Source organism: Ciconia boyciana, chromosome 5 (assembly GCF_034638445.1).
Source record: "Ciconia boyciana chromosome 5, ASM3463844v1, whole genome shotgun sequence".
Lineage (NCBI taxonomy): Eukaryota > Metazoa > Chordata > Aves > Ciconiiformes > Ciconiidae > Ciconia > Ciconia boyciana.
The window spans coordinates 2,827,122-2,971,300 of record NC_132938.1 but is presented as its reverse complement, the minus strand read 5'-3'; the positions used below and the strand labels follow the sequence as shown (position 1 = coordinate 2,971,300).

Below are 144,179 nucleotides of genomic sequence, written 5' to 3'. Positions count from 1 at the left end.
TGTTAGGGGTACACAACCCAATGAGTGCTGGGAGCTCCAGTCATGGTGAGGAGATGGAAGCACGGCACTAAGCTCATCAGGCAGATAGAGGAGAGAGAGCCGCACGTCTCAATCCTGCCATAAACAAATGAAATACCAGGTTGGCACGCCCTGTCTGGGCGGGTGAGGGACTCACATCTCTGAGGGCATACCAGACTGCTGATTTCCTATTACGCTTTAAGGACTGGAGTGCAATTAAATGGGAAATAGTCAACTTATGTGGCTAGGGACAATGCTGTAATGCAGGGTGAATTTAAACATTGCATATCCCCATCACCTGTTGAGCCCTGGAGCTGGCTCAGTTCCTCTCCCATTCCCAAAGTTTGGCTAATGGCTCAGGAAATGAGGGAGAGCTGTGAAATGCAAGCGGGACCAGAGCCCAACAGAGCCTCCCCATGCCCACAACACTCCACTTCAGGAGCAAACCTGATAAGGGCTCCTTTCAGCAAAATAAGAATAATAAATAAAAACCCACACTTGCAAATCAAAGCCCTTCACTCACCAAGACCGACATGTGCTTTCCCTCTCACACCTGGGCCCCCAAGCATCCTTTTCACTTTGCAGGAGCATCCAGCAGAGCTGGCACACCAAATGGGTCTGGATTATTTCACCCCCCCTTATGAAACCGAGTTTGCCATAACTCAGGCACATTGCCTCTCTCGGGAGGGTTTCGGGGAACGACTCAATCCACTACGAGTCCCCCTCACCCTTCGCTTTCCTTGAGATGCCTCCTGCTCCCTCCAGAATTAGGAAACCTTCCCAATGGAAATGTAAGAAATGTAAATTGATGTGTTCTCTCTGACACTAGTTATCTGACTCCTGCGGCCATCTCTCCAAGATTATTTGAGCTGAACTTGACTGTTGCAATAATTAATTTCCAATCAAGCAAATTTGCGTAAATCTTCCCTTTAGAAATCTGCCTTAAATCAAGGGTTTAGGCACCAAATTCCAGCTTGGTTTCATTAAAAATAGATTGCTATTGAAAGCTGCCAGCACTGTAAATACAGGCACCACGCCACCCTGCAGGATGGCTTGGATACACACTTTCCACATAATGAAAACCTGCCTTAGAAGCGATCTCTGCAGCGAATGTCCCCTGTAAATGGGGGTTTCTGGCTTCCTATCAGCAGCCCTGACAGCCTTCTCTTGCTGACATATCTAGTCTTGCAAGGATGGCTTTGAAGCAACCAGGATAAGTGGGGCGAGGGCTCCAGGAGAAGGAGGGAAGGTCTTGCCAACTGGAGAAATCTTTTTGGAGATATTTTGTGTGCAACCCATAAGCCGGAGAGCAGTCTCTGCTGCTCTGGAGAAGAAGAGGAATCATAGAATCACAGAATGGTTTGGGTTGGAAGGGACCTTTAAAGGTCATCTAGTCCAACCCCCCTGCAATGAGCAGGGACATCTTCAACCAGATCAGGTTGCTCAGAGCCCCGTCCAACCTGGCCTTGAATGTTTCCAGGGATGGGGCATCTACCACCTCTCTGGACAACCTGTTCCAGTGCCTCACCACCCTCATTGTAAAAAATATCTTCCTTATATCCAGTCTGAATCTACCTTCTTTTAGTTTAAAACCATTACCCCTTGTTCTATTGCTACAGGCCCCACTAAAACGTCTGTCCCCCTCTGTAGGACCTGAATGGCACTGTGAAGGCCAAGCAATGAAATACATTGCAAGCAATGACAGAGGTGGAGAGAGGAGAGACAGAACAGTAAAGCTACAGCCCTCCAAAGCAGTGTAATTTGCAGAGGGTAAGGAGTCATGGCTGCCCAGTGTTGGGAGGAAAGGGGTGGAAACCAGCGCTTCTGGGACCTGTGTTGAGCTTGCAGCAGCCCCCATCTCAAGTGGGGAATGCCATTCCCTTGGGAAGGGATGGGCGGAAGCTTTCTCTTTCCTCCCCATGCCTTACCCTTCCTGTCCCAAATGCCCGGCTTTACCTCTATGCCCTTCTCTTGGAAGAAGTAACTCCACAGAGGGTAAGGTGCCACTGACCAGCTCTGGTGCTTTTAGAGGACTATGGGCATTCACATCACATAAAATTGTCCTAGCAATGTGGAGAGTCCATCCCAGCCATCTCTGGAGGCTGAGGCTTGACTCATTAAAAGATCAAGCCCATGACATGCCAGGCAAGGCCAGCTCCTTTTAGGAGTGCTGAACCCTTCATAGGACCAGGCTGTGTTATACAGAAATTCAGCAAAATACTGTGGAAAATAGAAATTCATTCTCTTATTGCTGTCCAAGTCTTTGTCCAAGTTTTAGAGATGAGGTCTTCTCCTTCACGCAAGCTCTCCTGCCAACACTGAAGTCCTCATCTCTGATTTGTCTCCAACCAGCTCTGAAGTGCTTAGGAGGGTTGTTGTCTCTGATTGGTGGTGGTGCTTTTTTAAAGGAAGAGATTGCTGCAGGAAAAGAGCAGGAAGATTTGGAGCTGGGCACAAGAATATATAGTAATCCTGATTTCCAGCTTCCTCAGCCACCAAAACTTCAGGGAGGAATGAAAACTTGACAGTACAAGTCTGGCTGGTGATTGAAGCACGCCATGTATTCTGGGCCTGTGAATGAATGAGAAATCTCCCAGAGAAACTGGTGTCTCAACATGCTGTTCTGAGACCTACCACTGGTGTTTTGTCAAGGGAAAGAAATCTGTCATCTTTTATCAACAGCAGGATACAGGAGAGGAACTAGCTTGTTTCTGGAGGGGACCTTTTTTTTTTTTTTTTTTGAGATCTTGTGTACAGCTTTTCTTTTACTTTTTTAATGAATCATTCAGTTGCTTCTGTTTTAAAAAAAGGGAAAAAAAGAAATCAGGTATGCCTGTTCTGCACCCCTTGCTCACCAGTCTCTCACTCTTCTCAGACCCCCAGAAGCAGGAGACAAAAAGCCAACACCTGCTCCTTTCTGTTGTGAGATGCTAATTTCAGCAATGGGACAAGACACTGAAAATATTCCAAATGCATTGGGCTTTGGGGCCAGTATCTCTTCAGTGCCCCAAACCAAACACTCGGAGGAGTCTTATTCAGTGGATAGCCAGAAGATTTTATGAAGAGTTCTTGTATTTCCCTTTGCTAATGCTCTTCAGTGAGTATGTGTATAATCCAGAATCCACCACTTCAGGCTGCCAGTTGACTGATCAATATCTTGGATAAAGACTAAGCACTAAGATCAGTATCTTGAATAAGGACTAAGTACATGCCTCCCGGTGTGTTTATGGTCCCCCACTTAGTCCAGAATACAGCCCAAGGATCTGACTGCTGCTGGTCTTCTCATCCACAGCGTAGAGGATGCTAGGATCAGACTTCAGTCCAGCTCCACTGTGACTCCAGGGATGCTCCCTGATGTCCCCAGGGCCTGAGAGGAGACAGACGCTCCTTTTATCCCTGCCTTTCTCCATCTCTCTCCTCCTCCTCCATCCCCAGGTCAGGACAGAGGTGGTACCTACAAACCAAGACTGATCCCCACAGCCTTGTGCAGGTGCTCCCCTCTTCCACTGCCATCAGCTCCAGCACTGATGGTGTGAACTGGTTCCAGCTGAAGGAAAGCAGGTCACCCCTTCTTCAGGCTAGGTATCTGTGAGAGCTTTCTGCTATGTCTAACACCTCCTCATTCATTACAGCCTGAATTTGGGCAGGCGGAGAAGATACTATTTCAGCTGAACTGAGTCTTAGTGGGAGACTTTGAAGCCTTTTATCTTTAAAGTGTATTTACCACTGATGAAAGCTGCTGTCTTGAGAAGCTTGGTGGAACCACTGTGGGGCAGCTGCAATGTCACCTTAGTCTGTTATTACGCCACGTACCACAGTGGGAGGTAGCAAACCCAGTGAGGAACAGCATCTCTGGGTGTGGGATACTGAACCCATATGTAGCTTCCTTGCCCAAACAGACAACACAGAGAGGTGTGACTTGACCAAGGAGAAACAGGACAGCAGTGGCAGAGCAGATGACAGAGCCCAGCTCCCCTGACTCCATGTTCAGCAAAGTCTGCTAGAGTTGTCCCTCTTCTCCATTGCATTTGAGGCATGAAGACGTCCCCTGGGGAGAAACCTGGGCAAGCATGGACTGATTGCACACCAGGCAAGGGCTAAGTTATGGAGTTATGAAGTTATGTTCTGCCCTGCCACAGAGAGGACAATTTATGCTCTCCAGTCACCACAGCATTTCTGCTCAGGCTGCTGAGAGAGGGGAATGGAGAAGTCAGAGAGAAAGCATCAGGAAAGGGAAGCGGGTCCTGGAGAAGTGTGTTTCCCTGAAGCTATTCACCACATTCAACACTTCCTCTGAAGCAGCATTGCTCCTAAGAGCTATTGAAATCACTGCGCTGAGAACTGGAACTTCTCCTCTGCTATGTGCCACTCTAAACCCACTGTCAATACTTAATAAATAACGGAGATGTATACTGAAGGCATTCCTGCCATTAATCACTAGCAAACCCACATCCCCAGTGAGTGCATTGATAGCACTTCTACAATCCAATTTCTGTTTCAAGATACTTTAGAAAAAATCAGACTATAAGGTTTCTTATTTTTCTGGCTTCTGCCTGACTGGCGGGGTTAAGGGATGCTTAAGAGACCGCTGCAAAATTACTTTCATCAGCTACTGTTCAGTTGGTCTCAGAATCTATTTTCCAGACTCCAAAGCAAAATTACAGTCATTCAATATTAAAGTATTTGCAGAGTGTCATTAAGCGGGGTGCTGCTGTACTATTTACCATGGCAACTCAGGATGCTAATTTATCTTTTCCTTAAAAGTGGAAGAGCCAAGACACTCGGAAATACTCTATCTTTAATGTGACAAAATGCATTTGTGTTGCATAAAGCATTTTACCTAACCAGAGAAGCCTCCCTGTCACGCCACGACAGGCAGAGCTGGAAATGGGAAGGACGTTTGTCCACTGATTAGATGACACAGGACTGCCTGAAGGAATCAGGCCATTTCATTCATTATCTTCCCTCTAGGACTGCGTGGAGAGGCCTCCAGGAGGATCTGGAGATCTTCTGCAGAATAACATGGGTCACTTCTGCAGGGAACCTCTCCCTGGGTTTTGCTTCAAACTGGGTCATTTTGAGTATTTTGCAGTGGATGTTCTCATACTCATGATGTTTTTATGAGTTCTCCTCAGCTCAGGTATGTCCTGAAACAACATGCTCCAATGCCTAAATTTCCTTTCATTTGATTTAGCTCTGCCACCTTTCAATTGCATCAAGTGATCTGTTGCTTTCCATGACTGCTGTCATCACTTGTGGTGCACAGCAGTGCTTGTACACATAGAAATGCTGACAATCTTGCTGAAGGATGCAGTAATGTCCCTGTTCTACTGAGGTGGCACAATGTGAAATGATTTATTCTAGTTTGCATGAGGAAACTTTTGCAGACCCTCTGAGTCACAGCCTGGTGGGTGAACCAACCTTGTGTTGTCTAAATATAATTTACCATTGGCCCATGCATTGTTTTGGACCCAACAAGTTTCCCATTATTTCTTCATCCTAAGCAGTCTTAGTATCTCCAACATCTTCCCATGATGGGCTTTTCCCTACTCTTGTCATTCTGGCTGTCTCTGTTACAGGGCAGGAGCATGTCCCAGCCATGTCCCAAGCGTCCTTTAGGGTATGCCCTAGGTCCTTCCCCTAACAAACCCCACTGGAGGATGAACTGTAGTGGACTGCATCTCATTCCATACCCGCACACCAAGATCTTCCTTAGAAACTCATCTGGACAAGGGCCTGTCTTGTGACATAGAGTCAAAGCATGGCCAAGATGTACTGAAGAGCCTGGGGACTTTCATGGACCACTGCTGCACCACAGAGTCAATTCAGTTTCTGTTCACCTCTTCCAAGGAAGGAGGTCGGGACAGCCTGTTCTGTGGGAAAGAAACACATTTTGCAAAAGTGGCATGATAATATGTGATTATTAGCAAAGATCTTGTCCACTCTAAATATTTGGTGTGGTTTGTGTGGTGTTCTCCTTCCCTTGGCCATTGGTGTCTGTGGATTAGGCTGACGTGCTAGTCTTAGCCTAATTCAACATTTACTTTGGATTTGCATTGTTTATTCAATGCATAGAGAGACACGTGTCCGCAGCACAACGGCTCATGGCACTGAACCTTGCATATTCCTCTGACAAAGCCTGTGCCAATTTCTCAGCCCTCCCTTGCTGGTTCAGCCCAACACCATCTGCTGCTTTATGATCCAACCACAACCACCATCTTGCAGCCTTCTGATCAGAGGCAAGACACACAAGAGCTGTCAAATCTCATCAGCTTCATCAAATCTTGGACTTTCCCTTCAGCCAGGGCCAACCACAGATCCCTGAGTGAAAGGTGGTCCTTTGCCACTCCTGCAAAGTCGGTGGAGTTCCTTGTGGTCATTAATACCCTGGGCTCATTACACAATGTTGTGAAACTTATCACCTCTTGTCTGTCAACGTAAAACTCAGTCTCCTAGGAGTTATTAAACTGATTGCCTATTATCTGTCATCCAGCATTAACCCAATCACCTCGTCCGTTCCCCAATGTCTTCAAAATTTTGAGATGTGGGGGGAAAAAAAAAAGACCCTGGGGTTTACTTGTTCTGCAAATGCACATGGGGTCTGGAGGGTGGATGAGGTATGGGCTTGGGCAGGTAAGTGCCAACCAATTCAAGAGTCCATTGGCATTCTCCTGGCTTTGGAGGAAATCTTCAGAAGAGGGAAGAAGTAGGGTTGGTGTGGTAGGAAGACCTGCTATGCACCAGAGCAACTGCTGTAGGGCCAAGCAGAAAGGACAACCCCTGCCCCAAGGGTGCAGGACTGCTCTCTCCAGCTCTGCAGGAGGGAGAGTATGGAGGCACCATGTCCATGCATTTCTGCAGCATTCAACCCATCCTTTCTCTGTATATCCCGTCCCATGCTGGACATGTCAAACGCACACCCTTCCCCAGCTCCCTCCTTTTCCCACTTTCCCTTGCCACCTCCTGCAAGAAACAGCCCTGCTTGTTCCTTATCGCTTCTCCTCCAGTCTCCACATTCATCTTTCATCCAGCCTCTCTCCTCTTCTTTGAGAGCCTTCTCTGAGAGCTCAAATCCCTTTACCTGCCTCTCTTCTCTTCGCTGTAACATCTGTCACTTTGACTCCACAGCATCTCTCAAACCCTTCTCCTCTCGCCCCTCATCCTCTCTGGATCTTGACTCAGCTCTTCTCACTCATTCCTCTCCATTTAACAAGCAGTCCTCCTTCTACTCTGCCTTTCACCATTTCACTCAAAAGCTCGTCCCTTCTCCCTCTCCAGCTATGTCCATCAGAGTCCCTCTTGGTCACACCTGGGCACGTTAATGACATCTCCCCCATCACACACCGGAGCCCTTGGCTCCTTTGCCATCCTCAAGCATCACAATCATTTGCTCAACTGGCCCTGGCTCACACCCTGTATCCATCTCTCTGCTATTGCCATCATTCCACCCATATGGCCTTAATCCTGCCACCAGAATGACTTTCTTCTCAGCAAATCCATCTTCCTTCCTCCCGCTCTTCCACCTTCCTCACTAGACTTCTCCACTTCCAAAATTTCTTTTTCACAAGACACATCCCAGCCCCACGCTTCTTCACCAGCCTCAATAGCAACCACCTTTGCACTGCTCCTTCTCTGCTGTCTCGTCTGTACTGCGCACCCACCTCGTCCATGCCCTTTTCAGTCTCAGCTGGAGCATTCCTGCTGACAAGCAACACAAAGCCCTTTTACATCACCCCATGTGGTGGCCAGGAGGGACTTGCTTGGGAGAAAGGCAACAAAGTCCTTCTTTATGGGATCTGCATACACATGGCCCTCACAGCACTGCCAAGCGAGTGATCTGAATGGAGATGCCCCTCGCTGAATTACAACGGCACTACAACCCCAACCCACAATGTGTAATATAGTATAAATGTAATAGTCTCTGCAGAATGAAAGGCACGTTGCCAGGCCGCACACAGCTTGGCTCTGGACAATAAAGACATAATTATGGCTTCAGTGGGTTTGCTTTGCTTTGAGGTTTCCACCAGTGGTGAAATGTTGTTCCATCCTAACCTTAGGGAAGCAGATGATCTCATGAGCTGAAACTGCATAGGCCACGCTTACCAGAGAGCCTATCGAAATGGGAGAGCTGGTAGCTCCAGTCCCCTTCCAGTGGGCTGGAGGAAGGCAGTCTGTGATATGCCTTGACCTCTGGAGGAGCCTGCTTAGTCCTGGATTTATTTGCTAAGGTGCAGACTTCTGGCTGTGGTTTTTGATTTTCCCTAACCTGGGAGGTCATGACAGTCCATTTCCACTCTGCGCAGGAATAAAACCAGAGGATGGTTGCAGTTTTCCAACAGTGCCATTGCAAGATATCGCTTCAATCCTGCGTGCATTCCCATAACAGTGGTCTCCTGAGCATGACAGCACTGTGTTCCCATCAGACAGCGTCTCCATTAAGCAGCAGATCCATGTTCACGCTGGGCTTAGCACCCAGTTCGTGTCTCTGATTGCCCAGTACAGCTCCCTTTGGGTTTCCGTGCCCAGGTTTCCCTTCTGCAAAATTCAGTACAGAAGGAAAGAAAATACACTCAGGATGCACCAGGAGCCAATCTTCATGGCTGGGCTTCATGGCTTGATCACCAAGTGATCAAGCCCAGCCAGCATGGGTTCAGGAAAGGCAGGTCCTGCTTAACCAACCTGATCTCCTTCTATGTCAAGATGTCCCCCTTAGTGGATGAGAGAAAGGCTGTAGATGTTGTCTACCTAGACTTTAGTAAAGCCTTTGACACCATTTCCCACAGCATTCTCCTGGAGAAACTGGCTGATCATGGCTTGGACGGGTGTACTCTTTGTTGAGTAAAAAACTGGCTGGATGGCCGGGCCCAAAGAGTGGTGGTGAATGGAGTTAAATCCAGTTGGCAGCCGGTCACAAGTGGTGTTCCTCAGGGCTCTGTGTTGGGGCCAGTTCTGTTTAAGATCTTTATAAATTATCTGGATGAGGGGATGGAGTGCACCCTCAGTAAGTTTGCAGATGACACCAAGTTGGGCGGGAGTGTTGATCTGCTTGAGGGTAGGAAGGCTCTACAGAGGGACCTGGACAGGCTGGATCGATGGGCTGAGGTCAATTGTATGAGGTTTAACAAGGCCAAGTGCTGGGTCCTGCACTTGGGTCACAGCAACCCCATGCAACGCTACAGGCTTGGGGAAGAGTGGCTGGAAAGCTGCCAGGCAGAGAAGGACCCGGGGGTGTTGGTTGACAGCCGCTGAATATGAGCCAGCAGTGTGCCCAGGTGGCCAAGAAGGCCAATGGCATCCTGGCTTGTATCAGAAATAGCGTGGCCAGCAGGACTAGGGCAGTGATCGTGCCCCTGTACTGGGCACTGGTGAGGCCGCACCTCGAATGCTGTGTTCAGTGTTGGGCCCCTCACTCCAAGAGAGACATGGAGGGGCTGGAGCGTGTCCAGAGAAGGGCAACGGAGCTGGGGAAGGGTCTGGAGCACAAGGCTGATGGGGAGCGGCTGAGGGACCTGGGGTTGTTCAGCCTGCAGAAAAGGGGGCTGAGGGGAGACCTTATCGCTCTCTGCAACTACCTGAAAGGAGGTTGTAGCGAGGTGGGGATCCATCTCTTCTCCCAAGTAACAAGCCATAGGACAAGAGGAAATGGCCTCAAGTTGCGCCAGGGGAGGTTTAGATTGGATATGAGGAAAAATGTCTTCACTGAAAGGGTTATCAAGCATGGGAACAGGCTGCCCAGGGAAGTGGTGGAGTCACCATCCCTGGAGATATTTAAAAGACGTTTGGATGAGGTGCTTAGGGACATGGTGTAGTGGTGGTCTTGGTAGTGTTAGGTTTACGGTTGGACTTGATGATCTTAAAGGTCTTTTCCAACCTATACAATTCTGTGGTTCATCTCTCAGGTTAAACAAAGACTTGCTGCTCAAAGTCAAACCCTGCTGATGAGTGTAGGATGAGGAACAGCACTGCAAAGCTTTTCCCTTTGGAGGGAGCAGGGGAAAACCAGGTGGTAGCAGGGCTGGCATGCATGCCTGTGTCCACTCAAGCTCTTCCCAGCCACCACTCATATCAGCAGCCTGTTCACCACCTCGTGGTTGTGGTGTTAAAAGGCCACCTTCTAAACCTCATCCAAAATTTATTCCTTCACAGTTCATACAACAAGTGTTTGTACAGACAGTCTGTTATCTTCCATAAGTCTTCTCCTTCCCTGTTATTCACCCCAAACACACCTTCTCAGTTCAACCAAGCTCTATAAAAACAATGCATTAGGCAGGGCAAAATGTTGATTAGCAAATTAAACAGGGCCAAGGCCTCTTCTCTGGCCCTGAAGTCAAGTGGAGCAGCATAGCTTGTGATCATAGCCTTCCCCTTTACTGCAAAATAGGATAGTTTTTTCCATATTTCCTACAGGTGACAGCCCCTGACTCTTGCTGTCCCCTGCAATGTTTCCAGGCTTTGTTAGGGAGAGCACTAGTTGGCACAGACCAGACCAAAACCTGTTGGGGAGATGAAACCAATTGGATGATCATTTGACAGTTTTTTAACCCATTCTCCATCCTATTTTATTATGCCATTATGTCTACTTAGTGGCACAGTGCACCTTGTAGACTAGCCAGCTGCTGAGATCTCTCTCATGGCTTTCTGTTGGCCAGCAAAGACTCTCATCTTTTTTTTCTTTCTTTTTTTTTTTTTTTGTGTTTGGGGTATTTTTGTAGAATAGTCTCCCTTTAATGTCATCCTATTACTTCCTCTCTGTGCCTCTTTCCATTTCAGGTCATCTTCCTTGAACATGGAGAGGAGGAAGAAAAAGGAGGAAACCAAAGCTGATGAATCTGTCTAGATGAAATTTCTCCAGGCCCTTGCCAATGACCTGTCTTGGCCTGGTCAGCTATCATTATCACTTATTTGCTGGTAATTATTTATGATGAATTACTACTCTCTGCAGACCTACCAATGTTTCCGTGAGTCTTAACCTTTTTTCCCTGTGCTGTGCCTTAGGTTTGCAAAGGGAGAAGGTATGAACCGATGGCTTGGAGAGCTGTGAATTATGCTATTTGTCTCTATCACAGCCCAGGCTGAGTTTTGCACCGTCTCAACATGCCATGGGATTCAGCTGAGCTTGACTTCACCATATCACTGACGCATTCTGCTTTCCATCCCTGCAGCTGCTGTGACCTGCCTGTAGTGGCCTATTCTTCTCCCTGTGGGGGAAATTGGAGAAATTAGTTGGATTACATTGCCTGATCCCTAAGGTATTGCATGGAGCCAGGGTTTTGAGTCCAGTTTCCTCTGCCGTGTAAGGATCCTGAAAAGCAGGACGGTGAGACATGCTGCATGACAAAAGTCATGGTTTTGTAACCCAGTCCAGGCAACTCCAGTTTGTTTCTAGGCTCTATATTCATTTTCAACTCTGCCCTAAAAGACATGTGTTGTTGTAAAGCTTTTTTCTTTATGTGACATTCAGAGATTTTAAGAGACTACAATTAAACCCAGCTTTTACCAACAACAAACTATTTCCAACAGCACGTTCATATACTCCAGCAAACATTCCCCAGCTCCAGTCCTCCTCTCTGGCTGCTTAAATTTACTCTGAAAACAATGTATTATTTGTCATGGTAAACCATTCCCAAGATCTTCCCTTTCCATGGATTTGAGCACTCAAAAAAACCCAAAATAACAGCATCAAAACCCCCAAACACAAAGTGGGCTGAACAGAACATTTTAAGACCATCAGTCTAATGATCACATTTCTTAACAAGAAATTTTTTATTTTTATTTTTTTTTCCCCACAAACCCAAACTTCACATCTAAACTACCTAGGTTGGTGAGGAAGAAACCATGGTAACTGCACATTTTAATTGAATGTTTGTTGGCTAGAGGGAATGGGAAAGATTGCATAATTGGTGCTTGAGAGTCTACATAAACATGACATGGTTTGGAGAGCTGAAGGGTTCTGCTAAAGGGGAATGTGATATAGCACATCTGGCACTGGGGTGTATCTACTTTATGTAACAGAAAATCAGAGGGTGTCAGGAGGTCCGTACAGCTCCTGCGAAACAACACACAGCCATCCCTCACTGCTCCATCAGCGGCCTGAGCCTGGGACCAGACTGGGAAACAAAAAGCAGCAGCTCCTCCCAGGTCCTCCACTCTCCTCTGAGCCCTGCTCATTTCCCAGGAAGAAGGAACCGTGCACTGGGCAGCCCCAGCACTCAAAACACAGCTGCTTGGGAGTTGGATCTGAGTGTGGCCAACAGACCTCAAATTTCCCACCTGTGCAAGATGAACTGACAAGCTTTGGGCTGGCTTAGTGTTCTGCTCTTGCTTCCTCTGAATTTCTTCTTTTCCCTCTGTTTCCTCCTGTCCAAAATACAGGCTTCAGCCCCTATTTCTCAGATCTCCCCACTAAATAATGTCTTATTGCCCACTTGGCTAAAAACCAGCATTTGCTCATCGCTGTAACACTTTTGCTACAATTCTTCAGCTTTTTGTACACCACCATCTCATTTGTAGCTCACACCAATAAACAGGTCATTGCCTTCAGCTTGGTCTTCACCTCTAAGTTGTGTCTAAACCTTGTAGATTAACTCTGCATAAAAGATCTTAAAGATTACGTCTGCAGTGCTGGTTGGGCCATAAGTCTCAATGCACTTACTGAGAAGCTGGTAGCTGTCTACACCACGGCTGGAGTTCTGCACAGAAGGTCTCACAGTCTAAAAGGACATCTGGGACCTATTTAGGCAGTGAGCAGGTGAAGACCAGCAATAACAGCTCCTGTTACTCATTGTCTGGATGCTGTGTCCCTTCTTCCCACAAAGAGGAACAAGAGTGCTTCCAAGCAGGGCTCTGCTGCTGGAACAAGCAGCACAGCAAGGGTGGCTTTCATGCACCACTCCATAACATACAGCAGGAGATGGCAGCATGTGCAGCTCATAATGGATGAATGTGATCCACCAAAGCAGACCCTAGATATCCATGTAGATCTTCTCAGAGCTACAGCCTTTCATCTCCACCTTCACAACTTGAACTGGTGTTTAGGCTCTCAGTCTCTTTACTACAACATTTAGGTTGGACGAATGCAACCTAGTGTTGCCGATAGACCCAGAAAAGGTAGAAAGAAGGCCAAAATGAAATCAGGGTTACATGAGTCAACAGACATCTCCAGAATCACGAGAGGAACTAAGAAAGGGGAGCTGATCATGCCAAGAAGATGAACTACAGCACACCCCTGACCTTGACACAAGAATCAAGCCCGTTCTTGTTCCAGGATATCTCGCAGGTGCTCAGCCACCCTTTAACCCGCTTGCGACTCTCCCGCGGTGCTCGCTGTGCTCAAGGAGCTGTCGGAAATGAACTGGCATGCTTGTAGCCAAGCCTTGCGTGTTTGGGGAGTGAGCAAACCCTGCTAAGTGGAATCTGGCTGTGCTATTTGTATTGCTAAAGAGCAGCACATGGGCATGGATTTACTCAGCTCTGCCAGTTGGTGAGGAAAAGCTGGAACCCAGCTGCATTTCGAAACACGAGACGTAAACAATGATTTGCCAACGAGAGTAAAAGTAACTGCCTCTCAGCAGATGCTATAAACAGTCTTGCACATTGTATCTGGAACCGTAGAGCCATTAGCCTTGCTATCGATACCCCAATAATGTGAACTGAGGAGAAATCACTGCCAAATTGCTCTCCTCCACGGCTTTCCTTGTACATCCTCCTCTTGTAAAGGCCATTCTTCTCTTCCTTGCCATCAGCAGAAATTGCCTTTTTCTGCTTTCTCTGGTGCCTGGGGTTGGCTTCTCCAATGCAGTTAAAAACTCATTGCAAGGTCTTATTAGATATAAACTGAAACCGAACCGAGTGGAGGCACCCAGTATCTGTAGGTGGAGAATCTGTCCTATATTGGAGGGAAGGGGGCTGAACCCTTCCACAGTACAGCAGATTTTAAGACAAATTCTAGCCTTGCAAGCAAGCATGGCCAGGTGCCTCCTGGCTTTCCTGCAGCACTCAGACTTGAATCCCCACACTACAGTCTTATTTATTCTTGCACTTGGCTGTACAGGACAGATGGGCTTCCCAAGACTCATCAATCTGTTCATGAGGGTGACGGCACAGGAGGCGATTTCACAATCAGGCGTTTGCCTCGCTGCCAAGCCCATGTGCTGGAACTGAGGATGACCCTGGGACAAAGGCAGCTGCTGACCAGTTCTGATTCCTGATAGCTCCCCTTTTGTTGGCGTCTCCTCCTCTGTTGAACCCTAGATCTTCCCATCCAAGTGTGGAAGCGTCCTCCCTGCTCCTCATCTCTGCCTCCTTGTCAGTCTTTCTGCCTCATTTCATTACTTATCCTTGGCATCTGGCCCCGTGCTTCGAAGCAGGGTCGGGAGCAAAGAGGCAAGGGCTGCTGACAGGGAGATGTTCAGCTGATGGGAGACCACCAGCAGGTGCACCTCAAGGGATGCTGCTGTCCATCTTCCACTCCCTCTTCAGCAGGTTCTCCATCAGAGCTGGTGCATTTCCAAGCCTGGCAGAGAGCACACGAAAGTGAGGGCTGCAGATGCGTTTAGGAGACAGAGGAGCAAAGACCAAATTTCTAATAAAGCAACTCAGTACACAAAGACACACATCAGTAAATCCCAGAGCTCTGAGCAGCTCTGCAAGGGGTGGGTAAAGCTTGCACAGATTTTCTCATGAGCAAGTGTATCCCTTCTTCAAAATAGTTTGCTTTTAATTCTTTACAGCACGGTTTCAATTAAAGAACACAGGAAAGTAAACAACAAACCAGAAATGGTTGAGGATTATCAGTTGAGAAGAGGGAGACCTGCACAAATGTTTCCCATCACTGCAAGATGTAAGGCTCTCTTTTACCTAGCTTAGAGGGCAAAACAGATTACACAGAAAAGCCATCTATTTCCCGTGAAAGTAAGGCACTTACCCCTTGCTGAAATCCCATGGGTTTTGGTTGTCTCAGTCCCCTTGTGGCTCCTTTAAAGTCCTGTTTAACAACACAACATTAATGTTCATCAATTCTGAAAGCGTAGGCCCTGCATCCTTGCATTTTCTTGGAATTTGTAACTCCAAATGAAGCTAACACAACTGTTGCTCTCACAACTGATACCCCAGGGAGATATGGGCTGCCTCTGCATGGGATGAAAAGAGTGGCCTTGAAGGCCGTTTGTGTGATGAAGATACTTTCTGTCTCCATCACCTGGTCTATCCTACAGACCTGGCTTGAAACAGCCATGTCATTCCCAGGAAGCTCTTAGGATGCCTGTGGAAGGTGCAGAGAAGGTTGCGAGGGCCACGCATATGAAAGTGGCCTACAGAGATGGTTCTTCACATCTGAGCCGTGTATCTCCTTGCCACAGGACCATGCAGATGCTGACAGCTTATGTGGGGTCATAGGGACACCAGACAAATCAACGGAGGAGAAGTTAACTGAGAATTGCTAAATGCACAGAGGCCACATTCACCTCAGGAAGTGTCTGAGACAGCATGCCTGGTGGCTGGGAGGATCTTGCTCGGACACAAAGCAGCAGGCTTTGCTCTTCCACCCTTCTCTAAGATCCTGCTTTTGGCCATGGTCAGACACAAGGCACGGGGTTAGATGGATGTCCTGTCTGACCCAGCACTGCCCCTCTTATGGTCCTGTGTTACGTAGTCCTGCCCCTATCCAGCTGGCTCCGACAGGATAAATGAAAGTACAGATCTGCTTGGGCTTTGCTTCTACAAAGTACTTCAGAGATTATAATGTATATAACAAATAGCAAGACAGAGAGAGGGCTTGGGACTGTGTTTAGCCAGTAGCACAAACACAGCCCCTGGGATTATGGTACTGAGAGGCCTCAGAGACAAAAGGTAATTGCAAATGATCAGTCTTAGGCTGCTGGTCAGGAAGCAATGCATTTGTCAACTCAGTGAAGGCAAAAACAGGCTTGGTGCAGAGCACTCTTTGCCTGACAGATATTTTGCAGTTAGCAGCAGCTGGGTCCAGGGAGAAGAGTAAAGCAAGAGGTTGCTTTGGAAAATGTTGCAGGTTGCCATCAGAATCCACACCCAAAGAGAATTCAGTTCATTTGTAGGGTTACCTCTGTATCCGCATCACAAGGCACCTCTTGTCCACTCCCTTGCCCTGACCCACTCCTTGCCTCTGCTCTCCCAGCTGCTGTCTCCCAGCAGAGACATGGTCCTGACTTTGGGCAATGGGTTTTGGTCTGCAGATCAGGAGGAGAAGCGTTTAAAAAAAAATGATGATGTATCTGGAAATTGCATTTTCAGATCTCCGCTTCTTGAAGTGAGGATGACTTAAGTGGCCCTAGGTCACCAACCTGATCCCGTCTTCCTACCTGAGCTGCCCCACCTCACACATACAAAGCCTTGCCAGCTTTTTTGGTCATGGCATCACATTGGGCACTGGAACTTAACAGGTCAACCCCCAAACCCTTTTCAGTCACTGCTTCCCAGGCAACATTCCCCACCACACAAGCATGGCTTACCTGATGTTTTCCTGGATGTCCAACATCACAACTGATGGCATGGAAATTAACGCATTTCGGCCATGAGGTTGTATATCAGTGGCTTTTCTGAGGTCTCTGAAACCAATCTTCTGCACAACGTCAGGTGCTGCTTTGTAGGACATCAAGCTCTTTGTTGAAGAAACTTGTTTCACTCTCTTTGTAGCACGCACCTTCTTGGGCTGGCACAGAAACCTGTTGGGAATAGTAGAACCACTACACAGATGCTATGGAAGTCCAAAATATCTCATTATTATTATATATTTATTCTGATACTTTCCTTCTGCGCTAGAAGTAAAGGAGAGAGAACAAGATAGAGATACACTCTTCAAATGGAAGAATTTGATGAATTAAGGGTTGGTTAAAAGAACCCACAAATAACAATTGCTACTTTTATACCTGAGCTCAGATTATCCTCTACACATATAGAGCACGTGCTCACATTTCCTTCCCTTTCCATGTCTTTTCTCTTTGCTCATCCCTTAGCAGATGTACCTCCTGCTGAGCAAGGGCCAAGCAAAGGGTTTTCAGTCCCCAAAACATGCAGCCAGAAAGAGATTTCCCCAAAGACGCATGTGTTCACAGCAAAGCCCTGTGTCTCCCGCTGACAACAGGCTTCTGTTGCCAAACCCTGGGAGATGCTGCCCATTTTCAATGAAACCCACCCTGACCCTTGGGCTGAGCTCATTTCAGTACCCCAGAAGAGTGAAAGGATTGCACAAGGAATGAGGATCGGGGAAAATCCATTCATTTATTTCTCCATCTGAAGTATTCAATCCCCTGTGGCAGCAGGGGTTGCAGGACCTCACAGGAAAAGGAGAACTTCAAATTCCACTTGCTGGAATTTTTAATCGTTTGTTCACAGAAAAAAATGAAAATAAAAAATGTTATCTTCTTGCAAGTGGTCAGCCTGAATAATTACAGCTCTGGTGTATGCGCAAGCCTGTCTGTCCCGGGTGGAGACCATGGGGACATCCTGCCCTGGATTTTCTTTTTTTTCTTTAGAAATATCTATTGCTTTGTGATATCTGGGAGTAGCAACAGTGCTTGCCTTTGGTGGGGGGGGTACAGACCCTGGGGACCGCTTGCTCTGTAGCACGGATGTTGCAGAAACTCTCTGTCCTCCACCTCCCGTTGACAGCAGGTGCCCAGGAGAGCGTTAACACCCTGCCGATAGTGGCACAAATTCATCAGCGGTCTGTTAATTAACTGACAACCAGCCAAATTCATTCCCTTATCTCGAAGCACACAAATGAGGCTGGTGAGGCAATTCTGCCTGGGAGTGGGCTTCGTTAATGCAACACTAAGAAGCCAGCCCCGGAAGGAAAGCATCCAAGGAAATAGAAAATATAAATTCTTACCTTGGTGTCTGCATCCTTTCCACCTGGGGTGACAAAATACACCTCAGCCTGTGGCTGAAAGATTTTATAGAACAAGAGATCAGAGATTTAGGAAAGTTCCTCTGTCCTGGGGACCCTCACAAACATGTCAGCTTGGAGAAAATGCCAATTAAAGAAAATTCAGTGCTCTGAGAAATTTAGCAAGTCTTCCCTAACTCTTGTCTCACCATTAGCAAGGGGTTTCTGACCCTATAAATGCGTTCATTCCCCAGCAAATATTTTACCTGCATTTGACACACACACGTTCAATACTTTCTTCTCTTTCTGGGGATACAGAGCCTTGTGGGAAAGTTTATGTGGGCCTTAGTGTAAGTCTAGAATTACAGTAGAAAGACAGAGGCAACATGTGGCTACAAACACTGAAATACTGTGGGGCTGCAGAAAAACATAAAACTACAGTGTACATTTTATAGGCATTATGTTAATTTATAATAGGCATCAATAAAACCTGCAGGGTTTTTAACTCCCTTAGTCGGAAGAGAGACTGGATTTGGACAGGCTGAATTTGGGTAAGGATAGTGACACTAGATGGGCTGGGCTATGAATTTCTCTGCCTGTAAACCCACAATATTCTGATCTTTGGCTGTTTCAGTTCTGCATTTTATTTGTTGAGCCCCCAATTAGGGCTAACCATCCACGGAGTCAACCCTGTGGGCTCATGCATACCTTACAAGCTGCAGATGCGTTGTGCTGGCCACCTCCCATCTCGTGTCCTGCCAATACATAATGACTCGCTGGTCCTTGCACCGTTTGGGGGTTGGGGTTTATTGGAGTTATTAAGTCATCTTTAAAATGTTTGCATGCTGAGATATTTGCCAAGACTTAGCCTGGAGCATTCTTCCCAGCAGCTGCAGCTTTAGTGTTTACGATGCAGGGGATAGATTAATCTCTGGCATCGCATCAATAAAATCAGCAAGTGACACAGTGGGTCCAGACCTGGGCCCTCAAAGACTTTGCTCTTGGAAGATCTCTGAAAAGATGGATATCCTGCAGCTCGTTGTCAGGTCTGCTGTGCAAAGCCAGGGCAGAAGTCTGCTGAGGAGGAAGGTGGTTTCTACAGGGGGTTGAGAGATTCACAAGCTAATCATGAGATTAAGGTTTATCATAATATTTCTTCCTTGCATGAAGCTCATCAGACCTACTGCTGCCCACTAGTACCTGCTCTCCCTCCTGAGCACGAGGGATTCGTGGTGGCTACGCTGGATCTTGCATCCTCACCGTAGACATCGAAAACCAGGTAGGATGAACCCCATTTGTTGTGGTAGGAAATCAGTTGTTGCTCAAGATAAGCAACAAGACAAGTAACCGATGTGTTACCTGACAGTGGGAGCTGCCACGGCTGCTTTCCTCCTATACCTCCTTCCCTAATCCATTGTCAAAAAACAGTGTTTTCCTAGAAAAATGAAATACGAGAGGGACGTCTTCTCTCCTGAGAACCTCACTGATCTATTTGCTGATGTCATGCCTGGCATCTTATTTATTCAGTAATGTCCTGAAAAAGAGGATTTGTTTGGAATCTGTGAAGATTAGTAAGCACCAAGCTGAGGACAGGGTGTAGACATCACCAGGTTTTGATGGGAGGGGAACCAATGGATAAGAATAAAGTTTCTAATGGAGTTGAAAGGTGAGACTTTGGGCCCCTTTTTAAAAAAATATATTTTCAGTAATAGTTCTGACTAAAGGAAGAGCAGGGAGCTGATGATTGCTGTGTGTACAGAGATAAACACTCTGCAGAGGGAAGAATTGGAAATTATCATAAAAAACAAAATGCCTGAGCTTGAGAGCTAAAAAGGGTGGAATTTAATAAGGTATGAGAGTGTGTACTGAGGGGATCAAACAAAAAGTTTGACTAAAAGGGAAAAAATTACAGTTTGGAAATAATGGAAGAGGAGAAAATGTGGAGATATGGGATATTTGTAACCTAAGTAATTGAGACTTCTGTGGAAAAACATCATCCTAGGATGTACTGGGCAAGGAGTTTAAATGCTAGTATGGAAACCTTAATGTCATTGTATCAGATGCTTGTGAGACCACAACTGAAGCATCCTGAATAGTTCTGATTACACTTATTTTAAAAGGCTGAACCCAAGCCATCACACTTAGAGGAAAGAGATGCTGGAATGGTACTGGAGTGAGCAGGAAAAGCTAGGGGACTTGGAGGAGCCTAAACATGTCTCTCCCTCCATCCCGGGGTGTCTGGCATCCAGGTACGTGCTGCTGGAAGAGAAGCGAAGCGCACTGAGTGGGAGAGGCTGCAAAGCTTCAGACCAGGCTCCCAGCCTGGATGACCACGGGTCATCCCAAGCCTCCCAAACAAAGACTTAAAAAGGACTGTTTTTTCTCAGAACCATGCAGGGAAGCAGTTCTGTGTCAGCTAGGGTGAAGGCTTGTTTAGCTGGGGGCAGGCGGGAGTGCAGCATGCTAGCAGGATGGGAATCTGCTCAAGGGTAGAATATAGGCAGGAATTTAATTGGCAGGAATTTAATTGGGAACTTACATCGAGAGGAGTGAGGATCTTTAGCTGCCCTCCAAGCTCAGTGACTGTGGCATGACCTGAGATGCTTTCAGCTATGGCATGATGCCTTTAAGTTTGTCCAGCACATTTATCTATGACAGCAGGGTCTCATCCAGACCTACATAAACCAGCAGTCCTCTGTCAGGACATGGATATGGGATTGCTCCCTGCTGCCTTGAATTGCAAAGCTATAACTTTGGCATGTCGCTGCACCCATTGCCCCTGTTACCTGCCTTGATCACAGCTCTTAGGGGCAGTAATGGCTCCTTCTAGGACTTCATCTTCTCTGCAGATGGTTTGTAGGGATAGCTCCCGTAACAAGGCTTTGCAATGATGCATTGCAGAGACCTATCGTCATTCCCAAACAGCACTGTTTCTAGCAGCGGTGTCTGTCTCCACCACAACAAGGCTTTTTCCTCTGTCCCATAAGGATATGATTTTTGCAAACCAGTGAAATGGAAGTGCAGCCCATGCCTCGGTGCCTGAACAAGGTGCTGGTAACAAAGGTTAAGCAGTACCAAACTCTGCGGTTTAGGGTCCAGGCAGGGCTTTTTTCCAGCACAGGTGTGATTTACTGAAGAGGATGTGTTCTGGGAGAAAGACATCTCTGAGCACGTAACAGCTGGTGAAGGGTCAGCAAGAAGACAGAGTGTGGAGGAAGTGGTAATGCTGCACAAGCTGAGCTTTTGCAGGAGAGGAGCTGCCAGATCCTCGCAAAACAGATAGAAACTGGAGATCAGTTTTTTTCCTCCTGCCATGACAGACAGATGTGCAAAAGGGGAACCCTGTAAAAACCCCTGAGAAGAACTGGTCAAAGCTGAAATAATCCGTTTGGGTAGCAGTTCCCACAGACAGAACCAAAGCAGAGGACTCCACAGGAAAGGCAACAAGATAGCTCCCTAGGAGTGGCAGGGAAGAGAGATTACAGATATTTCCTCTGTTTGTTACTCAAACAATATAAAGAGACTTGGTTTCACTCCTAGCAGCAATGCACAACTGCCTTCTATTTATTTGTGATGTGCACCCCGCTGTCCCCAGGTCCCTGGCTGTCCCACGGGGACAACACCGAGCAGGGATGAAGATGACTGTAGTGGTTGCATGGTGACTTATGGCCATTGCTGATTCAGCAGAGAGGGACACAGAGCTTTCCGGTGATAACAGCTACCCCTCAGACACCAGCACTTGTGGGCTATGCATCCTACAGCAAACATGTCTACGTCTGTCATACCTGGAGGAGCTGTAACAAAACCCCACTCAAGGGAGGTAGGAAAACTCCTCACTTCCTACAGGAGAGAGCTCTCCAACTGGCTTCCCAGCTTCTCCCATAATTTCCAGCCAAGTAAAACATGTCTGTGCTGCTTCCTCCTACTTTTTTTTCACTCAATCTGTGGTGCTAAAAACTCTCTGACCCTTGCTGCCCACATCACCTGCACAAGCAGGTAGAAACTATAACAAGTGGGAGTAGATCAGAAATCCTTCAAATAATTCTTGTCAGAAAACCTCTATTTGTCAAAAAAAAAAATTAGCTGGGAAAGTATGGTGCTGAGCGGAAAGGTTGTCAGGCTGTGGGAGCGTTTCTGATCCATGCCAAAGGTCCACCCTCACTCTCCCAACTCAACCCATGGCCATGTCTGATGGCTGGAGCAGTCACTGGACACCAAGGTTCAAGTCCCATCTCCAGAGCAGAGCAGAAGTCCAGGTCCACCTTAGCAAACACACACCTAAATTACTGTTTCAACATGGTATTTACTGTGTTATCCTGTTTTACACATTTTCCACAGCTGTGTCCCTATAAGGATGGGGTCCTGCTTGTCACCTTAGAAATTGCATGCAAGACTTGGAGATCCACTGGGGTACCTAATTCAGGAATACCCTTAGAGTCTCCATTCATTTGCTTGCCCATATGGAATGATGCTGCTTTGTACATAAATTGCTCTTGTATGAATCCCTGACTACATTTAAATCAAACTGGGAAATTTTTGGAGTAGGGATTGTCCTCTTTGAATATTTAGAAAGCTCATGCTCCATAGCAGGCACTGCAGTTCCTACAAGCAAGTGATTAAACATGGATGAAGATTTGGACTAAGTCACACCTGGCTTGTTTCTTTGTCCATAAAATGGGCAGAAAACAGATTATCCTATCCATCTCCTGGGGTTCTGCAGCAGAGCTGCATGGACTTCCCTGCAAACGGAGTTTCTTTGTTGGCTGCAGGTTTATCAGGACTGCTGCTGCTCAGGAAAATGAAGTTTTGGCAAGACCGAAATTTTCTCTTGGAAATGAATCAATTTCCCAGGAAAAAAAAAGAAAGGAGAGGAAAAAAAATGCACCTAATGGCCTGTCTGGGAAAACATCTGGGTGCTAACTTCATCTAGGATTTCTCCTGCCTGCCTGCCAGTCCGGCTCCATATTTTTCTGCTTTTATTTTAGCCTGTGATCAGTTTTCTGCAATATTGAAAGCAGGCACTGCTCTAATGAAACATCTTATCTGCTTGTCTGAGGTGTGTCTTGCTGCTGGAAGGGAATTGTTTGACATTTTGAATTAGATAGTAGAAGATGCTGTTTCTCTCAATACTAATTAGAGTAGCAGCTGGTTTGTGGGGTTTTTTTAATATAACACTAAGAGTAAATTAAAAGAAAAAGAGAGACTGATCTCTCTTAGAGAAGCTCAAGATGCAGACAGTTTTCAAAATAGCTGAGAAAGAGGATTTCTGAGCTTTTATTTCAGGACTCCTGTTTTCCTAAGAGTTGGTAATTCTGAATCACTGTTTTCCAAAGAATTGGACTTTCCAGCAAAAAGGAATTTCTGGGTTTTGCCCAGTGGTAATTGTATTGCATAGGCACTGCTATTAATTTTCACATCCTCCAGATTACAATGGGGTTTAATGGGTCTGTGGAGTTCCATGAAGAACAAGAGTTATGATTACAGTGCTGCTTGTTACACCAGCAACAATAATTACCCCAAATAAAATAGTCCTGGGGTGTGTATATTGGATCCCTAGCTGATGCCATCTGGAATCAGTCTATTGCCTTTAAGCACGAAATACACACATAGTCCTTCTAAAGGGGGCAAAACCCCTGGAAAAACTAAGCAGCATCTATGGATCCCTATAAACCCTGCACGACCCAAGAGGAAAAGAACAAGGCACTACAATAAATTGAACCTTATCCTATGTATGAACAGTAAAAGCACCCCTCTGCTCAGCTTGTTGGCCAGGAGTTCTCTGTCCCAGATCTCCTGGACACAGATGGGACCATCAGGAGAACATTACTTTGGACACATCTCAGTCCTACACCAGTCCCACAATGTCAGTAGTGTGTGTGCTCTCCTTGGTCACCAAACCAGGAGAGGAGCAAGTCTCTGGTTTCAGAGCAAACAACAGCCCCACAATTGCGGAGCACAACCAGCCAGCCATGGCCTTTGCTCTTCTCCTTTGCCCAGATACAGCATCAGCAAACCACTCGCTGCTAAAAAATTACCCTATTTTGTTGCTCTATGCCCCAAGAGGGTTTGACTGAGATGATGTTTACATTGAACATCCCATACTACAGACTGTACCTTTGCCTTATTGCTGTACAACAGAGACAAGACGCTTTATTACCCACCTATGGCAGGTGAAAGTGAACTTTTGAGCCAAAACAGAGAGTCTGTTTGTGGTGGTGTATTACCCACGCAGATGAAGCCAGTTTGTCTTCTCCCTTCCCACACCTCTCCAACAGATGGCACCCAAGGTCCCTTTTAGGTTATTTTGGGACCACCAGGCCACAAAGGAAACTGTAAGTCAACATCACAGTCCAAGCACAGCCAATGCCTGCCATGTTGATGGCCAAGCTCCTGAGGAAGGTGAACGTCTCCTTGTAACTCTTGGAGAAGGGCTGGCTACTTGTCTCAGAGCTTTCTCCTGCCTGGAGGTTGTGCCAGGTACTGGAAGCTATCCATTTTTCTAGCAAAGTTGCCTCTGAGCCCAATCAAGAACTAAAAATCCAGGCTTGCTGGTTTTCAAGCACAATCTTGCACTAAAATAGTGTTTATTTTCTCCCTCCCTTTCAGTCTGCAAGGATAGATCATTTGTTCTTCCCACACACTCCATCCTTGCAAAGCAGGGACAAGTAAAAATAAACAACAGCAGCACATTTCTGGGAGTGCATCTCTTGTAACAGCCTGCCCTGTCTGCTCTGACTCAGACGTGATCCATGGCAGATGAAAAGGAGACAAGAACCAGTGCAAACCAGAAGACACGACATGGTGAACATTGCTAGTGCAAGCTGGGAGGTGTATTTATCATTACACACCTGGTGGCATCGTGTGGCCCCTTCTGCTGACAGATTTGCTGGTGGTGGTATGAGCAGTTTTGTTTTGCAGACTGTCACAGCCCAACACCATGTCTGGAAACCTGCTGTGGGGTCCACATGGACCCCATGGACTCTCTGCCTTTGTCTGGCAAACAGACCTCAAGGACTTGGAGGTTTGGTCCATAATTTTCCCTACCTTTTACCCGAGACTCACGTCTGGAAATTTTTCCCGACACTGAGAGGCTTGCTAGATACCCAGAACATCTCATGTCTTTTGGGATACCGTGCAATCATGAAGTCTTTCATGGTGCACCAGTTCCTGACTGGGACCTGCAACCGGAGATGAAGGACAGTCGTTCTCCCTGGCAGACCCTCAGGCAACCTTAGCATGTCCCTATGCATCAGCTGAGCCATGCGGACTTTTCACATCACCAGGCAAATGACCACAGCCAAAAACGACCTTACTGCTGTGTGTATTACCAGACTGTTGGGAAATCCCACGGGTCATCGTGTGCTCTGTATGGTAAGATGTACAATAGGGTAGCAAAGCATGGAAATGCACCAGGGAGCGTATATACTCTAATCCTTGGCTGTGCTTCCCCACTACTCCAGCCTCCTCTAAACAAAAAGGTCACTTACATTGTTCCTTCACTTTGTCTGCAGCAGCCTGACAGCTTCGGCACGACAATACCAGGCCAGCTCAGTGATGTCAATTAAATACTTGTCCAAGCTTCAAAGATTTTAGTGTCAGATTGGTGCCAGGAGGCGGGCTTCAAGAGGGGATGGCTCTTTGCAGAGTTATTAGGAGCTCATCAAAGACATCGTTGTCATTGTGAGGTGCCAGCGCCGTGAGTTCAGAAAGCAGAATGTGCCCAGTCTCTGCGGGATATTTTGTGCTTTTGATCAAAAAAAAAGAGTTGACTCATTTCTGGTTCAAGTATTCACCTGAAAGAAATAACAAAACAAAACAAAACAAAGAAAAGGAAAGGAAACTATGACAGAAGGGAACTGTCAAAAGCCCTGTGTTCTTCCTCAGTCTGCGAAAAATAACTATTCATTAAAAGAAAGCACTTGAAAAAGGTCGTCAAAGACAGTGATGCATAAGACGAGGCAACTTGGTGCCAGACGTGTCTGATGCATTATTTCCCGTATTGTTCCTTAAAACGTACCTTTGCACCGCAACAGCTCCAGCTCCCTGCTGCAGATGGGTGAGCTCTACCAAACAAGAGTTCAATCCCATTGAGAGGTCTTTTCACAACACTGTAAATCTGTTCCCTGTGCTGCAGCAGCAGGGAAAGGTCCCACCCCAGATAGGGGCCAAGCGGTCAAAGGCACAGGCAGAGCAGGAGCTCGAGAACCTGAGTCCCTGCAAGCATGCAGCAAGAGGGGCTGAAAAAATGGACATTTTCACCTGTGCTCCTTCTTTAATTAGGAAACACCAAGTCTCTGTGGTTTGTCTTACAGCCCCAGATGAGAAAGCAAGAATCTCAGTTTTCAATTTCTTTTTTCCCACCTCCTAATCCCTTGTTTTCATGAATACTGTAAAAAAAACCCTTTAAAATACAGTGTTAGAGAGACCTCCAAATCAGAAAACATGCTGAAACATCACCTGTTTGTTTCTTGTTTTGTTTGTTTTTCAAATCTCGTGCTTTCAAAGGCTACCCCAGAACACACATTCTTCCCCACTGGGATTGCTGCAAATTTCTTAGACAGGAGCAGCATCACTTAGACACTAAACCCAACCCAGGAGGTGTTGTACAAAGAGAACAACAAGGTGGTCCTGACCCACAAAGAGTGCACATTTTGGCCAATGGCTTTCGAATCAAGTGGATGGATGGGTAACCAGCAGCTGTCCCTTGTAGACTGGAAAATTGCAGACTCCAAATAAATCAGGAGTTTTTAGCAGCAAGAACCACATGATGTTAATTTCTGAGTGGCTGGGGTGAACTCAGCCCCTCCTGGATGCTTTGATTTGAGTTGGGGGTCCCTTGTGAAAGACATATTACTGTTCAAACACAGCTCACTGCTGGTTTCAAAACCAGCTGTGGATTTCCCTGCCTGCTCTGGGCTTAGGATCTGCCAGGCTAGGAAGGCTGCTGGCTTGAAAAGCCAACCCAGACCTACATTAGGTGAAGGTGCTTGTCTGGAGGATTTTAAAATACTGCCTTTGCTTTATTTCCATGTATTCGTCCCCTCTTTCCAGGGAAATAAACTTGAAAAGCAGCTTGCTGCCAATATCTGAAGACTGAGCAATTCTCTCATGTCTCTTAAATTCTGGATTCCTGCTGAGTGCTTCATAAAAAAAAAAAACAGAAAAATAACCCAAAAACCAGCTCCCGGCTTTCGAGCCAAGAGACTCCCTGAGTCTGGAAGGCTTCACAAGTAAAATAAAAGATTACAATGAAAATTACTTTCTCAACCATGCTCTGCATGAGAAGGCTGCAGAACTGCTGCCACGATCCATACGCCTTGGTCGGGAGCCCACGATCGGTCCTTCTCGGAGGCACCACGCTGGATTCCAGTCCTGCAAAGGCCAAGTTGCTCATGGATCTGCAGAGATGAAGCAAACAGCATGAGACCAGCCCCAGTTTAAAGATAGATACTTGTCTGTCTGAAATTTCTCCTTGCTCTGCAATATTAGCAATGCCATGGCTCAGGGATGGGTATGGCCTGGGGGCTGCATCCCACCCAACGGGGCAGTTTTATCTGCTCTCCATCATGCCATGTAACCAAGGTAGGGACAACACAGCTGTATCTATCTTGGCCTGATCTGCAACCACCCACCTGCAGCTAAAACTGAATATAGAAATTGGCCCTTTCTGTCATACATGGATAATTAGGATCAAATCTGTAGCAACCTTAGTTGGTGTGGGCAGTTTTTCTTACATAGCTGGAGCCTACACCCCTCCCACCCGGCATTTCAAAGCAATGCCCTCCTCTTCCCACCCACACAGCCCACCAGCTCATCAAGAACCTTGTCTCCACACAGGGTTACTGCCACAGCCTCTCATCTGGGTTCGTCTGATGCAAGTTTGCCTTCATTGCACATGAAAAATACCTCTCTGCAAGAGTATTTTTAGCTCCTTGCCTTGGCCAGGTCAACTCTTTCTGTATCCTGATTCTCTTTGCACTGTTTCCCCCTGCAAAAGGAGGGAATAAGTGATTTGCCTTTGTTATCTAAGGTCTCTGTGCCCCCTCCTGTGTCACCTCTGATCCCAACCCCATCTCCAGGCTCACCTGGTTCATCCTCTACTAGCTGCTGAATTTCCAAGCAAGCAATCTTGTGCTGTTTTCCCTGAATGTCTTCATGCTGAGAAAAGCCCCCAAATACGATCAGAGCAATGCCTTGTCCCTCTGCTGCAAACCTTCCCTGCAAGCTCACCTTTTTCTGCTACACCTGCAAAAACCCTTTGCCTCTGTGAGATGGTCAATAGAGCTGCCCAGGCATGGTGACTCATATTGGCTCATCACTTTTTGGTGAGTCCCTTGGTCTGTCTGGTGTGGGTTTTTTCATTCTATTTCAATTGCAAAAGCTTTAGTTTGCCCTTCGGACATCATCTAGCAAAAGAGTCCCACAAAGACAGTCACAACTTGCTGTGTATCAGAGACTAAAGTTCAATGTCACCTTAGTTATCTCACTGGTGAGCATAAATGAGCCAAATTTGTTTCTGTAGCCAGTGGAAGGATGTGGCCAGCACCCAGGTGAGATGTCACTGATTTCCCAGACTGAAGAACCAGGGTCCCATTGACAGCTGGGCTCCACCATGGCCAGACTGCTGTCCATAGGTCTGCTTAGAGGCTTGAACTCACACCTTGGCTCCAAAACTACATTAGCCAGGGGGGTGTAATGCCTTACAGAGACTTTTGCAGTGTTTCAGTAGGTCTCTGGATTGGGTAGAGACCAGCGCAGGGTCACTAATTGCAAAACAGACCCATTAATGGCCACACGTAACTGGAAACATCTTAGAGCTATGGGATCTCGTGCTCTCTCCCCAGAGACCCAGGACCTTCCTTTGCCAGCCTCCTGCTGCCAAAACCCGCTTGCTGTGAAAATTTCATTTTGAAACCATTTTCTGCAAATTAGGAAGGTCTCGTTGCTGGGACCCAAATGACACGTTGTGCTCTCCAGCAGCTTGGCGTGGTGTCTGCTGCATCCAAAACACAGCCAACCCCGCACCGAGAGGGGAGCCAGGGAGAGCCTGCAGCATCGGCAGGCTGTGGTTTCCGAACCCCAGGTAAAGGGAGCGAGCCTGAGGGGCTGAGATCTGGGGGCAGTTTGAAAGAAATGTTTCTCCTCTTTTCCAAAGTAATCTTTTTATCCTTTTTCCCCCTCCCCACTTTCAGCCAAAAACTGGGAAAAATTCTTCCAAAAATACATTTCCATTCAGTTGGCAAATATTTTTCCTCCCTTATTTCCTGCCTGTTTGATGAAGAAAATTTTCAATATTTGGAGACAGTGTTAAGATGAGTGAACAGAAACAAGGGATATGATGCCACTTAGTGGAACATAGTTAGATAATAATAAAGAACAATATTCCAACATCCGTGTTTCGAATTTTTGGTCACCTCTATGAGATGGTGTTCTTAATCCTGATGTGCACTGAGGACTTCCCAGGATACCAAGCTAAAGACAAGGGCTGCAAAGCAGCCTGTGCTGTGCAAAGACAGAGTAAAAAGTTCCTCTTCCAATCCTGCAGATGCAGCCTGATGGCACAGGGAATTTTGCAGAAGAGTGGGAAAATCAGGGATGCAATATGTTCAGGGCAGATGCAGATGATTGCAAAGGTGTTGTGAATTGCTCCACGAGCATCTCACAAGACAGTAAGATCTTTCCAAGCAGTGCTAACAAGCAGAGGCGGAGAGAGGACAACCCCACCAGCTCGCTGGATAACTCTGCTCTTGGCTTTCCCCAGATCCCTACCAGGGTAAAGCCAGGATGGGGAAATTCAAGGCACTATAAGAATGCAGTGAAAAGTGCCCAGAAAAAAAATTATGGCAGGAGAAACCCTGCAGAAACACCCAAACTGATAGGCTGCACTACCTCCTGCAGGCAGCTGCCCTCCCCAGGCAGGGGGGACAGACACGAGCCAGCCACTGCTGCCTTGCCAAAGCCTGGACACTGATAAAGGAAAGCCTCTTATCTCTCCCCTATCCCTCCTGTAAATACACCCTAGCCCCCACTCTCTGCAGAAGTGCCAGGCCTGCAGAGGCTTTGGTTGGCAGCAGCAATGTTAGCGTGTTCGCCGGTGCTTTATAGTATTTTTAGCTCTCCTGACATTAGCAAGGTGCAAAAAAAAAAAAAAAAAAAAAGAGACAGTCCTGATTTGGCACATGTATAAAAGGGATGGGGGCCCCCAGGAGTTGCCTGCCTTTTGCAAACAGTGGGGAGCCACAGCTGTGTCGCGAGCAGGGTGAGTAGGAATAGCCCCCTTTTTCAAAGGCTTTGCTGGCTCTGCCGTCAGCTCCCGTGCATGCACTGCTCTGGGTCTCTCCAGGGACACCCACCACTGCACAGACCCACTGGAGATCATTTCCCAGAGTTTTGTCACCCTTCTTCATTTTTTCTCTCGGCTCCATCCATTTCCTTGCCTGTACTATAGCAGGACAAAGTGCCACGTCCCCACGTGGGATGGCCGGGGTCCAGCGAAGCTCTGCTTCAGTGGCCTCTTTATGCCTCCTCCCCATCTCCTCACCACCTCCACCTTCCTCACCCCAAACCCTCTGCACCCCAACAGCTCTTTTGCAAGGTCAGTGTTCCCCACAGCCTTTCCCTTCCCCTCGCTCCCCCCTGCCAGGCTCGTTACTGTGGGAGGGATGCTGCAGAGATGTCAGGCGGTCTCTCTCTGCTCACCTTATGGAGGTTTTCCATTTGACCCATTACACCTCTAAGCTGCCACCGTTACAGCTCATAGAGGCAAAGCAATTCCCATACTCCCAGCACTGAAACTGCACAGAGCTGCCAGCGATAATGTTGCCCGGGGTACTTTAAAATTGCATTTATCTGCTCGGAGCATGGTCACGGCAGACCGAAATGCCTGCCTGGGAATGTGAGTCAAGAGCCTGCTGATAGCACAACCATCTCTGGGAAGGCGCGGGGTGCTTCTCCCTTTCAAACCCCAGCAGCAGCCAGCCCTTCTCCCACCTCTCCCTGAGCTCTCTGCAACAGCCCCTCTGGGCTGAAACGTCCCCCTCAGAGCTGGTGTTTCGTGGATTAACGTGTTATCGTCCCCGGGGCACCACGGGACATGGGGAAGGGACTGGCTGCCCTGCGGGCGCAAGCGGAGGTTGCACAGCAGTCTCTGAGATCAGTGGTCTCATCCTCTGATCCTCTCCAACCCATCCTCTCCAACCACGGATGAAATTTGTGGGGGAAAGTAAGAAAGCAGCAGTCCCCTGTTATGCTCTTCTCCAAGTGATTTAAGGACTTCTGAGCTAGGGGTTGTGTATGGAGCATCGTGTTTAAGGCATGGGGAGAGGAAACTGTTTAGGCTAATGTCAAAGTGGTGCTTTTGCTTAAATTTCTTTTGAAGCCATAAATACAGAAGTGACATGGAACTGAAATAAAACATTTGGTTTGAGCTCAAGAAAAATTGCTCAGAATAAAAAATAAAACGGAGCAAGTGAGGATTTTCACATTTTCAGTCATCTGGAGAGAAGCCGGTTGTTCCAGTAGTCCTGAGACTGTGGCTAAATGCCGAGGGTGCATCTTCCACCCCAGTCCCAAGCTACTCCCCTCCCAAATGCCTTGTGGGAAGGCAGCAGAGACTTATGCTAAGAAAGCACAACTGTGGAAAAATTGGGCTTAGAGCCCCCCAGTCCCTCTGACATAGGCTACGCTTTGCAGGAGCAAGCCCTGCCAAAGCAAGAGGAGAAAGGCTGGGGTTCCTGGCATCCGCTGGGATGTATTTTTTTGAGTTACCATGCCCCGGTTCATGTCAGGTAATGACTGTGAAGAATTCAGAAGTGGCCTCTTGTTACTCACTTAGAAAGTGGCAGGCAAAATCCCTCTCTGCCTGTGACAGCGGGTGTCTGTGCCTGGGGACAGGAGAGCAGCCCAGCAGTGACCACAGCTCACACGCACAAGGACAACTTGGACGTGTCAACAGCTGGGCACAAACAATTCATCTCTTGGGGCTCAGATGTGGTCTGGGAGTAAATAGAGAATGTACAGCCTCGGCGGGCTGTGCAAAAACCCCATGGCAATGGGGCGGTCTGGGCTCCAGTATGGCTGTCCTGCAAAGAAAAATATCCCATGCATTCAGGACCGATCTAGGGGACATCCTCCTGCTGGGGCATCCTCTGGTTATTTGAGCATCTAGTGCTGGATTAACTCATTGCTGCTGTTTACATCCTCTCAATGTTTGTACATGCATGCATATGTTAATTAGAAAAAAAATTTGGCAAGCCTGGAGTGGTCACAATCTCTTATCCCTTGTGGACAAGGCTGTCCTACCTCTACAAGCCTCAATCCCAAGCAGGGAGGGAAAAAACAAGGTAGCAGAGAGAGGGATGAGTGACATCCCACTTTCCTGGAAGAGCCAGGCCAGTGCCCCAGTGCAGCTGTTGAAAACCCAGTCTGCCTCCACATGGGAGAGGCTGGATGAATATGGAGAGTGACATTTCTGGGCTACACTAAGTGGCTCACAGCACGCTCTGCTATTTGCATTGCACAAATAGTCATTTTATGATTAAAAACAACAACAGCAAATAGAAGCTAAACCAAGATAAAACCAGCGAGTGCTGTGCAGATGTTGAGGGCATGCAAGAGCTGGCTCTACCCACAGCTTTAACCCCAAAACCTCATCATTTCTGGATTTCACCTTTCCTTCCACTTTTTCACATATTTTCTCCTGCAAACTTCTCACTCAACACACCTACATTTCAAGTGCAAAGCAATAATACAAAGAATGACATTTTTCTGCAGAACCTGAATGGCAGAAGTGAATCTGAGCAAAACAGAAACGTATCAGGTGGGAGGTAAGCATCCTCCTAAAGGAAAGATTTTTCTGGCAGATGTACCTCTCTGGAGCACCATGACACTAATTATATTAATTCTTTGTTCTCCTTGATTCCCATCTCTGGGGGGCAAGGAGAAATGCTACGTGATTAGTCCTAGTTTCATGTAGGGAAACTGAGGCACCCACTCATTCCCTGCACCCACTTGCAGACCCTTCCAACACATGTAAATGTCTCCTTGCCATTTCTTTGCGAAAGGAATAACCCTGATTTTTCTATTCTGTTCCAGTGCAGAGATGTAACTGATGATAGCCCCCCACTGGATCTCCAACTATCCAAAAAAAAAATTATTTGCACTTGGAAACAGGCCAAGGGCTTCTCTGTGGCATTGCCATCCCACCTTACTTCTGGAATTAGGAAAAAAAATCAGTACTTATGACTAAACCCAGCAGACCAAATCCTGATTTGCTGTAATTAACCATACAGACAGGCAGGCTCTGAAGTAATCGGTGCAGAGTACGTTCTTCTTTTGAAAAAAATCATCTGTCTTTCCATCCACAGACCTTCGTGGTGTCTTCACCCCCTTACCCACTGCACGGATGAAGACCAGCTATGACAGAGGCAAGTCATCCAAATCCCAGACTATCAAAGCAAACGAGCCGATTCCCTCCCATCATTCCAGGAATGGCAACCACCATGAAAAACAAACCACTCAAAGCACATCGAGATGGACCCATCCCAGGAACCACGGAGAAAACACGATGCCATACCAGGCAGAAAACATCTTGCCTGGCTGGAGGGAAGCTCAGATGTCAGATGTCTGTAATGGCAACTTTCCCCTGGGACACGTTTCTGAAGAGATCAGCTGCCAGACCTCAGAGAAAGTCCCCCGCCGAGTCACCAATGTGAACAGGAACAAGGAGGGGGTGCTAAAGAAAGTCTCAACTACCCAAAAAGTAAGAGATGAGCCTGAGGATTCCCCCTCCAAGGCAGTTTTCATGTTTTGGGCAAACAAAGTTAACAACAGCAGCGAAAGGGCTACCTTCCAAAAGCTACTGCAGAAGTCATCCATGACTGCGGGAAGCTGCTCTCCAGCCCGCCTTCCCAAGGAAGGGCTTAGCAGCTTGGAAGAAGAGAAGCAGGCTAAAAATCCCCAGAGAAAGACCAGGAGAGATCTCTTCTCTGACTCGAAGGTTTTCAGCCACGTAGACACCCATGTCCTAAACGTGAGCCAGCAGGTAGGTCCTGGTGTCCTTCAGTAGGAACACAGATGGTGCCATCAGCAGATGGTGCCACCAGCAGATCCGCATCCTAACATTCAACTTTTCACCACATGCTCTGCTGAAAGCAGTGGCAACGTGGTGCCTTACAGCAAAACTAGAGGACCTCACAAGGCCCTGGCCTGTGAATTTGTCCTAACGACGGCCAAAGATCACTGTGCTACCTCTGAAGACCTGCTGCCCTCCAGGACCCACTGCTGCCTGTTTCCAGCCAGCACCAGTGTGTAGCTGCAATATGCAGCGCCTGCTGCAGCTCATCATGCAAAACTGGGAAGAAGGGCTGGTTTCATCACGGAACAGGATTTTTTCAGGGTTACAAACAGGATTGCAGTGGGGTAGAGGGATCTTGGAAACCCTTCCAGGAAGGTTGAAAGGGAAGAGGAAGGGACTTAGACCGCAGGATGCCCCGAGGCAGCGCAGGCTGTGTTTAGTTAGCCTGGGAGCTGGTGAGCCAGCGTCCTTCCTGCATAAAAAGCACATGAAGCCAGCAATAACCACACGGTCTGGCCATGTCCACCAACCCCTTCATATCTGTGGCAGCCCAAGTCCTGCTTTTTCTCAAGCAGGAAGCATCGCTTGTGTCCTCATTTCAGGCTGTCTGCCGTTATACAATGCTCCCACTTTCTGGATGCTCGGGAGCCCAGAAGGGGAGCACTGCATTTTGTAATTCCTTCCTGTTACATGAACCACATGCTGCCGGTGTAATTTCTCCCCCAGGGTCAGCACAATTTGCCAAAGCAGCGAATGCTGAACCAATGCAGGGTTTGCAGCTTACACGTCAACTTGTTAGTGAGAGCGAAGCAGCATAAGGAATAATTGTGCTCTCCATTATTGTTGAAACCTGTAATTTGTACCTAGCCTGAGGCTAATCTCCCTTGGGAATAAGGATGCTTGAGGATTTCAGAGTCTACCTAGTCTATTAAAAAGAGAAGAGAGGGGGAGGGAGTTGGAAGATAGGAAAAAGAGGGTAATAAACAACCAAAAATACCTCCAAGGCAGTGGGGAGTCATGGGAACATCTTGTTTCCCTGTTTATTCAAAGCACTAGCTGCACTAAAACCTGGTGCCCTTTGTCTCTTCCTCTTAGCCATGAATTATTGGTGCCAAGAGCAGCAGTAGAGCAGTTTACTGACCACCTACGAGCAGGGTATTGCACCTCTGGTGACGGCTGCTGCTCGGCCAACAGTGCTGTGGGGATACAGGATTGTTGCCTCTCCCCATGCACCAAGCCCTGCTGCCAGTCCCCAGGGAGAAGGTGGTTGATGGGAGAGCCCCAGGCAGTGCAGGCACAAAGCTGAACTTGTTTCCTGGCCATTTAGGAGCAACCCGGGGACTGCTTGCATGCATCCACCTTAACCATGTGAAAAAGTCTTGGCGGGATCATTGCCTGGGTGGTTTTGGAGAAAACAGCTCCATCCTTCAACTCCAAACGCTTTGGTGGAGCCAGCAGCTACTGCAACACAAGATGCTCTGACCCATTTCTTCAGGGTCCTCAGGCATAGTTGGGACCAGGATTACTTGGGAACATTACAAATCTCCATCTAGGATCTACTTTTTACCATCTCTGACTGAAACAAAGAATAGGATGGACTTGGGCTGAATTTACAAGATGTCTCAACGGGGAAGCAGGTAGCTAGATATTTAATGACTGAGTATTATTTTTTTTCCCTTGGGAATAATTAATATTATTTTTTTGCCTAGCAGCTGCACGCTCATAACAACCTCATGACAGAAATGCAAGGGACCAGCAGGTGCACCATCATTTTGAAATAGGTGCTCTCCTGGCTGCATTGTCATTTTTAAACCCACATCCCAAGGAAAATCTTCATGCATTACAAATGCAACATTTCCCACAAGCAAAAAGAAAGAAATTTCTGTCTATGTGAAACTATTTTACAGATGGTTGGGGCAGGAAAGTCACTGAGGAATGAAATAGCAGGGGCAGGAGTTCGGAGAAATGAGCTGCGCTAAATTTAACTCAGTGAAAGAAAAGCCTGCTGCTAAAAATGTCTGTGCTATCACAAAGGGAGGGAAGAACCCAGAAATGTGAATGCATGAATGGGAGGAAAGGGGCAGAAAGGCTTTCTTTGGGGTCAGGTATGGGTTAAAAAGTTAGTGAAATTTTAGTGGTAGGGGCAGAAATCTTCTTTCAACCCATTTTGGTGCATGGGTTTGAGTGAGGTTTCACAGCCTCAAGAAGAGCATCTGAGACACAAGTCTGCTCCTCTTCTGCATAAACACTCTGAGATGTTAATCGGCGCGGGGCTGGCAACGCACTGTCTCTAGTTAAGTGTTGCAGAGTAGCACCACTGGAGAGACCCACCTCTAGGACAAGACCTTCTGGGCCAGAGGACATGTTGGACTGGACAGAGAGGGCACCAAAGCAATGACACTGTATGTCCCAACCAGCTGCTCCAAAGGAATGGGAAATGCCACCTTCATTTCCTCCAGCTTGCAACTCCAGCCCTCAGGCTTTATAAAACTATGCCTAGGAAAATGGGGAAAACACCCTGTTCTACCACAAACAGTGTTTTTGCATTTTAAATTCTGGGGGGAAAAAATGCAGCTTTGGGGGTTTTGTGGTGTACATTTTCTTTCCAGCGAGCCCGCCACATGGAGCCATCACCCAACCACACAGCAGTGACACCAAGATTCCCTTTAACTCACCCATCCTCTCCATTGCAGCTGAAATCCAGACACACTGGGCTGTCCGTCCAGGCCATCGTTCCCCTGATCACTGCCAAATCCCAAAGCAAACTGGAGACGGTACGGGCAATATGGTTCTGGCTCTGCCACAACATCGGTAAGTCTGGTTCCACTGCTTTGCAGAGATGTGAAAAGCCCTTTCGTCATATGCCACCTCCTGGATTTAGGGTCTTCATGCCCTGCAGAATAGAGACTCCACAGTATTTGTATTGCAGTCATGAATTGAAATGTCCCCCTCTTGAATTCAGCAAAGTGCCTGGAGTAGGAACTGGTTTCCACCACGGGACTCTCCATCCTGGAAATGACAGCTGCTTCACTGGCACTTAGGTGCCAGACCCCCAGAGACACCGGTAAAGCCCACCTGCCTCCGCTGAACTCAGCTTCAATGCATCCGAGGCTGTTTCCCTGATAATGCAAATTCGGTGAGGCTGAGCTATGCCTGGCAGCAGTCATCTGGGGACACAGGAATCCCAGCACAATGCAGCCGCTTCGTGCTACTTTACCCTACTACATCCATGTGTGCAAGACAATATGATTGTCACTGTACCTCTCTTGAATGGCGCAACGGCTGTTTACATGCACTGGGAACCCAACTCCCCCAAGGCTTTGGCAATTCTTTGCTCATATGGGGAATTGTCAAACTCTTGAATAATGATGGATAGAAGAGCTGTCATGGTTTCCAGGGTGGGTAGGCAGAGAAATAGGGTTGGGCAGGAGAAGGAATGGGATCATTTTGAAAATAATAAGCCCTTATGTTGGCCTGAAATTGCATGGTATTCTCCCTTTCCTAGAATATGATGTGGACGGCTTCTTGGGGCTGTCTCAGAAGATCCACATGCCAGAGCAGGTCCTGCAAACAGGAAAAGCTGTGTGTTCTGGTTATGCCCGTTTATGCCAGGAAATGTGCAGGTAAAACTCACCTTGAGCTTTCTTTTCCTGCCCCCTTGAAGATCTGAGGTGGGGACATACATCTGGCACGGGGCTTGCCACACATCCAGCATCATTTACCCACCACATCTGCAGGCACAGCAGCTGCCTCCCTCCTCCTCTGCTTGGATGGAGGAGTATCTATGGCCTTGACAGATTAACCAGAACCAGAGATATGAGGGTTGGGAGTAGCTGTGGGGAAAGCAGGGGGCTGGATGAAAGCTGAATTTGGCCAACAGCTTGCACGAGTGGGGTCCTGGCTTTAAGAAGAAGGAGGTTGTACTAACCACGCAGGTTGGGTTGCTCTCCAAGAAAGCAAGCACAAAGCAGTGTTTGGTCTGTGGTTATCTCCCCTGCTGGCTCTCCTTGGACAGGGAGGCAGGTTTGAGCTGCGTGGAGGTCCCAGGGTTTGGCCGGAGCCCGGGCTCCCGTGGAGGCCGGTGGTGCCAGCAGCAGAAGAGCAGCCACATGTGGAACGTGGTGGAGCTGGAAGGACAGTGGTGCCTCCTGGATGCTTGCTGGGGCGCAGGGACTGTGGATGCAGAAAACAGGTTGTTTATGCCCAGGTAAGACACCCCTTCCCCTGCCATCACTGGAGACATGGTCCCCAACACAAATCGACAAGGCTCAACCTGACTTTGGAGACACCCCAGAATGGCCGTCCCAACCCTTCCAATAGACCCCTTAAAGTCTGGGTTCAGCAGGCCTTGAGCCCCTATTTCAGGTACACCCCCCAGAAGCTACGTGCAGAAGGTCCAGAGAGCTATTCTGCTCATCCTCAACTACAGTGGGTGATCAGGGCCATCATGCAAATGTGGACCTTCTATATCTAAACATCTACATTAAGTGTCTTATTCCCTGAGCTGGGACAGTAGCTTTTCAGATCATAACTTCCCCCCGCAACTTGTTTTTAATCTGCAATGAGTGTCACTTACGAAGTAACAAATCCTCATTTTCACAGCAACTTTGCTCTTATGTGGTTCCATACGTAATTACTTGAGATTTCTCAGCCCATGCTAAGCAAATAACAACTCTCATGAAAGTTATTTGTACAATTTTATAATTTCCATTAACTGTATTATGGGATTGCATTTTTAATTTTTTTCTCTAATAATGCATAATAAAATAATTGTGTAATTTCTAATAGGTAATTATCTTGCTGAGAACAGTTTAAAACACCAGTGAGTGTGGGTTGTTTTTAGCTGAGCATGGGAAAAAGAGGAGAAGGAGAATGAAACGTCACCTAGAGCAATAGGCAGATAACAACAGCTTCTTGTGGGGCCAACACAGTGGCCTCAAAACTTTCAGGTCAACAGATGCAACAGGGCTTCACAGGATGACCCCAACAAAAGGCTGAGCACACATCTGCAGGTTGACCCACTCAGCAAACACCTAAGCAGTGGTGAAGTTTGGAAAGTCACGTTAGACACATACAAATTGGAACCAAGATGCATATTTTTTTTAAAATCATACATAAATTATTGGAAGAGCTTTAAACCAAGATCAGACGTCATATTGAAATATATTCTCAAGTAACAGGCCTTGGTAGAGGAACCACTCAGTAAAATTATCTCCTCTGCAGCTCATAGGGTCATCTTAATGGGTTGCTGGAAGGGGTCTGTTACAGGGCTGGGAACGGCAGTTTCAGATCTGGGCATCTCAGTACAGGAAAAATAGAGAGAAAAATAAGGGCAGCAGAAAATGAAATGCCAAATGAGAGCTCAGCCCTCCCTTACTGAGGTTGGTGCAGCTCTGATGGTGTGGAGGAAGCTCCCCTCCCTTACAGTGGTGCACCGTGACCACTCAGGGTGCTAAGCATTTTCTTGCTCCTTCCATGGTGTCTTCTCTCACCTTGCAGGCATGATGATTTTTTCTTCCTTACTGATCCTGAGCACTTCATTGAGACCCACTGGCCAGAGGACCCCCAATGGCAGCTTCTGCAGCCCCCCGTCTCACGGGAAGACTTTGAGCAGAGAGTTTTTAAAACTTCAGAGTTTTTCAGACTTCAGCTCTCCCTCCTTTCTCCAAACACTTCCCTCCTCAAAACAGGTAAATGCAAAGCAAGGGCTAAATCCTCGTAATCTAAGAGCTCTCTTGCTTTTAAGAAATAAGCCTGGGTTGAGGAAAACATTTCTCCTTCAAAAATGGCCCATCTGTCTATTTTTAAGCACATGTTTAAAAACTAGCAGAGCAGAGGCACATATTTAAGCAATTTCTGGAATCAAGGCCATTGTGTGACACTGTGATTAGTAAACTGGGAATTAGGATTCATAAATGATAGTTAATTGAGCCAAATCACTTAAGCCCTTTTGTGCCTGGCTTTTCCCATCTAAATTCACCAACAGTAGCAAAATAGCTTCAATGTACCTGAGACATAATCCTCATTGTATTCATAAGCTGGGGAGGGAGACTCCAAAACATGGCCTGAAATGTTCATGTCCCATTTTTTGAAAATGAAGGGAGGGGGCTGGAGATGTTTTTCCTTGATTGTAGTTTTATGACGATTTTTCAGGTTGGATACAACACGATCTTCTTTTTACCTGAACACCCTTTGTACATCCATTCCCCTGGATGGTCCCAAGAGTATATGGATTTTTTCCTGCAATTTATTTTATCAAGACAACAATCTCAGATTGAGAGGAGTTGTCAGGCTTACAGAAAATGAATGTACGACAGACTGTACATTGTACGGTATAGCTTTACACTGTAAAGCTTTTGACTGAGAGAGGTTATTACTTACCCAGAAATCAAACTCCTCCAGTATTTCCAGGATGCTGGGGCTTTGCTGAGCTGGGCTCTCATGCACCTTTTGAGCAGCAAGTGGCCTGTGCAAATCAAATTAAATTGGGAATAGCTGAAAGGTTGATGCTGCCTTTTATGCAAAGCTCTCATGGTGCTTCTCCACCGCAGAACCTGGGGAGGGGGCTTTGTGTACCTCTACCCAAGGTCACACAGCACCTACGCAGCAAATGCTGGCACTGAGACATGTAGAAACCCCTTTCAGGTCCAGGTCACCACGGAGGCTCCAAGGCATAAAACCAAACAACACAACATCTGCAGTCTCAGAGGAAAAACAGGAGATCAATAGTCCAACCAGTCCCTTCATCTGGGTGCCAAAATGATAAATTGCAAAACATAGACTCTCACCAAATATCATTAGTGGTGGTACAGAAGCCCAAAGGGAAGGGTGAGGAAAAATAAGTATTTCACTATTCTCTCCCCTCCCTCCCACAGTTTTTGATAGCCAAAAGACATAGGGATGGAGCCCAGAAGCAGCTCAGGGCGTTGGGTCCTCGCTGGCCACTGGCTGCCATGAGCCAAAACAGACCTGGGGAGAGAGGTTAGGGAAGCAAACCTGCCTGGCACATCCCCGCTACATCGCTCCTTTGCACCTCCTTGGCTGGAGGAACTCCTGTCCCTCAACCACAAAACTCACTGGGTGACCTGGGCTACAGGCACAGTTTTCTTTTTTCCTCCAAAACTGAGATGAAAGGAGATTTTTCCTTTAGAACAGGAAAAAAAGTGCCAACTTTTTTTTTTCTCTTGTGAATTTCTCATCTTGTAGAGGGAAAGAACTGTATCCCTGGACCTAACCTGAACAGTTTAACCACTGCAATTAGCCTCAACAGCCAGCCCCATATCAGAAGTGTGCTTAAAACACCAAATTGCAAACCCAGATTGTGAACCAAACCAGATGTCTGTTTTTGTTGATGCAAAATTATGGTTATATTGATCGAGGTTGATGGAAGTAAGCCATCACCTTACAGCGTACACTTAAGCATCTAAGGCAACCTCAGTGCAAAAATGCTCAAGATCTTTGGTGCAAAATCAGCCTATTTTCCCTCTTTGGCTACTGCGGATCAATTCCTGCTCTATTATATTTGAGCAGCTCCCATCTGCTTAAAATGCTTAAAAGCTCTTAGCCAAGATTCCTCCCACAAATCACTATCTGATGGGAGCTGAAGGTGGGACACCTTGCAAAGGGACCTGATTTTCAGGAAATACCTGGCACCCATCCTCTGAAAACCCAGCCTTTTTAATTGCTAACATTACCCAGGCGTTAGGGTTGGTAACTGCAGCGATGAAGGGCATTCAGTCCTATGGAATTAAGACTTTATAAGATTTTTTTTTTTATATAGAAAGGCAGTCATTGGTGGCATGCTGTAGATACAATAGCTAGGGTGGGAGAGGGGAAGGGAAGCCATTTAAACAAGTCTTTGAGAAATTAGAAACATGCCTGTACTTTAATGGTGGTTTTTTCCCCCAAACAATTAATGCAACATACGTTGACCTTCTGCAGCACTGAGAGTGCTGACATGGGAACACATCCTCAGCTTCACCTGGCCTCCCTGGAAACCAGGAATATCTAGAGCATGGCTTGAATTAACTCAATAAAACAAACAAATGTTTGTTTTAAACGTAGCCATTAATTATCTCCTTGGGTCTCCTTCCCAAAGCGAAATGCATTGCTGGCTTCCCTATCTCATCATCGCTGGCTCCGCTGCATACAATGTTCTTTTCTTTCTTCCTAAAGATCCTAATATGATGCAGCCGGCCAGGCCAGCAGCTTCGGAAACTAGCATAGAGAGAATTTAATAACATGCAAACCTGCAGTTAATAAAGTCTGTCATCAGTAATGTCTCCACTGAACACTTGCCAGGAGAGAATTGTTTGCACTTACTGTGTGAGCCAAGTCACAGCTTTAACAGGCAAGGCACAAATAAAACCCAGCCTTCCCATTCTTTTCACATCTCTGTTTCAACCTACCAACAAAAACTGTGGGGCAAACAATGAAAAAATCCACATTCAAACAGGAAAAAAAAAAAGCCACCCCTCCATTATTCATTAGATTATGAAACACATTTCATAATCTAATAATTAGCAAGGGACAATTTTTTCAGCATGAATCTGGAGTCTTTTGTCATTTTGTGTTAGCACCCAAAACAAATGAACATTGTGCACAGCGTGGGTGCTGATACCAGCCATGGGCTCCCACAGTGCCATTGCTCAGTACTCCCCTCTCTCCAGCAAAAACGTGGTAAGGATGGGACGATGTAGAGCAACCGCACTCTGGACATGAGACAAGCCATCCTTGGGCACTTAGGGACCCTGGGTAATGAAAAGCAGGCTTAATTTCCATAGACCTTGAGGATGGTGGGTTTAAGTATGTATGTGTGCCAGTGCCAGGCTCTGTGAAGCACTCTGGGATCCTTCAAGAGCAAAAGGACTCAAAGTCTTGTTCTCTGTGGCCGTTTTTCACATGCTTTTGTCTATACCTGGAGAAAAAAAGGTATAAAATACCATTAAACCAGGGTTTTCTACCCAGGCTGCCGCAGTACCTGTGGCTTCACATGGAATGATGTAGCTCACCACGTGCTGAAAGCAGCCTGCTGTCTGCTGGTTAGGCGGTCCCGTCTTCTTCAGGGCCAAGACTTCAGGGCTTGCGAAACCTTGCACTGTCCCCATTGCAAAATCAACCAACCGCCCCTTCTGCCCCGAAGCAGATGGAAATCCCTTGGGAGGGCTTGCTGCACTGAGAAGTGCCCTCTCTTACTGCGGTATGGGTTTACAAGCAGCAAGACATGGCACATGGAGGGTGAGGGTGAAACCAAGGCCACCGCGACTCTTCTTCTCCATGGTGACCTCCCCCCAGAGGTGCTTCGTTTCTGGGTGTGAAGGTGGGTTCACATTGGCTTTAAAGCCGCCTGCTGCAGCCTGCCTGGGGGAGTAGGTTGGTTTGCTGCTGGGGAGATGTTGGGTGGCATGCGGTGGCCCTGAGCAGGAGACTGCTTATGTCCACCAAGGAGCAAAAGTCATTGGGAAAGAACCCCAGCACTGGTACCAGCCACGGTACCACCACTAGATACCAGTACCAATGCACCTCTCCTCTGGACCTCCTGCTCTCCCTTCCTCCCCCGTCAGTGCACACTCCAAGCCAGAAGCTTGTGGATTTTTGTGATTTGGTGAGGCCAACATTTAGAAAAAATATTTTAATAATAATAATGGTAAAAACTACATTCATTTGTAAACTGAGGCAGTGATGTGGGATCTCCTAGCAGCCAGGCTGGGATATTTTGATCCTCCCAGCTGCTTTGCTGGTTTGACACCGCAGTATAAGACCTTGCATCTTAGAGGAATGACTCCAGCTCCAGAAGTCATACAAGAATTACCCAAGTGTGGGACATCATTAGCTTAGTTTTGGGTGTCTCAGGGCCCAAAGGATAACTATTTGTACCTGTCCCCTTCATCTCCAGATCTAGTAGTATCATCATTTCTCTTTCAGCACGGGAAGAAAAATGGTAAAAGGTGAGGAATGGTCTTGCTAAGGTCCTTCAGCAGGTAGAGGCAAAAAGAGAAGGAGAATCAGGTCTCTGTCTCTCGTGCAGATGATTTGGGTCAACACTCCAAAAGTGAATGTGTTACACCGCTGATGAAAGGGTTGTAAAAGGTGTTTTGTTCACCCTTCTGCAGCCCATGGGGAGGTGTCAGTGATGCTGGGGAGCACCCACCCAACAGAGTTCACGTACCAGCTCTCCAAACTCCAGGGCACCACAGCCGGAGAGGATGTAGGTGCAGTTCACGGGATGATGACGGTGTCCAAGAACAACGTGACCATCAAAGTCACTCCCCCAACCAAGGGCTTGTTCGATCTTATGATCTTTGCACGCCATGCCGACTCTCAGGACCCGTACAACTGGGTGTGCTCCTATCAGATCCAATGTCTGGAGCCACACAACGGAGAGAAACTGCCTGAAAACCCATTTCATTTCTGGGGCCTTCACCAAAAGGTGAGAGATTTTGGCATCAAGGAGAGCAGCCACAACGGGGACCTGCTTGTTGCTCCACAGGGAACTTTGCTCTTGACTCTCCAGACATCCCGACCTTTGCTTGCCATGTATGAGCTGGTTAATAAAGACTTAGATGCTGCTCTGAGCAAGAAATGCTTGGCTGCTCAAGCTGAGGAGGAGAAACTGAGTTGCCATGTGCTCTGCCCTTTCCAGGGTTACTACTGGCTCTCCGTATTTGTGAAAGATTTAGGAGGCAGTACCTTCAGGAACGCGGCCAATTTCCTCATTCGTTGTTTGAGGCCCGTCAACCAGAACGAACTCTTCCCCTCGGGGCTGAGCATGCACTGCGGGAGCGGGATCAGCTCCAGTGGCCATGGCCTCTCCAACCCCAGCCACTCTGCTCCCATCATCACCACCAAGCTGGGGAAGTGCAACATCACCTTCCACACACCCACCAACGTTGAGGTGACCGCCAGCTTGAGTAAGGACAAAGTCATTAGCACCAAGTACCCCCTGGAGAGGTATGTCCTGGTCACCCACCTGAGGACTAAAGTCAGCGTGTGCGTTGTGCTCCCTGAGTCTGGTGTCTACAAAGTGGGGCTTTTTGGGAGAAGCAAGGACCACAAGGACTTTGTCCATATTTGTGACTACGTTATACGCTGCTTCTCCGATCCCAGCTGGCCTCCCTTCCCCAGGGCGTACAGCCTGTGGAGGAGAGGGTGCGTGTTGCTAGAGCCGCGCACGGGGGTGCTCCAAGAGCAGAGCTGGGTCCGGTTCAGGGTCAAGGTGCCGAAAGCCTACCAAGCTGTCGTCCTTGGGCAAGAGAAGACGATGCTGCAGCAGAACCCGCACATGGTCTGGGAAGGGGACGTGTTCACCGGGGCTGCGGGGACGCAGGTCAAACTGGCAGCCAAGTTCAGCCAGCACTGCTCCTCCCTGGAGGTCATCCTGGTGTTTGAGGTGGAGGGTGGCTCACCTGCCTCCCTGGGGTGTTCGGGGTAAGCCACAGAAGTGCTGGATGTGCTGGGAAGGATTAAAAAAGCCAGGGAAGGAAGCAAACGCTCTCAAAACTGGAGGATGTTGAGGAGACACGGAGAAAACTCCCAGAACTTTATGGCATGTCGGGGGGGAGTCTGGGTGTTACCCGCAGAGCTTTTCTTCCCGCAGGATATCCAGATACTTGCTGGGGCCTCCTATCCTACTCAGAGATGTTGCCGCCGTTTAAATCAGCACCAACATATGGAAGGCTCCTAATATTTTGCTTCTGTCAGAGGAAACCATTGTTCAGCTTCTCTACAGGAAGGATGTCTCACTGCTTATTACCAGCTTGAATAATTGTTTGGAATGTTTTATTTGACATTTATTCAAGAACTTGGAAACACACATAGTTTCTTTCTCTTGAGAGGATAACAACAACAAAAATAAAAAAAAAAAAAGAAAAAAGCCCAAAATGGAACCAACAACTTCAGATGGTAGCAAGATTTTTAAAACATAAATATATAGTAAAGCAAGTAAGACCTCCTTGCAGAGATACTCTGTGCTTGGGCAGAGGAAAAGGGAAAGGAAGTAAAGAGATGCTGCATTTTATCATCTACATCTTTAAAATATCTTCCAGGTCTTTATTATCAAGGATGACATGTAGATAGATACTTAAGAGCATTGAGGGCTTGAAATGTAGAGAGGGAACAGACAAAAAAGCAGCTCTGTAGCCAAAGCATCTAATCTAGCCAAAGCTCTGCTCTTAAGCTCTGACAAATGCTGCAAGGCACCACAAACATCAACTTACTGAAAGCAAACTCGATGTTCATACTTAGGTGGGCTAAAAGATACACAGTGGGAATACTTCTCCATGCCTGCACCGGGTTGATGCTTGAAAGGGGGACTCAGGTTGCAATAATGAAGAACAAGAACCGTGGGTTATTTTTGGATGCTGCACAAAAGACAGTGGGGGAACACGGTCTGCTTTCTTCAGGTTCGGCAATTTAAATTTGACTAGTAGCAAAAGTTCAAGTAGATTTGAACTTTTTCTGGGCCTGGAAATCAGTTAATGCAGCTAACTTATCAGGATCCACTTTTCACATCAAACTTGCTGGAACCACGCTGGCGTGTTGGAAGATTCCCCTGAAGAACAAAATATAAGGACTACTTTGAACTAAGGGAAGCACTTGCAATGGTAGACATAGGCTAGACTCTTGCCTGTGGTGCTAGAAACAATTTAAGAAGTACAGATCCCTAGATCTTTCTTTTCTGACCCATGTTCTGGCTACTCCATATTGGGCCATCCACTTGGACGGATAAAGGAAAGAGAAGCACAATGGGACTCAGCTCCCTTGTGTGTCTTTCAGAACAACCATAAACAAAAAAATTCTGCTCCCTGTGAGGCTGAGCAGACAATCCAGAGCCCAGCCTGAAAAGTCAGAGCCCGTAAAGCTGCTGGCAGTCAACGTTGTCCTCCAGACTCCCCCCGTCAGCTGAGTACCTTTGCATGCACCTTCCATGACTAATGGTCTTCTGACCATGCTGCGTTCCCTGAGCAATGGGGATGCTGCTGTGCAACTCTCCAGACCTCCTCAGCGCTTCCCAACCTGTGCATTGTCCACAGACAGCACCAGTAGTGAAATTACATCTGCAGACCCAGCAGGCTCCCAAAGACTGTATTTTTGCTTGTGTTTTGTGGAAGCAGTTTGGCTTGGAAAATAAAAATGACTGACAAGTGAAATGACGCTCAGTTCCCACTGCCATCTTCCTCTCCATGTCCTTTTCCTTTCCAGTCAGTTTTGCTGTTAACTTTTCTCAGCTGTGCCGCTCTGACCCTCGTGAGCCACTCTACGTATCTGTGTGTACACACTTTGTTAGCTGAAACTGTCCCATCTTTGCCCAAATTTAAGCAGGCAGGTCATGATCACATGCCTCCAGGGAAAATCCAGCTTCCAGCTCAGTGATTAATTCCTCTTTATCCATCGTAATGAGGTCCAGATTAGAGTTACCTTGAATTGGGGTCCAAACAACTTATGTCAGAATATAATTACCTGGAGGTGCTGAGAACTTTAATGATACTCCCATGGGGGATTTTTTACTTCAAGGATCTGAAGTCAATCTACTCATATTTCCTCTCTGTGCACACTCTGGTGTAGCATGTAACCTATTTTAAATGTCATTCTTATTTAGATTTACATACCTCAAAGCCTGAACCCAGAGCTCTAGGAGCCAATGCAATAAACACGAGCACCAGCTCTCCAAAAATAACAGCCCTGGGGCAAGCGTCACTCATGAAAAAACAATGAATGATAAGCAAAAGAAAAAACTCGTATGTCTCTCCTCCTCTCGCCCCCTCTGCCCAGCAGGATTAAATTAGGTAAAGATAGATTACAACACATACCTGCAGCTATAAAACACACCTAGTTCTGAGCAAACTTAGTTCAAAAAGTCATTAGGAGGCCTCCAGGCACGCATCGAGCTGTGGATGGCCAAAAACCAAACAGGACTGTGGTGGGTTGACCCTGGCTGGACTCCAGGTGCCCACCAAAGCCGCTCTGTCACTGCCCTCCTCAGCTGCACAGGGGAGAGAAAATATAGCGAAAGGCTCGTGGGTCGAGATAAGGGCAGGGAGAGATCACTCACCAATTACTGTCACAGGCAAAACAGACTCAACTTAGGGAAATCAGTTCAATTTATTACCAATCAAATCAGAGTCAGATAATGAGAAATAAACCCAAATCTTAAAACACCTTCCCCCCACCCCTCCCTTCTTGCCAGGCTCAACTTCACTCCCGATTTCTCTACCTCGTCCCCGCAGTGTCGCAGGGGGACGGGGAATGGGGGTTGCGGTCGGTTCATCACACGTCTCTGCCGCTCTTCCTCCGCAGGGGGAGGACTCCTCACACTCTTCCCCTGCTCCAGCGTGGGGTCCTTCCCATGGGAGACAGTTCTCCATGAACTTCTCCAATGTGAGTCCTTCCCACAGGCTGCAGTTCTTCATGAACTGCTCCACCGTGGGTCCCTTCCACCGGGTGCAGTCCTTCAGGAACAGACTGCTCCAGCACAGGGTCACAAGTCCTGCCAGCAAACCTGCTCCATCGTGGGCTCCTCTCTCCACGGGTCCTGCCAGGAGCCTGCTCCAGCGCGGGCTCTCCACGGGGTCACAGCCTCCATCAGGCATCCACCTGCTCTGGCGTGGGGTCCTCCATGGGCTGCAGTGGATATCTGCTCCACCATGGACCTCCATGGGCTGCAGTGGGATATATGCTCCACCATGGACCTCCATGGGCTGCAGGTAGATATCTGCTCCACCGTGGACCTCCATGGGTTGCAGGTAGATATCTGCTCCGCTGCGGACCTCCATGGGCTGCAGGGGGACAGCCTGCCTCACCATGGTCTTCGCCCTGGGCTGCAGGGGAATCTCTGCTCCGGTGCCTGAAGCACCTCCTCCCCCTGCTTCTTCACTGACCTTGGTGGCTGCAGAGTTGTTTCTCTCACATATTCTCACTCCTCTCTCTGGCTGAAGTTGCCATTGCACAGGTGGGTTTTTTTTTCCCTTCTTAAATATGTTATCCCAGAGGCGCTACCACCGTCACTGATGGGCTCGGCCTTGGCAAGCAGCACATCCGTCTTGGAGCTGGCTGGCATTGGCTCCATCGGACATAGAGGAAGCTTCTAGTAGCTTCTCACAGAAGCCACCCCTGTAGCCCCCCCGCTACCAAAACCTTGCCACGCAAAGCCAATACAAGGAGGCTGCACCCAACTCTATGAGCCATCTTGGCTGAGAGACTCCCTTACAACCAAAACCAAAGCAGGTAAGACCAGGAAAGGCTGAACCAGAAACCCGCATACTAAAAATGTGGGGCTTTCCTAAGTGAGGTAAGACAGCAGTCACCAACTGGACTGAGCTTTTATCTTCCTCTGTGCATCCATACATGATGTCCACCAAACGTTGTGCCCAGACTCCTTGGCTTTACACATTTCCCTGTGCTGTGCCTGTGTTTATCTTGTCGTTAGTGCAAATTATGTTAATACTTGTTTAGGCTGAATTTATCCAATGAGGCCGTACCATTGAGGTGTCCCTGCAAATTGTGTTTTCTTTGGCTTCTTCTTGTGCTTCTTTACTTCAGTGCTATTAAAACCTGAGATGGCCATCCTTTCCAACCTGTATTTGGACTTCACTGAGTGTGTTGGGTGGGGAATGAGGGTGTTGGACTTTGCAGAAAGAAATGGAGATGTGTAGTTAGCTGTCAGACTGCAGCAAATGAACAGCAGGACATGAGTTAAAGTCTTCCTGTTTGCACGCTACAGTCAGGATGAATTGTATACTCAGGGTACAGCCCTGTCCATATGTGTCCATGGGTTTTCTACACCAGGAGGTCATGCCAAGGCTGCAGTACTGCAAGTCAGCATGGCCATACAACGCTTCTTCTGCCCTCAGAGCAGGTCATGGCTGTATACGTATGCCTACATGTGCACTGCATGTTCAGGCATGTCATGAACCAGCCTGGCTCATCCCCGGTGCAGATGTCCTTGCATCCTGTGCCGCTCTTACAGCTTAGGTATTGAGGGTAGGATCCAACTGTGGGGATATCTACACTGGGGTAGGATTCGCTGACTTTGAAAGACCAGACTAGACCAGATTAAATGCCTGCACATGATCAAATAAGTCCCACAATGAGTATGAGAACAGCACAAAAACTGCTGTACTTCGGTCAATCAAGTCAGAGAACATGCCAGGAAAAACAGTCCTTACATTACCCAAATGTCTTCAAAATATGGAAAGACGAAAAAAAGAATCTACTTCAAGTAAAAAAACAAGTAGATTTCAAACTTTTCCTTTTTGGCCTGACAACTGGGATTTCATGGCAAAGATGCAAGAAAAAAAAAATGGGTATAGACAAGAAGAATATATGTAAGAAGTGTATTTCTCAAAGCAGAGCTAAGCTCTTTCATACAGTCACAAGAGACGTGTAAGTGAGAACAATCTTGTTCAGCAAGTCCCCGAGGATCTGGCTGGAAAGACGAGTGGGAGGGAGGAGGGGTTAAAAATATTTTTCAGAGAAAGCTTGGCTGCGGCTTGTGTCTCCGCAGGCTGGCATACAAGAGGGACTGGAGATAAACAGACTTCTGCTGGAGGTACCGTTCCTCCTCTCCAGACTGGCAACGTAACATTGATAACGCAGAAAAGATGAAACTGGAAAATCCCTGAAGAGGAGTACAAGGATATAGCATAAGACACTCCGGTTGTGGAAGTCTCATTTTCCACAGAAAAAGGGAGGAAATGATGAGCAGGCATTTCTGCAGGAGACAGACCTTCCAGAGCCTAAGGCTGGTGGGAAAGCTGCAAAGGGCATTTCTATAACAACAGAACCGAGAGATTAGCTCCTGGGTAGGCTAAGCACCTGGCAAACATATCTCCCAAATCCCACATTATTAAGGACTTAAGCTACAAACCCATTTTACAAAGCTATCCGACCATGGACACCTCATTAGCATTTTCGTGACCGCAGCCAAAGACATTTCATCTCTAGGAGCTGCAAAAACAAATCGCCACGGGACATAAGTTGGGCAAGAACAAAAGAGAGAAGGAACAACTTCCCACTGTATCAGAGAGCCGACCTCCTTAGGAGAGGCTCGCCAAGAGCACTGGAGTGATGAGAAAATCGTGACATCACATTTACAACATTTTGCTTGCTTTACCAAAGTCTTCCTTGCCCTGGCTCTGCTGTTTTCCATCCGTGGGTACGCTGCGTACTCAGTACATACATAAGAAAAGGACTTTTGCTATCAGCCGTTCTGTTTACCACGAATAAAAGCATGGTAACCAAGGTTACTTGGGTTTTGCTCCTGTGATTTTTGTTCCCAGAAAAAGCAATATACTCTCCTTTTGGTGGTGCACTGACAGCAACTCCTCAGATGAAACAGGGCTCCATTGTACTAAACCATGAGCGCAGGAAGATGGGCCCCCCCAACAGACCTTGCAGCCAAGAAATGAGCAGGTACCCTGGGGTGAGATGCTCCAGGGGCTGGCAGGCTTCACATGGTGGCTGTGGAAGCCGGTGCCTCCTTGGCAGTTACCTCCAGGACAAGCTAAGCTGTCCCAGCTGTCCCAAGACCTTGCTGCAATGTCTCCAGGAATGGTGTCACAGCCCTGGGAAAGTCCTTTCAATTCTTCCCAAGACCTATATTTGCAGGACACCTGGGCTGTTACGGCCATAGCGCTAATTAGCTTTTTTTCTTGAGGGGTTTTTGATGCAATAGCTGTCTTGGATCAGACCAAGGGTTCACCAAGGCCAGGCAGAAGCCAGAACCAGCGCTAGGGGAAAGACTGGAGCTGTACAATGATGGTCACCTTGCCCTACCCTTCTAGTTTCCAGCAATCTGATGTCCCCACCCTGGCAGACACCAAGTTTAGCTCCCTATTTTTCTGCTTACTGGCTCTCAATGAAACATTTCTTCTACAAGTCAGACTTTCTGGACCTAGTTATACTTTTGGCTTTGCCCCCAGGAAAAAGTAGCAAGGAGTTCCTGAGCTGAACTGTAGATGCACAAAGGAGATCCCAAAGAGGATGCTGGTAGCTAAACCCAGCCCTGCTGGGAAATACTGCATTGCTTCTGCAGGTCACCTGCAGCGAGGTCTTCTGATCTCAAGGCAGTTCCTGCTGCAAGGAACAGTAAGAACTGACTTAGTCCGTGAATGTAATGATGGATTAATGGCAATGGTGACTATCCAGCTGGAAGAGAGTATGTTGCGTTCTCGTTACTCGGCATGACAATGAGCTTGGCCAGTGACCGTGCTCAGCTCCGTTACAGCCAAGTATGATCTAGCCAGTAAGGACCAAACACCTGTGAACCTCATGGGAAGAGGCTGGCAGATCTCAAGCAGCAACAAGGGAGCCAGTGGTGAACAAACCTCCTCATTAGGCTGTTTAACCCTGATGGACCCTTACTAACCTTAAATTCCAAGGACAACCAAGCATATCTCTGGTTTCCCATTCCCAAGATATGAGAGAAGACATAAGGGAACATCCAGCTTCTGCACACAGACCTTTTATTCACCTATGTATTATAAACACAGCAGAAAGGATTTTTTTTTAATCATTGTTGTTAGGTTTTTCTTCTCCAGAAATACTTCTTTCCCTGGAGAACTTGGTCCCCTGTGGTCAAGGTGGCATCACAAGATGGGACTGCCAGGCTTGGGGTCCATTTTCAGGTCATGTTATTGTCACAGTCCCAGCTCCTATGTAATATATAAGTTCAGTTTTTATTTCAGTATCTCTTTGCTAGAAATGTGCCTAATCTGTTCTTTTTTTCTTTTTTCCCCCCCTAAGCCTTCCCCAAAGACAGTCTGAATTGAACATTTCAGGTATCTCAAAATGGGAACAAAACATAGCTCAGATCCCAGAAATAGCTGCCATCAAAGAGGCAACGCAGAAGCCAGGAAACAGCTGTGCACTTTGTTTTCTTTCTCCTACCTTCTTATCATCTTCGCCTGGGAGGAGAACAGAGTAACCTCTGCTCCTGGCCTTGCAATACTCTGCTGATCTGGGCGAAGGGCTCCATGCAGGGATCTGCAGCCCCACATGACTTCAGACACATGCTGGGGTCTCTCAAGTACTTTGACCTGGATTTATCACATTGAATCAAGGCTATCCTCCTCCTTACATCATCTATAGGGTCAACTAGAAAGCAGGAAAGCAGAGGTTTGGTGCTCAGAGTCTTCTTTAGCTGAGCTTGTCCTTCCAAGCCAGAAAGGAGATTTGCTCAACATCTTTTCTCCATTATTTTGCTTTCTTTCCTGCTTTCCTCCTACGGGTGGCAGCTCTACAACAGCATTTAGGCTAAGAGCATATTGTTTCTAACACAGCAGAAGTGATCAAAGTCATCTCTGCGTGGCACGGCTGCCTGAACACATCCATGGAAAGAAGGATGAGTCTTCATGTGCACCGCAGATAGGGGGAAGCAGAGAGGGAAGGATGAAGCCAGAGGGTGGCAAAGCCATGCGAGCTAAGGGCAGCCTTCAGCAACCCTGGTGCTACCAGGCAAGCCGTGCAAACCAGGCATGGTACAGCGGCAAAAAGCTGGTGATGAAGCAAAGGTGCAAACAACTCAGCACCAGGGTTTTACTTTGAATCAGCAACCATCATTTTCCCCAGACCCCAGCAGCTTTTCTTGCTGAGCAGGGTTCACCACCTCCCTTTTCTTCCATTGGAAATGAAAGAGGAAACCTGGCTGCATATGATAAATAATTAATTGAAAGACTCTGACTTACAGAGACAAAAGAAAAAAAAAAGAAAAAAAAGCCAATTCAATTAAGTTACAAAAATTAATCTGTGGCGTGATGCCCTAGTTGACAGGTTGAGACCAGCTTTCTGTGAGCTTAAGTCTTGCACAGGTATCAGTTAACTCTTCAAGGGCTGACTGACAGCCTCAAGGCTTGCTGCAACGCATGAAGGAATGCCTTCCCCAGGTAAAGCTAAGAGCATCCTTCACGTTTACTGAGCTTCCCTTTCGCCTTCAAGCACGGCCATTTCCAGCAACACCCATGCTTCATGGCAGGGGACTTCGGGGGCAACGGTTAGGAAGGAGAACATGGGTGGGGACAGCTTTGCATGGACAACTGCACATCCAGAGCAGAAAAACAGGGAATTAAAACAATTACAAAACCTCTCAAATGTCCAGATCACAACGAAAATAGTGATTTGCTCCTCACCATCCTGTAAGTAGGATACGAGTGTAGATTGCTAGCCTGGACAGCAATGGGAAAGCTGCTGGAAGGAGACCCAGGCAGAAGACCATGAGCCCCACAACCAGCGGCTTCATGGCTCAGCCTTTGAAGGCTGTCTGCAACAGTGCACAAATTGTGCTTGAAATGTCAGATGGACAGGACTGTTAAAGGCAGAAAAGGGATAAGAGGACCTCCACGGCAAGCAAGAGACACTTGGCCGTGGCAGACTTGCTGCAGACAATCAGAAATGTTCACTACAACAAAGAGGTTGACCCAGGGCAGGGGGAAAATGCCTTCCTGGCCCACTCCAGCGGCTGTCTTCCCCCATGGCAGGCTTTGCCAAAGGAATCCTCCAGGCTGCTTTTTGCACACATTAAACTTTGATTGAAAACGATCATTATTTTCCTACCCTCACCCGCTGCCAAGAAAGCAGCAGATGGGTGAACTCAGCGCTGTCTGTGAGCCAGCTGAATCAGAAGTTCTCTGAGAAGTGAACTGCTTCCGTGCATCCCAGAGGGACTGGTGAGTTCAAGACAGAGTTTAACGTATCCTGGATGACGTTGGTGTGTCCCTCCTATGTTACCATGTCCCACAGCATTGGGTAGCGGGCTGCCATCTAGATCTGTAAGGAAGGAAACTTGCAGTTTGAGTCTGGTTGAAGCAGGGAGAAAGAAACCCTATAGCTCTAGCCACATGAAAAGACGTTCACCCTGCTTCCCAGTGCCATAATCCCTTCCTAGATATCAACACCCTGGGCTCGCAACATTTCTGGTTTCCCTTCCTCCTACCGGGGATGAGCTCTGCCCTTCACCGCTGCTTTGGGACATCATGTCCATCCCAAGAAGGCACCGCCAAGGGAGGATCCCACCAGGGTGACGCTGCAGACCTTGATGCTTCTAGCAGTGAATCCCAACACACACCCAGCAAATCAGCCCTCCCCACACCCAGCAATCCTCCCCACACCCAGCAAAGCAGCCCCATTGGGTTTTCCTGCAAGGGGAATCAAGGCAGAGACTTTCCTTGCTTGGGTGCATTGATCTGGGCTTGGCCTCATGCTAATATCGTTGCAAGGTGCTAGGTAGATGCAGTTATGCAGACAGTCATGTCCAGTTAAGACCATGAAAACATTGGTCTCCCATATCTCACATTACTCCAATGAATCCTAGCAATACCTGACCCACCACAGCCAATCTGCCCCTCTTCACTGCAGGGATGCTGCTCTTCATCTTTTGTCCACTTTTGGCAGATCTGCACCAACCACGTTCTCACATCTGGAGCATATTTCCACTTGGTTACTGAATCAAACAATAGTTTGCTCTTTCATGCCGAAGTCGGCGGGAAGCAGGAGCATGGTGCTGCTCAGGGTCCCCAGCAAGGACAGCAAAACCTGACAGACAGCCCCATCACCGGGGGCTCAGGGGGATCACGCAACCCTTCCCCAGCCTACACACGCGATATTGCCCCAGGGCTGATCTACGGGTGTTTTTCAAGGAGTGGCACGAAGGGTTTGTTTTTAGTTCACAGAAGCTCTGCTGCTGCGCGTGGTGGGGACTCAAACTGCCTGGCTGTACCAAAAGGCCCCCCTCTTCCTCCTCCTGGGGTCCCTATTCAGCTCTGCAATTCAAGAGAGGTGAGTCAGACACCAAGAAAAGCCTTTTACAGGGAGGAATAAGCCAATACTCGGTTCAGGTGGAGAAAACTCCACAGTTGGATGCCCCAAGGAGCAGCAGTGACCTTCTCTTAGGGCAATGGGGATAAACAAGATGACTTTTCATGGTTTTTCTCATCCTTCTTTTCATCCCTTCTCCTCTCACGCTACACTGCTTGAAGCCCTTTAATGACTACTTAGCTTGGGAGAAGAGGCTGAAAGGACTCAAGAGCCAAAGCAATGCCCATCGCTGCGTGCAGGATGGGTAAGATGACAGACAATGCACAGTGGGAAGGAGCACACCACACTTCTTTATGTGCCCACCCCATCCTCCCACGTTCCCCACAGCGTCCCATCCCAGGACTGGTGCTGGTTTGTTCCTTTGCTTTGACGTCTCTGCGAGCCATCATGTTCCCAGGAAAGTTTATTATTAGAGCTTGCACCCACCTAACCTAACCAAACAAACAGCCGCTAGCGGAAGGGACACCCTTCCCAAACCAAGCCAAACCTAAAATGTTTGTGTTTCATTTGCTTTGCAGCAGTGATTTTAATCTGCAGCACAGACCAAGCAAGCGCAGTCATCCCTTCCCTGCTTCCCTCTCCCATTTTAGAGAGGGGAATTTAGGGATTTTACTTATTTCTCTGGTCTTACAGCCAGAGAGAGAAGAAAGCTGTAGGCCTTTGCTTTGAGAAGAGAAATCTCTTATCAGCCCCACTTTGTCATGACCATGTCCCACTGCCAGGGAGCAGGTCCTTGGGCAGGGGGACAATATGGCCTTTTAGCAGATTTAATTTAGGGAAAAAAAAGGCATAATTCAAGCAGCTTTTTAACCCCATCTCCTGAAGAAACAAAGCTGCAGGGAATCATAGAACAGTTTGGGTTGGAAGGGACCTTTAAAGGTCATCTAGTCCAACCCCCCTGCAATGAGCAGGGACACCTTCTACCAGATCAGGTTGCTCAGAGCCCCGTCCAACCTGGCCTTGAATGTTTCCAGGGATGGGGCATCTACCACCTCTCTGGGCAACCTGCTCCAGTGCCTCACCACCCTCATCGTAAAACATTTATTCCTTAAAGAAAGGGAGTGGTTTGTAGTTTTGCCACTCTCCATTAACACCTTCTGAGCTCCCGGCCAACCTGAACTGGGTCTGAAGGAAGGGCTCAAGGCTTGCATAGCTAAGCCGTTTCTGCAGAGGAAAGAGATCTGAGCCACGGCCACCACTGGGGATGCGTCGCTAAACAGCAGAAAGCCCGAGCCAGCCACCCTTTCATCCCTGCCCCAGCAGCTGAGAGGTGTAGGAGAATGCGAAGATGCTTCCCTGCGAGCAGGATGGCTGCTGCTTCCTCTTTCTGCTGTACTCAGGACCACCCAAGTCCAGGAACAGCAACCAATTTCTTAATTTTCTTCCTAAAATTCAAAGCAGAAGTCTTCTGTTCTCTCCAAGGCAACTTCTAAGAGCATCTGTAGTGCACATGAAAACGTGTGTGAGGTAGATGCATGTCATCCTGGGGGTCCATTCAGGATGGAATACGCTGAATAGGGGCAGGTCACCTTTGACAGCAGACAGCATGTAAGCAGCACCGCAATTTGTAATTCTGTCTTTGTGTTCTTCTTCGTGCCAACAAAGGGAGAAGGGATGTGTCTGCTGGTACAGGATGAACTTCAGCCCTTATCTCAAGAGGTTACACAGGGAAATGCAACAAAATTCTCTATTGTTGCACAGGAAACACATCTTTCAACAGTCTTCGGCATCAAACCTGCCTCTGGGACCTTCCCCGTCTGCTGGTGACATCCCTTCTGACCTCGAGCAAAGCGCTTCCTCCCCATTTCCCCGCGACGTGGCGAAGTCTGCAAATAGCCTCAGAGCGTCGGGAGGGCAGCGATCCCCAACCCAGCACCACAGCCGGGAGGGTGCGTGAAGCCTCCACGTCCTACGCTGGGTTTTAGGAAAGAGGAGACTGATGTAGAGGGTGGGCACATGGGGCTAGGACCTGCTTTCCTTCCTGTGCTCATACAGTCCAAGCTCCAGCAGCAGGACAGAGCACATCCTGTATGTTTGCAACCCTTTGACTTCAGAGACAACCTGGACAAACCCACTCAACTCCTCATCTGATGCCCACAAGCCACCTTAGATATTCTGCATCTCTCTCCAGAAGATCCTGCAGCCCATCCTTACCTTATGTCCCCTATAGCCTCCCCTCTTTGCCAGCTCCTCAGTTATTTTTTTTCTCTGGGGCTTCACAAAGCAAGCAGAGGCACAAGGAAAGGCTGCGGACAAAACCAGCTCTTAGGCAGACAAGATAAAGAGTTAAAGCAGGCAAAGCAAAAGCTTCAGAAGAAAAACGGTTATGTAATAAATCAGATATTAGAAGGCAGGAAGGTGCGCTATATAGAGGAATCAAAGTCCGGAACAGGATGTATATAAAGCAAATATTGAACTAACTTTGATAACACAGAAAAATAGAAGATTTTTGGTGGGGTTAACTGAAGGCTCAATTTTAACTATTATAAATTTCCTGTTTTACTCGTGTCGGGCGGTTTTACAGTGATCTATACAATACATTGTGTGCCTAATGATTTCCTAGCCATGAATGGGTCACTCAGATTTTACTTTCCATGCTTTTTTTTGTCTGTCCTGGAGCAATAAAGCTATTGAAATCCTCCAGGCCTTGCCCATTGGGTGTTTTCTTTCCTACCAAGACATCAAACTACCCTGAAGGTTTATTTTAAGCTAATTCAATAGGAGGGATCATACGAGCACCTTGTTGAAAGTGTACAATGGGAGCCGAACCCAGGGCTATTCAATTAACAAGCGCTCCATTTTCATGCAATTCCTGTTGTGAATTCATTACTTTAATTAGGCTAGCAATTTATGAAGCTAACAAGGCACCATTTGTCTGCGGACACGTAGGCGAAGAAATTCCAGATCAATTCACACTGGAAGGCAGAGGAGCTCATGAAAAGCTAAGCAGAACTGGAAGCCTCTGCAGATACTACCAGACTCGCCAAAATGAAAGAGATAATTGAGAGCAAGGAACAGGGCTAAAAACCCCTGACGCAAGGGATATGTTCAGATTTATCTAGGAAAACCTAACTCCTCTCTCTTAGGAAATGAAACTCCCCATTATCTGTTCTCTTTCAAAGCATTTTAAGCTTTACATTAGTTTAGGGTTTTGCTCTTCATCTGCTCCTATTAGTAAGGGAGCACGATGTTCCCACCATTCATTCGAGACCTTCCTCCCAGCATCTGATCTGCGTTTTCCCTCGGCCACTGCGTGCCCCGTTTGTGGTCAGGCCAAAGCAAGGCTCATTTTTAGTGTCTCCAGATGAGACAGGATCTCCATCCACCCTGGTCACTCTTGCCTACACATTTTTGGAGTATTTATTTTCTGAGCACAAGTGACCTGGAAAGCACAGGCTACCCCAGTGATCTACGAGTGTTTAGGTCATCTCCTACCACACTGGAAATATCGGTACCGTTCATATCCCAGAACCTATTTGCATTTTTCAGAGATGCTTTTGCGCCAGCCTCACATTCAGCTTTTCTTCCTCAGTTCTTTGAGTGATATGAGCTCAAGTTCCTCTATCAATATCTTCATTATTTGATTTTTCAGTGGTACCCCTAGGTCCTCCACTTCATTCTCCACCATTTCTTGGCCCTCCTCTGCCTATAAAAGTCTTCTCTACTTTACATCCTTAGTGAATTTACTGTATAAAAACTCTTGTGACTAAGATAATTTTCATAAAAGTATTCACTGCACATGTTCCTCATGAGCTCTACCACGTAACCTTCCCTCAGCCAAATTCTCCTTGCAACACCGACCACTCTCATCAAACCTTCAGCCAATTCTTGACTGACATTGTGACCCTTCCACCAGCCCCCCTGGTCTCCAAATTAACAGCTTCCCATCTTGAAAACATACCAAATGTATTGCCCAAGTCCAGGCAGATGAGATCTTCCACATTTCCTTTGCCTAGAAAAGGAGTTATTGAAGGAGAAACTCAAGTTCACAGGGAACAGTCTGAATGATAAGGGGGACAAACCAGCCAACCTCATGAGGTCTTTCCCAACCGAGATTTTGCAGCTCCTAGGACACCCACCTTTGCATCCCTTCCATCCATGCCTGTAGGCAGTAAGAAGTTATTTTGGACCAGAAGAAAACCCAACCCAAACCAAACTAAATTTTAAGATTTTGAAGGCAGAAAAGATTGAGAGTCTCAGCTTGATCTTGCCTGACCTGCCACAACAGAGATTTTACCTGTTACGTTCCCTGTGTCACCACTCAAATGCGGGTATAAGACACATTACGTAAATAAACATCCCTTAGCTGGCCAAATCTGGAAGCAGCTGAAGCCCAGGAACCTGAGTCTCAGCTGCTGGCATCCACGCCATGGGTTAGGCAACCCACGCTCCACCTGCAGACCCCATCAGATGAGATGGCCCATCTGAAAGGGAAAGAGGAAAGGACAGAGGTTGAAGCAGGGAGATGCACAGCTATGGCCCGAGATCCTCCTTTGACGGGAAGGGGAGGAAAGAAGAAAGTCCTCAAGGTGAGGGGGACCAGAACAAGGATTTGGGGAGGAATGGGACCCATACCTTTAAACCTAAATGGCAGTGTGAGAACAGTAAATATACATTAGCTGGAAAGCTTGATTCTGCTCCACAGTAAGTAGAGAATGAGGAAGGGAGGGAGAATAAGCCACTTTAAGAAAAAGGATGCACCTGCACAGCCCCTTACAGGAAGGGGAGAAGGGACATTCTTTGACCTCTATATTTTGTTCTTTAAAAAAAGGAGCCTGCAAAACCTACAAGCTTATGAAAGGGCTCAAAATATTTTAAACATGTTGCACACTCTCCCTCTATAAAGTTTTGGCTGCTAAGAATAAATCAACGTTTCAACAGTCTCAGCCTGAAGAAGAGAGCTGTAGATTAGGACCCAACGCGAGGGCAATGGGGCTGGGCAGGCAGTGAGACACAGCGCCGAGTCAGAGCCGCCAGTTTACCCAGAGGATGGCCAAGGGTTTTAAAAATGGGAGCAGATAAAACAATCACACCTTGCGTACTCTCCTGCTCAAAGCTTTCACTGCTTTTTATTTTTTGCTAATGCACAAATGTAAGGATATTTCCTCTGATCCCACAACACAAGAATTTCCCCCAAAACACCATCTTCTTGTAAGGTTTGTTGATGTAACTTCATACTTTCACAGACACCTTAAATCCCTCTGGGTTGCAGGAGCTGTGTTAGTAAATGTTCACAAAACTGAGGCCACCGGGAGCAGAATCGAGCTTGAGTCTCCATGGCGAAAGCACTGCTGGCCCATTGGGCGATTCAAGGCTTATCAGTTACGACCACCACTTTGGGAAAGTTTTAAGCTCATTATTCTTGGGATGGAGAAAAATGATTTTCCCTTATTTTTGCCATGAAAAAAGAATCCAGTAGGATGGAGCACCCCAGGATTACCATATAGGGGGGAAAGCCGCAGGTCGAAAGGTACATCTGCGTCATATGAAGAGTCATAGGAAGCAGAGAAGCAGGGGGATCGGTAGCTAGCAGAGCACGTAAAGAGGCAAGACAGTGCTTGCTTTAAAAGCTTCCCCCCAACAAATCTTATGGTACATTACAAGTGTATACAACTAATAAAACTGTAGAGACAGAAATTGGTATCTGCAAAGAAAGAAAAAAAATAAAAATCAACATCCTCTCTATTTGGAGGTGATTTTTCCCGCTTTTAAGCACTCCAGACAACTGTTGAAGTATGCTTTTGTTAAGCCCAGGGCTGATGTCTGCAACATGTACTGGGATAGAGGCACAAAAGCAAGAGATTTGAGCTCTCAACTTCATTAAGCACCCAGCACAGCTGACTGCACCTCGAGGGTGCAACCCAAAGTGTGCCTAGTATCACACTCACACACAAGAAAGCTGTAATTCATGTTTTTGTGGAGGAGAGCATCCTGAATGCAGCCCAAAATGATTGCTTAATGCTATGTCGTGTTCATGGAGGGGACCATAATTAAGCCAGTGGTCTCCACCACCAGATGTCCCAGCAAGTCTGGTAAGGGGCATGTCTCTCTTCTTGAAAAAAAACTCTATACTTCAGTATCGGGATAATTTCTAGAAATTCCCAAATCACAAACAGCTCGTCACTTGTCATAGAGTTTTTCTCTTCACACTCAAGCTAAAAGGGCTGTTATGGACAGAGCTCTAGAGATGCACTCCTCCCGGCCAGAGCTCCAAAGAACTACATGTACGGAGCCGACAGTCTAATTTCTGTAGCCTTCCTGTAAAAGCGTTTCTTTGCAACAAACATCTCTTAAAATCCTAGTACGATGATGACTTTTACGTTTTAATAATCAACCACAAACTGATCTCAGGTTAAATCTTGAAAATCCAAAGTGAATGGAAGACGCAGAAACCAGGGCACAAAGGCAGTGAGCTGAGTTACGCACCAGAGAAAAGAGCAAAATTCTCACTTGGAAGATAATCCAGGCAGGCATAAAAAAAAGTAATGAAGAAGTCGCTTTTTTTTCCATTGACCTTCAGCAACTTAGCTGCATTTGAAGAGCATCTTAAGAATAACCGCATGGTAAGACATGAATGAAGCCATGGGCCAAGACTAGATTTCCCTACTCAGGCACCTGAGGGATGGTGGAAACTCTCCTAGTTACTTGGCCAGCACTAAGATCTAGCCCAAAGGCTTGTATCGACAACATATACCCACATATATACCATATATACCATATACCCCAACATACACCATATATCAGGACCCGAACGCTCTTGGCAAAGCCGACACGTGAACGATTTTAGAGGCTCTGTAGTCTAATGCTGAAGAGATAACTGGCTGTTTCTCTCAGACGATCGCTATATGATGAGATGGAAGTTGTTTACTGTTGTGTTGACAGCATGTACCACAAAGTCAAAGGAAACTGCATGTACTCAGCAGTTCAAAAGCAGTGGATGCAGCCCAAGTGCATTTACAAGTGGAAGAGTCCATGCTTTACAAAACTAGCTGTGTAGAAAGGGAAAATTCCTGGGTTTCAGTCAAAAGTCCATGCATCAGAAGCCGCTATTTCTTGTGTGCGTGCCTGGAGTATGCAAAACAGGCTGAATTTAACATGCTGTTTTTACATAAACAGTTCATAAAAATCAATCAAGTGCAAAACCTTCCTACTAAAAAAAAAAAAAACCAAAACAACCAAGCAAAAGCAAAAGCATTGTCAAACTGAGACAGAAATCATTTGCAGATTCAGTTAAATCAGCAAACTGATCGGACTCGTGCACAGCCTCCCACTCGGTGACTGAAACCGAAACGGGAAGGTAAGGTGGGATTGCTCTCTCAATGGCAGCCTGATTTTAGTTCAACTGAAGCTGATCTTGAAACTGCATCCTCATCTGTATGAATACAAGGAGTAGGATTTAGCTCCTGCATTTGTGTATATGCAACGATCGACTTATCGTTAAGTACAGTTGTTGAAGGACAGAGATGGCAGGTGGGAAACCGATTAAGGTCCATAATCCTACAACTGGTTTTAAATTTTACCCAATTAGAAGCCCAAGCAAGAAGGTCTAAACCTTCTTAAAAAATAACCAATTTCCTTAAGTCTTTACATTTTCATTTGAATATAGACTAGTCACCTTTCTGCCAGTTTAGAAAACTAAAAAATTTTAAAAGAAAACTGCTCCATGCTTAAAAATTCAAGTTTAGGAAACAGCGAGTTTATTAAAGAAGCCAAAGACAGACAGCAGATGGATACTGTTTATTGGTTCTTTCCATCACATCTGAGTTACAGGTGTAAAAGTCACACAAACTGCAGGTATAAACATGTAAAACAATACAAAAATAAATGGAAAGGTAATTTTATATTTACTGAATCAAGTTGTGTAATAAATACAATAGGCTAAAAGCTTCAATCACACAATTCAGTTTAACTGAAGTTACAGTAGTGTTTGTAAATACAAGTTTTTAACTTAAAGTTGCAAATATTAAAGCATTGAGAACTAGTATAAAAGTGAATTTTGGCACATTGTAAAGTGAGAAGTGTTACATTAGCTGACCGTTGTGTAAAAATGAAGCAATTTCTCACTAGCTTTCTGAGGTACATTTTTAAACAATCTAAAATTAGATCAACAATGCAGTTCTAACGACTCACAGCTTACAATTCACTATACTAGTTACAATTTTTCCCTTTTAAGAATACCAAAGTATTCCAGAGCTTAAATCTGTGCAAATTCAGAAAAGTTTCAATTAAAAAAAAAAATAATAATAAAAACTTATTAGGGAACTTTTACATGCAACTTAAATCCTCCCTGCAATCAGTTTTGTTAATTGCAAAGTGTAAAATTGGACTAATACCAAATTGCACAGCTTAATATAAAATACTCCGAGATTGCAGCGCAGTTCAAGTTGCAAATGTTCCTCTCCTAAGTTTATCACATTTTTCTCCCTATAACTTCAGTAACTTCTGATCACACTCATTCTCGGTGAGGAAAAAAAACCACCACCACAAGCTGCTAACATGGAGGTCAGCAAAGCATGTAAACCCCTTGAGGACTCTCAGCACTTCTTCACAATATCAGAAATGCCTGGACACAAAGTTACTGTTACCAATTTTCAAAATACAGTAAAAGATAAAGGAACAGTGTAATGGCACTTTTTCGGTATCCAAACATTTGTGGTTTAGAAATGGTGCTTTTTTTTTTTTTAGTTTTACAGTAGCTAAAAAAATTTTCAAAACTAGATCCTTAGAAGTATCTCAATCCTCCCCTCGACTTCAAAAGAGTGAGGAAACCAGATTACCCTTCAGCTGGGGCTTGATACAGTATAAACATCTCTGACCAGAGTACAAAAGTTATGCTCTTCTCCTAAAAAAGTGCTGCTGATTGTTAGAAGTAACTCCAAAATAATCAGCAACTGCTATTAAACTATCAGCAGCATCAGGCATTTACACATTTTAGTCCTCAAAGAGTTTTCTTTTAAACAGTTTAACCATTTGTGCTAATATTCTTCACTAGGTTAATTTTAAGTCCTTTCACCAAAACCGTTTTTCCTTTAAAAAAAAAAAGAGGGTGCAAGCAATACAACCCATGACATCCATTTATTTTATGCTTCCATGAATAAATGGTGTCATCTGCAAGGCACTACTATGTTTAAAGGATATCATTGTCACAGTTTCACTATTTCGGTATTTTTTTCTGTTTTAAAGTCACAGTTAAAAACTAAAAAAAAAATATTGAGGTAATCAAATTATTTCAATACCAAAATATATTAATTGAAATAGTACCAGTATGGTGAAAGGTCTTTATAATACACAGCTATTACCATATAGCATGCAGTACAGTATGTAAGTATACTAGGCCTTTGTTCTGAGCTCTTCTGCTTCAGTTTTTAAGGAACAGCTCAATTTGCACAGTAGCACGCCAATTTTGAATACTTACTTCCTTTTTGTTCACAGGGCATCTCACTTGTAATTACAACTCGCTACGCCAACCCCAGATGAATTAGCCCCATCAACATTTATTTTCGAGAGCTGCACAAATTGGAGTTCTTAAAAAGAGTTCAGCAGAGCAAAATAAGCTACAGTATCTTCATCTATCGTTCAATCAATTGCACTTAAACCTACTCTGTTATTGACTTAAAAGTTGAGACAAAGCATCAACGACGTGCCTGCTATCCCAACCACGGGTATTTCTTCTGACATTACATAGTCATATCACTAGTCTAGAAATATGGCTTTGCAGATTAGATAACTCGTACTGAAAAGGAGCACACTGGGTTTACACTAAGTTTATTGGCAAAGAACTATAATTTGTTAAGAATTTTCTAATGCCCCTTTTTATTGCAGTGTTAAGACCAGAATTTTGTACTCTAATAATCCTGGTCTGATAAATAGTTTCATGCAACCAACTGTACTTAGTTTGTAAACACCCGCTAGCCCCCCAAATCCACTGCTAGCTACGTTTACTCTACCAGGCACTACAGTATATTAAGACTAAAGTATAGCCATGCATAGATAAACTCACGAGCCTTATCATGATGCTCTATACTTGTAATACAGGTTACCCCAGAAAGCCTAGAAACACAAACTAATCGCTGGCTTTTATTGTACTTTAACAGGATACAAGTAGTTTATAAAGTCTCGTGGTGTGCAAAAAAAAATAATTCTTAAATTCAGACAGCTTTTTAAACCTAGTAGGAAAGCTAGTAACGAAACCTTATCAACATCTATATCCCAATCCGCAGCACCTGGAATTCCATCTCTGCACTGTATAAGCACCACAGCACAGGCACCGAGCCAGCTAGTAGCAATGTGTACTGAAAGTCTACCTAAAAGGTGTTTCAGTTTTTAACAGGCTTATTGAAATTTCAGCTATTTCAGATTCCAAAGGTAAAAAATATATTTCTTAAGTGAGGCATAAAACTGTATGTAGCCTTAAGTTTGATGGCACGAGTTAAACCTCACTTTCCTGCCACAGAAAGAGACTGCATGGACATGTTATAAGTATTTTAAGTGTACTTTAAGAAATTATTCATTCAATTTCTTACTGCATTACATACATCTGACCAAAAAGAAAAGTTGCAGCTATATTAAAAGATTGAGCTGTTCCTAAGGCAAAGGAATATGAAAATAAAAAATTCTTCCTGGACTGTTTTCACTTGACTAAATTCTGAACACACAGCATACTACGATAATCTGCTTATTCAAATAAGCTTCAATAATTACCTTTAAGTAGCTGCTAGGGTACCTTATAATCTTTCAGTTGAAGATCTATGAAGTCTCACTTAAAATTGTACTAAATTAAGTTAAAGGACAAGTTGCCAGAATTCCTATTATGATATAATTTAGTAACTGTAAAGGTTTTGTTGCAAGTACTTAAAATCTGGTGTATCAGTTTAGTGAAATGTTATGGCGTGCAAATTCTTCTGAAAGCTTCACAAACAAGTTATTTCATATTTCAAGTATATCTTTTGATATTTTTCACCTTTGGAAAAAAGTCATTTTCATGAAAAGGAATTCTTTAGCTAAAGAATCTCCCTCTTCTCTTGCTTTGCTTAGTTTTTAGTACTAAGAAATCCTTCAGAGATCATCTTTTAAGCAACAGCAAGCTGCAGATTACCGCCATTCATGTCATATATTTTCTAGAACACCAATAACAACACTAGGAAGAAAGCAAGATATCTCCACTTATCTCGTTTCACCCTGAAATGTATAAACATCTTTTCTTTAGAAAAGTCAAAATTTCAGCTGCAGATTCAAACTGTGCAGAGGTTATGAGACACGCTGTCCCCTCAGAAAAAAAGGAGATGCCTAAGTGTTCCCCGTTTCTCACTTTGGGAACACCCTAACAGCAGTAGGATTAGGTACTCTTCCGAGGTTTTTAGTTGTTCCCCCATTTCTCGCTTTGGGAACACCCTGACAGCAGTAGGATTAGGTACTCTTCCAAGTTTTTGAAATGTTCCCCCATTTCTCGCTTTGGGAACACCCTAACAGCAGTAGGATTAGGTACTCTTCCGAGTTTTTCAAGTGTTCCCCCATTTCTCGCTTTGGGAACACCCTAACAGCTGTAGCATTAGGTACTCTTCCGAGTTTTTTAATTATTCCCCCATTTCTCGCTTTGGGAACACCCTAACAGCTGTAGGATTATGTAGTCTTCCAAGTTTTTTAAATTATTCCCCCATTTCTCGCTTTGGGAACACCCTAACAGCTGTAGGGTTAGGTACTCTTCCAAGTTTTTCAAGTGTTCCCCCATTTCTCGCTTTGGGAACACCTTAACAGCTGTAGCATTAGGTACTCTTCCGAGTTTTTTAATTGTTCCCCCATTTCTCGCTTTGGGAACACCCTAACAGCTGTAGGATTAGGTACTCTTCCGAGTTTTTGAAATGTTCCCCCATTTCTCGCTTTAGGAACATCCCCCAATCCCACATACTGAAGTACACCACTGCTCATCAATGCTCCTGTGCAACAAGTTTCAAGGGACATCCAGAGATTCAAGTGGTTTGATTATCTGCACAACGGACCAATTCTATGATTACATTCTGACCTACTAGGAAATACAGTTTTGCTTCTTTTCTTCTTTTAAATAAGTTTCCACTACTAGCCAGAGATTCCAGGTGATGCTTTTTACAGTCTGGAATTAAGGTGAAGTGGAAGGAAGGAAGCAAACCTGACAGTACAAAGAGCTAAGCAGTTACCATATTAAAATGCCAACCTTACAGGAATGATCTCTTAGTTTTAAAAGGAGTGCTGAAAACTGACATTTCGCTTAATTTTCTAGTTAACCAGCAAGGACAACAGCATTTTTGGTTACTGACAGTAGGTGGTTCAGAAACGCGCAGAACGCACGTGCTTATGTCTTCTGCTCAAAGAGATCATGGTACTCTTGTTCTTCTAGTTCTCTGTTGTACTTCTCTATTTCCCTGTTGGCTTCTTCCAAGTAATCGTTCATGAATTGGTCCATTACTGATTTTGGAAAACTAAGGAAACGTATTTGTGCAAATAGTGTTCATTAGAAAAGAACGTACAGGTTTGAAGGATGTGCCAGTTGAGGGACACCGACTGAGAGCAGAAATTCAATATATTACCTTCCAGGAGTCCCGCCGTCAGACCTAACCACAACTACTCTGTGTTACTGGGGAATAAAGAAGTTGCACAATAGACATTTCCCAATCCTAAGGAAGAATATAAGAACAGCAAAACTACAGCAGGTTTGCAGGTGTTTACAGCTATTTTGGTTAAGTGGAAGTCTAAAAAAACCCAACCAACCAACCAACCAAAACACCTCTGCCCAAAATTCAAATCATCCACAAGCGGTTAACCAGTGCCTGTATCTTTTATTGCCAAACACAAAGATGGTGGTGTAGTAAAGGTCCAGTGAATACTGAAGTTCAAGTTTGCTGTTCGGCTATTTTGTGCCAGTATACTATAACTAGGAGCTTACCCTGCAGACAGAAGTCTGCTGGTTTAAAATTTTAAACTTGTCCCATAGGGCATAGAAAATAACTGTTTGTTCTTATTCCAAAACAGAATCACAGAACCCACTTTATGTAAAGTGGGATTTTTTTGTAAAGTTTGTCAAAGTTAAAGTGAAAAGTAAACTGGGAATATAAAACGAAATTTGAAATTTCAGTAATAAAATAAAGACAAAAGCAGTAGAAAGTTATGGAACAAGAAAGAAGAACAGAAATTACTCTAGCATTTCTTGCCAGAGACAAAAATATGATCAGGTTTAAAAAATAAAAATAATTTCTGGAAAGAAATCCAGAGGACCCTACTCCAGCTACAGTTCATTTTCTGCAACTGATACCAAACAAGACCAGCAAGGACAGTGCATTTACACATGTGTATATGCCACAATTTTATAAGTAAATCACACTGCTTGCTAAGTTGAAGTAGTTTTAAAATAAGGTTTTACTTGCCTAAGTAAGTTTAAAAAGTGATTACAAAAAATGCACCTCCACACCTAATTCTGAACACCCTGTTCATATTACTGCATTGCATCCAATAAGGTTTTTCTCATACTGAGTTACAAAATGAGAGCAATCATTTAACGTCAGCTTCACCGCAAAGATATGTGGCAGAAAAAAGGATACTGTAGTAAAACCTAAAACAACCCTGATTGTTTTTACTTGAGTGTGTGCACGCACATGCATGCACACAAAATTATATTCATTTGGAAGTTTTATCAGTCATGACCAGGCATTAAGCAATATTACAGCACTATTTGGTTTGAAAAATATTTCTTTGATAAGCTGTGGTCCATAAATTACTCTCTGCGTGAGCTCACATACAGTTTTGGGATTGTTTTGTTGGTTCTATTCTGCGTCTTAGATCATACCTCTGAAAAAGTGTTTTAATAGTAAGCTTTAAATAGCAAGTAACCATGCATAGATTTAAGGAACAAAACTCTTCACTTCATATTACTACCTGCAAATCTAACTGGCTCTTCACCATAACATCTGCTTTGACAGTCTACATTTCAGATTTGCATCGTCTGTTGCCTACCTAAAACCTTCACCAAAACAACCCACATTTTAAAGGATACATGGATGGTAATCCATTTTGTCACCAAAAAAATTCACAAATTGAGTCCCGTTGTAAAAATAACCAGCTGGAAGCGGATCCAAGTGGCGTTTCACCTACATTAGGAAAGAATATACTGTACATTAAACATTTAAAACTCAAAATTGCTTAGAGACAGTCCTAACAAACTCAAATAGATAAAAGAAAAACTCCTTCTGCTGAACTCAGCAGCCAGGGAAGAAGGTAAAGCTCCTGGCTATAGAGGAGCACTCTGAAAAGCCAGCATGACAAATGACATCCATATAGACTAGGGAAGTTAGGTACAGCAACACTAACTATAGCCATGCCAAACTTTTAGGAACCCAACTCCAAAGATAGCACTTACAACCTAAAGGCAGTTGCTGAGGGCAGGGTTAGGCATTTGGGATCCTAATTTGCAAGTGACAACCTGCACAGGACAGAGCAGGGAGAAAAGATGGGGAAAGACCATTACGGTAACCAAAAGCGTACGCTTGTCCAACATCTTACACCTCCCCCTACTTTTCAGAGCTAACTGGAAGCCCTGAGATAACACCAAGATTTATATCTCAAATCCCTCCTGGACAGCCTGAATTGTGTTTCAAGGATATAAAAAGACAGTAAGTGCTGCAATAATTTAGTGCTCAGCACACTTGTTATGACAAGTATGGGAGATGCTCTATCATACAAATGGATATTTAAGAAAATCAGCCAGAAGAAGGAGTTGCTATTAATTGCTTCTACTTACGTGAATGTTCTTTATTTCCTGAAGGGTTAGCATTCCTCTGGTTTTCAGGGCTTTCCTCTGAGGTTTCTGTATGAAGAATGAGACCCCAGTTATATACCTACTGAGTGACAATGTGATATTACCATTTAGTTACATTAAGAAAAAACTCAAACCTACAGAAAAGTAAGTTTTTTCTTGGAAATGTGGGTAAAGGCAGTGAAATCTATGATCACATACTATCATGCTCGAGCCCAGCACAGAAATACTCCTTTTAGAAGCATGTATTTTAAAAATTAATTTCTAGACAGAATTATTCAATTATAGTAAGGCACTCACAACTATGTTCTGAAAACAAAAGTGAAAATTAAGTGATCTTACATAAGGCATCGTTAGAGATGACAAATCTAAAAGGATTTTAGATTTTAAATAATACAGTTTTAATACAGCTCTACTACAAAAAAAGAATAAAAAACTGGTACATGAACAGAAAAAGTCTCGGTTTTAGTCTGAAAAGTTTTATAATTCATTTCTTTCATGCAGGAACTCTGAGAACTATCTGAAACCCTTAATTAGCCATGACTAGTGAGACTGTACAAAGACTATTTGTAGTCTTGAACTGCTCAAAGAGGAAGCACTTCACACTTGAGATACTATTTTAATTTTATGAAAACTTGGAACTTAAAATTAAATGCTATTCCATAGAGTGCTTTCTTACGTATCGAGAGCATGTCTCCATATATTACCCATGTGATATATACAGAGCATGAGATGTCATCACAGAAAATGTATACTACCCTGAAGTAACACAATCTGCTAGGAGAACAGGGGTGAGAACCTGAAGATCCTTAGAAACAGCTCCAACAATGGTCTGCAGGAAACTTTTTTCCCTTCCTACACAACTTTTTAGAGATACTATGCACATCCTAAGCCATAAAGAAGTAACCATGAGTATTTTTAACTAACAGCTGTTCCAAAATGGGCATCACAAAAGGGCACAGTTGGAACTATAGGCTCAGGTTCCAACTAGGGTGCTAAAATATGCAATGTGTATGGCTGAACAGTTTCTGTCCAAGTGTATTTCTGAATCAAACCTCAAGACTCACTTCCTAAGACCTTAATGTGCAGCCTGGCAAAAGTAATACCTGCTGGTATTAGTTGTGTAGCAGTGAACCATCTTGGCCTGCAGTCCTGGTCAGGTCATGCCAGTCACTGAGTGAAGTCAGCAAGACACCAGAAATGCAAAATGTGCCTTCTAGGCTTCTTACAATGTGCATATTCCCTGTTCCCTACTCCAACTTCTATTGCATAGGTACGTTAGCCATGCAGAAATACATGAAGTCTTACATAGCTGCACACTTGACAAATTAAGCAAGACAAAAATGAAAAAAAACCTATACCCTCCATTTCAGTGGATTACTTCCAAGGAGGTTTAATTTAGTGAATCAAAACAACTTTTCAGCCTTGCAGTGTTCAGGTACTTCAAGAAGATTTATTTCATACTACACTTTAGCTTTTGGCAATCATGTCTCAGCTAAATCATCTTGTGTTTATTCTGGACATATTCCATTTGCTCAAGCGTTCAAAAGCAGACCAATCCATGAATATGCTGTAGCAGATATTAAAACAATGCACAAATTACAATACACATTTGCAAACTGTTAATCCTCTGTCTGAAGTATATTTAAACACTGGAATGCTAGTACCTTGGTAGAAGAAAAAGGAGATGAAAACTTTTTTTTTTTGAGACACTCAGATTTCTCCTTTTGTTGTTAAGAAATGCCAAAACAGATCACACTGAACAGAAGTAAACATGCCCACAAACCTGTTTTGCAGTTTCTCTGAGCCAGTCTTTTATATCCTCTTCCTTAAGAGAGCAGCCAATGAACACAAGAAAGCACTCCTGTTGACTGCTGCAATCTCTGTTATCACTTCTTGAATCAGGAGGAGTTGGCCCCTCCTGAACAGGCACGAGGCTTAGTGAATTAGATGATGTGTTGTGACAGACTTCAATTACTTTATCAGAATCTAACAAGGAGAAGACAGAAGAAAGAAATGTCTTGATAATTGCTAATCTAATTTAACATCAACACATTGGTGTAGACAGAATACAGTACATAAAAAAGTTTTCAAATATATATACATGCAGTGCAATCACAAGACAACACACAAGTAGTAATCTGCCCTTACCTGAAAACTTAACTTTGCCCATGATGTGATAAATGTTTCCAGAAAAAGGACTTGGCTTGAGCAATGACTTAATCGCTGTTTGAAACAGAAGACAAACAGATTACCTCACTTATTTTTCTTCTCCTTGGTGTAGCTTTTGGTTAGACCTATGCTACAGGTCTCTAGTCCACATCCTAGTGCTTCAGGGGAAAAAGCTGCAGTGTCCCCCGGAGCCCCACTACATAACATTTCTATGTGTTCTCATTTCTTTGCTATGGGGTAGGTGGGAAATAACATGTGTTTGGCATAATGAACGCTTACAGTGTGTGTGGAAAGTAAAATGGTGCTCCTTAACACTGTTTTGCTAAGGAAAGAAGGAAAGGCATGATTATATATCTGCTCTAGTAGCCTAACACAGAGTCGAGCCTATTTTCTGAGCCTATTTTCTAGTAACTACAAAGAATTATTCGGCATACAAAGTAGAAGCTGATGCTCACTTATAAACTTTTATTTCAACACTACTAAATAAAATTAAACAGAAAATAAAAAGCAAACGTATAAAGATAAGTGTGTCAGCCTCCAGAAACCAAAAATTAAATTAGATTTTAATCTGAACAAAACCATGGGCCAGTTTTCCAGAGCAGGCACTAAAGAAGATAATTTACTGTACTTTAAGGAAGGAAAGCTGAATTTTCAATTAAAGGTTTACTTCAGCAGTAATCAAATAACTGTGCTACCTCAGTGCCTGCCTTCCCCTCTATTCCTCAGTATTTCAAACTTGGATTTAAGTCAAGTCAGGCAAAGTTCATTTGTACCTTTACATTTGGTCACAAATCGTGTTTTTTCTAGAGGACGATTAAACCATACACAGATCTGAACCATTGGAGGGAAGACAGACCCAGCTCCATATTTCCCTTCATACCTTAAGACAAAAACAAACACACACCTTCAATACACAGAACACACGCACACTCGTGCTTTTCATCTAACAAACTTCTTAAAAGGAGCATCTATTATTTTACCACAGGTAAGCCTTGCTCATAGGAAGAAAAATGCTAAGCTTTCTTCTCTAAGACATCCACGAAAATGTGCTATTAACAGCATTAGGTTGTTCAAAGCGCTCAGGACTCCTTTCGATGCTCTTCCTGCTCTGCAATTTTTTTCTTACATACTATCTACATACTGTTCTTGCATACTTTCATCTAATAGATTAACAGTTGTCCACAAGTTTTAAATGCTTTCTTTTCCTGCTTTCTCTCTCCCTCTTTGGCTCCATGCAATCCACAAGCAGCTCTGACATGCCAAGCTTTGTACCAGTTTACTTTAGGAGCATTACTTGCATCCAATTTAGAGCAAGAATTATGAATAAAAAGATATACATGCATACAGGACTGGCAAGGTATGGTAAATAAACTGTGCTTCCAGCGCTATAAACCTAACTAGAAAACAGTCACCCAGGAGTTATAATGGCTGACAGGTTTACATTTTCTGCCCAGTAGGTGCAGCACAGATAACTGGAACAAGATGTCTAAAGAACCCTGAACCATGAAAAATATCCCTCAGTATTAAATGGAAAGCTTGGTACCATGTATTATTGTGCCCTTAGCCTCTGCCAAGACTGTCAGTAAGGTTGCTGGTTTTTATGAATAATTGTTCTGCTAATAGCTAGACTGACATAGCAAGTTCATTCCAGTAAGGCTGAATAGCTGTCAGAATGAAATTACTCTAGTCATTATTGACCTCACCCATCCCAATCCTTCCCAGCTTATTCCCAGAGGGTTCTTTTCTATTCTTCTGAAAAGCAACAGTAATCTTGCCATTGATTTAAATGGTGTCCAGAAAGGATCTTTTCCCCCCATAAAAGGACAGCAATCGTGTATCTACTAAGAGTACTCATCAGCTCTCTTTTAAAAATGATTTACAAAGCTATTGCCTGTTCCAAATGAGTAGTCTTGAAAAATTATAAATTAAGTTAGTGAGACTTTTTAATCTTCAAGTTAATTAAAAAATAGTTTTAATTTCTCAGTCTAGATACTTGCCAGCCAGGATACATTAAATACCGAGCTCTCATCATCTGAGGATTTGAAAAACTGCTTTCTGAGAGAATTAATTCAATATCCTCATTCCTATAAAGAGACAAAGATGAAGATTTTTAATTTTATAAGTTCAATAATACGGCCACTATCTGTATGCTACTTACATAAAACAGAACGTGTTAGTCACAGTAAAATTAAGAGTATTTTTCCCTTAGTATGACAGGAACAGTACCATAAATCAGTCTGCAAACAAAAACATAAATTTCCTAATCCCTATATTTATATGACCATAAATGTAAAGGGAAGATGCCTTTCGCATGAGAAGCAAATAAGAAAAACCTGCATCTCCTTTGTATGAGTTACCACAGTAAAACAAGAGAATACAAGTTTCTAAGTGCATGTGTCCCATCTGCCAAAAGTGACAAATACTGGATAGTGATTAACGTTACCTAGTTACAACTCCATTTTCTGCCAAGATGAATGAAACAGCAGGATTTGCCGCTCGGATAAGGCTCTGCAGCTGTATAAGGAGTGGATGCTTCTGCTCTGTAGCATGACTTGTGAAAACCACGTTACTCACTAGTCCTGTGTATGGAAATCAGAGGATAGTTTACAGAAGTCAGGTATGCAACGGTGCTAATAAACAATTAAGTAATATACCAGCCGTTCTTCTCTTATTTTCCTTCCACCTCACTACATTAACATTACTAAGGGGGAAAAAAAAAACAAACCACCAAACAACAAAGACAAACAAGCAAGGAACTTCTCATCTCTTGCCTGCCCAGCAAAAACTCAGAAGCCCATCTAACCTCACACACGAACACTGTGGAATAACCAAATGCAGAATTATAGTTAACTATTTATTTTGCAACTGCATCTAGAGTGCAGCCAGCTCAGAAGCCCGTTCTGTCACAACCCGTAGACATGCAGGAATGATACCTCCTGAAGGAGACAGCCCTTTTCAGTCACTGGAATGACTCAAGGGGAAAGAGGCAGGATGTTGTAATCTGTGGCTTCTTATGATTCAGTGAAAACAATCTTACAAAAAAAATTTAAAAATTTAAAAACATGAACCTACCAGTACAGTGCCAGTCACTGAAGATGACTCGACTAATGAGGAAGGCCTGCTTTGCCAAAACCCAGCTATACCAGGTCAAGACATTTTTCTTTCAATTAGTCCGTGTAACAGAAGCAATTTAGACTCAATTAATCAAAAGAATCAATTACTTAGAAGAATAAATTCATATGAGAATCAATTTGAGAAGGACTAGTTTAATAAAACACACTAATGTTTAAAGCCTTTTGGCAAATTCAATATGTAGAAAAATAGGCTGAACAGCTAAAAAAAAAGAAATCAGTATTTTGGACTGTGACAGTTGCCACTTCCAAAAGCAAGAGAAGGGTTTGGGTTTTTTTTTTTTGGTCTCCATTTTTAAAGACCGACCCTGAAATGGTATTCAGACAGCAAGTCTGAACCCAAAATGCATCAAAAATGATAACAGAGAAAAACAACAGGATGGTTTTTTTGTCCCAAGCCCCAATTCCCAAAAAGACTCAGCTGTGTCACCAGAAAAGCAATTCCTTTTTCAGACTTAACAGTATCCCTTCACTTTGCACCTAGTGCCACCAATTTCATTGAAGAAATGGTTACTCTTCCTAAGCAAAAACTTTCCAAGATTTGAAGATGGCAACACAGTCTTCATGTTATACCTGCTGTCTTGCCAGGTATAAGACAAGTTTCCTGTTAAATGAGAACCAACTGCTGCTACTACAGGCTGCCCAGGGAAGTGGTAGAGTCCCCATCCCTGGAGGTATTTAAAAGATGTGTAGATGTGGTGCTTAGGGACATGGTTTAGTGGTGGACTTGGCAGTGTTAGGTTAACGGTTGGAACTGATGACTGTAAAGGTCTTTTCCAACCTAAACGATTCTATGATTCTACTGCAGATGCCTCTGAAGGCAATCAGAAATAACACACCAACAATCACAGCCATCAAGCCTTGGGCACTGGAAGGCATCTCATTAAGGAAAAAATGCAAGATGACTTATTGCAGTTATCATACAACTAATTTCAGTTACAGGATCTCTGCTTTCCAGTTATATCAAGAAGGCATTACATGAGAATGAATTTCAGCCCAGTTCCTCAAAGGGGTTGCAGCACCAACTCTTCCTGACTCCCTAGGATGTCAATATTGTCCAAAATGTGTAAGGAATGCTATCCTTTGCTCAAGACGTGCAGCTCATTTCAGACACTTTCCTGTAACTACAGGTACAGTGTAAGACAGAACAATAAACTCTTGACTTTCCATGAATGATTGAACCAGGATGCATTTCCCCCACCCCCAACTCATCACTAAGTAAAGCAGAATATGTAACAAAGCTCACACCATGAACTGCTGCCTACAGTTATTCCTGATCTTTACAGAAGTCTTTAAAGTACACTAATCCTTGCAGAGGCTTCCTTACACAGTCATTTCTATACCAAATTTTTCTGGGCTACTTACATTATACCATATGCTTCCAGTCACTGTTACTTGCATCACTGACCCTTTCAAGTTAGAATTTTAATAATAGCCCAAGCAAATTTCCATCATTAGTATTTCTCTTTTTTTAATTCCCCACAGAAGTTTCTGCTCCAATTTCAGAAACATCTAAGTTTTCTCCAATATACAGTTGCTCTTGAGAGAGACAGGGCGGGGAGAAGAACAGCAAGCACGCTTAGAAATTTAAGTCACACGCACGCTTGAAATTATTATGTAGATCATGCAATTAAGATGAAAAGTATGAATAAGCTAATCAACAACCACCACACTGTGGGTGTGCTATGCACGCAGTGGGTTTTTTTCTTAATATCCCCAAACTTGATATTGATTTAAAAGTCAAGTTTAATTAAAAACATAGTTATACTTTCTGTGAAGTTGGCACACAACAATAAAAAGGCTGTATAACACAAATGCTACAAAACATATATTCCAGGTAGAAGCACTATGCCTTGGAGAGAATAGGCAATTGTCAAGGACTAAGCTGGTAAAGCTTAAAGAAAGAGATTCAAGGAATAAAATATCTAGCAAATCAGAAACCTATGCATCTTTCCTCACGCTCCTCACCCATACTCTTTCTCCATCACTCCCCACTTCATTTTCGCTTGTCTAAGGGGAACAGCTTTTGGGCACTAGCTGTCATTCTTGCTTGTAAACTCCCACACAACCTTGGAAGTAACAGAAGACTGCTCAGAGCCTGGGGAATCTGCAAGCTTTGGCTCTGCACACATCTATGCATAAATCTTGTAGGTGCCAGTATCCCACAAAAACTGGCCCCGGGTTAGCAGGCAACAGTCCATGATATCGAACTGACCAACACATAGGGTAATCCAGAAGAAAAATAGCTTTCCGAGGACTGGAAGATGCCTACATAGCTTTAGTAACAAATAATTTTGACCTTTTCTATTTAAATTGTCACTGCCATCTCGGTTTCTACTGCATTTTGAAGACCACCCAGTTTTGTTTAATTCCTTATGTGTAAATAAGGAATAATCTAAAGATGAAAACTCATCTTTCTTTAGATGAAGCTCATCTACAGAAAAAAATCTTTGCAGTCTGGGGAACAGTATGTTCAATGGAAGCAGTAAAGAAACAGGAGGCACAGATTAAAAATACATATGCTTTACAAAAATAATGGATCCTCTTTGCTCCCAAATGTACAATCGGCCCAAAGAGTAGCAGTGAATGGAGTTTATTCCAGTTAGCAGCCAGTCACAAGTGGTGTTCCCCAGGGCTCTGTGTTGGGGCCAGTTCTGTTTAAGATCTTTATAAATTATCTGGATGAGGGGATCGAGTGCACCCTCAGTAAGTTTGCAGATGACACCATTTGGGCAGGAGTGTTGATCTGCTTGAGGGTAGGAAGGCTCTGCAGAGGGACCTGGACAGGCTGGATCGATGGGCTGAGGTCAATTGTATGAGGTTTAACAAGGCCAAGTGCTGGGTCCTGCACTTGGGCCACAGCAACCCCATGCAACGCTACAGGCTTGGGGAAGAGTGGCTGGAAAGGTGCCTGGTGGAAAAGGACCTGGGAGTATTGGCTGACAGCCACTGAATATGAGCCAGCAGTGTGACCAGGTGGCCAAGAAAGCCAATGGCATCCTGGCTTGTATTAGCAATAGTGTGGCCAGCAGGAGTAGGGCAGTGATCGTGCCCCTGTACTGGGCACTGGTGAGGCCGCACCTCGAATGCTGTGTTCAGTGTTGGGCCCCTCACTCCAAGAGAGACATGGAGGGGCTGGAGCGTGTCCAGAGAAGGGCAACGGAGCTGGGGAAGGGTCTGGAGCACAAGGCTGATGGGGAGCGGCTGAGGGACCTGGGGTTGTTTAGCCTGGAGAAAAGGGGGCTGAGGGGAGACCTCATTGCTCTCTACAACTGCCTGAAAGGAGGGTGTAGAGAGGTGGGGGTCGGTCTCTTCTCCCAAGTAACAAACCATAGGATGAGAGGAAATGGCCTCCAGTTGCGCCAGGGGAGGTTTAGACTGGATATTAGGAAATTTTACTTCACCGAAAGGGTTATCAAGCATGGGAACAGGCTGCCCAGGGAAGTGGCTGAGTCGCCATCCCTGGAGGTATTTAAAAGACGTTTGGATGAGGTGCTTAGGGACAGGGTGTAGTGGTGGTCTTGGTAGTGTTAGGTTTACGGTTGGACTCGATGATCTTAAAGGTCTTTTCCAACCTATACGATTCTGTGATTCAACAATGGTGATGTCTTAATCTGTAAAACAACTTCATGTACAACATAAGAGATGCCAATGTGCCCTTAGACTAGTAAGGTGTCATCTTACAGCTTCTGTGCAAGAAATAAAAATAAATAATAAATAAAAAAAATTTTTAGAAAGAGGCATATTTGGAAGGAGTGAGACAAAAGGAAATTACTGCACACTCATGGTGGCAAGAATTTTTTTTAAGTTTAAACGAGCATGCAAGGGAGAGACAAAACAAAACTGCTACCGTTGGTCACTCTGCTCAAGGCTTTATCAGTTCTCCCTGATCTTCATCTGTTTCTTTTAGTCTGTGGCTTTCCAAGCTGAAAGTGTCATGTCATGTTGTCAAATGATGTAATGTTGATCACATGCACAGGTACCCTTTCAGAAAGCCACACAATAGAAGGGACCCAGAAAGCAGCAGCAAAAGGCTAACCCTACTCACTCCCAAAATTTGCAAGATAGTTATGTGGACAAGCTAACCACCCAAAAGTCTGATTAATTCCGACTTGCCTCTACCCATATTTGCCTTGTCTTATACCTGCATTGCAAGTTTCTGTTTCCAGATTTGTGCAACGCTCATTACAACACTGCATTGGCCCACTGATGTTACATTAACACAAACAATATTACTGGGGTGCATGACAAAAAAAAAATTAGGACAAATACCTCTCACAGTGAATGTCTCATTAAATATTGCTATTGTTGCACCAGAAAAGAATTCTCAATTATGCAGAAATAAATTCTCTACTATACATGTGATATAATTTTGCATTTGTCTGGAAAGTTTAAGAGTGTACCACATCTCAGTTCAAAGCATACTTTTCCTCCTAAAACTTTTTACACAAAAAATGCCCCTATTCATGGGAAACAATTTGCTTTACACAAATAGACCTCTAGGCTATCTAATGTCACATTTTGTATCTGAAAACTAGATGACAAAACCTTGCAACATGCAGGAGTAATTCACTGCCAGAACAACATTCTTCTAACCTCTGGTATTTATCCTTCTTTCAGTGTTTGGACCATAGGAAAATTAGCTATACTTGTCCTAAGTATCTTCTAGTTCCTCCTTGAACAATGACAAATTCTCACCCAATCAGGTACGTACAACTGCACTTTAAAAAAAATATAGCTTTAAGTATTTTTTTTTTTTTTAATTCTGTCATAAAACAAAGAGGCATGCTTGCACTCTTAACTTCTCAGTGGGTATTGATACTTTGTTATATTCTTAACTCTTAACATTCTCCTGCTCTCTTCAATTTCACCCATGGCTATAATCATGATAGTTATCTATTGGTCAGTTCCCCAGTGTGGAGCATCAACATTTTTCTCCAAATAAGAATAAAATAGTGATTTATATAATAACACCTACATACTTTCCAGCTTGTTCACAACTTCATTCTTTTGGGCTTCCTTCACACATGAATAGGAGGAGGCATAATTCTGGCAGGAAAACGGAGCACTACAGAGTCTAAATAGCCACAAGAAAAGTGCAGCATCCTACTCTGACAACTGCATTTAAATGCAAACACAAAAATTACAGTCCTGCAGTTCACTTGGGAAGACATGAGCATAAGATCAGAAAGTCATACTGCAGTAACTGCGGTCCAACAGCGCCTTAAAAAAAAAATAGTACCTCAACTGTCATTGGTCTATCCAATTTCAGGCTGAGCTTATAGCCTGCCTAAAATAAAGATTATCTGACTGGAGAGATCTGTTCTCATATATACACACACACCACATGTACTGGTCTTAATGTTGTGAATCAGCTATACAACTGTTAGAAACTACTATAAAGGTGCTATAGTCGAGTTTGCTTCTTCTGTTGAAAACTTAAAAGAACTTATTTGATGATAGGTCAGGAAGGATGATATCCCTCTTATGCCAACAGCTGCTCTAAGTTCCAAGCCTGACAAGGAGGAGGATGAAGTCAATGATTCATTTCAGAGTCAGGATATAAAATTAAATATACAGGTAAGAAACAGTTCTTCTGCAAGTGAGCTTTTTTGTCTGCTGCAATGTCAAATGAACCCTGCAAGGATCCTCCACACCGCATTAAGAGGAGGATACAGGGAACAAGGTAACCAGTTCATTTTTCCCTTTCTAAAACAGCAGAAATGAAAGGAGAGCTCCATTTCCCCATGCCTCCCCCAAAGAGGATGAAACTCAAATCCAATCCATTTTGCTCCTAGATTAACAACACAGCACGAGTTACAACAGATCAAGATAAGCAGTTTAACTCATGGTCTTTGGAAACCCATCCTCCAGATGAGGACAACCAGAATGCATCATGCTCCAGATTCTTACATCTTCTCCGTGCACCTATGGTGTCTAATAATGTAGGCAGAGAGAGATTGTCTGTTCTGCACAGATGGTTCTTACCTCCAAGAGTTTATCATGATCCTTTGACTATATGCATTTACAACGTATTTATTTGGCCATATGGCTCAGCTACTTGTTCTGTATAGCTCAAAATCAAGAAAAAAGTGACACATACCTTGTGAACACTGGTCCAAGAACTTGGGAAAAAGAAGCCTAAAAAAACCAGAAGTTTGTATATCAAGAATGGATATTATTATTTAAGTAAAGCATTTGCATTCATTTGGACACTGACAGCTAGCGTCTTACTATCCAACCCATTTTCATGTTTCTTTTCCTCAATCCATACAACGAACATCCCCACAGTTTATGTCTTTCAGGAGTTCTTCCCCAAAAATTGTTTTGTGGATGGTTTTAATTCTTTAATGGATTTAAGAGCTAATTACCACCACGCAATCTATTCTGTATTCTAGGTACTCAGAAAGGTTACTATTTAAACAATAGGAATTTTAAGCTTGCCCTAAAGAATTGTGCCTTCCAAACATGGTGGGAACTCTTCCTGGAAAGATCGTATGTACATAATGCTTTCTGTACATATTGTACCACTTTCTGGTACTGTGTCAGACAAGCGACAATTATTTTTATGAGCTTTATCATGCACACAAAAGCTCCAGAGATAGTACCTCATCTGTCCCACTTCAACTACCTCTCTCCTGCTCTGGCTTGCTATTCAACACAGGGAAGAGCTTCATCCTAGGCTCATGAAAGAGCTAGATCTCTACAGTAATGAACTTTGAGACAAGAAATAGTTTTGATTTTCTTGACTGCAAAAGTTTCAAGTCAGACATTAAAAATCACTCTTCTCGATTCTCACAGTGAAATCGTCAAAGCTTCCCAACTGAAAGATTTGTCATTGGCAGTACGTGGCTACTTGGTAAGTTCTTATCAGAAGAAACTTCAAAGTGAGACACAAATAGTCTACAGCATAGGCTAAGCCTCTTCCTTCAATTGCTACTGCACTTCAGGAGACAAACAATGTTAGTCAAAGGATTGCAGGCCACTGCTGCTATAAATACTACTCAGTACCATGACCAGTAACACATTGGTAAGTTAAAAAAAAAAAACAAACAAAAACTAGGAATGGAACTTGTCTTTCCTATAGTTATGGAAAGAACAAGTTGAAACAGCACTCCAGCATCAATTCAACAATATTTTATGAAGTTTTTATTATTTATTTATAATGTTTGTCACGGAGACAAAAAGAAGCTGTAAGGTAACATCTATTTACTGACTAGCGCAAAGCACAAGAAGCATATTGGTTAGTGTTTTAAAAATAGCTAGGAAGTTTAAGGAATGCACTTTTGAACGTGATTGGGCAGTTCACCTCTAAGCTGTGATGCACAGAGTTTTATCACAAATAGCAGCAATGTGAAGAACTGTGAAAATTGTAACTGCTTTATCTTACTTTTATCAAATCAGCTGCAAGGCATAATTGCAAAATTTAAGTATCATAATTTTACAGATAGGTCCATGAAATTAGTTCCGTATTTGTTGAAGTGTGGATCACATACATATGCTATGAAACAGCAACCTTACTATACTGTTTTAAAATGTCAGTGACTTGGCTTTGCTACTGTTTCCTCCCCACCCGGCCTCTGCAGTAACCCAGGATATCAGATTTTAGTACTTGCAATGCTTTTGCTTCCGTTCTTTGTCATTTTTTTCCACTAAATTTGGGACTGCTTCCCATAAGTTCCATATCTTAAATCTGTAAAGTCTTCATTTAATATCCAAAAGCAGTGACACAATCAATAACCCAAACTGACATGCACATCTCAATTTTTAGTCATACTTACAAAAAGATAGTAAGAAAAAGAATGAGTTAAAAAGCACATGAGGGGACAGTCGACTGTCCTGATTTTACAAAGTCCTTAGCCAGAGTATACGTATTTAAGCAGTATGCTAACGAAAATCTTTGTTTATTCTTCCACAAGCTAAACTTTTATTAATATTATATATAATTATATACCTAGTGGAAACCAAGTATCATCCTTATAAACCAAACAGCACTTCAAAGTTCATCCAAGATGGATTACCTAGCAGTCTTATGAGATATAAGACAGTGCAATGGCATTTAACCATCATATATCTCTAGTTATTATAAAAGTGATCCCATAAACTTACATATCTATTTTCAAACTAGTAAAAATATTTTAAAGCATACCTATGTTCCATATAGCAACTCAGTGGCTCTACACAAGTATTAACTGCTCCGATGATGAAAGACGACTTCACATCTGGGTCAGGATGAGTTTGCAGAGCCTGTACAACATCAATAACATCACTGTATCTGTAAGAAAACAGAATGAAATATGGTTTCAGAGAAACAGAATGACATATTTCAACATCTAGTAAGAAACCAATTGCTTGCAAGAAGGTTAGATTTCTAAAAAAGCCTACCAAAATAGTTACAAAGCAGTGCAAAACTTGATAAATCCAGACAAATTAAGCAGACTGCAAGTAAGATTAGAAATAAATTATTGACAACTGCAGAGAAACACAGTATAAACTTTGCACTGAACAACTGAAAAGTCTGGCTTTCAGGAAGCACAAAAAGCATAATGTAAACACAAGCATGTTTATGCCTACTGTAAAGCATATTAAGTGCTATTCAAGTAAAAAAAGAAATTAAAAAACAACACCTCTCACTTCTCAGCCTCCCAATTTAAACACGCTTCTATAATTAGCACATCCATTATTTATCAGTACTCCAGACACTGCTGTATTATACTTCTGTATGATAACAAAGTTTGGGTGAACCTGAGTTTTTATTCCAGATGTTTATGTCTCAGCCAGTTACAGCCTTCTCTCAAAACTGTGTTGTCACTTATCAGTTATTTAGAGAACTCCAACTACTTTAAAGCTCTCTATACCAACACTCAACTACTCAGAAAAGAATGGAAAACCTGTAATTAACCCCTCCTGAAGCCAGTGCTGCTACCAGAATATCAGTTACTTTGTACATCACTGAACTTTATACCACTCCTACTAACGTTAAGAAAAAAAAGTATCTCACTCAAACATGGAAAAAAAATCATGCTTTTTAGCACTATCAGAATGGACCACAATGAAGAAACTGCTAAGCTTCATATATATGCCCTTAGTGAAAAAGATGAACACTTGGTAGCCTGGGAACCAAAACCGTTGCAGCCAGATTAGGGCAGTACTTCCCTCAAGCTAGTTTGTGTTACCTGCTAACGACTCAGAAAAAGAGTGGGCAAACTTACTGGAGATGATACTAGTTCAAGTGCTACACATGAGGTGGAAACGTCAAACAGAGATAGCTCAGAGTCTTCACCTTTACAGCACAAAAAAACTGACATTTATCCAAAACATGTTAATCAGTCTTACTTAAATATCTCCTGCTGTATCGAGTGAATAGCGTATTTTTGACAGCCTGCTTTCTGCTAGCAGTTTAAGAGGTCACTATCTTTACAGGGCTGTTCATTTTGAAGTACAGAGAGTCAAAACATACCATATAAGAAGTGTTGTGCAAAAATTGCACAAATATTTATCTGGATAACAACTCGCATGCAATATTGCCTCTCTTTCTTCATATCATTTATCAACTGGAACTTTGAAAGCTTGTATCACATTTTTTGTAGCTAATACTGCTGAAGGATCAAAGCAAGGACTACCAGAAATGCAAAGACAAAGCAAGCATCTATGCACACAAAGATGCTAAACACTTGGAAAAAAGCAAAAGATTGATTCTTATGCTTACTGTAGCACCCTCATTCTCTGTTTAAAAAATTCAGTAAGAGTCACAGCAGCTTAGGCTTTTAAGTTTCTATTTGGAGGAAAAAAATATTGCAAGCTGAATGGACCATTGAATTCTGGAAACTATGAATTTATTTATTAAAGATTCTCTAGCAGTCACTGATCTTTCAAAAGTTTAAGGTACTGTGAGCACTTGAGAGATATAATTATAATCTTTATGGCACATCATATCACACTTCCTAAAATTAATTTCTATTCCAAAGCAACTTAAATTAAAATTTACCAAAACATACTCAGTCACCTAATGCCTTAAAGACAATAAGTCTTCGTCTGAAAGAAATAGGGAGGTGCTCCATCCCCATTTTTCATCAAAACGATTTTAACATTTTAGCAAACTTTCAAAGAAAATTATACATGAAAGGCAGAGTGAGAACTCAGCTAACAAGCTTTTCTGCATTCTGTAAAAAGTTGTGCATTTATTCCATGTTTTTTTGTTTCGTTATCAGCAAAATACACGTCTGTTGGGAAAAATCAGCAATAATAAATTTGTGTACTAACAGGGGCTACAACACACAACACTCCCTCTAAATATTAAGATAACACTATAGCAGGTAATGTTCAGTAATATTCACCTGCAGCTCTGGAGTGCAACTTGCAACACAATCCCAAACTATCTCTGCTCTATTGCCCTCATCTAAATCTATGGCTTTAAAGACAGACAACCGGTACTCCAGCAGTCTTTAAAGACCGATAACCAGCATGAAGAAGTCTCACCAGCCTTTGAAGGGCAAATACTTCTCTATCTAGGATCTCCGGGGAGGGGGGAACAACCAAAACCAAACCACACACAGCTGCACCAATAAATAAAGTGCCATTTAACAATGGTCCAAGATGCAGTTGGAAAGGGCAAGAAAACTTCTTCTGAGAAGCCAAAAATCACAGTCAATCTCCTAAATAGGGAAGAACCACCAAATACAGTCCTTTCTTCCATGTGATTCAAGGAAGACCACGGACACCTTTTTTCCAATGGAACAAGCAATAAAATTAACAGGTTGCAGAAAAGCCGAGTTTCATACATACATAAAACAGAATTCACAGAGTACCACACTTAAGCACAGAAATTTGACTGCTTCAGAGTGATGGGAAAGTTTAAAAATGCCTTGGAAATAGGAAGGGAACAGAAAATCCCTTATTCTACGCAACAGTTTAAACAGTTTCAAACATTTACCCTTGCAAGACCACTAAGAGACGCTTGCTCTTTTTAGCATAAGCGGACTGACGGATGCTGTGGTTTTGCTGAGCCTCCAGGACACTGGAGAGGTAACGCTGGAAGTGGGTTGCACTGAAACATTCAGGACTATCCATAGTTTGCCGATAAACTATCCACCTAAACAACAGAAAACAAGGAAAGAAGTTAATGTTCTATGACATAAGATTTCTGTTTTCTTTTTATTTTGAACCAACAGACCAAAAATAAATTTGACAAGCCCTAAGCATCTCATACCACATGGGAAAGAGGAATTTACTTGGCTTTCTATTGTTTCCAGCATAAGCACATTCTTTACATTACTGCCAAAAGGTTTTGTGGTTTTTTGTTGTTGTTTTTTAATAAAACAATGTTCAAAAACTTCTTCAAAGCAGCATATCATATGAGTAATTCTGATCTTTGTTAGGATGCAGTAAACAAAAATTATATGAATCCAATTCAAAAGACTCTTGGCATGGAAATATTTCACTGTAAAAATAAAAAGTAACAGTGACATTTGCAGGAAAACATCATGAAATGTATTATTACAGAATATTCAAAAGTCACCTTGCATGTTTGCCCTAAAACCAGAACCACAAAACCATACTGAATCAACTTGCTAATATCAAAACACTGAGTTAAAAGTAATACAAAAAACCAGTCCAGCACATTACTAAGATTAAATGCTAAGGTGTTTGGCTGTAAGATTTAAAAGGATAAGAATTTCTTTTTTTGATTTTCCAGAAGCTGTATCAACACACAGAACGGCAAATTCCTGCAGTAGATCTATCTTATTGCCATACAAGAGATGTCCTGAATATATCTCCTGCTACTGTAAAATAGAAACCAGGCCAGATTTAAAACAATGCTGCAGCAAGGACTGTTAGTACAGTCTTTTCTCCAAGAAAAATGCAAGTTAGACTCACTACCACAAGTCAATAAATGGAAGCTCTTCACCCGTTTCCTTCAAGTTGCAACGACTTCCATACTTGCTAAAGGCAGGATTCATTTGGCCCTTCTAAGATTATTCTTAACTGCTGGTAGCGTCAGTGATAGTTCCAGACACACGTCATATATCCACAGTGATACCTGTTGTATTCTTAATATGGAATATCAACAAAGAAATCTCCTGTGCTATTTTTCTTGTCTAAATGTCTAAAATCTAAGGGCAAATCTACTTGGCATAACACAGTTAAATGAGATACCTGACCTGAAGTAATAGAACTGAAGTAATATACCCTACCCTACAGTGTGCTACATAGAACTAGTTAAGGTGCCTCATAATATTTACTGAATTTATTCTTATAACATATCTGTTTACAGATTAGAAACTGGGATATTAAAAAAAAAAAGTGAAACATTGATAGCTTCATTTCCTTCACACTGAGTAGTTCTTTGATGATTAGTATAACCACTGTTTTGGCCTGTAAAACCAGAAGTATACAAACCTTCCGTGCTCCTTGCTAAAAGTTACAAGAAAAGCGCACAGATCACTGCAGCGACATCCCGGAAGACCAGTTATAATGGTGATAACCACCTAAAACACAGGGAACAGATAAGAAGGGGGGCAACTTGAACACTAGAAATGAGCTACAACAATTGCACACACATAAGGCTCTCTATCTTGATCAAATCTTAAGTCTAACCCAAAATTAAGTGACACTAACCACAGAAACAGCAAGACAGTGTAGAACTGTAATTGTGTTTACGCAATTACTCAGATACGCATCATTTTAGAAAGATGCATTTTCTCTTGGTTTTCACACCTTAAATACAGTGAAAGGATAATTAACAAATACAGCAAACAGTATTATCAAAACCTTTACACCAAAATCTAGTCTGCAGTGGAAGTATTAATGCAAATGTCAGACAAAACACTGCAAGAGACCAAATAGGTTATGCTTCCTACGATGAAAAGGGTACATTCAAATACACAGAACAGTATTTGAGGGAAATGGTTCAAAGAGCGATGGTGTATGTCAAACAGTCTTGTCAAACCCAAAGAGCAACTCTAGGTTTCTGATACTGAACCGAGCATGCTATACACAAAATTTATTCCAGCATAGCTGCATTTTGAGTAGGATTGGCAAGAGGTTGCACAATAACAGCTCTAACATACCAACAGCTTTTCCGCATAAAGCACCTCTGTTTCCATTATGTGTATTTCTTGTGGTATTTAGAGAGGGATCATAGCGAAGAAACACTGGTAAGAAGTCAGAGAATATCTCTAAAGTATATAGATATAGTTCTACACTATATACTGGAGCATGCTACAGAAGCAAGCAAATGAGCTCTGGAGGAAACACAACTAAAACAACTCTCTGTTCTGCGCTGCACTTAAATTATGTCACTGGTAATCAGCCATCACACTGCATATTATCCTGTTACTAACAGACAAATTACCTCTTCCAGTTTCTACATGATATTTGAAGATACTCATCTGCAGACTATTTGTATCCTATCCTCAAAATCACTTTCGGATGCTCACAGAAAATGAGTATTCATGATAATAGATATAGAGAAGTAAGTCAGAAAAATCAGAGGTACTAAGTTCGTGTGTTTTATAGAATTTGGTATGAAAATTATAGAAAGATTTCTTTTTTTTTTTAAGACATACACAAAAACACTTAAACTAACCTTAAAATCAGATTTTAAAACATTAATAAAGGTTTATTAATTAATAATTTAAGTGTCAGTATGGTCTCTGAACTAGATCCCAGGAAATAAGGCTGCCACCACCGCAATATTCAAAGAGAAAGACTATATTCCTGCTGCTTTGACCTTCTTGCTTACAGCAGATTTCAAATGCTGGAAAGTTACAAGGAAATATTTTCCCTGAAAAATGCTATTTAAAGCCCTCCTTAAGTTTGACAATTGTTATTGCCCCTATAGAGAACTGAGTGTTCTACAGATAATATCAGCAAATGTTAAATATCATGTGCTACCTCTATGCTATTTAAAGGACTTTTATGTTCCAGAGAACAATTCAGTTAAATTATTCAGCAATTCATAAAAACAAGCTACTGCTTTAGGGCTAACTCTCTCTGGACATTAGAGAAAAACTGTTCACTTGAAGATCTATGCCTCATTTTCTGCCTCTATTTTATCAGGCTGAAGGGCCATTAGCCATTATCTTCCAAAAGATTGTTTAAATTAAAAAAAAATGTAAGTAACGTAATCAGGAAAATAGGGCAGAGCAATTTATTCTAAGAAACTGAGTTGAAGCAAGTTCAGCGTGAACTGGTGGTATTGGAGGAGGCAGCAGCAGAGAGCATGGTTAAACATACATCAGTACTTTACTGCATTGCCTGCAACAGAACTAATGACAGACAGAATATTTGCTAAATATTCTATACTAGGGATAGGAAGTATTGTTGGGTTGCTTCCTTACCTTATCAGTTTCTGCTCTGCTATCAGGAATGAGTTCTGACTGTCGCAATAAAATAGGAAGATGTGCTCTCATTATTGGCTCGTGACTGACGCTGCTGACAGTAAAATGTTGCACAAACCTTTCAAAAAAATAAAAGTTTTATTTTCTTACAATCAAGACCAAAAGAATTCATTCATATAAATATTTGGGAAGCTACTAAAATAAGATTGTTGAAAGGTCAAACAGAGGCTTCCTAGAGAGGAAATAATTCATCTCAGAATATCTAGAGTGAAGACAGAGTTATTAAATAAGCAATTTTTAGAAGAGTATTACATATACCAACATATTTTTGTATTATTTCTGACAAAACAGATCCCTTGAAAACAAAAATAATTTCCTACCTCTCTAATTCTGGAAGGGCAGCAGATATTTTCAGCTCCCTGCATCTTTCCCCAGAAGGAAAAGTCAATGCATTAAATAGCTTCTGAACACTGGAATGCCTAAAACAAGCAAATCAATTAATTGGTTAGTTAAAAAAGAAACCTAAAAATTTATCTTCTTTAAACCAGATGGCTACGTATTAACTAGTAAAAAAAAAATAAAGCGAGTGTTGCACTAAGAATGCAACAATTCCTTTTTGAATCATTATCAAAATCTTCAGTGAGTGACGGTGTTTTTCTGATTGTAGCACACAGTTAATGTATAATTACACTGGAGTAAGTGGCATGAACTTACAGTCTCTTTTGTTCCACAGACAAGAATTCTTCCTGGACAACCCTTAAAGATAATCCTGAGTTTGTCTGGTTTTGCCACGAAGAGAAAACCTGGAACAAACCAGACCCATGCATAAGCATCACTATTTTGCAAAATTTGTTTTGAATTTGTTTAGGAATTGTTTTTGTTCACCTAAAAAAATACATGCATTTTAACTAGCCATTAAATATTTCACAATACTGGGTTTGCTGCAAGAATTCAAAATATGGAAGAAGTCTCCACAAACCAGATTTTGTAAGCTTCTCTTTGGCTAGACTGGAACAGCTTTAAGAAGTAACTTCACTGAAATGGTCTAGTTTTCCCCCCATCTTCATAGCTGGGAAAAACTCCTAGGAAAAAAGTTTACCCACCAAAGTAACAGTAACATTCACGTGTATCTTTCAATTATAGCATATGCTAGGTATTTACAGTCCAACTGCAGTACAGCAGGAACTGAATTAATATGTCTTAATAATTATTAATATAATTTAAGTAGTATTGTAATTTTCATGAAGTAAGATCGCAGCAATCGTTTCTAAAAATTTAAGTAAAACTCTGTTCCTTCACAAAAGAAAAGGGAGCCCTTCATTTCTCTAGGGAACAGTGTTTTGGCTCGCATCCTATTGCTCTAGCCAAGTCACATTAATATGAATGGCACTCTGAACCTAGAAATCAGATTCAGATGAATCACACAGTCATTTAAGTGTTCGGTATTTCCCTTCTTTTAATAAGTAAAGGCAACAGCCATTGTCATTTTTCACAATAATTTGCTGCAAGACAAAACAACTGAGGGGGGAAAGACTGCTTTCCATTAACAAACCGGCATCCTAAACACAAGGGTATTGAGATAAAAAACATCAAAATAAAATAAACTTTTGATATTAACAAAGACAATATTGCTTGTGCAGAAGGATCCATGCGACCAAACAAATAACCACTTCAAAACACATATAAGAGACTAAGGAAAATGCCTACAAGGAATGGAAAGAAGGACTGGTCAACAGAAAATCGTATTCTTTAGAAGGCAAAGGGCTAGGGGTAAACTGAAAATGCAAGTCAGACTGAGACAGAACTCAAAGGAAATAAATCGGTCCTTTTTAAATAACTTAATGAACTTTTAAAAAAAAGAGCTGCTATGGCATTGGAGAAGGTGAAGAAAACCAGAGAAATCAACACATCCCAAAGCCTAAGCAAATTTTCCTCCACCACCAATTACAGTGAGGATACGACAGGTACTGTCCTGTCTTCGCAGGATCTGCAAACCAGATTCCAGTTCTGTGTGCTCAAAACCTTGCCACTGTCTGTTACAAGGAATTTAATACACTCAGATCTGGAGGAACGGGTAATTGCCATTCCCTATTTCAAGGAGGCTTGGAATAATTAAAGCATAGGTCCAGTAAGCAAGGTATCATGCCATAGGACTGTAGAAGAGTAAAACTAGTACCTACATTTTAGTGAATCTTTGTAACTACCGGTCTGTAGAATGAATATTACAACTGTGCGACTTCAATGGCATGCAGACTTTCAGAAAAAATTTTGGAGGAAATCAATAAATACCTGCAGGCAAATACTAACAAAATACAATAATATGTTTCCATGGCTTACACAATCAGGTACACTTGATCTTATGAGTAGTTTTCATTCATGAGATAACATCTTCAAGACAAAAGACATGTTTCATCTACTTGAACTTGAGCAAAGCAACTGGTACGGTGCCAGATGAGAAACTGTTAAACTGCAGAAACTGAAGCTCAGTATAGAACTGTTTGGCAAAAAGCTAACTCAAAGGAGGACCGGAATAAATAGCACCAAAAACAAGTAGCCGAAGGCTGGGGACATTCACCGGCACAGTTGCTTAGGAAATGCCCCGTGACACCTTTTGCAATTAATTTGGCATAGACTGAAGTGAACTGACAGCATTTTGGGGAACTAAGTTGGGAGACAGTCTACACAGCATTGAGATGCTTCATAGCAAAACCAGATCTAACTGTAAGAATGGAAGAAAGAGAAAGAAAAATAGGAGGAAGGTAAGTATGAAAGCAAGAATGAGCACACAAACATTTCTAGAATCAGCTGGAGTATGGGGGGTAGCAAAGGAGAAAGAACCTGAAGGAGTTCCTCAAAAAATGAGCACATCTATTAATTCAAGGCAGCAGTGAAAAGTAAAGGCAAACCAAGGGTACCTCTGAACATTTTCAGAACAGAGAACTATTATCACCTCTGTACAAGAAACATCTCAGATACTACACACAGTTTGGATATCTACAGCCAAAAAACAGATCAAAAGAAAAGCATTACAACAATCAGAGGAAAAGAGAACTTTTTATAAGCATAGATTTAAAAAGGATCTGATTTTATTTTATTAGGCCAAATAAGCCAGAAAGAATAGGTCCAAAATTTCTGAATACCTCAATAACGTCTGCTGGTAGAGTAAAAGAAAAGAGAGATATAAAAGTAGACCTAATAAAACATGCTGAAAATTCTAAAATCAAACAAACAAAATATTCCCAACTACTCACATAGTGGAACAGTGGGAGTAATCTAAACACTTAAGATAAAAGGAGGAGAGATTTTACGGTAACATTAATATTACCAGTGGGGACTACTCACTGAGCTAGGTGGTCTTTTCCAGTCCAGTGTTATGATCGCATACTAAAACCCTTGTGAAGTCCTAAAATCTCCAGGCTCATTTCCTCAAAAGTGCTATTGTTATAAAGTTTTGTTTATTAAAAAGCCTCTGCATTACAATGCATGAAGCCAATCTACTTAGAGAATAATACAACGCCATATGGGATACTTAAAGACTTTAACAAAACTTCCCTAAGGATCACGATCCAAATGTGTCTAACCACAAAAAAAAGACAATAGAACCTCTGCCACTGCATACAATTGCTGTAGCCAATTATATACCAGTGCTACATTTCAAATGCAACTACTAAAAAACAAGCTTTTAGAGCACTCACTGGCTTCAGAAGACAAAATGAAAGCACATGGTGAGCGTTAAACTTAACAAGCAACACAATCACTAGAAACGCATACATAAGTTAAAGTTTCTCACACGTGCAAGTTCCTAAGATCAGGAGCAATAATGCTCCTGGGAAGGACTGGCAAGGTCTACAGGGCCATGACAATCTCGAGTCTGCAAGGCAGACACCTTAGGTCACACAGAGAATAAGAGTTTCTGGTTGGAAGAGAGCCTCTGGAGGTCTCCAGACCCACCTCCTGCTCAAAGCAGGCCTATTGCTGGCAGTACAGATCAGCTCAGCCATGACCTTGTCCAGCCAAGTTTTCAAAATCTTCATAAGGTGGAGATTCACTGTCTGGGTGACCTGTTCCAGTCACTGCACCAACCTCCTACTAACATTCAGTCTGAATCTTCAAAGCTGCAATCCATGGTTACTGCCCTTTGTTACATTATCTGCCACTACTGAAAAAGTTATCTGTAACAGCCCTTCCTACTTCAACACCCTGATTTTATGTAAAAGATAAGCAGCCTCAAAAATCACATCAGCCGTCTCTCTCAATACCCTCCGTGAATCTCATCCAGCTTCATAGAGGAGGTTTTCAATATATTTCTTAACTTGATGCTCGCCCAGTATTAACTGCCCTTTCTCCTTTCTAAACTGTGCTTGTTCACTGAGATATAGGAAAAAGTTTTGCTTGTGAAGACTGACGCAAGAAAGACCTTGAACTTTAATATTTCCTGTATTTACTTATCAGGTGACAAGCTTTAGTGGTTCAACTAAGTGAGAAATAAACCCTTTCTTTCCAATTTTAATCAGTTAAGACAGACATCAACAAATTCACCCTTGCCTCTCATCTGAAACCCAAGGAATAATTGTGTGGGTTTTCCCCCACCCAAACCAATCTTTTTTTACTTTACCTGTGAATAAAAAGCTTTATAAATCTTTGTTTTGGGGAAAAGTGCAATCATCAAAAAGTTGTCTCGGGTATGGAATTCAATTGGTAGATGAGCAAGCAAGGAACTTTTGATGTCTATGAAGACAGCAGCAACAACACTGGTTGAATCCTAGAAAGGGAAAAACAGCACAAATTATAATTAACAGTTACTGAAAGTGAAAAAAAGGCTTCATACATTAAATAGCAGAGCTCAGAAGAGAACTACTACAGTGATAGCTAGGCATGCATAAAGATCTGAACATTCATTAGCTTGCATAGCACAGGTATGGAGCAGAAGGATCAACTGCAGCCACTTACAGTACTCCTCAGTTTCTACTTTGCAGCTATTAGAGATATCATAAGTTTTAAAGAAAGCATCTGAGATTGTTCTAAGCACCTAAGCTTTGTCTTGTCTCGAAAAGAAAAGCTTGCATTTTAATATCTACTCTTTTCCCTCCAGCAAAAACTATACCTCTAGCCCTTTCCTCTGTTAATGCTTCACAACAAAGCCACCTTCATCTATACCCACACATCTCCTCTGACACAGATACCCCGGAAGAATGAATTACATGTCAGCTAAAAAGATTAGAAGGATGGCATGGTGCTATTGCAAACATTTTTTAATACCATGCTCTTGAGTTTCTGACCTGAAAGGAACCACGCTGTAACGAGATACAACTATCAGGCCTGCATTTTAAAGTGCAGGTCACTTGCATGTTGGAAGTGTCCTGTTTCCCTCGGATTCTTTAATGAGCACAAGTTCTACTAAATCTGTTGCTTCTTCACCTGAATTATGTCTTCACCAACAGGAAGCTGAAGCCCTCAAGATCGATCTCCCTCAGAAGCACTGAACTCAGGTTGTCCAATTTTTGTTCTAATAAAACACCACTGACCCTTGGTTTTCTGGATTTCAAGATAGGCATTTATGTACAACTTTGCAGGATGCTGAAGTGTTTTATGCTCAAGCTTTGATTTGTAACTTTTTTCACATCAAAGTATTAGAAAAAAAAGTACAATTCAGCAGCGTGAAACGTCCCTGGAAAATGGGGATTCCATTACTTCGGGTTCAAATCAGAAATTGAGTAGCATCCATCTCCCTTTCAACAGGAAAAGTGAGCAAAGAACTCTACTTACTAATTTTCAAGAAGAAAAAGCTCAGGTTAGGGAACACTTACATAAGAATCGGTATCAATTCAGAGACATTTGCAAACAGAATCTCTACCCTTTGCTGACTGAGGGATTAATTACAAAAGTAATCCTCTCAAAGTCATTGAGGTTACTGAAGAACACCCAGAAATATTCTCCTAAGAGAGAACAATTTCTCTTAAGAGAAAATGGCTTTTGGAACATTTTGGTCCACAGATCCTGGATTCTGCAGGATAGCTTACAGATTTCATGAGAAGTGATTAAAAGGCCAACTCATACATGCTGCAGTCTGCATGTGAAGTGTCCAACAGAATATGCTCCTGCTCCTGGAAAATGTTTAGAGTTTCACAAATTGAAAAAAGCTGAAAAGAAACAGCAATAACCCCCACGGACATTAGGTTAAAAGAATCCAGTTCAAAGTTTTACCAAGATGTTAATGTTATTGTGAAATTTAAGTATTACTTAGTAATATTTGTTCACTTGCTTAATGGCCAAAATAAATGCTGGATTCAGGTACTTACAAGCTTTGGTCTTAAATAAGACCTTAAAACCAAGCACATAGCATCTTAAGCTCAAAGATGCCTTGATACAGTTTACTGAGACACTGAACAGCTACAGGAGAAAAAGAAATAAACCTAGGAGTTTGGAGACTGGGTGGCAGTGTAGCCTGTTGGGTTGTCCTTTACTCCCAGGACAACTGGTACTAAGCTAGAACAGTGCAGCCTTACGAGATGGGAGATTCACGTTTGACTCTGCTAAGATTGGGACGGTTTCTGTTCAGACCTTCGCAGTACAGTTTTGTGAGGAATCTACCCTGTCCTCTATGCACTCGATGTCTATGAGCCTCAAGGACTTCAGGAGCTTAGGTGGCAGCCAGGTGCCCAGCTTCTCAGAATAAAAGAAGCCTGTAGCACAGATTGGAGGCAGAAGTGCAGACATTTTCAAGTTAAAAAAGACAAGCATCTAGCAGACATGGTGATAGAGCTGCTAAGAAACTGTACTTTGCATACTTAAAGTCTTTGTATCTTTTACTTTAATCCTAGCATTAAATTATCCTTTCTTTTCCATCAATATTGTTGTTGCAATAACTGTCGGAAAAAGCATACTAACAATTACCCTTCTTCTCCTGTCACTTCTTAACATTTTAAGCTCTCCACCCTTGTATTATGCCAAGTCAGTTGAACAATAAAATGCTTTCTGTCAAGGTTTAGCTTTACACAAAAATCTGGCATCAGTTCAAGAATGATAGCCAGGTCCTACAAATAGCTAGTTTTATGAAAGTGAGTGTCTTGAATCAAACAATAGAAGGAAGGTCAGTCTTAAAATAGCTTCTTAAACTACCAAGGAGCAATCAATATGATATACAAGAAAAGGCAGCTAAGGTAAATTTCTCTTTCACTGTTGTGTTTTCATCTCAATTGAATCACACATTTTTATTGTATTTTACTGATTTCCTCCATTATATGATGAAATCATAGCAACACAATGCTTTCTGGAGGTCACTAAACAAATGTGCAATGCTGTACCTGAAGAAAAAAGAAACTAAAGGAAACGAGATTTTTTTTTTTTTTCAGTGCTTAGGAAACAATAACCAACCAAAATAACCTCTTTTCCGTTCTGAAAAAGTGATAGTTAACACAGCGTGTCTGCATTGAAGAGGAAAAAAAAAAGAAGCTGAGTTTCCATCACTAACCTAACTCTGAATTCCCACTAGCCAGAAGACCAAACTATTAGCATGGCAGGTTGGCGAAGTGAAGTAATATAGGTTGTTCACAGGAATGGCAAAAGTCTACGTGTAACGTTGTGTCTTTTACTGTAATTACTCAGACTATGTGTAATTACATGCAACATGCCTTTCCTTCTCGCTTCTCAGCTTGCGAAACATGAAGCAGCCACTCCCCCTTCACCCTGTCAGTTACACAACGCTCTATGACAGTAGACAGACGCTGCTCATGACCTCTCCAGAGATAAGTAGTACGCTGCCATGAACATTTGACTGAAGGTTAAATATATTTTGAAGAGAAGGCAGCATTTCACCCTCCAATACACCATATGACTTCGCAATGCCTTGACCTTTTCTCTATCCATCACTTAAGACTGCTAGATATTTTATAAATGCAACGTTCCACAATTTTTCTTTTAATAAAAAGCAATTTTCCACACTATTAAAACCACATTGATAACCCAGTCTAATACAAAATTCTCTCCTCCCTACAGTTTAGCTAATCAGTAACTGGTTAAGCTAACCAATACCAAAAGTGTAGAGATTTGCATCAGTTATTAGTTTTGCACACGCACTTGTAAAACTGCAACTGAAATCGAAACTTTGTACTGGTACCCTACAGAAGTACTGTTAAAAATTGATAAAAAGTTTATGACAGTAGGAACAAACAAAATACTCACCCCATCATAGAGAGAAATGGAACTCATATGGTTCTTTGAAATGGAAATGCTGCCACGGTGGGGATCAGAAAAGAGAATGCCATCTGAAAAGAAGTACAATTTGCCTAGAGTTTGAAAGAAAAAAAAATTGTATTAGGTATATGTCAGTATTTCAGCACCACGTGACAAATGCCTCTTCTTGTTGAGGAAGAAATCTCTGTTCTTGCAGAATTTTGTCGTATTTAACATGCAGTACATTTGAGTAAAGATTTGGCATAGTATCTAGACAGCATTCAAAGCACAACCATTCGATCTTTACTGGATCTCACTATCAAGGGCAGGAATCACGACTATGATTGCATTTGACTTAATCTTATCCCCTGGAACCCACTTATCATAAATATTCTGGGGCCTTTTTTTTTAAAGCCAAAAAAAATTCAGAGCAATTAGAATGGAGACAAAGCCATATGTAATTACATAAATGTGGAGGTTTACTAGTTTACATATATAAGATGTTCATTGCTGATGCTTCCAGTGCTCACAAAATCCAAGGCACAGCACAGGTATGTGCCTTCTATTGAGTGGTCGAGGAACAAAACTGCAAAATACAATACTTCAAGTACATTTCTGTCAAATCTCACAGAATACCACACTTCAGAGAGAACGTGCCAATGGGGAAAGAAAAGTCAGAGATGCTAATTCTTTTGTAACAGAAAAGCAAGCCAAAAAGAGTATTAATTAATCCAAACTAAAACGGCTTCCTTTAACATGGAAGTCAGTGAATTGTATCAAGAACAACTTGATACACTACTTGTATATTTTCCAGAACTGATTAATCACAAAGAGAGAGTTTAATTGGCAAGATTGATTGACTCAGATAAGTTCATCCTACAAAAATCCATAACACAGCACTTGTATTAGCATACTAAGGAAAAGGTTTAACAGCTTGAAAATTTTTGATGCATTTTAGTCATGAATGTATACCTTATTATAGTAAGACACAAGTGACAGAGAGGGAAGATGAGCACCTGTTTGACAGCACCTTTTTTCACCTCATCTTGCCAGACTACATAACTGCAACCTCAGTAGAGCCCAAATTAGAGCACAGCAAACTGTCTTGCAGCGTACGTGAAAGGGAACGAGATCAAGTTCATTTGCACTTGACACCTAAGAAAATATCTCGCTCGTTGGAAGTGTTACATAATAGTCCTTATACCACCTACTTAAAACTCTCCATCCCAAGAGTTATCAAAATATTTAACATCATGAATCTCCCTAAAAAAGGGAAAAAGTAAAATTGCTCCACTGGGGCAGACACAGCCAGTTTCCACAAAGCCACAAAAAAAGAAAAAATTCACCATTCTTTTTCTTAGCTATTTACTGAGTGAACCTGTGCCCACAGCACTGTATTGCAAAATAGCTAAATAAGTTATTCTGCATTAACTTTCTTTCTTTAAAATCTGTTCAATTAGAGCAAAGGTAAATTCTGCTATGTGAAAGTCACTATTTAATTGCCTTGTACATCATTATTTATCCTCAATAGTCTCTTTGCATAACTATAAAAGCAATAAAGCTAAAGATTTTCCCCTAAAGAGCATCAGCTTATTCTAAGCACTTAGATGTCAGATATTATTTATCTTCTGTTGTACATCAATACCGTGACACCAGTACCCTCTCTGGACAGCGGAATATAAAAATAATGTGCCTTAAGAAACATGTTTTGATTCATCAACTTCTATTTATTCTTCTGTGAGTTTTCTCAAGGCAAAGCAAGGCACATTAACACAAGGCTGTGGAGTGAGGGAAACCCCTCCCAACAGTCCTCCCACATTGTCTTTAGTCGCAGTATTGGGATATTCATGTTACTTAAGTTCTTGAAGAAAAAGGTACCCAAAGAAGAGGAATGATCTAAGACTGTTACTAGTAATCTCATGTCAGAAAGCAGTAACTTGATTGAATCTGAAAAGGACCAAGATCGAGCATCCTTCGGTAATACGGTGAGCACCTGTGCAAATAAACACTGAAGTTCCTGAGTGAAAATGACAATGAAAAAAACTGGAACAGCATGTCAGCTCCAGGAGGCGGCTTTGGTAGGAGCAAAGGACACAAGGCTGTAAATAAATCTAGAAGCAAATCATACCAATCCCCTCCTACATCACAGACAGCATACCACGTTGCCCAAAAGGTACTATTTGCCTTCACTTCCTGAGCTGAGAGCCCATGGCATACTGCCACTACTGTAATGCCCAATTTTTCCAACCTAATGTTCATATAGGTACAGAAGAAGCAGAAAACATGGCACACCATCCATTAAGGACAGAAGAAGCCAGTTCGTGCATGCTTTTGAACTTTAACTATGGGAGAAAGCCATCTCCCACGTCTTCAAAGACTCATTCTCGATCATGTAAGGCAAGTCCCGTTTGCCTCAAAAGCAAGCCTATGGCTCTGACAGGAATCCCTCTTCTAGGACTAGAAGTTTCAAGCAGAGCTTGGGGACAAAAAAGTAAAACATGGAGTTTAACAAAAGAAAGTTGAAAAGGCAAATGGAAAGAAAGCTTAAGATGATGGCATAGTGTGCTGGTTTTGGCTGGGATAGAGTTAATTTTCTTCATAGTAGCTATTATGGGGCTATGTTTTGGATTTGTGCTGAGAATAATGTTGATAACACACTGATGTTTTAGCTGTTGCTGAGCAGGGCTTACAAGAACTAAATCAAGAACTTTCCAGCTTCTCATACTGCCCTGCCAGCAAGGAGGCTGGGGGGGCACAAGGAGTTGGGAGGGGACACAGCCGGGACACCTGACTCCAACTGCCCAAAGGGCTATTCCATACCATAGGACGTCATGCTCAGCGTATAAAGCTGGGGAAGAAGAAGGAAGGGGAGGACGTTCGTAATGATGGTGTCAAGTAACCATTACGCATGATGGAGCCCTGCTTTCCTGGAGATGGCTGAACACCTGCTTGCCCATGGGAAGGAGTGAATGAATTCCTTGTTTTGCTTTGATAGCATCCACAGCTTTTGCTTTCCCTATTAAACTGTCTGTATCTCAACCCATGAGTTTTCACCCTTTTACTCTTCTGATTCTCTCCCCCATCCACTGGGGGGGAGTGAGCAAGTGGCTGGGTGGGGCTTAGTTGCCGGCTGGGGTTAAACCACAACATATAGGTATGCTCACCAGACATGTAAATCCCAGAAACTGTGCATATCTCTCATGTTTGTTTTTTTTTTAAAAAAAAAAAAGTGCACCAACTCTATCAGTAATTGAAAAAACACATCTCACCTTCTGCAGGCATGGCCTGGGGATTGCTAGAACAAATATACGCTCCATCACCTCCAGTAAGTAAAGTGCCCAGAAAAGATTTGTCTTCCTAAACCGGAAAAACAAACAGTAATATCACAGACTGCATCAAGGACTGTGATTCAGGCAAGAATATTTTCCCATGCTTTTGCTTCAAGAAAAAAAAGATTTTTCTTAAACAGCATCTGTCAGAACTTTTAAGTGAATTTTAAACTGCATTGATACAGAAGAACTAGTGAAAGACAGCATGTCAAGAGTATAATTTTTAAAAGCACTTCCCCCCGCTTTTGGTTTTGCCAGCGGCTATTAAATTACAAGTTATTGTCACAACCACAAGGCATAGCTTTTTGGTTTTAGATTGTCAATCTACTGAACTAAAAGTATATTACAGGAAAATAAATCTATTTGTAATGAAGATTTCTGGTAACCACAAATTAAACCACAAATGTGAAACTCATGTGGTTTAAGATGTTCCCAGATCCCAAATTCTTTTTTTTTTTTTTATAGTGCTTAAAGTGTTTTCCTTTAGACATTTAGCATGCTGATTAAGTTAAAAGAAAGTTGCATGTAGAGTGGCATTGAGTCTTGCGAGTTTTTTTGAAACACGTGAGCTCCATGGGTAATACTTAGTGAGACTTCTATGAAATCGTAGCTTTATTAGAACTCTTTTTGCTCTTGGGTTTTGTCATTCTTTGAAAGAAAGAAAACCTCAAACTTTTACACACAATGTATTTTTTTTGTAGGTCAAAGTCTGAAAGAGACAGGGTAGAACAGGCAAGTCTATTCAAGAGGAATAACAAACATAAGTCAGTTTTACTAGCAGCTAAGATTTTTTGAATATTGGTTCTTGAAAGTGTAACTTATATAGTTTAACAAAAATGTCTATTTTTACCTTTAATATATGCTGTGCCTTTTCAGACAGTTTCACATCACTATCTTCAACCTGTAGACAGAAACAGTTTCCATTTGTATTGTTAGTAGATAAAGCAAGTCATTAAATAAATAAAAACATTTAAAAAATTTTAAAAACCCCAAACATTAAATAAAAAGCATTAAAGAAGATTCAAGGCAGACAAGAACCTTAGGTACCACAGACAGATATAGTCGGGAGACCAGAGTGCTTCAAAGACAGCTTTGTGCTCTTCAATACTGTGTTACCACGGGACTGAAATAGTTCCTTGAAACACATTCAAAGGCATACTCCCAATTAAATTGTTTTCTAGATGAAAATGATATTGTATAGTCACAAATACGATCTTAAAAATAAGATTTTTTATTACTGTTAAAGTGTTTAAGAAGTATGGATTGCCAAAGGGCATAATGTTGCCCAACTTCATAACATTCATTGGAATTATACCTCTAACACAGTGTAGTACGTTCGAGGTCTGGAAATAGGCCTTTCTTTCTGTTGGGGCAGACATGTAAGTGATCTAAAGTGCCCCACAATAAACAGAATTTTCGAAAGTCACACTGTGTACTTGAAAAACACCCAGGCCTTACACAGGTAAAAAACTGAAGTGGTGAAAATTAAATAATTTAAAACTTGTCTTATGAATGGAAGCATCAGCCTGTTTCCACTTACTAGTTTTTCACTTCATGTCCAAATTCAAAAATCAGAATAGTATTAATATCTTAATATTCTGCTTCAGTGCCCAAGTTCCATACTTTTTCCTCATACATCCATACTTTTATAACAAGTTTTCATTTGTGAATCCGTATGTATAGAAAAAACTCAAGTAAGTTTTTGTGTACTAACCAGCCAAGAAGCGTATCTGGGGATAGCTGCAGTCAGTATTATGTGGCTGGTTTCTGAATTAATGCTGCCATCTGCAGGGAAGTAAATGGAAAGCAAAGTAGTATACCACCATCCATATACTTCAGACTGTTCAAGTCGTAAAAGTAACTTACTGAAATTTCTTTAGGAAAAATTAAAATTTCCTCATTATTTTAAGGACTTATTAGTGTTTAAGTGAAGCTTTCACAGCGGACTAGCCAGTCTTCTTGTGTTGTAACATACACAGAGCTGCTATACAATACCAAAGAAACCCTGCTTTTATTCTGGTCTTAGTATATGGCTTCTTCCTTTGCTCTCCTCCCCACCAAAAGTGTTCCAACTCCCATGGTTAAAAACCCACAGCCTCTCTGGATACAAGAGTTCATAAATATTGCTCAGACAACCTCAATAACTATCTCTCTTTGTCAGATGTAAACAATCTGGAAAATATGCACTTGTCTAAAGTTATGGAAATTACTCAGTATCCTGTATTTTAAATGTAAGACTGTTCCAAAAACAAGCCTTCCTAAAAATCATATCCTTTTTCAGTTTTGTTTCATCTCTTCCAAACAAATAGCAACTGAAATTAAAACATATATTATAAAATGACTGTTACAAAAGCAATGGAAGAGAGCTGTTCGAATTTCCTCATACAATAGAGAACATTCACTAAGATTGAAGAAAATTTAGGAAGGGTACTATTACACTTGAATTTTTTAAACCTCAGCCCTGCTATATCACAAAGCAGCCATAAAACCCGAAGTCCTTTCAGTGAGATTAGAGAAACTTGACACTTAAGATACTCGTTACTAGCAAGCTAAAACATTCGGGTCTTTTAACCTAAAGGCTTAAAACCATAATGGTAATAGTAATAACATCCATCAGAAGCCTTTTTGCTCTTCCATCACACCAAACCTAACAGAATGACAACATTGGTGTTAGAATTTAAAATAGTTACCTTTTTCTTTTACTTGTATCTGTGATGTTAGAAAGGACTCTGAAAAGACAACAGATCCCAAGCATCCTCTTCCTGTGAGCAAGTCTGGAATGTCAAATACCATCATAGACACCTACAGCAATCAAACAGTTGGACAGAAAGGAAGAGAAAGCAGAACTTGAAACATTTCAATTGAAGCTGCAAAATACATATGTTTTAAATCTCCTAAAACACTGCTTCTATATTGTGGTGGAAAGTCTGAGATCATAACTCTATGTTAATGTTTTATTCCAAATTCCACTGTCTGACTTCATGTTAAAAATCTTACCTTGATTTCAGCATCTGAAATCTATCTCACCTCTCCCCTTACATTTGTATTCACATCGATAAATATCTCAGCATGCCCCATAAAGAAAAGCCACTCAAGCTCTATTTTCTAATAAAATGTATAATGAGAATACTGAACAGCTTACTTACCGTTTTAATCAAACTCAGGCTATCCTCATTATCTAATGGAGTAATTCTAGAACAATAATGATAATTAAATATTTAAAGGTTAGATCGTTTTGGGTGACTTCATAGGAGCCAAAAAAGCTATTTAATTTTAAAATAAACTCTTATTTGTGTAGGCTATTTCAGTCAATTAGACAGCATGGGGATTAAAAAAGCCCAAGCTTGTGATATCAACTAAGTTAAAAGCACAATTTTAAAAGGAAAGTCTTAGTGGGCTCATGCTGCTTCTACTCATTAACAGTCAATAAAACTGGTCTGCCCAGTTGTTTTACCTTTTTTTAAAATGTTTTTAAGATTCCACAGAATTACAGATATGAAATAATTAAACTGTCTCATACGCAACAGCATTTAGTACATCTTGTATGAAATAATCAAATGCAATGTTTTCTCAGAAGTTCCAAGACAAGAAAAAAAAAACCCAACACTTATTACTGTATTAAAAACACTAATTAATAACAAGAAGTGTAAGACAGTGATACAAACCTGCCATGATTATTCACAGCCTGAATTTGAAAAGCGATTTTGGAGCTGTAGAACAGAAATGGTACTTGTGAAAAAATGTGTTTTATACTTCTTCTACATGTAAAAAATAAGCAATAATACATTTAAAGCAAAATAACTGCTGAAGTGATTAAAAAAAGCAGGAAAAGAAAAATCAAATAATTATAATGATTTTTAAAGGCTGAATGCATTATGAAGTCTTGGAATTTGGCAGTCATGCAAGTTCAGATTAAAATTAACATTTGACATATTTTTTCCCAAAAGAAGCCAATACATCAATCAATAAGTATTTAAAAATACATACCGTAATGCAGTTTTAAGTTGTGTTAAATGAAGGGTATCTAACACAGACATGAGCATCTGCTCTGCTACCTCCTTTGCCTGAAAAAAGGAAATTGAGAATAAAATATCTTTTCCCATACTTCCAAATCCCAGCAACTACAGGAGCACCCACAAGATAAACAAGAGACCATACACTAGACAATAACACACTGATGCACCAGGCTAAAATTTGTTCTTTCACATATCCGATTTTCCTTACTACAAAGTTAGGAAAATTCATGAAGGATGGAAAAACAACTGTAGATGGATAAGATTAGATATACTCTGAAATTTCTCTTTTTTAAACAGAATTCAGAGAGACTGGTTGGAGGCCACGGTATTAACTTCATTAATGTTATGCAGTTGACTCAGGTTTTTTTTTTGTTTATTCATTTTGGTTTGCATGTAATCTTATATTGCAAGCAATCCAAATCAACAATTACAGGGTACAGAATCGGTGCTTCATTTACCTTGGATTCAGTGGAAGTTTTAGCATAGCACTCAATGCCAGCAAGCACAGCCTCTACAACAGCAGTATATATTTGCGACAACAGCGTACTGAAGAGAAATACAAACAGAACATTTACTAGACAGATAGAGTTTTCTTCCTCCTCTGTTTAAAGATCCATGTTTTTCTCCCTCTCATAACACAACTCCCTTATGTGGCAGGGGTCCATGTTCAAATAAGCGTAGAAATAGGTTTATACTTAACCTTTCAGTTTAAAAAAATAAATCAGAGCAAGTAAATTGCTCAAATTACAGAATATCTTGGGGAAAAAACCTCTTGGCACAAATGTACCCCTGCTCCCATCAGTCAAGAAAAAAAAAAAAATGTTTTATTGTTGACTTTCATTGCAGTTGTGTTGAGGATCACATCCTAAATATTCCAACAAGAATAGAATGGTAGCCCCATGCTCTGCAAAAGCAAAACTGGAAAACAGAGTGAACTGACTTCAGAGACTGACTTGTTCCGGAGCGCGTCAAGCAAAAAAAAAAAAAACACTAAAACAAACCAGTCACCACAACCTTTTGAGCACATCTACATGACAGCTTAGTCCGATTTTCTTCTTAAAAGGCATTTGAAAAAATTGTACAGAAATAAACAAAGGTTAGGTGAAGCCAGAAGCGACTTGAAGCTACTGACATATTTATAGCTCCAGAACTATTGAAAAAACACACCTGTGCCCAACTAGGAAAACTAAGAAACATCAGCCTCTGTCTTCCAGCTAAATTGGAACAAAGCGATAAGTAGATCGACAACACAGTCCTACTTCCCCAAACTGTAACTCCTCTCATTACTCCTCTGCAACTGCTAGATGCTATGGGAGGGAAGGGGGGGAGGAAAGAGAAGGATACAGCATTTAAGCCATACGCAAAGCATTCCTGAATGATGGAAAAAAGCATCTGAAGCTCCCAAACATGGCCCAACGTGGAGGAACCTCAAAATGCACCAATGCTTGTCTTTGAACTTCGTCCCCAATAGCAGTAAGAGATTTTAAAATCGAAGCTTCTTACATAGAAGAAACCTCAAAAAGTAGTAAATTCATGTACTAACACATGCATTTAACTTCTGTTTTCAGTACATACTCGTTACAGGAAATGTGTATAATTCTTCCTAACTCTGTAACCATTCCTATTTTCACTCAAATTCACATATATATTTGCAAGAAAACACCTCACAGCGGGCTGTGCTTTACATTAATATGCTATAGTTACCTTACTCTTCTTCCCATTTTGAAATTTTAACACTAACAGTGCAAAACAGAAAATGGTATTTTCTTAAAAAAAAAAAAAATTACAAAGTTTAGCCCAGGGATACTTAAAGTTACACAGTCAGTTTATGCACTCCAGCCAATCTGTACTCTAGGTTGCAATTCTGCTTCCTAAATACAGCCAAATTTGTACTGAATATTTTTTATGAAATATTTTCCCACTTTTTATTTCGTTAGAAAACATTGACAAATATAAGAACCAGTTACAGAACTCAACTGCAAACTAATTCCAAAATCATGAGGTCAGGTTTGCTGGAAAAGCTAATTTTGCTGCTGTTGTTGAAACTAGATCATTTGATCCAATACAGGGACACTTCCAAGAAAAAGATATTCTCATAAAAAATACTGCCTCTATCAACTGACCCCTGCTTTGCTTAGAACTTCTCTAGCCATCTTGGTCAGAACTGTATTTAGTACAAAGCCTTGTCCTACTTCTAAAAGAAATATTATATATGTTTGAGCAGAACATATATGTAAGCAAAATTACCTGTTGAAGTTAACTTCGCTATAAAAAAAAAAAAAGAAAACCTGCTGCTCAGTCAAGTAACTTCACTTTTATGTCTTTGAGAACCATATCACAGTTACCAAAAAGTCAATGGTACTTAGCACGAAAGGTCACCGCTACCAGCTCCCTCTGACACATCTTTAATCTCGCTAACATGTCGTGCCGGCTTGCAAACTGCTCCTCTGCAGAAGCAAGAACAGGCTCCTAAAATTATCCTAACTAGCAAGGAGGACAAAATCTCTAAGGAAAGGTCTGGTCTGTCAAGATTGAGAGCAGTTCCAAAGCAGATTATCTACCACGTTCTTAAAACTTGACAGGTATCTACGACATGCAGAGAAGTGGACATCAACATGGATAAGTCTTATTTTGTGAAGGTCAAGATGTGCGGAAGCTTTGTAGCTTACTAACAAAAAAATTCAGAAGTTAACTTTTATCTATCCTTTAACATAGTGAAATTTCTTTGCAAGTTTGAGTGTTCCCTGTTGATATTTTCACTAACCATTATAAATCTTACACATTGTTTAGCTTAATTAAACTAGTCTAAAAATTACTTTTACTTCTATCTGTGGAACATGCTCCCCTTCAGTTATAGATACTTTCCCCCTCAGTGTATATGAAGTACATTTTAAAGCGATTCAAAAAAGTGTGAAGATAAAAAAAGTTTTATTAAAATTTAAGCAAAATTTACTAATATTTCCTTTCATATTTTGCTGTACAGCAGAAGGGATGTCACACTAACAATTCCTAGTTTGCTCACTGAAACCCTCAATCAGCAATTTGCCTTTGAAACCCTCTCACATTCATGTTATTCTAAATAAAAACATAGCTCTGCAAATGCCAACAGCCACTGCTGACTAAAAGCGGTTTTTACCTACTGCCACAAGGTAGAAAGAGTGAAGAGTTAAGGAATAATAAAAAGTTGGCAGCTTACACTTGTTCAGCTTGCTTGTGCATCTCGTTGTCATTTCCTGTATTAAAACCAAAAATGTTTGTTTTAAGCACTTTCAGAAGCCTTTACACAGAACTTCTTGGGCATAACATTTCTGCTGCATCTCTTACATGATATTTATCTAGTATTTTATATAACTGCAGTTTGTTTGCAGATTTAAAAAAGAGCAAAGCACAGGTTAACTTGTATCAGTACAGCCAGTACATACTACGGCCAAGACTAAGACCTGCATCCCCTAAAAACAGCTGCATCGGGTCAGAACAAAGATCCCTCTCACGCTGTATCTTGTCTCCCAAAGTGGCCATTCCTGGATGCCCAGGAAAAAGCACAACTAGAGCAACAATATGCTAGCTTTTTGCAAGCTTCCAACCATCTTCTCTTCAGATATTTTGTGAGCTGGATATGGTTTCAAGATGTATAGTAACCCTAAGGAGATGGACTTTATCCATGGACTCATGCAGCCATTTAAAATGGGTAAGAAAATTGGGTTTAAAAATTTCACATGGCTTGTTTTTATTAGGGAAGACAGCTATTATAACACACTATATTGGACCCAAACCAGAGGATAAAGGATAAAAGTCAAAGAATTTTCTCTATCTTTTTAAAAATCCTCAATTATTTTGTAAAATAAAATTTATAAAAAGGCTTATTTGACAACTACCACTTTGAATTACTGTATTTTTGGGGACTGTTTTTCTATCAACCTGTATGGAACATGGACGTAAATGTTTATCTAGTACTCGTAAAAGGCCTGCACACGCAGGTGCTCTCTACCTTCACACTGCATTCCGACGCAAACACAAATACACTTCTTGACCTTTGAATCATTCTTTGCAAATATCTGACAGATTTTTGCACATGAGGGTAGGATGTGCAATGGAACAATGTTCTGCTATGATTTCATGCACTGGCTACAGAACTACACAGTATCTACCACTCCATGGCCTAATGCTCATAAAGGAATCAAAGCCATCTTTTAATGGCTACAAATTTTATACAAACATAGAATCGTTTAGGTTGGAAAAGAACTTTAAGTTCATCAAGTCCAACTATTAAAGATAATAACTTTGATATCAAAGAGAGTAACTGCCTTAAATTACTGCTTAGTATTTTTAATATGCTTACCCAGGAAAGGAATGTGAGTAGTTCCAAAAAAATAGGTCCTTGAACAAGCCAGAGGTCCCTTTGGAGATACACACTGCACTACCTAGTTGTCAGTATTAATGAGATACAAAAAGACCTTAGTAAAAAAAAATTGGTGCAATAATTAACAATAAGTTAAGTTCCCCTTTAGTCTTCTAACCACTGACATACTACAGGAAGCGTACAACACAGACTTAACTGGATTTTAAAAAAGCAACTTACGTTTTCAAAGGTATATTTCACTTTTGACTTGACCTGAATGGTTGAAAGACTTTGGAAAGGAGATGAGCTCTGAATTCCATACGCGTTAAAGCATGTGTTTTCAATTTCCTATGTCAACTGCTCTTTTCATGAAGAGGAAAGTGTGTCAGGTTCCCATAACTATGCTTGCACTTGATCTTATTTACTATTTTCATGACACCCTATTAAAACAGTATCACCTGTACCTGTAAATAAACCACCTTTTTAAGAAAAACATCAGAATCTGAGGACAACAGATGGAGCAAGTACATCAGAATAAAATTGTACTTGCATTTTGAAAGATACCAAATGGTCTTAATGGGAATGTTAACAAGGGGAGAAAAAACAAAATTGGAAGTGTTTTTACAGAAATAGGGTTAGACAGAACAGCAAGTGGAAGATGAGGTTTCACCAGGATGCTAAAACAATCCTTTCTCAGGCTTTTGACACATGCAATGTGTCCAGAATACCCACGTCCATCCATCCCTAAGGCAACTACGCATGAAATGTTGTCATGACAAGATCATAAACTCATTCCCTCAATCATACGTTCACTCCACGATGACCTGTACTCAACCACATCCATCTCCTCAGCAGCACAGACTCTGGACTCGCACAACTGACGGACACTCCCAGAGCCCACGGAAATCGGCTAGCAGGGAGAACTACACAATGCAATCTTCACGCTACCTCTCTTCCTTCGCTGCGAGTTACCTTCTTGATGCACCCAGCCCAGCCAGCCAGAGGATCTGAATTCCCTGGGGTCGCTTCCCCAGTTACGTCCCCTGCGCGGCAGTGCAACAAGCCATCGACCTCATCATATGTTTTAAAACTAAGCTTTTACTTGAAAATGGAAACAAGTTAATCTTACAACTTGATCTTAACATTCCTGGAACACCAGAAAGATTTTCAGTTTCATGAACTGTTCAGTTGCTGAAGCATACACTGAAATTTGGATACACATAAGTATCCTGCGTCTATTCACAAAGTCATTATCAAAAAAAGTGCCTTACCATTTCTTTTTAAGAAATGGCTAAACAATTCTGATTAAAATCTGTGTGTCAGAGTTAAATACATTCTATGCTAACATCAGAAAGATTTTCACTTTACGGCTAGGACAAACATCCTTACAAACAGCATTTCCCTCTCCCCCACCCCAAACATTTACAGAAACACAAGTGTTCAAAAAGTTGTCTTTTTACAGGGGAAAAAAATATTTTAACTCATTCAGCAGTCCCTGATTAAACATCCAGTATAGTTTGACTTGGAAAGAGAAAGAAAAACAAAATTTGTTCCTTAAACTGACTGTTAAGGTAACATATGTTTTTATATGTTTAGAAGAATTGGGTACTTAACTCATGGAAGGTAAGCATTTTAAGGGCAAAAAAAAAGTATATGAAGAAAAAGAAAATATACACTGCTTCAAAATATCAGATAACTACTTAAAAGCCTTACCATATGCTTAGCAGTGCTTCCACCAAGGCCAGTGTTTCGAACAAGATGTCCTTCTGATGGAAAATTAAAGTTACCAGAGTTCAAGTTTTCCTTAGTTGAGTGGCTACCAAACAGAACAAAGGGCTGCCGGCTAGGGCTGAGGAGAAAAGAAGGTATCACCACCAAAATACTTGACAAACAATAAATTAAAATCAAAGCTTTCAAGTCTGATGGACCAACTATTGAATTTCTCACTAAAAGAGTAGGACAAAAAAAAATTTACTACAGCTGCAGAAAGCTTCCCATTGAAAAGACCAGGTTCCAAAGAAAAAAACTACTAGAATGAACAAGACTATAATTTCTTTCATATACAAGAACATATCTCAAGGCTGTTTCCCAAATGCTATTAGAAGGGGCTTTTTCCTCCTCTTTTTTGAAGTAAATTGCCTTGAAAAGCTGACTAGTTTAAGATTTACCACCTTGAAAAACCCTGAAATGACTATACTGGAATTAAACAAAACTATTTTGGTTTTATTTCTGGCTTTGGGCCCAAGACTCAACTGGAGAGGTCAAGGTTTTTCTTTTTGTTATTTAAATGCAAACAACATAGGATGCTGAAAACAATAAAGGACATTGAACTCCACTGTTTAATTCCAAATAAAGAAGAATCTGTAGAGACATTCAAGTATCTAAGCAACCTTTATTTAGCTCAAAACAGCAGAACGCTTGGTTTTACAACATATGACAAAGCAACCTTCCTCTCTCAGTTAAAATTCTGTGCTGAAATACAATGCAGCTGACCTGTATTGCCCAGCTTATATTGGCTAAGATTTGGGGGTTTAACTGCCTTGCTTTAAGCATTGGTCTTGTGCATGTTGTGACTCGCAAAAGTGCACCGATGTCTTCAACCTTCCTATTTTAATTGTTTTTGAGTATCATATAAATAGGACCAACATTTTCAAACATAGCTGTCCTGTGTAATAAGTTCACAAGTTTGTTTAGATATCTGACCATGAAGAAATTGATCATATTAGAATGCTCAAGGTGTATGGTTTCAAACATATTGACATTGTATATGTGATAACTACAGCATTAAACCCCATGAAAATTCGGCTTATCCTTCTCAGAAGTGCCTTTGCATGTTTTTTTTAAATATGCAAAGATGAGATGTGATATACTGAGATGGTCCCAAAAGGAATTATAAGCATTACGGTATCAGAGATATGGAAATAACATTGAGGTACTAGTGACACCACAATTTCACAGGGAATAATGAGTAATACCTGTTATCTGTTATATGGCTTGAGATCATTCCGTGACTGAAATAACTTCTGAAAGGCTGTGAAGAATTAATTAAAAAAAACCATCTGATTAACAAGTAAATGAACAGAAAGCGTGATATAACTTCACTATCATTAAGAACAAACCTGAATTATCCCTCTCAGAGTAAACTCCTGAACCCTCAAAAACTACTTCCAACCTCCATAAACAAACCCAAACACCATCAAGTCTCATGTATGCTTAAAAAGCAACAGCCACTACCAGAAAGTACTGTGCTATTTTCACCTGTGCTGTAAGTTACCATCAGTTATGTTTGAGATTTGATATGTGCAACCTCAACTTGTTAGGAAATGCACATACCAGAGCTTCCACCAAAATGAAAATCAATCTACCTACAAACAGGGATCTGTTGTGCAGACGTAAATCAACTAAGCTCAATTCTCAGTGAACAAACACTCAATTGAATTACACCAGGCAGTCCTAAGCCATCATACCATGGATAGGTAAGGTGGGTGGTGAACTTAAAAAAAACAATAGGTTTCCACTCCTCAAACAGGAAAGGTGAGATGGGGTAGGGAGGAAAAAAAAAAGAAAAAAAAGAAAAAAAACCAAAACCAAAGAACAATGCTGAATACTTATTACTTCTGCATGGATGACCCTAGCATTTAAAAGGATTACTGAAGCAGGCATACCTCCCCCGCCTGAGATTCTGATAGTTCCAGAATGAAGGGAATTTCAGTATCAAAGTTAGCAAAAAAGTTGGTCCACTGGTGTTCAAAAATCATTAAATCCTAGAAGAAAAATATTCAACATTACTTAGTAAGGCAAGCGTTACACCAGAGAAACAAAAGTCACAGATTGTACTGAATGAACCCCAATTACTTTAAAACAATGTAGGTTACATTTCACTATGCAATATACTATTACAACCTGCCCAATGAAGCCATAAGTACAAGAAAATAAACATCTTTTAAAAGATAAGGACTTTCTGCTGGGGTTTACGGGGTCTTTTTTGAGTGGGGAGTTTTTTGTTTGTTTGGGGGTTTTGGGGGTGTTTTTGGAGAGAGAAGAGGCAGGAGAGGGAAAAGGACTGGAGCCCTGCACTATCTGCTTTTAACCTAAGGAAGTACACTGTTCTGAGATCACTCATAACTCAGACCTCATGAGTCCCATAAAACTTCCAAAATGAACACTTGGACAGATTTAATTTTCAATTTTTAAATCTGCATATGGTTCTGCAGTAATTTGTATCTGACATTAAGTAAGCTTATGGTCAGAAGATGAGGAACAGATGGGGAATTTGGGAAGCTCAGGATATGTAAGTGGCAGACAGTCCCTTCATCTGCATTTGTAAAAAAAACTGGTAAGTGGAAAAGGAAATATCAGTAACATCTCACTAAAGCAGAATAAAAAAAGGAAGATGACCACAGGTAAGTGTTGCATTCAAATTCATAAAAAAAAAATATCAGAGAATCAATAAAAAGACGGTGTCACGCTGATAAAGCAGGAACCTTACAGAACTAGGCAGTTTTAAAATGCTCTCAAGATTACTTTCAGTTATTTGTCACATACTAACTTGGAAGGTAAGAGAGAGACATCCTGATTTTAGAAAGTGTAGTTCTTCAGACATATAACAGGCAAAACTAGAACTATGATTTTAGCAGTGGTATGACTAATATGCAGTATTTGACTTCAGTCCCTTCATTAATGCAGTAATGATTTAAATTTAGAGAGTGAATGTTCATGAAATCTTACAAGCATTCCAAAATACGAAAGCCCTATTCATTCCCCCCCCCCCCCCGAAAATTTGAAGTAAATTTAACAACTTTCAGGCTCAAAACTTCAAAATTGGAAGAATAAGTCTGTTTCAGGGTAGACTTACCACGTACAAGAAAACAGTCCCAAACATTTATGTCACTTCCACAGGAAGGGGGAAGTGAAGTATTATAGAGCAACTATTTAGACTGACAGCCTTGTAAACTGTATAACATTTTAATTTTCACTACAGCAGTTGATTAAACAACCAAATGGGTGTGAACTACCAATATTTTTTTAATAAAGGATACCTACTGCTGAACTCGCTACATATTAAAAGCCTACTTTTCTGCCAAGCTAGAAACTGATGAAAAAATTAACAACAAAATATATACTAATACATTGCTTTCTTCTTGAGCACCGAGATCAGACCATCGCATTAAAATGAGGAATCACTTTACACTGTATGTTTGTAGTTCACAAAGCATCAGGGCAGCCACTGTGTGTCACTGTTACCCACTTGAAGTAGTTGCAAAGCAGTCGTGAAAGTGTTTTTTTCCTGGAAGAATGGCTGTACGTTAAAGTGGAAATTTTTTTTCCCCCCTTGCTGCAAAAGGAGGATTAACACACACAAACACACCAACTTTCTGTACTTTGTACATCGTCCTATGACCTGCAGAATAGTCACACCATTTAAAGAAACTTTCAGGAGAATTTCAGGCAAATTAAGAAATTCAAGGAATTCTGAGACAAGCTATTTTGAACTTTTGCAGACTTTGTGGCAGATTTGAAGAAAGTAAAGAGACCCTGCGAACAACAGTATGCAGAGCCAGTAGGTTAAGTACATAAGCACTATTAAAAGACAAAACAAACAAAATAACAATTTTGCTCTGCAGCTACACTAACAGACTAGAAGCTGATTCAGAATATTCCACCCACATTACCTCAAAGAGCAAGTCCTCCAAGGAAACAGGATCCATTTTGCTGTATGTCTTCCACAAATCAACACTGACATCCATTAACTGAAAAATATTTTAAACACACTTCTGTGAAAAACGCCATGAAGAATGCCACAGATTCAGCTTTAAGATGCACTGAAACAGACTCACAGCACACTGCCCAGTCTAACAGTCCTCCTTAACTGAATTCAGAAATATTTTTACACTACTGGTTACAAAAGAATTGACCACATGCAAGTGTTCTGGATGCTTCAGAGACTCATCTCCTCAAGTGAGGGTTTAAAGTATGTGCAGAGTTTTGCTTGCATCTTTCAAACAAATCATTTCACAAAGTTTTCCAAATTGAGTGAATAGCAAAGAATAGTATCAGCTGGTGCAAGCAAAATGGAAAGATGAGTTTTCTGAGACAAGAGAGACAAGAAGATTCCAAGGTTACTCGTCCTACGCACCAACCAATTCTTGCTGTAAGCGTAATGTAAATTTAGGCAAAGCTAGTTTAACTTAGCAATTAGCAATACCTTCTTCCAAGTAGTAAGATGATGCATATGAGAACACTATTCAAAAATATATTCTTAAGGGACACTTGTATCTGAATAATTTCTGCATTTACAGGGCTCCCCACCACCCACTTAATTAAAAATGCAACACTGACTGGAATTTTCTTAAACCACTGCTTTACAGTTATTCCAGTTACTCGTGTTACTAGATACGGCAATAATGATTTCCCAGACATCATTTCCATTCACCTGTCGGTACAGTAAATTCTCTGGACTACAGCATCTTGAGCAACTCTGACTTCTGTAGTAAGAGAGCAACTGCCCTTACAACACTGAAAAAATTAATAAGTTATCATCATTAGATCATCTTCAAATCTAACAGCATAGAACGCACAGCAGAGGGAAAGTCAGTTTGAGGAGCTCAAAATGCACCAAGAACATCCCCTTTTAATAACGGCAGAAGTATTCATTTATAGATCTTCTACAGCGATCCCAAATGTACTTCCTCCCATAGACTGGTTTCTCCTCCCCATCTGTGACACATAGCAGCTGCCTAACAGATAATCACGCATAAACAGTTACTTAAAATTTAAGAATGCCACTTCCACTTGAAATCCCCTTATGACTTTAAGGAGGAAGAAGGCAAGAACTCAAGCTGGAACTGGCTGAACCGCCAGAGCTAACAGGCTTACTCTTAAAAACAGATACCGAGAATTTGCCTTGCTCCTTTTTAAGTCTGCAAGAGTGCCATAATGACAGTATCAACTCCTACAACGAAACAGGAGAGGCTCCGTCTTTACAAAGTCATTGCCGCACTGTGTCTACACATTTTCTCAAAGCCTCTACGGATTCATTAAGTGAATTGACAACGGTAATTAAAGACCCAAACAACTCCTGAATTCACAGTCAAATTTTCATTGACTAATATCAGACATCAGGAAGGGCTACCGATACTGAGGCAGACCTCCACAAGGATGCTCATCTATTTGCACTTTGTATTTGATTTTAACAGGTTCACACCACAAGATGATTACAGTACTAGTGATGGAATGAAGAAATAAAAAAAAGGCATGAAGAAAGGTATCAGTGGAAAGAATACAGTGCTCAGAGAGAAAGAAAGGCACACTTGAATTCACATAACAGATTTTTGAGCAAGCTTGTACAGTACTACATGTGATGAGACTTTACAATGGTACTATTAATTCCTTGGGTTTTTTCCAGATGTCAGAAGTCAGACAAAGAACATTCTGGCTGTAAAAATGAAGGAGTGACAAGAAAAATAGGACATCTGCATTTCTGTGGCAGAGGTCCAAGAAAATTAAATAAAAGCAGCTTCGAACAAGTACGTAAATACAAAGCTGTCCTCTGAAGATGCTGTTAGAGTATATTTAATAAATAGACAAATCAAATGACACAAGTTGCTCAGAGTGGAACAGCAAATCATTATTAAAACTAGGAGCATCATCCAAAATCTTGACTGTTGCTGTGTTCAGCAGGCTATGATGACCCAAAAATATATGTTGATGAGAAAAGTAGATGCATCTCTTTTGTCAAAACTAATGACCCAAGAAATACAGTCACTTCTGATTTTCTCAGTCCATTTCAAGGCATTTGTCACTAACCAGCTTCTCTTGCACTGCTCTTGAAGATCTACACCTATCTAGCAGCTAAAAAAAAAATAGTGTTTGCTGTTATTGGTAGAGGAAGCTCTAGAAGAGAAGAAAAAGGGTTCTAAATCACAACACGGGGGCTGGGGACACACACCAAACAATCATGGTTTATCCAGGACAGAGTGCTGTGGAGCTCATAACAGTCTCTCAGCAAGACTGTGGTGTCTCCATCCTCACACATTCAAAAGTCAGCTTCACAAGATCCTGAAAAACTTCAGCCAGCTTCCCTCAGCTGGCTTCCTTTGAGGGGTGAGTCAGGACTAGATGATCTCAAAAGGTACTTTCCAACTGAAATTATTCCATGATTCAATTTCTGCTTCGGAATAGAAATGGAAGAAAATGAAAAATGTAAACACTTACTTCATATTTCATTGTAAAGAAGCCATCGCCCCCAATTCCTTCCAGCGCAAAAGCCTGCACTATTGGCCACTTTTCAACAATGAACATATCAAATATCTGTAGATGACCTGCAAAATAAATGTTTCATGGAAACATTCTCACAAATACTGGCAGTTTCACTTTCTGTGAGATCTCAGAGTTGTCCTGAGATTCTAATAACGGATCTCAATTATCCTGTCTTTGTACAACTTAAAATCCGTAATTGCAAAATGTTTTTTGTGAAGACAGTAGCTTTTACAAACTCCTTTCTTTACACCTCAAATTTTATCCCTTTTTTCCAGCTATCACTCTAGTAAAAGATATTATGTCTCCTTGCAAATTTCATTCCAAGACCATTAGCAAAACTGCGCCCATTAAAATTCAAAATACTGAACAGGGACCTTTGCTTACTCCAATTTCTTTAATTATTTGACCTTAAGTCAAATACTGTCAAGGTCATCCCCACATTAATCAGAATTTTACGTCAGGGGAGACAAAAACTATTCAGCCTGGTACTCATCCGTGAAGCTGTAAGCCATCTGAAGCGAAGTGTGATTACCATCCTTAAGCTACACACCTTCTTTAGATACTTCCTAACAAAGAACTGCCATCCTCCCCCCTGCCCTGACCCATTAATGATTCTTCAGGCAGTCAGAGCATATCATCCTTTCCTGAAGAGAAGCAATGAAGAATTAGGAATGGAAAAAAAAACAAACAACCAAACAAAACACCAAAACTGAATTAGCTTGGTTTGAACTTACATGGTTCAAAAATAGAAAGCAATTTTCTTTTTTTGTGTCTCACCTACTGTACTATGGACCAAAAACCCCACGCGCTCATCCTGCACAGTGAAGTACATGCACTGCATTGCTTTGCTTTATTCACCGTTGGGGATACTGCAAAGTACACTTTACTGAACAACGCAAGATTACACTGTTCAGGCTGCAAGGCTGGCTACAGATCATAGCAGGAAGTCATGCAGTCCAGTTTTTTCAGTGCTATAAAAGGAAACTTGCATAACGAAGTGTTTATTCTTACATAAAGAAGTATTTATCTGGAGCTCCCATCTGAACAGAGAACTTCTGTAGCAGCAGAACACACTTCTCTGAATGCAAATTATTTCTTTGCCTCACGCTGTGAGCATTCACTCTTCAGATGAAGTCTAACGGCTTACATTTTTCAGAAAGAAACCCAACTCTTAAGCAAAAAGAGGCTAAAACAAACTATTGACATATTAATCCTCATTTCTTACCAAAGGCAAGGAGATCTACATTCCCTGAACTGCATGACTTGCATGCTGCGAAACACTTGGACTATAAGCGTAAAACAAGCTAACCTACCTCGGCAGCTGTATGGAATACCAATGCGACTGCAATCTCGAACCATGTCTACAAAGCTGGAAATTTTGAATTCCTCTGCAGCTTCTTCATCTTCATACTGAAAGAATTCATTTAAAATAAAATTTTATTAGGCACACCTAATTTGATTGTTAGTTTTCCACTAAAGAGAATATGTATTGTACTGTTTTAATTCCATAGCAAGTGTCATGTAATCCACTAAAACATTATCTACAGCTACCAGAAGCTAAAGAACTTCTTTGGTCTCTATATTTTGAAAACTCCATCATGGCAGGGATGCGTTCAAGCCAATGGAAACTGATCTTTAAAATCAAACTTCAGAGCAAGGTTTTTAATAAGCTTATATGAAGGTATAAATATATATGTTACTTTCAGCTTTCAGTGAAGTCTTTCAACATCATCTACTAGATTCTGGACAATTTTTGAACAATAAAAGATATTTTGTGAATATTAACTGATCTGCCACAAATGCTTGCCACGGAGGGGGAAAAAAAAAAAAAGAAAAATTACCAGCTTAACAACACTAAACCGGGAAACCCAACTGACAAAATACACCTCAGGTCACAGAACAAGCAATGAGAACCAACTGCTGTCTGAGGACATATATAGGCAAAGGAGGAGGAAAAAAGAGGAGGCACCACCACGCAACACTACCTTGCTGTTTCACACTAGTAGCAGACTGAAGTCGTCCAAAGACTTCAGCAGACTGAAGAGCAAGAGTGAAGATCAAACATCATACTTATGGCTCGTAAAAGCATAAAAACTAGACTGACAAGACAAATCACACAAAAATCACTTTTTATAACAGACCAAAAAAACTAGCAATGCTCTCTGATCTTTACCTGAAAAGGCACAGTTTAGTAGCAAGTCTGAAACCAACAGGCCTAGCACTGCTGGGTACTTCAAGAGTCACGCGCTTTCTGGAGCAAGATCAGAAGGCGGTGGTGTTTTATCTTTTTTTTTTTTTTTAATGTTCAGTGCTCTGAACTTAATATCAAGGTAAATTACATGATTATGAACTTTTTGTATATAGCTCTTGTGAGCTTCAGGGTACACCCAACAAATTTATTTTAAGAACAAGTTCTTTTAAGACAAGCCTGAATTTAAGATGCAGCCCAAGTTCCTCCATGATGTGTTCTTTCTTCAATCCCAGGAAGCCAGATCAAAGTGTCAGTTCAAAGCCAAGCCCCAAAAACCTGCCAACTTCTCAAGACTTAAAATGCCATTAGAATAAGAACTTGGGTTTTGGCAGGGTGGTAAAGGCTTGCTCACTATCTGCTATTGCAGGTATAAATACAGCCCGTTCCATAAATGGTACAGTCATGACACCCAGAAAGCTTATACAGTATGCATCAAATGTCAGTACTATATCTTATTTGGCCATTTTGAAAATTAGCATTCTTTAATAATAAGTTTTCTCTTCCGATAACTAGGACATTCACTTAAATTCCTATGGTGTAGTTAAAGGCAAGCAGGAAAGAAGAAAGGAAGGAGAGGCTCTAAGTTTTGCCAGATTCATCAAGAGCTGCACAGAGCCAGGTACGGCACTGTTTTCTTGATTTCTAAAGCTCTTGAGCTTTTTTTAGTTTCATTTTTATAAAAGCTAGCAAAAGTTGCTTCTATCACTGAAAAAAAGAAGCTTAAAAGCCACTACAGGCAATCCTCCTGTAAACGGGATGCACTTAAAGCCTGACACAGCAATGTTTTCTGGTTTCTCTTTCAGAAGTAATCTAGGAAACTGGCAATTCTTATACATTAGAAATGTGACTGGAAGTGCATCGCTCAGCTCATTCACGTGAAACAGCAATGAAGTAAAACTTGTATTTTCAACTTCAGAAATCAAACTTTTCCATTCACTTCCACAAATAGCAAGGCATACAGCTTACCTTTCTAGTTACACCATTATTTCAAGCCAGTACTGTGTGATTAAGGTTACTACTTACCACGATAAATCATATAAAAGCCCATAAGGAGATGCAGCTTAAAATTCAATCGCTGAGATTGCAGTTGTGCTAGCAATAGGGTGTTAAGAACTACTTCAATCTTGACTCCAAAATGCATGTATTTTACCACCCTCAGGTATGCTTCAAGATTTCCCTTTCAGCAAGGATTTTGGCAGCAGAAAAACCTTATGAAGCCAGGCTTTAGATTTTGCTACGGCATGCTTTAACCCGTAGCTCAGCTGTTTACATCTTAACAAGAAGTAATTATCCCCCTCTATGCAGCACTCATGGGACTGTATCTAGAACACGGCATCCAGTTTTGGGACCCACATACAAGACAGACGTTGACAAACTGGAGCAAGTTCAGTGGAGGGCCACCACGATGATCAGTGGGCTGGAGCACTTGTCCTACAAGGAGACCCAGGCTTGTTCAGCCTAGAGGAGGATGGACCTCATAGCTGCCTTCCAACACCCACAAAAACATTATTGAAGCCAGGCTCTTCGCAGTGGTCTGCAGTTGCAGGATGCATGACAAAGGTCACGATTTAAAACAAGAGAGGTTCAGACTGGATAAAAGGAAACACTTTTTCACTATTAGGACAGTCAGGTAATGGAGCAGATAGCCAAGAGAAGTTCTGCAGTCATCATCCTTGGACACTTTCAACATCCAGCTGCAAAAAAACCTCGAGTATCCTGATCTGATCTCATCACTAACCCTGCCTTAAGCAGGAGGTTGGAAAAGATGATCTCCAGAGGTCCCTAATCTGAATTATTAAATAATTCTGTGATCTAAACTATCAAACAGCCACATAAAACCACAATCAAGCTATCATAAGCCCCATCGCTTTCAAGCTGGAAATTCAAGGAAACAAAAGGTTTCTCTCCCTGACCTCCCTATTCATTCTTCCACCAGCTTCACCCATTGACACAGCAGGCTCCTAACCCACTCCCTTCAGATTTCAGTGTAATTCTAATTTAGAAAAGGAACTACACAGAACTGAACTGGGGGGAAGCTTCCCATAACGGCATTTAGGAAGAAGCATTTCCAGTCTCAACTGGAACAAAAAGGTTCTTATTCTACACCTAGACAAACAGTATTTTCATTTTTTAGTCCTCTAACAGTACTTCACGATGATAAACATAGCTTTTCTAAGAATACCTTGACTTTTAAATGAAAGGTGAAACTCACATCACTTACACGGTCCAGTGAAAGTGAGGTTAATAGCTCTTGAAAGGAAGATTTGAAAGTTAAAATGAAAATACATTATAAAGTTTATTGATTTTAAATGGCTTCCTAAGCCGATCTTTTCTAATATTCTAAAACTATTGGCAAACAATGCATTAAAACACTGCTTTGGTAGCAAATAAGGCTGTCATTGGAAATCTCAGTGTTGACTGTAGTCCTTGATTCAGATTCTGCATTTCTCAGAACCCACATGTTTTTCCTCATTAAAAGATCATTGACTCATGTCAAAACAATAGTAATTAGTAGGAGAGGGGAGCAATTTGTCTTCATGCTCCAACAAATACAAAGTATTAAAAACATATTCTTCTTGCACACATTAGCAAAATGATTAATACCCATACATATACGCAGATCATTCCCCTGCTGAGTATGAAAAAGAAAAAGGACTTCTGGAAGGAATGTTAAAAAAAAAAAATTCCACTTTGAATATCAGTTCATTAGCAAGTTCATTAGCAATTCTCATCTGCATTCATTTCCCACTTACCTCATTTTCAGTTAGACAGTGAAAATGCAAGTTCCTCCAGTATGCCACGTACGGCAAAAGATGATTATAATTCACAGGGTTACAGTACAGATGGACACTGTCAGGTTTTATTAATATGATTATATCTGCAACAAGCAGAACAAATATTATTCCAGCATCAAGACTCCATACACAGAAGAATTATATGAGCACAAAAAAACCCCCACAGAAACTGAACAGAAAATCCTTTTCCTATAACGCACCTCATTAAAAGAAAACTGTTTAACTATTTGAACACACAATCATTCCCCACTTCTTTAAAAAAGAAACAGTTGGCAGCCATACACAGTTCCAAGTACAACAGTACTTCTTACTGTTCAGAACAATTGTGGGTTTATTCTGAAGTCTTGCACAGAACTTGCATCAGCCTGTCCTTTGAAAAGCCAAGAGTGTCAGTGACGAGTCCTTACAGAGCACTTACAAAACCCTAAACTATAGTTGCTCTTGCCTGATATTACATCAGACGGTTGCTCCAACTAAAAACTAGGACTACAGCCTATGGGGCAGATATTAAAACTTTTATGCAAATAAGGTAATAATAATCTGTGATCATGGTGACTGGCCACTTGTCAAACATTACAAAAGTGAGTTAACATGGTAAAGTGAAAAAGACCTCAAGTATTTTAGAACTCGGGAGGTGTGATCACACAACAAGTGATAACACATGTACATACATACCATGACTGAGCTAGGACTTCTTATAATGGGCTGTATTTGTCTAGGTTTAGAACACCTGGGGGAATGTATGGAGGGGGGACGGGTCTAAAAATAAGAGTTCTTCAGCACCATTTTTAAGAACAGTTTTTCAGGTGTTTAGACACAATTAGAGATTTACTGATGGTTGGGTTGTTTTTTTTTCAGTATGCCCCTTTTTCTGCTCACCCTCCCTCCAGAAAGACTGAAGAATAGGTAAAAATGCTAAGTATGTTGCTCACCATCGAGAACTTCTTCAGGAAAGCCAGTTCTTTCAAAGTCATTGTTATTCTGGTTATATAAGCCAAAAAGCAGATAGTTTGCCAGTTCCCTGCAACCTTCATTGTATCGACTATCTATTCCTGCAAAAGCAAAACCAAACGTGAAGTGTTATGTGTCCTAACATTGTACACCTGAAAAGTTTGTTTTCTTCCCTAATAATAAAACTTTAAAACAGGAGTATTAATTCACCTCCCTCACACAGTCGGTGGGCACTTATGCCTGTTGAACATACTGGGAAAACAGGGTAGGGAAAAAGGAGGTTTTTCGAGTTCATTGCCACATGGTGACATTCCACTCTTGACCCAAATCCACAGGCATTGCTTAGAAAACAATAAATAAGTCTAGTTCTCTGCAGTGCTCTGCATCAACAAAAGTTCAATTTTATCTAGTAGTTCAAACTTAAACATCTGTCTGTATGCAGTATGCATTCTAATTAATATGTTCTTGATTGAAGCTTCCTAACAAACTAATCCTGTGACCTAAATCTCCTGCTTTAGAATACATGATTAAACATTATCTTATCAGTATTCTAGTGCAATCCCTGAGTCACCAGAAAGCCAGTGCGGACTTCTAACAAATCATGAAAAGATACACTGACGAAACATATGGTATATGAACAGCTTCCAAGGAAAGCCTTTTCTGGTCCTTGGGAAAATAAAATTAAAACAATTGAAGATCTGGAGCATGAAGAGATAGAAGATAAATACAAGAAGAAAGGAAACAGGACACAGATTTAGGAAGTATTTTCATCTCTCTGGAAGACAGTCAGAGTCATAAAACCTAATTCTACTGTAATAAATTTTCTCCACAGGTAAAACTATGCATGAAACAGCATCTTTGACATCCACACTTGACAGAGGTCACCAGTCTTGACTGCTACAAAATTTCTCATGTACACTAACGTCAAGTTTTCCTACCAAGTTATATTAGGATACAGTTGGATGGTTGCCAACAAATCAAGATTTGTTACCACTGTCCAAAGGAGAGATCAGTACACTGATAATGTAATAACACAGCCTGGATGTCTGGGTTTCAGGACTTGCATCAGAAACCAAACTACTCAAGAGTCACCTGAACTTAATCAGAAATTGGAACAAACCCTAGGTTCTCCTAATTATGTTCCTTTTTTTATGTTATGCTTCAGCTTTAAAGTGCTAACCAGATGCCATGTCTGCATCCAGCTACTGAATCCCACATCTTAATAAACTCCCTTGTTTGTGTAGTAATTGGCCTTTGGATAGTTCACATATATTCCAAGGTATCAGATAATTGGTTTCAGTTCACAAAAGAGAAACAATCACTTCAAATTGTGCTGAAGCTATGGACCTCTGTAATACTGCTTCCCGCTCACAGCTTCATGATTATCAGCACCAATAACACACTACAGCATTGCATTCCTGGAACTGTGTTGGGAAAGGGGCAAGCTGCATCACACCTGCCCCAGCTTTCTCAGCCCTCAAAAATCTTTCCAGCCACAATCTGTGAATCCTCATTCCTGTGCTATCTAGCTTCTAGAGGAATGAATCCTCATTCCTCTGCTATCTAGCTAACTGATCTCCCCTTCATACGTCCTTGGAGCATGGTCTTTTTAAAACAAGTCACATTTCTGTGCGTCAGGAGGCATCCCTAGACAAAGGGAGTATCAAGAGCCTTAGCAGTCAATCTGTAACTCAGGTCACAGCATCGATAAGACTCGGCTAAAGAATGCTCAGATCCAGTCACTCATTTTCCCCCCCTGCTGCAATGTTCTGTCTTTGCTGTGCCAATAATTTTCTGCATAACCAGACTGCCCTGGATCTGGGAACTCGGGGAGAGAGAGAGCGCAGAAGAGGGAGGAGAGTAATAACACACTGTGTCTTTTTATTTTATTTACATTTCCAGCCCAATGAAAGCAGACGTACCAACATAATCTAGAATTCAGTGGGACTCAACACACTAATATTGGTGCCAAAGCCCTCGTCTTCAGGTGGGATTTTAGTTACAATCAAGTGTGGAGACTCCATTCTTCCAGGAAGCAAGCAATCCGTTGTTCTAGGTGTAGTTAATCAGGAGCTGATAGAAGGCCAGGACTTATGTAAAGTTGATAAGGGGGATTCAGACTGGAACGTGGAATGTCTGATCAAGAATTACTGTCCTTGAGAGTAAAGCACATCCTGGAGAAATATGTAAGCTCATTAAGACATTTTGGGAACAATCTGAACCTACTAGTAGAAGTGTGATAAGAAGCACCCTCACACAAACTATCCTCATTATCATACTGGAAGTCACACTCCTTGAGCTGGAGACCCTGGCCCAAGCAGAGACCCCTCACCTTTGAGCATGTGCAGAATATTAAAGTAGCACTGTAGCTTTAAGTTGAAATAAGAGAAATGTAGACCAATAGAAAACTCCTTTGTGTAATTATTTTACACAATAATTAAAAAATTAATTTTTGCTTCAGTCTTCTCTGGCAACCGCTCTCCTCTCCCCTCCTGAGTCAATGGCCAATATGTTGGGGACCAGGGGGGTAAAGCCCCTCCCACTGTAAGGGAAGATCAGGTTCGTGACCAACCAAGGAACCTGAACATATATAAGCCTATGGGACCTGATGAGATGCATCCCAGAGTCCTGAGGGAATTGGCTGATGTAGCTGCCAAGCCACTCTCCATGATATTTGAAAAGTCAGGGCAGTCAGGTGAAGTCCCTAGTGACTGGAAAAAGGGAAACACTGTGCCCATCTTTACAAAGGATAGAAAGGAGGACCCTGGGAACTACTGACCTGTCAGCCTCACCTCTGTGCCTGCAAAGATCATGGAACAGATCCTCCTAGAAGCTATGCTAGAGCACATGGACGACAGGGAGGTGATTCGAGACAGCCAACATGGCTTTACCAAGGGCAAGTCCTGCCTGACCAACCTAGTGGCTTTCTATGAGGGAGTTACCACACCAGTGGACAAGGGAAAAGCAATGGATGTCATTTATCTGGACTTTGTAAAGCCTTTGACACAGTCCCCCACAACATCCTTCTCTCTAAATTGGAGAGATACGGATTTGATGGGTGGACTGTTCAGTGGACAAGGAATTGGTTGGATGGTCGCATCCAGAGGGTAGTGGTCAACAGCTCAATGTCCAGATGGAGATCAGTGACGAGTGGTGTCCCTCAGGGGTCCATACTGGGACCAGTGCTGTTCAAGATTTTCATCAATGACATTGACAGCGAGACTGAGTGCACCCTCAGCAAGTCTGCAGATGACACCAAGCTGAGTGATGCAGTTGACACGCCAGAAGGATGGGATGTCATCCAGAGGGACCTGGACAAGCTGGAGAAGTGGGCCTGTGTGAACCTCATGAGGTTCAACAAGGCCAAGTGCAGGGTCCTGCACCTGGTCAGGGCAATCCTCAGTTTCAATACAGGCTGGGGGATGCTGTGATCAAGAGCAGCCCTATGGAAAAGGACTTGGGGGTACTGATGGACAAAAAGCTGGACATGAGCCAACAATGTGTGCTTGCAGCCCAGAAAGCCAACCGTATCCTGGGCTGCATCCAAAGCAGCGTGGCCAGCAGGGCGAGGGAGGTGATTCTGCCCCTCTACTCTGCTCTGGTGAGACGCCCCCCTGCAGTGCTGCGTCCAGATCTGGGGTCCTCAGCACAAGAAGGACATGGACCTGTTGGAGCAGGTCCAGAGGAGGACCACGAAAATGATCCAAGGGCTGGAGCACCTCTCCTACGAGGACAGGCTGAGAGCATTGGGCTTGTTCAGCCTGGAGAAGAGAAGGCTGCAGGGAGACCTTCTAGCAGCCTTCCAGTACTTAACAGGGGCCTATAGGAAAGACGGGGACAGACTTTTTAGCAAGGCCTGTTGTGACAGGACAAGGAGCCATGGTTTTAAACTAAGGGAGGGCAGATTTAGACTGGATTTAAGAAAGCAATTTTTTACAATGAGGGTAGTGAGGCACTGGCACAGGTTGCCCAGAGAGGTAGTGGAGGCCCCATCCCTGGAAACATTCAAGGTCAGGCTGGATGGGGCTCTGAGCAACCTGATCTAGTTAAAGATGGCCCTGCCCATGACAGGGGGGCTGGACTAGATGACCTTTAAAGGTCGCTTCCAATCCAAAGCATTCTATGATTCTATAAATTACTTATGCATATGTATAACTAGACTGTATAAATACTGTACCTGCATGACTGAACTTTCTGCTAGCTTTGTGGAGCTACCACCTCGCACCCATCTCGGCACAGACATGAAATAAAATACCTCTGCCCTGTGTGTATATTGGCGCCTCACACATGGGGTAAATGACTCACACGTGTGGGATAACATAGGGAACTCCATTTAAACACAGTCTCCTTGAAATCAGCTATAGCCTTTGAAAGCTAGCACGCACAACGTCCTGACGATAATCTGTTTTACTGATTACTTGGCCTAACTGAGGCGACTTTTGAAGGGAATCAGATGAGCAATAATCTGTCACAAAGTAGGAGTTAGGATAGTCCCTTTCCATGGCAGCAAGCTGTTAGATCAGTTGTTCTGCAAGCAGCATTACTTATGTTTCATAAGTAAACATCACCTATCATATCAAACATTAATCTAACAAGGCACCCTCAACTACAGGCCAAACAGCATGGATGAAAGCAGACGTGGCATTTGCACTTTTTCCTATCAGGCTCATTGCTAGGGTTTCCACAGGCTAAACAGCCAAGGTGGTGTGCTCAGGGATAGGCTAACAGAATAACACATAGCGAAGCAGAAAAAGGAACAGATGATTATAAAGTCTGGAAGAACAGAAGAAAAATGAGAAACTGTACTCATAAAAAAAAAAGTGAAGATGTTGCCATCATGTGAAGAGTTTGAGGTTTTATCTGGGTGCACCAGCTCTTTAGACTTGAAGCAGAGATCATCTTCAAAACTAAACACCAAAACCCTGCTTTTGCAGTTAATGACAGAAAGACAGGAAGAGAAGACAAAAAGATGTTAACAAGGGGGGCAGCTGATAAACTTAACTCTTATAGAGAACATGGGTGAATTTATTGCTTGCAGAGCACTGACAGGCTAGCAGGGAAGAAATTAGCTTACCATAAAAGAATTAACTCTGCAGAATAATGGTTTTGGGGGGTTTTGTTTTTAGTATCCAGTACAGACAGGAGCTTTCATACAAAGCCTTTAATACTATTCCACAGAAACATATAGAGTTAAATGAACAGATATAGCTAGCGGAAAATAAACAGGAAATGAAACAATGACAAAGATAAGACACCTCCAGAAAGCGTATCAGGAGTCCTCAACAGAACAATGGGGAAAGCGATTAATTAGGAAACCCCCACGCCTGTCTCCAGCTGAGCTGGGAGTTTAGTAACTCCCAGCCTGTTCCCAACTCATCACAAGGGTGTAGTTAGACAGTGACTCAGTCTAACAGCTCACTGCTGCCCGAGGAGCCATTCCTGCTCCTTCTCTTGCAGTCAGAGCTTATCTGACCTCTCAGCAAGTTGATTCACTTTGCTTAATTGGCAGAAAACTAGTCTGACCAAATATGATGGGAAAAGAAAAAAAAATAATTGTCTGCTCCATAGGATGAACCGGGTGCAAGATACCAACCAACCACCAGCACTGATGTAAAATGCATCCAAGGAGGAAAGAGAGGAAAGGGAAGAGGAGCAGTCTAGGGGCAGGCTGAGACTCCCCTTTTGTGCTGCAAAAAGTATTCAGCTCAGCCATCTCTCACATCTGCGATTTCACAGCTGCTAAGCTGACATAAACATAGCCTACAGGTAAAAGTCCCACTTGCTTTGTCCCAGCCATGCACTTCTGACACACCCTTGAGTATCAAAACAAAGAAGAGTTGTTCCATAACACATTGAACAGCCATGTGAGCTCTAGGGACACCAGGGAGGTAGCAAGAAGGTGAGGCTGGAGAGAATGGACAGATCACCTGTAGACAGCTGCTGAAAACCAACATGCAGTTGTGGAACTGCCATCTAAGAGAAGTAGCACATGAATCATTAAAATAGTCTCCATTGGGAAAGGGAGTGGGATGAACGATCAGTCCAACGTACTAAACGCTGGTGAGGTTTCTCCCACATCCTAAGAGGAAGAGCTCTGTGTAGGATGGATATAAAAACGAAGGTAAAATAAACTTAAAGATTTCCTGGCACAGCCTCTGAAGTATTCCTATCCTCTTCGGGGGGCATAAAAACTAAATATCAAGGTCTGTAAAAACTTAGCGTAGCTATGCTGAACTGCGAAAGTTCGATCTACAATCGGAACAGCTACAACTACGATCAGATTTATAGATACAACCTACTGAAACTAAATACACATCCTCAGAAATCAGATCAACTTCACCATGAGCTGAAAATCTCTGTTGAAAGGTAAGATGCAAGAAACACCACTGTTAAAAAAATAGCTTAGAGTATAATTTAAGTAGTTTGATATACTGTTCTCTTAGCAGCTTTAACAGCAACACACTCCAACTGAGACATCACAGCTTTTTAAAGACGTCTGACATGCCAACCTCCAAATTCCTTTTTCCTGTCAGTTGTGATGTCTTTTCTCCTCAGCAAAGAATGCAGGAATGCTACCATTCAATCACTTTAAAATAAGATGTCAGGATCCTTTTAAAAAATCAGCTGTAACTATTTAAGTAATTTCATCAATAATTGGTCAGTTCATCTCTCTTTGGAATCTCACAAAGCTGTTTTTAATTTCAGCATAAATATTAATGTACTTGAAGCAAAGCTATGAAAGTTTATGTTGTTTTTATGTCACAGGCCAGTATGTAAAATTAAAGTTGGGGTGAGGGAAATGCATTAACTCTAGGTCATTAAAGACAGCCAAGTGAAATATAACATGCACTGACTGTAAAAAAAACATAGTTATGAGTATCTGCTTTCCATACAGGTCAATGGGACTGAAGATGTGAGACTACATATTGTCATGTGAGGCTTGTATTTGAAGACAGATTTAATGCATTTATAACCGAGTGACATGCCTGCTTAATCAGAAGCTATGTGAGAAATTCTGCAGGCTACATTAGACAGGTCAGATTGGAGAACAACAGTCCCACTGTGGGTGCTGAACGAGATTAGTGCAAAGCACAAGTCTAATAACAAAATACACTTCCTATATTTCCATAACATAAATGCTTATTTATTAAGAGGTATGGTCTTATGCATGGATTTAAATACTCCACATTACACTAAGGATTACACACAGCAATTCCTTTTGCCTGTAAAGTTTTCCCTAAAGCCGTACAATGTCTTGAGTGACTACGCTTTGCTTGGGACTTACTGCAGCTTCAGAATTAACAACAGTCAAGCAATACTACAGTGTCAATGGCAAGAATTAAGAGATGGCACAACGTGTCATATTTTATGAAATTAGACTAGCATCAAAGGCAAAAAACAAGTACTTTATCTTGTATGATGAAGTTTCATTGGAAGGTTGACACAGCGACCTTCTAGCTGTAAAGTTACTACTTAGCCAAAGACTTCCTAAACTCTTACCCTAGAGAATGTGGGACAGGAAGAGTCACGTTATACAGTTAGCATCAACCAAAAGAGAACTAGGTTATACACATTTACAACTTTTTTGTGGTTCAGTAAATGAGCTTCTTCAAGTTTTCTTCCTACAGCATTTAAAAAACAACGAACCAACCAAACAAAAAAACAGGCTGTTGTATCATTTCTTAACACAAGCCCGTTACTACACATAGCTTCTTTAGGGCTACATTAGATTTCTCCATCTTTAACTGTAATACATTATTTAAACAATCACCCACTTAGTCCTATTCTCTAAGGAATTTCAATCATCGTTCTTGAATTTTTCCTTTAATATCTTAATGTTGATAAGAAACAAGAGTCAATGTTACATTCAGTAATAATATTAAAGCAGTACAAAAAACCTGTTACTTTCCTACAGCATACTTGCACGTGTAGCTTTATTTCATATTACCCTTTTCTCCCAACCCCAGAAGAAACAAAGCACTGAAACCACATGCTGTTTGTATGCCACCATTTAACTTGTAACTGCTTCCTGGTTTCTCATGCGACTCTTCAAATGCATTTTGAATTACTTCTCCTGAGGCTAGACCTCCCTCCCCCTAAATTCAGGTTTTATTAATTCTGTCAGTTTTCTGATTATTCCCCCCCTCCTCACCAAGTCTGTTCTCAACCACCACTCTCAGTAGCTCTGCATATCATGATCCTGAACCTTGGTGCTCCCCTGCTCTTCTCCAGCCCCATAACCTCAGCACCTTCTAATCCCTTCCACTTCCCTGCCTCCTCAGGGAAACCAGCTGCAACGCGTGTGCCTTCAGCCTTGAGCTTTTATGCCAAGCACCAGCTAGAAAGCAAACACTGCCTACACAGCTGAATGTTTACTCCAAATAGATATGTATTCAATTCTCCCCATCCTTCCTTCAATTTGGACATTAACAAAGATTCTCTCTTCCCTCCAGACACTTAATTTTCATAAGGCTTGGAAGAATGTTGATGATATTACTATTGTAGCAAGTTTGCCTGAAATCACTAAATAGGCCTAATAATTATTTAGGGACAAAAGAGTGTAACAATCAGCTGTCCTCTTGCTGGGAAACAGGGCTGGAACCTGGGGGAGGATGGAAGAGCTGATCTTCATCTTTCTGAAACTCATGGTATCTTTATCAGTACAGTCAGAACAAAAGGGGGGGAGGGAGTAAAACTAACCTAAAATGCAAAGGATTCCATCAGGTTGAGATTTGCTGCTCTGTGTCAGGATACTCTGAATGTTTCGAAGGCGGCTGCAGCTGCAAAAGAAAGAGAATTCATCCTTAAGGTCAGTGTTTTGAAATGCTCAAATTTGGTAGGCTAAAGAGCTGACCTAGCTTTTTTCTTTATTGTATAAACTAAGTGGACACACTTCAACTTGGGTATCTTTTGTTTGAAATACATTTAGACCTTATAGCAAACCATCCCCAGATTATTTATTTTTGTCCACAAAAGATGAAGTACATAACCCTGAGAGAAGACTAAAACCCATAACTATCCCTTTTAACCACGTGCCCTGTTAATCTCTAACCTCTAGCAAAAATTTCTGTTCAAGTTTCCTCTCACCAAGCCAGCAACACTCCCTTCTCTACCAGAGAAGCAGAGAGCAAAGCAAGATGGGGCAGGTGATGCCCAAGTAGAAAGCTGACAAGGGAAGGGACTGCAGTGGCTCCTACACCCCAAGAGGTGTTTGCAAAAGATGAGTTTCAGTGATGAAACTCCAGCACCATCAGACCACTTCCACCCTGTGTAACTACATAACGCGGGCACATCCCAGACCTCTTACAAAATCAAAGTGAAAAGCCTGATATTCGTGTAGGGGAGAAGGGGGAAAGGCACAGAGAACTCTGCCTCCACTCGCAAACCTGCAGGGTCTCATCCGTGTCCTCGATTAATAATCAGTGTCATGCTATCTGTGGTGTCCCAGCGATGCTTTTGCTTACCAGTATCACGAAGACTCAAATGGGTCACCCTGTCATTATTAGAAGCACATACATAAGCCAAAATGCAGAACCGAGGGAACTTTCAGACAGAAAAGAGAAAGCAAATTTAGTGAGCACTCTGGAGACAGACAGACAGCTCCTGACCAGGGGATTTTCTCTTATTATTTAAGCCTCAGGTGCTACAGTTCTTACTGGCATTAGTCTCTAGAATGTTATTTAGTCCATAATGGAAAAATATAAAGCCAATACTCTCATTTAACATAACAAAAGCTGAACTCCAGAAGAGTGTCACTTTTTAAGAAACATTTTTTTTCTGCAAGATAAATTAACAAACTGAACTTATACTAGTGGGTTTCCAGTCAGAAAGTAAACCACAGCTCAAAACAACTCTGAATAATACTTAATGCAATCATAAAAGCAAGAACTTTTTCCCCTCTATACCCAAAGAAATATCTAGATCATTTTCATAATATGCATGTTACCTCTCTCGTGACTTCTGTATTAAAACCACAAAATTTTTCTAAATGAACAGTTAGGGAAAATTATAAGCCTAATGTATAATCTTTGATAATCTACATTAAAAAGAAATGAAACAATACCAAGTCTTGCCAAGACTTTCATAATCAAAATGAATTGTTTATTATATAAAGTTTAATTTAGTTGTCCAATACGCATCTTTAAGCCAGGCAAAAAAAATCAGCTACAATAGCCAAACAGAGCGCAACATAATTTGTGCTTCTAGGCAACATTTCGTGAGCTTGTTTTAATACAGATTGAAGGCAAGAAATTTCACTGCTGATACTACTGAATGTGTTTTCTTGTTTATAGAACTATGAGCTGTTCAGCTCTAGGAAACAAATGTCTCTTACAGAAACACTGAAACAGACCTAAATTTATGATCAGCTCAGACAAACGAGAAAGTAAGGTCAAGTATTCCTATTTTCATAGTTACTTAAGGCAAGTAAAAAGCAAATAGATCTTTCCAGTAATACTGCAATTATCACGCTCTACTTTCTCTGAAAGACAGCATGAGGACGAAAGGTTTACATTATACCTAATCTCAGTGCAATTCGAACTTCCACAGTAAAGGACACGACAACATCTGAAGATACTCTCCTACGAAGCACAAAATCAGTGCAAACCACTCCAGTTTTGTTTTTTCCCATTTTTAGGTTGCCTATTTGAGGTCTGAATCCCTCAGTTATTCTTTTTGCCTGAAACTTCCCAATTCATATTATACGCTGTACTGTATCACAGTCCACTGTATGTATGAATATATGTTTTGATCCAGTTTAAGATACAGAAACAGAAATTAAAGCCACTGATGACAGCAAAGAGACACCTAATCAGGTACCATTGGATGTTGCTGCCCATGTAGGCGATGCTATGAAGTCCGTGAAAGAAACATTGAACTTTATGCTGCACATTTTAGCAACTTCTAATTATTTGTTCTTTAAAACCTAACCTAAAACTGAATCTCACAGCTATCCAAACTTAAGGTTTTGCATCTTTTTCTGGAAGATTTTCATCCCATCATTAAACAGAAGCCCAGACTAGTTAGGTGAGAGATGATCCCCTATGGCAAGCTATACAGTGCTTGTATGTTTATATTTCCCATGTCACAAGATCAAGTGTAGAAAAAAAAATTGCTAGACTCTTCACTGTGGGTACAAACAAATTTGACTTATTTCATTTGTTAGTATGCAAACAAGCCTACAGTTATTTAAGGACCAGCTGCAGGCAAGTAGAATTGCTAGAGCCTCCGTAAAACACCAGAAAATGGAAGCCGCTTTATGTACAGACAAAGCCCGCATGAAAACACAAATGCTTCTCAACCTATCTGCAAAGGACTGTTTAAGAGAAACCCATGCTCCCCAGGACTACCTGAAGGACAGATCGAAAGGACTGTGAGAAAGCATGCCCAAGGACTTCTGCAGTGACACAACAAGCAGCTTCCAGACTGATTTTTGTTAAAATATTTACCATATCAGAGGATGCATCTTCCTGCTTCTGCTGAGTGAGAAAAGAAACTGTCATCAGAAAAAATATTACAAATGCTTCCAAACTGAAGGCACAAGAGGCAGATTTTCATTCGACTCCTCTCAGAAACAAGATGCAAAAATCCCTCTACTACTCCTGTTCAACTTCTACTCTCAAGGCAAATTTAAGTAATTCTCCAGCCAAAGACAGGTTTTTCTTGATTGTAAAATATTTTTAAAACCTCTTATGCATTATGAACACAGCATGAAAACACACCTTACTTTTGCTGTCATTTTTTTCCCCCTGTACTGATCACTTTTGAAAGAAAGGAACAGTTAAAACTCAATTTGACAAAGAACAAGTACGGAAACTCCTTGTAAGAAACTTGTGGGGAAAGATACTCCCATTTATTAAAAAACATTCTTATATGATACAAGGTAAATTATTCCTAAAATCTTTACATTTTAATTTCACACTAATGGCTTCAATGGAAGTGAGACCTGATCAAATATGTTTATCATTTAAAAGAAAAAGTAGTGTTACGAGTCTGTGCAACAAGACCAGAGCAGAGCAAAGCAAAATATACAATGTTTTTGTCTTCTTGAGCTCTGTGGAAGTATTTTCTGGTCTGTTCAAGTAAACTGTGGGGGGGAGGAAAGGGGAAGAGGAATTGGGAGAGGAAAGTACCTGCCTGGTTGTTCTGAGTTGGGTATTTCTTTCCCTCCTTAAGTTTTGATTTAAGGTTAGGAATTTTACTCTCCCAGAATTACTTTCAGTATCCTTCACAGAAATTATAACTTGGGTGCACCCCTTAAAAATATATAAAGTTCTCAGATTAAGCTGCTAGGAAATTTCTGCCAAGCCAAGTTGAATGTCAGTGCTACATTTCCTTCAAGAGACAGTCCTGACATAAAAGGAAAAAAGCGTAGAGCAAATTATATGTTCATTATTTCGTAATGAGAGGTATAACCATAAAGATGTTTATTTCAATCTTAATATTAAACCAGCCTTCAGCAGAATATTTTTCCTTGCCTCATTTAAAGAAGTGGTTTCTGTGAAAGACTTCTTTGAAAAAGCTTCTTTCAGAAATATTTCCAGCGTCATTTCAAGTGTGTATAAATCATTACATTCAAAGGCTGACATTAAAAACAGAAGACTTCTGTGTCTGAAGAAAGACATTATTCAGAAATACTGAAGAAAATAATTAGAATTCTTACTACATGCTTTTAAACAATACAGGCTGAACTGTGTATAAAGTCAGAAAAAAAAAAAAAAGGCATTTTCTTGCATTTCACATTAAACAGTCATCTGACAAAAACAAAGAAACTGTCCTGGGAATAAAAATCCATGACTTTTCCCGCCTCCAAAGCAAGCACCCTAGCAAGGGTATTGACTTTTTACTCCTTTTCATTTTACCACAGTAACACAATTTCAAACAGAAAGAATGAAGAACGACCTCCACACAACGGCATAACCTTCTGGGATTCAGGATGCTTTCCTGGAAGACGTGGCTCTGGATCCACCCACATACATATCCACAACTAAATTTTACAGTAGCTTGTCGCTGAAAAATGAGCATTAGGTGTGTTCGAAAACACAATTACATGAAGCCCTTCTAAGGAAACCCCAAATTCCTGGACTTCAGTGAGACTTGGACAAGACATGAGCTGCAAGCTCGCTATCCAGCCATATCCAACGAGACAACCACAGACAACCAGGCTGCTTTAGAAGTGGATAAGAAGTTGAAGTAGGTGAAGTGAGAATTTTTCCAGCACACACTTTTGAAAAGAAGATGTGATTTCTACATCGTCTTAAGCCAGTATAAGAGCCCACGGTGCTGCAAGGGACGGTCTCGCCCTTCTCACTGCCTTTGTACCTCCACTGACAATCTTGAAGCCACGTGTCAAGTCAGATCAGCTTACGGATCCAAACAAACTCTAGCCCAGGAATTAAAAAAAATAACACTTTCAAACATCAGCAAGCTGATCTGACTGCTCATGAAGGCAGATCAGAAGGCAAAGCCACATTTTAGAGTGGCATCTGGCAATAAAGTATGCTTGGGCCAATTAAGAAACTATACGTTGAGGTACTTGATATTCTGCTAATCTTGGAGTAGATCCAAAAAAAAAGGGGAAGATAATTGACAGTCATTAACTTCTAAGAATTAGTGCTCATCTGTTCACATGTCTTCATACTAATTATGCAAAGTACCTTGCTTTACAACAGTCTAGGCTGTCACAACTTAGTAACAGACACAGCGCTGCAAGCCACATATGCTGGCAAATAAAGAGAGTATTAACAACTGTGCCTTTCTCAATCAGAAAGAACAAATACTTTTTTTTTTTTTAAATAACACCACACAGTGTTTTAATTTTATTTATGTTTCCACAACATGTTACTTTTTTCTGCATCTCTTGTTGCTAGCTGAATTTATTCTGCACGCAAGCTTCCTTTTCTCAACGTTGTAATCCAGTGGTACTAATGCAGCAACGATATTAGCATTGATCCCTGATTGATTCCCGATTGATTCCTACAGGCCGGCTTACCGTATGTCTGGGATGGCCGCAGCTGTGGTTAACATGCAATTCAGCTGACAAAGGATGTGATTTCACTGTGTTGAGTATGTTTTGCTTCATATTGGCAGATGTTACGCTCCTCCCCCACAAAGGCTAGGCGGTCTTAAAAAACCCACAGGCGATAAAGCTTGGATAGATAGCAGCGAACAAGGGGAAAAATCCGAGACACCCCTGGCAAGCTTGTGCAAATCCTCACATTAACAAGGTTCATCTTCAGGGAATAGCTTGAATAGATTTATACTGTCTACTTAAGACAGACACTGGTTTTAACATTAAGTACTTGATTTTTTTAAAAAAAAAAAAGTAGAAAGATAAAAGTTTATTTTTTTCCAAATCTCACTTCTTGTTAACTTGCTGCTACTACCATCTGTTTCCACTCTACCCCCAAAAAAAATCAAGTTTATTTTTCATGGGCCTTTTGTTGACCTCACAATTTCTACCAGAAACATTGTTATTGTCTGCTTACATTAGAGTATGGGATTTCCCTGGATTTCCCACAGTCTGACATTATCACCATCTTAACATATTTGTAAAAATAGAAACCAGAAGTCAGACTGAGTTAGACACTCTCAGAATTTCATTAATTTCAAAAGCAGTTTATTTGAAATTTACTATCTAGTTTGAACCATAACATGCTTTCTCAGTTTTTGTTTTGTTTTTTTTTTTAAGCTCACCAAAATAGCTGTTTTACTACTTGGCACTCACAAGAGACAATGACATCCACCCACCTTAAAATACATGACAATTTTCCAGCTATTTTCAAAATTTCTCTACAATGAACATAGGGAACTTGACTGTAAATAGGAGATCTAGCAACTTTAAAAACACTTAGCGTGTTTAGCGACAGTAAGAGAATCTTAAAACTGGACATAAAGGAAGAAATTTCAACTCTGTGTGTACTTTACAGGACCAAATTCCCTGCTTCTTCACTTTAAATGGTCAGTAATATTTGATTCTGTAATTCAGAGGCCTCAAAGCACATAGGAACAAGCATGAATCTCTCCTTACTAAACGTTTGCGACTACCTCACGCCATTTGCAAACTACAAGCTTGTTCAGGATCTTTGGCACTTCAGCACATCTGAACAGTAGCACTATTTATTAAGAACTCACATCACTATTCATACCGGTATTTTCTATAACCACGCTAGATATGCCACCTTGGGCATACTTGTTTACTGTGAGTAACTCGCAGACAGGACCTCAACATCAGCTAATGGGCTGGAAACGAAGTGGAGTTCTTCCATGGGTGCAATCAAATGACAGGTTGCCCATCACCTACGCACACGTACGTGGCCAGTTAGACCTGCAGCCTTGACGCATTCTCTGTTTTAACAGGCTGATTGACAAACATCAGCTCTATATTTTCACTTTCTTAAACTGCAGCGTGTTATCGAGGACGCCAACTAGTTCCCCCAAAAAAACATTATCACCTGAGCAAATGGCAATATTTGAAGAAGTAGGAAAGACTAGCAGCTGCAGTGTAATTACTCTGCTATCAGTCAATCTCTGATCAGAAAGACAAGGCAAGCGTCTAGCGCTTCAGCAGAAATCAGAAGTTAAGCTACAGTGCCTTAAGACTAAATTTACTTTCAGAGCCCAGTACTGGACCACAACCACTGCAGCCACGTGGCCACAAAGCACGAAGCCAGATGCTTTGCCATCAGTTCAAGCCAAAGGATCGCAAAGGGGTAACTTCGGCTGAAGCTCCACAGGCAGCTGAGTTAACACAATAGCTCTGCTCCTTTCTTCGGCAACTTTTTCTTCCTAAGCACTTCTTCTGCCTTCCTATTCCTATCAACCATATAGTCCCACATCCCTCTTAACTTTGGCTGCAGCCTAGCACTTGACAGACCCTAAGCCATATCTTACTTCCCTAACACAGTAGAAAACCATCCATATTCAAGGAATGGGGTTTGTTTCTCTTTTTGTTTCCTCCAATACTTCAGCAAGTTAAATTAGCTCTCTCTTTGCATAGCTAAAATAGAGTGCATTCCTTAAAAAAATTTCCGTGAAACTGTGCTATTACAAAATCCTGAACCTCGGCATAATTACATAAGGAACACATGGCTACAAACTGTTAATCTTTCGACATAGATATGTCCCCTGCTAAAACTGGATGGGAAACCACAACTTTCTCGTCCCTGCACCACCGCGCTCCCAAACGCTCCACTGACTGCTCCTCTTAAGCCGTAGGAAAAATGCCACATACTTAACCGCTTAAAACCAGAATGGTTTAGAGGATGATAATATTAGGCATATAGGCAGAGACAGCATAAAAATGAACCCAAGCACTTATTTTGCATTTCCCCATGTAGACACACAGCGAGAGCTAATCTGTATTATGTTACAAACACGGGTACTTAATAAGGAAGATTTGCCTACTCTATTTTACACAAAGGTAATGCAAAATTGGATGTGTCCAAAGCGCTACCAAATAGAAGAGGTTTACATTGATTTTGGATGGTGATATTTAACCAAAGCATTTAATAGAAATTTTGTTCAGAAATGCACCTACTCTTAAGGAAAACACTCGTTCCCCACTAAACGCAGCCACATGAAACATGACATCATCTTCTAAAAAGGCATATCCTTTTTTGGGCAGTCCTCATCTCTTAGTTAAGGGATTGTTTTCTCTTTATTTACAAAACCATTCTTTACTTCCTTTTGTTGTTACGATGCCTAGGGTCGCTGTGGTAAACGCCAGCTCCCAACACACCATACAGCAGACCGAAACTCTGAAGTATGTGGAAGAACTCCAAGAATTATCTCTGGCCCTTTCTCTATTCTTTATATAGTCTTAAGAATTTTTCCATTCCTGTTTGGGACTTGGGGGCGGAGGGAGGAGGGTAACGGATTGTTTTGTTTTAAGTTATTTTTATTAACTGCCTGGTATCTGCTGACTGCTTGAGAAATTTATTGCAAACACTGGCCTCCCTGCCTCCATCTGGCCTGAAAAAAAACTGTACAAGAACAAATGTTGAAGAGGGGAAAAAAAAAAAAAAAAAAAATCAACGGATGACATGCCTCCTACAAACACGCCAAATTATAGATGGTGTCTGGATCTCCCAGTGGAGCTCAAGAGCTTGCAGATGTTCACAGAGAGTCTGAATGTTCTCATGACAACTCTAAAACAGGATCTCAGATTACAAAAATCACTCATAAAGAGAGGGGCTTGAGTGGAAACCATTTTCTCTTTCAGCTTCTTTTTTTTTTTCACCATCCTGGTATTTTGTTACTGATCATGAATTTTCAGATACTTTCCAGCTATAAACAAATACTAAGCTCTTTCTAAACAAATAAGATTAATTTATTCAGTGAAAAAAATATTTGAAAAGGTCACTTTTCCTTCCCTCTGTGATCAATTCAGTTTCTAACTGCAGGCAGAGAGTGAACATAGCCATCCCAGAACAGCCATGTTCGTGTATTTCAAGCAAACAGAACAACCTCCATTTCTCTCTCACAGTGCAGAATTTCTCATTTCAACAGGCATATTGTCTGAAAAGTAAAAATGCTTTTCTTCCCTCCTTGAACAAAAAATCAAAACCTTTTTTTTTTTTAAAGATGTAAAAGCTATGGCACATATATAACCACTTTAATACCCAGGTAGCTCGGCCAACTGCTTGTTTGCGATTTACATGCAATTCTGCAATTTATGTGCAATGTCCCAGTTACTCTATTATCCGACTTCACACTGGTGAATACTTCCATGTATTGTGCTGTAACTATCGAAAGCATCAAGCACTTCAGTTCCTGGGTTGTTCTTTGTGATATTCAGACACTTCAGATAATACACTGTAGCCTAATATACACACATGGGTGCACCTTAAGTCTTCAAAAGGAAATAGAGCTCTAGCAACTTAACGATACCTGAGCTGACATCCAAGCTCCCATAGAGCGAACGCAATCATCTAACGTGTCCCCACACCCCATCTCTTGTCAAGCTCTATCCTCCATATTTCTGAAGCTCAGAGAATGTTATTGCCCTCATCCCCTCAGGCAGCTCTCCACAAGCCACCCAGCAGGTGCCCACACAAATATACAATCATCTCATCATCATCATCTCAATATACATCATCGTTATGATCCCTCAACCCCTCCCAAATCTCTGCTACCCCTACCCTAATTCGGCTTTCCTACCTTTCCCAAGCCCTTTTTCCCTACTTCCAAGGCAGCCCCACACGCATTCCCTCCCAAACCAGACCCAGGCTTAGCTCCTTGCAGTGACACTACCCCAAGCCCACCCTCTCCAGAACAGCTCCTCTCCAAGGTCCCCAAACCTCTCTTTTTGTCCCCCAGTCCATCACAGCCTCCCACACACCCTTCTCCAGTGGGATTCCAGATTCGCCAATCCCTACACCCACAGGGTCAAGTCAGGCCCCTGCCTGCCATCCTGTCAAGGCCATCAACACTTCTCTCCCAGTAGCCACCTGCAAAACTAGCCACCCCCCATGATGCCCCATCCCTTCTGCCCATAGCCCCAGCCCCTCAAATGCTGCTCCTAATGCTCCAGCCTCCCATAACCCCCCAACCTCCTTAAGGGTTCCAAATCCCCCTGCAGTACCCCCCCGAAAACTCATTAATGCCCCCTGCACTCCACAAAACCTCTCCTTAACACCCCCAACCCCTCTATTCTAGCCCACCTCAGCACCTCCAAAGCCCTTAACCCCCCCACCCTTCCCACCAGCCCACCCCAACGCCTTTAACATCCCATTTTCTTCCCAATCACCACCCTCACTGCCCACAGCTCTCTAAACAACTCATCTCCTCCCCCACCAAACCCCTCAACGCCCCCAACCCCTCCCCATCAGCTCCCCCAAAACCTCTGCATCCCCCCTCGGTACCCCCAGCACCCCTAATGCCTCAGCCCCGCTCCATGCAGCCCCTTCAACGCCCCCACCTCCTCCATGCCCCTGGCCCCTCAGTGACACCCGGCCCGGCCCCACCCCACCAGCCCCCCTCAGTGCAGCCCACAGCCCGGCCCGGCCCCTCCCTGTCAGCTCCTCACTCTCCCGCCCCGCACCCTCAACGCCCTCCCCCGGCGGCTCCCCCCCGCGCCCCGTTACCTGACGAAGGCCTCGGCGGCCCGGGGGCGGCGCGGCGAGGGGCGCGGGGCCGGCAGGAGGAGCGCGGAACGGCCGCACAGCGCCATGGCGACGGCGATGCGGCGACGGGAGGAGGGAGCCGGCAGCACTGCGGCCGCTGCGCCCCGCCCCGCCCCGCCTCGCCCCGCCCCGCCCCGCCCCGCGCCGCACGCACCACCGCGCTCCCCGCCGCAGGGGGGGCCGCGGCACCGCCGCTCCGCTGCCCGCGCTCTCCGCTTTCCCGGCCGCGCAGGATTCAGCCCCACCTTCTCTTCGTTTTTAACGGAGCGAGGCCGCAAAGGGCTTCTACCGCCGACAACAGCTGGGCTCAAACACAGCGGAGGATCCGGCTGGCTCCCCCCCTCCGCCAGGCATGGGCTCGTCCAACTCCTGCCCCCGCGCACACACTCCCGGCGCAGCGCTCGTTACATGCACACACACACACACAGACATACACACACACAGATACAGACACACACGGACACGGACACATAGACACAGACACGGACACACAGACACACACACACATACCCCCCCCCCCCCCCGCCGCTCATGGGCGCGTCCAACCCCACCACAGCCCCCCGCCATGGCGTGGGCTCGTCCTACCCCCGGACCCCCGGAGCCCGCGGGTGATGTGCCCTGGCCTCCCCGAAGCACTGACCCCCCAAACGCCCTACAGCACAAGGACATGCCCCGGCCCCCATACCCCCCAAGCGTTGCACCCCCATGTAAACCCTTCCCGAGGTACCGTGCCCCAAAACCGCAGCAGCCCCATCCGGA

At 42.4% G+C, this 144,179-nt stretch overlaps 1 protein-coding gene across 3 annotated transcripts; it reads right to left on the bottom strand.

Annotated features, from left to right (window-relative positions):
* Positions 1-63,482: 63,482 nt before the first annotated feature.
* Positions 63,483-143,513, bottom strand: DNAAF9 (dynein axonemal assembly factor 9). 3 transcript variants are annotated; one of them, XM_072861233.1, is made up of 37 exons: positions 143,382-143,513; positions 132,997-133,076; positions 124,278-124,397; positions 123,304-123,428; positions 119,613-119,709; positions 118,255-118,361; positions 115,713-115,790; positions 113,706-113,804; positions 113,016-113,071; positions 111,754-111,889; positions 110,041-110,122; positions 108,898-108,934; positions 106,160-106,247; positions 105,673-105,749; positions 105,351-105,395; positions 104,832-104,877; positions 104,376-104,487; positions 103,400-103,470; positions 102,536-102,586; positions 101,626-101,713; positions 98,366-98,469; positions 94,800-94,946; positions 90,899-90,987; positions 90,565-90,663; positions 90,185-90,302; positions 88,242-88,330; positions 86,776-86,934; positions 83,992-84,117; positions 81,946-81,983; positions 75,155-75,290; positions 74,709-74,795; positions 73,485-73,591; positions 72,691-72,765; positions 72,326-72,528; positions 70,525-70,590; positions 69,781-69,874; positions 63,483-68,198 (listed from the first exon to the last, which is right to left on the bottom strand). In XM_072861233.1, exons 1-37 carry the CDS (start codon positions 143,465-143,467, stop codon positions 68,086-68,088), a joined length of 3,531 nt encoding a protein of 1,176 aa, XP_072717334.1. In that variant the 5' UTR covers positions 143,468-143,513; the 3' UTR covers positions 63,483-68,085. The 3 variants fall into 3 exon arrangements, with proteins under 3 accessions (XP_072717334.1, XP_072717336.1, XP_072717335.1); XM_072861235.1 differs by lacking the exons at positions 124,278-124,397; positions 132,997-133,076; positions 143,382-143,513 and adding an exon at positions 123,657-123,723; XM_072861234.1 differs by lacking the exons at positions 124,278-124,397; positions 132,997-133,076; positions 143,382-143,513 and adding an exon at positions 123,546-123,685.
* Between the last annotated feature and the right edge of the window lie 666 nt (positions 143,514-144,179).

What these genes read in the sequence shown, in the direction of transcription:
- DNAAF9 (XM_072861233.1), bottom strand. Translation starts at nt 143,467, where the DNA reads ATGGCGCTGTGCGGCCGTTCCGCGCTCCTCCTGCCGGCCCCGCGCCCC. An exon ending in CACAAGCAAGCTGAACAAGT is followed by an intron (nt 106,248 to 108,897) that starts GTAAGCTGCCAA and finishes ATTTCTCTTCAG; the next exon opens with TACGCTGTTGTCGCAAATAT. An exon ending in GCAGAGCAGAAACTGATAAG is followed by an intron (nt 88,331 to 90,184) that starts GTAAGGAAGCAA and finishes CCTGTGTTTTAG; the next exon opens with GTGGTTATCACCATTATAAC.